The 144,179-nt window shown below is 43.4% G+C and overlaps 2 protein-coding genes across 5 annotated transcripts; both read right to left on the reverse strand.

The window, feature by feature from the left end:
- Positions 1 to 1,032: 1,032 nt before the first annotated feature.
- edn1 (endothelin 1) lies at positions 1,033 to 4,587 on the reverse strand. Its single transcript, XM_014142655.2, has 5 exons — positions 4,309 to 4,587; positions 3,854 to 4,013; positions 3,595 to 3,744; positions 3,088 to 3,207; positions 1,033 to 2,131 (listed from the first exon to the last, which is right to left on the reverse strand). The coding sequence occupies exons 1-5, from the start codon at positions 4,367 to 4,369 to the stop codon at positions 2,011 to 2,013; spliced, it is 612 nt and encodes a 203-aa protein (XP_013998130.1). The 5' UTR covers positions 4,370 to 4,587; the 3' UTR covers positions 1,033 to 2,010.
- A 5,580-nt stretch (positions 4,588 to 10,167) lies between these two features.
- On the reverse strand, positions 10,168 to 98,631 carry LOC106570361 (zinc finger protein 40). Of its 4 annotated transcripts, none has more exons than XM_014142585.2 (9): positions 98,504 to 98,631; positions 95,543 to 95,673; positions 40,532 to 40,588; positions 26,377 to 32,174; positions 26,032 to 26,168; positions 25,733 to 25,908; positions 20,790 to 20,888; positions 12,577 to 13,112; positions 10,168 to 12,233 (listed from the first exon to the last, which is right to left on the reverse strand). In XM_014142585.2, exons 2-9 carry the CDS (start codon positions 95,580 to 95,582, stop codon positions 11,055 to 11,057), a joined length of 8,022 nt encoding a protein of 2,673 aa, XP_013998060.1. In that variant the 5' UTR covers positions 95,583 to 95,673; positions 98,504 to 98,631; the 3' UTR covers positions 10,168 to 11,054. The 4 variants fall into 4 exon arrangements, with proteins under 4 accessions (XP_013998060.1, XP_013998061.1, XP_013998062.1 ...); XM_014142586.2 differs by having other exon boundaries at positions 98,548 to 98,611; XM_014142587.2 differs by lacking the exon at positions 98,504 to 98,631 and adding an exon at positions 97,296 to 98,322.
- Between the last annotated feature and the right edge of the window lie 45,548 nt (positions 98,632 to 144,179).

Below are 144,179 nucleotides of genomic sequence, written 5' to 3' on the forward strand. Positions count from 1 at the left end.
TGCACTTGAGCAAGTCACTTAACCCTAATTTTTCTCCTGTAAATCAATCTGGATAGGAGTATCTGTAAAATGAAAGCAATGCTTGAATATTCATAAGAAGGACTTCAATGTACAGTTAATTGTCCTAAAATTGACATATTTCTTGATTGAAATGGAGATGAAAAGCACCTCTGACTAGCTAAAATGATGCAGAAAGCTAAGTAATGCATGTAACTTTTGTCCTGGTATTCACACAAGAGATTCTCCCTTGCAGCTGTTTGACAAATTGTAAAGTTTGCATCGGTTTAGCACACTGATAAAAGGTTGAGGTTAGCCTTATTTTTCATATCACGCTTTGGTAAGCTTCCATATAATCGCTTTTTATTTAACACTTTCTCTCTCATTATCCCAGGTCTCCCAACAGTCTCAGAGTGCGTCACAAATGGCACAGTATTCCCTTAAGAGTGCACTACTTGGTGCTGGTCAACAGTAGTGAACTATTTAGGGAGTAGGGTACCATTTGGGATGCACATTGGGGTTCAAAGGACTTCTGTTTATTCCTGTTATTTATGGATCTCATTATTCACTGTTGACTCAATGCTAATATGCATCCCAAATGGCACCCTGTTTCCTATATAGTGCACTGCTTTTGACCAGAGCCCCATCAAAAGTAGTGCACTACATAGAGAACAGGAAACCATTTGGGATGCAAGTCCTAGTCTTCAGAGGCTGCCTGTGGTTGGTATTACCTGGCTGTGTGTGGCAGTGAAGGGGAGTGCATGTTAAAACAGCTTTGTGAGTACAGATCCCAGGTTTCTCTGCTGCTCCGTAATTCAGATGATTAACAAAGAGGCAAGAGCTCAGACTCGGTGAAAGGTCACTGATCTGAAATCAATCGTTCTAAGGATTATTCATAAATCTGAGATTATCACCTTTTTTTTATCACTAACCACTTTGATGCATCTTTATAACTACTTGAATTGAACCATCTCATTTGGTGTTTTTGAGAATCCAAACATGTTGTGAGTGTAACAGAAGGAATACCAGGAGAGATTTTGTGATTTTAAATAAGTGTGACAATTTATTTCCCTAGGTTTTGCCAAATGTATCTTGGCGACAAAAGCATTTCTCAGAAATGACATACAATTATCACATGGATGGGTCCAATATGGCTATAAATAAATGTAATAAATAAAACATATGGACAGAACAATGTGCATTAATTATTAATTATTATATTATTAGTATAGAGAAATCTCAGACAGCAATAAATAGAACCAAATATCATCAGAAAATGCTAAAGTTCTAATGGATAACCATAAGATCATTTGGAAAGGTCTGTTGTCAAAAGTAGTGAAACTTAGTCAGACTGTGATAACGCCTAAAATCAATCAGTTGTGTTTCTTATGCCAGGTCATAGAGTCAATTCAATAAGACTATGAGATGGTGATCTTCTATGAATCCAATGTTTTCTTGAGAGAGCAGACACAAGAACTTTGGACAGGATACACTGTAGCAGCAACAGTGCTTCTGATGCTGTTGTGTAGCTGTCCCTCAAATCCAGTGATAATCAGAGGCATGCATAGAGTAAAGTTTCAGCCATGCAAGTTATTAGCTATGATCTGAAGTTCTGTTTGAGGGTTGCTGCTGAAGTCCAAAGGAGTGTCAACAGTACACAGGAGGACCATCAAGTGTCCGTTTTTGTCTTAGGATGTGGTGTCAATAAAGTTGACTCAAGTTCATTGCATTTCTCCTGCAAGTGTCTCCAACCATCTGCATCTCTCTGATGAAGAGGGACAAGTCCAGTGGAGACGTTATGACACTGCACCCACCATCACTGCCATTCACCCCCTTTAATGACCCACACCATGACTGAGCCAACATGGGGTCCAGTAGCAGGCTTCCTGTGGAGTATCCAATGCATCTCGAGGGACCAAAGCATATGACTCCCCAATGACAGGTGGATAGAGAGAGATAGATGAATCTCTGCCCTCTCTGTGTATGAGACAGAGTATGTGGACATCTCCCTTCTCATCTCTCTTCTCTTGCCCTGTGTTGTTGTCCCACCATCCATTTCTCCAGCAGCAAGCGAGCTTTGACTGTGGCCCAAAGAGCTGAGGGGCCCACTGCTTTTTGGTCTCTGTATTTCACCCTAGAGAGAAATAGGAGAGACCCATTAGACACCAATGATTAGACTTAACTCAATTCAATACAACTGTATTTATCCCCTGAAGGGCCATAAAGACTGTTGAATTCAGGTGATGTTTATTTGCACACTAAAACCACAAGGTTGGCCTGGCCTGTAGGATCTTAATTTGGTCACCCCGTTGCAGGAGAACTTTCTTGCAATGCAATAAATGTAAACGTGCAGTGTATTTGAGGTTTAAAAAGGCTTCTGAAGTTTGTAATTTCCACTTTGAAAAATGTATCAACCCCTTACAAAAATGTATATTTATTATAATCCACATAGAGTAATTCACATTTCATGTTGTTGCAGGATTATTTTCCTGCTGTAACAAACTGGCTCAAATTAAGATCCTACATCTGTATCGCCTGCAGGTTTCTTTTGACACATCAAACCTAAATGCTCAGCAATTTGCCATATATGTTTCCATTTTATGAATGTGTCAAACAGAGCAGACACTGGCGCCTGACTGGGGGGGGGGGTAGTTTTCCAACCCTGATGCCACATGAGAAGAGCTGTGCCAGGTGAAGGCTCCATTACAGGGATCACTATGACATTTATGCAAGGGAAAGTGATACATGCCCTCCTAGTCTGAGTGGGGAAATTCCATAAATAAATTAGAGAAAGAAAACTGTTTCTTTGTTGTTTCTAAACTTTCGTATTCTTACATTTCATATTTCAGTGAGACTCTCTCCCATAATATAATATACTATGCTTGAGGGCCAGCACTCTCTCAAATAACGTCTTTATATCCCCTTTGACTATACAATGCGTGCCGCCTGAGCTTGACAGCCGCACTGATCCTTTTACAGTTTTACCCACGGAGAAAGTATGCACTCTGCTAGATTGCGTCTATCTTTCGTGAGGTTATAATTACAATGTCCATTTATTTTGCAAATAGACCTGTGGTATTCTCTTCTTACCTTTTAATCCTACTCGTCTTGGCTGCCAACTTGTGTTTGCACTGATGCCTCTCAGCACAGTCAGCGCCCACGGCGGGGTGGATCGCCGTGTCTGGCGTTACTGCTGCTGCTGCAGCGTATCTGAAGAAGAGCGAAAGTACACAATACATGAACATAGAGTCAGTCGGGTTTCCATTAATCATATCGTTTCGAAAGATTTAGGGGGGGATAACAAGACGACGTGTAAACTTGTTCACACAGGTTACGGTGATTTGCATTGTTGGCAGGTCAAATGAGAATCGAATTGAATAGATTGCCAAGATAAATAGAGAAGGCGTTTTGAAATACCAAGCACAGGTGATTTATTTATCATACGGTGTATAAGCTACAATGTTGCAACATCCAGATAGCAGTAGCAGAATGGAACGCGCGTAATTACCCCAAATATTAGGCTAATAACATTATGTAAGAAGTTTTTGATAAGTTTTAACTAAAGTTATTGGGCTAATATTATATAACATGTTGTACCTCAGGTAAATTTCAAGCTGACAGAAGTTTGTACATGTGCTGTCATCTTCATGGACGCACTTGCAGCGAGGGTCCTGCTTGGAGATGGCGGGATCCTTGATGGCGCGCTTCTTTCTAGAAGCGTTGCCCAGACCGTAGGAAACCACGCGCCTAAAGAAATGAACGAAATTATTAGCCCACTGTAACCAAGCCAGTTACATTACATATAACAATAGAATATAATAAATATAATCAATTGTCTGTCGGAAAAGTGACTTACTCAGGCGTGTTGACCCATATGATGTCCAGGTGACAGAAGTAAACGCACTCCTTGTCCAGGAACGTTGCGCAGGAGCATCGCTTGTTCCTGATGTGGCGCACTGGCACCGGGGTGGCTGTGGTGGAAGCCGCTGTATCCTCTTCCATAAGAGCGGATGAGACTGTGAGGGAGAAAGTATGTTAATTACCTACATTTAATACTATTATATTGAAAAACCTATGACAGAAATTCTAACATAAGATGCTATTGCATAGGATATTGTTATTTATCGACTACGATTGCGCAGTTATTGTGTTGGATTCATTATGCTGCTTCAGGATTAAAGAGTGTAAAATATATGTATTGTTACCTAGCCTATTGTGGCCATTCATGTTAAAAAAGTGAATCAAATAATACTGAAAACACAAGATATTCAATAGTTGCTAAAACATGTGGCTCGTTTTGGAAGATCTTACCTGCATGTAAAATTCCAGAGTACATCATTGACAACATGGAGCAAAGTATTCTAAAATCCATTTTTTTATATTTCTTTAGTACAGTTAGAATAATCTTGTTCACAAAATGGAATATTCCCTTTTTAATGAAAAGGCTTCAAAAAGCCAGCAAAAAGCGACACGGTGCCAACTGCGTACGTTCGCCTACAAGGTACGTTCACAAAGGAGTGCAAAAGCATTCCACTTGCACTGTTCTGTCAGTGGCTCCACATGTGCACCTTCTGCCCTTTATATACTAAACTTACCACCTCCCCCCTCGCCCCCTGCAGTCGCGTGTAAACAGTTTTGTCCTTTGACTTATTCGTAGACAATGCTGTTTGTTAATAATCACCGACAAGCAACGTGCAGCCCAAGATAAGAACTGTGGATGGAGACGCCGGGAGGCGGGCGGCGACGCGAGCCAAGTTTTGAATAGGGAGATTCTGAAGACGTAAATGCACACATTTTACAGTAGATGGCGACCAAGTATCAATGTATTAGATTTACAATCGCATCAGCCCTCTAAAACGTTTTAATTTCCATAGAATGTATAGTCAGGTCCATAATTTTTGGCACCCTTGATAAAGATGGGCGCCCCTGTTTTTAATACTCTAGCACTCTCCCCTTACTCTCTCCTTAACTACACAGGCTTGATTGGAGAACTGGACTGACCTCTTCAAATCAAACCACAGGTTTTGAATTGGGGTTCAAGTCCGGTGACTGAGATGGACATTGCAAAATGTTGATTTTGTTGTAAAATAACATTTGTGTGTGAGTGTGGATTTTGATTAGTGCTTCGGGTTATCGTCTTGCTGGAAGATCCACTTGTGGAAAGGCATAGGCAACCAGGTTTTTGGCTAAAATGGTCAAGTAGGACCTTTTACGGCTAGGGGTTCCGCTAGCGTGAAATTGCAGAGCGCGAAATTCTATTTTTTTTATTAGAAATATTTAACTTTCATACAATCACAAGTGCAATACACCAAAATACAGCTTAACAAGGGCCCAGGACCAATGGAAGTAAAATACCCCCATAACATCAAACATCCACCACCATATTTTACCTTAGGTATGAGGTAGGCCTACTTTTCTGAATATGCTTCTGTTTTTCAACGCCAAACCCACCACTGCTGTGGGTGACCAAAGAGCTCTATTTTCATGTCATCTGACGATAGCACCGGTTCCAATCCAAGTGCCAATGCCGTTTATCAAACTCCAGGCGGTGCAATGGGCAGATTACATGAAAATAGATATCTTCAGCCATGAACACATGTGGTGAGTTTGACTTTGAAAATAAGACTTCCAGTGAGACAATAACCCAGGCACAAGGCCTAATCAAAATCCACAAAGAAATGGTTAATTGACCACAAAGTACTTTTTTTGCAATGGCCATTTCAGTCTCCGGACTTGAACCATGTTGAAACCCTGTGGTTTGAATTGAAAAGGGCAGTCCATAAGAGCAGATGAAGGATATCAAGGATCTGAAAAGATTGTGTATGGAAGTATTGTGTAACACTTTCCCTGGCTGCCACTGATCTTGCTCAACAAAAATGTCCTGTGTGTCATCACAACTTTTGGAGATATTTTAACAAAACCATTTTGTGGTAAATTGATAATTTAATTTTTATTTTTTATTTTTTAAGTTGTAGGTATATTCCAATTAAGTTAGATTTATAATTGTTTTTTTTAAATATACATGTAGGAAGGCCTTAAGATATATAATCCACTTGTTTTTTTTTTAAATATACACGTAGGAAGGCCTTAAAATATATAATCCACTTGTTTAGAGAGAAAAATGTAGCACATTTTTGAGTAAAGTAGTAATATGTTGGATGAGTGTGTTGGATGCAAGTAGTTACCCCTTTATGGTTATGAATATACACTGCTCCAAAAAATAAAGGGAACACTAAAATAACACATCCTAGATCTGAATGAATGAAATAATCTTATTAATTACTTTTTTCTTTACATATTTGAATGTGCTGACAACAAAATCACACAATAATAATCAATGGAAATCCAATTTATCAACCCATGGAGGTCTGGATTTGGAGTCACACTCAAAATTAAAGTGGAAAACCACACTACAGGCTGATCCAACTTTGATGTAATGTCCTTAAAATAAGTCAAAATGAGGCTCAGTAGTGTGTGTGGCCTCCACGTGCCTGTATGACCTCCCTACAACGCCTGGGCATGCTCCTGATGAGGTGGCGGATGGTCTCCTGAGGGACCTCCTCCCAGACCTGGACCAAAGCATCTGCCAACTCCTGGACAGTCTGTGGTGCAAAGTGCCGTTGGTGGATGGAGCGAGACATGATGTCCCAGATGTGCTCAATTGGATTCAGGTCTGGGGAACGGGCGGGCCAGTCCATAGCATCAATGCCTTCCTCTTGCAGGAACTGCTGACACACTCCAGCCACATGAGGTCTAGCATTGTCTTGCATTAGGAGGAACCCAGGGCCAACCGCACCAGCATATGGTCTCACAAGGGGTCTGAGGATCTCATCTCGGTACCTAATGGCAGTCAGGCTACCTCTGGCGAGCACATGGAGGGCTGTGCGGCCCCCCAAAGAAATGCCACCCCACACCATGACTGACCCACCGCCAAACCGGTCATGCTGGAGGATGTTGCAGGCAGCAGAACGTTCTCCACGGCGTCTGGGCGCCAGTGGCGAATTTGCCAATCTTGGTGTTCTCTGGCAAATGCCAAACGTCCTGCACGGTGTTGGGCTGTAAGCACAACCCCCACCTGTGGACGTCGGGCCCTCATACCACCCTCATGGAGTCTGTTTCTATCCGTTTGAGCAGACACATGCACATTTGTGGCCTGCTGGAGGTCATTTTGCAGGGCTCTGGCAGTGCTCCTCCTGCTCCTCCTTGCACAAAGGCGGAGGTAGCGGTCGTGCTACTGGGTTGTTGCCCTCCTACGGCCTCCTCCACGTCTCCTGATGTACTGGCCTGTCTCCTGGTAGCGCCTCCATGCTCTGGACACTATGCTGACAGACACAGCAAATCTTCTTGCCACAGCTCGCATTGATGTGCCATCCTGGATGAGCTGCACTACCTGAGCCACTTGTGTGGGTTGTAGACTCCGTCTCATGCTACCACTAGAGTGAAAGCACCGCCAGCATTCAAAAGTGACCACAACATCAGCCAGGAAGCATAGGAACTGAGAAGTGGTCTGTGGTCACCACCTGCAGAACCACTCCTTTATTGGGGGTGGCTTGCTAATTGCCTATAATTTCCACCTGTTGTCTATTCCATTTGCACAACAGCATGTGACATTTATTGTCAATCAGTGTTGCTTCCTAAGTGGACAGTTTGATTTCACAGAAGTGTGATTGACTTGGAGTTACATTGTGTTGTTTAAGTGTTCCCTTTATTTTTTGGAGCAGTATATTTCTACCTGTCATTTAGACAATGACTAGCCCAGTTAGCGCTAGTTTATGCTAACATAGTAGCAACCTTACCACCAGATCATCTGAGGTAAAATACATTTAAAAGATAATGTAACTTAATTGCAGTTGTGAATGTTTCCAATAGTGACTGATAGCTTTACAGTTAATGTTACTTTATAGCCTTTTAGCTATTTTACACAGCATTTTGTGTAAATTGTAACCGTTTATAGTTTATTCGCCTAAGCATGACCTTCATTCACATCCACATTTTTTTCCAATATAGATTTTTATGTGTCAGAAATTAGACATTGTTCTTATGGGGGCTAGTTACCCCATAGTACCCTATATGTAGCCCAAAACACTCGGCTATGTATACAGACAAAAAACTATTTTGTCTGACTGGAGAACTGTAATGAGCCTAGACTCATTCCTCAACATGTTAACACAAAATAGACAAAAGTTGATGTAAATGTGCGTCAATGAAAAAACATTGACGGATGGAGGAGTAAATTGGGTCTAGGCCCCAGTCCATCAGGGATTTCTGTATAGACCTATTTAATCTATACATATATTTCGAACCAAAGTAGCTTGCCTTCTGCATAAAGACCCCAAACTGCAAAGAGAATGTAATATAAATAATGAGCCAACTTGACGCTATGTATTTGAAATACAGTATTACGCATGCATTACACACAACATGTCACAAAAAGTTACCTCTGATACATGGTTTGGCCCAAATGGCGCCAAGTGCATTTTCCCTCTGCCAAACTAAAGATGGTGTGAAAAGGTAGAGAGAGGCCCCACCACTGCTGGGGAGTGCTCTGCCATCACTTTATTCTGGCTATACTGCCATAGTGGAAAACAGTGTTCATGGAAAGTGCTCTTGACACCCCTGTACACTTTATCATGCTTTCATTCATCCTTGTCCGGTCTGATTGTAGGCCTACTTTGCATACATTTATAAAGGTTAGCAATAGGATATTTGTAGTATGCCAACCTGTTTCTCCATGCTCATTTGAGTGTGGAAATTAAGGCAGTTAAAATGGCAATCTATTAGCAACAGTTAGGCCAAATAAAAATAGATACATTAAAGGAATGATCAAAGAATGCAATTAATCTCAAGTGCTCTTTTGTAACCTTAGGCAAAGGCTGGTCCTAAAGTTGATGTTTAATGATGACATCATCACTGATTATCTATGCCATTTAGTTGACGCATTTATGCAAAGCAACTTAGTCATGCATGCATACATTTTTTACGTATGAGTGGTCGTGGGAATTGAACCCACTATCCACGCATTGCAAGATCCATGCTCTACCAACTGAGCTCCGTTTAATCCCAATTTGAACAGCCCTATGGAAGACTTTGGTGGCAAATTTGACTGTTGTAACCTATTTGATGGGGGATCAAGCTACACATTTACTAATGATGGAAAGTGACGGGGGTACAAAGTGGTGCAATGTGGAAAAACTTCAAGTTAAACATCCTGAGTCAAACAGTTCTGACAGGCCTAATCAAGGGCCTGGTGTTAGACAGTTTCCATTGGCCAAGGAACAGCTTGTGCTAATGGCTGCAGGACAGGACAGGACAGCCTGTCTGGCTCCTTTCCAGTCAAGACATCAGCCTATGATGCAGGGAGCAGAGCCTCAGTTTCCTATTCATAAGAGCCCTATAAAGCAGCTTCTTTCAGCCTTATTATATGCGCCATCTCAAAGAACTTTGGAGTGGACCTGGCATAACAGAGCATGAAGCTGCTTTGGTGTTGCACAAACAAGGCAGGCTCTGAAAGGAAAAAGGCTACGGATAAACCTCACTCTCTCCGTGTCTCTGATTTGGTGGATATTCTAACTTGGCAACATTCTCCCCACCCGCTTCACTACACTACACCCACGGCTCTAACAGGGAGGGCTATTGCCCTCTAGGCGTCTCTGTTGCCTCATCCCAGGATCCAGGATCCTCCTCAGGCCCCAACAACTACTAACTAACTGAATAACAGAGGCAGACTCTCTCTCAAACCCTGATAGGCAGATAAGTCACCATCTACATCCCAAACGACACCCTATTCTCTACATCGGGCCCATTGGGCTCTGGTCAAAAGTAGTGCACTATGTAGGGAATAGGGTGCCATTTGGGACGCATACACAGTTTAACTAGAGTAATGAGGAGTCTTACTGTAAAACCTCGAGATGAGCAATACGTTCTCTTCCTCACTGACGTTCCCTCTCTCTCTGGTCTGGTGTGTGATAGAGGTCTGATTGCATTTGTTTGGTCAGTGCCCTCCGAGAGCATTCCTGATGAAAATGGCTCTTTCCCACAGAATATGAAACCACTATAAGGCTGATTGTGAAATTATGTAGAGCATTGGGGAACCGTGGCGTTGAAAAAGCTAATGTTGAACTGTTACCATATGATTGAGTGTTGAATTACACATTGATGCTAACATCTGGATGGATGTAGACATTTTGTTTTTAATCCGTGAACTTTTGCTGCATGTGAGATAAAATGTTGTACATAAGATCAAGAAAAAGGCTTTTGTCATATGTGGTCCAGAACTCTTGTCCATCTTCTAAACAGTATGACATTTTATTAAATGTTAAAACTTAGGTGCGTCTGAGACAAAAAACATGAATACCATTTGTACATTTGTAAACAAAGTTTTACTGATACAGTTGATAATAATATTGATACCGCAATGTAAAGCTACCATATTACACATACCTATGGATTTATGAATCATCATGGGCACTAAATGGAATATAATAAATAGTTGAACACATCATCTGTACACAGAAACATTGCCCCAAATCCATAGAAATGTACATATACCAGTACAACACATGTATTTTTCCATAAATTTACGATTGACATAAAACCTTCCAAAATAAGATGGTTATCCTCCATTTTCACTTCCATGTCATCGAAATAAACACAAGCAACTGCTGAATTTTTAAGGTATTATTTACAGGTTCCTAAAAGAAGTAACTCCAAAAAGGCACAATTGTCTATACAACATGTACAAAAAAAAAAATTGTCTGGAGCTGACAAAAAAAGTAAAAAGAAAAACAATTGGTCATCATTATCATCATCATCATAATAATAATCATTTATGATTGCACATACAATATGAATGTCAGAAACTGTGCTTTGAAAGGTGATTTGCAGAGAAACAAACCCACCCTGAAGTGTTTTCAGTCTTAGAAAGTGACAAGCATTACAAAAAGAGAACAAAGAAAGAGCTTTTCAATAGGTAGCCTGGTAACCCAGATTGAACGCTGCAATCACCATTGTAAGCTCAGCATTCGGTTTGATTTGACCAGGCTATTCGACTGGGGGTTTCAGGTGGCGATGACCAGTCTGTCCTCATCGTCGCTGGATGCTGAGTCATCGATAAAGTCTTCCGTCACCTGCTGCCGTGACAGCATCGACTGCCTCTGAGGCGTGACAGGCTCACTGGATCCCCCTGCCCGCTCAACACCCCCCCCAGGAGCTGGAGCCGTGGAGGGCTGTGGTAGAGATGTTGTAACCCTCCCTTCCTTCCCTGGAGTCTGCGTGTGATCAGAGCCTCCGGAGCTCCTGTGCCCAGAGCTGCTGGGTCTGCTGCCTGATGATGTCACTTCCTGGGTGGGACTTCCTCTCAGGGTGGCAGTGGGAGAGGATGATGCAGCAGACGGACAGCTGACCAAGGGTCCTAGTTCAGTCTGAGAGGAGAGTCGGGTGGCCCCTTGTGCCTCAGGGCTGCCCTGCCTCTCAGAGGGTCCAGGGAGGGGACTGAGGGCGGAGAGAGGGCTGAGCGAGGGGATGAGGGCGGGCAGGGCAATGTTGAGGATCTGCAGGCCGGGGATGGGTGTGTGGTGGGTGTGGTGATGGTGAGGGCCCGTGCTGCTCTGGGAGCTGGGGCTGGCAGTCAGGGCCTGCAGGCACAGGGTGGTGTTGAGTGTCAGGCCTCCTGAGCTGGTCAGTCCCATGATGTTGAGGGTCTCCAGACCCATGGACTGCAGCGTCTGCTGGGAGGTACCAAGGGCCTGCAAGCCGGTGACCTGCCCCAGGGGGAAGCAGGGCATGATACTGCTGATGGGCTCCTGAACCACCAGGGGCTGGTTGGTGGGGGTCAAGGGAGAGCCCTCAGGCTGGGGGGAGTTATGGAGTGGGAGTGGACTGGTATTCCGGTGGATGACACTCACTGCGGGGATGGTGAGCTGGACAGTGCCGGCCTGGATAGGCACAAAGGTGGAGTAGGCTGGCAGGCCAGCAGGCACCAGCTGGATGCCCCCCACGGGGACCATGCTGTAGGAGGAGCAAGAGGGCTGCTGGGAGTGCAGAGGCAGGTGGCTGAAGAGGTGGGTGTGTGTCCCCTGTGTGGCCCCTGATCCTTGGGTCGAGCCCTGGGAGGGAAAGTGCAAGGGGCTGTAGGAGGAGGTCTGGGGGGTGAAAGAGGTGGTCTGAGTGCTGACGTCTGTCCCGATAGGGACACCTGGCTCACTCGTTGGCAGGGTGGGAGGAGCCAAAGAGCCATCCTGGGATTGAGTAAACATTTATAAAAATGAGTAATTTTGACCTTTACATACTCTACATGTCTTATCACTGGAAACATGACAAACACTGAACAATTTCCCCTATACTTTTTCACAGGAAAAACCCAGTGAAGACATGAGATGATAATCTGTTACTAAAAAACAAGCCTTCTAACAAGCTGCCCATCAGAAATGCATTCACCTTTTCAAGCATTCAGAGCAACTTTGCTAAAGTGTCTCACATGCGGGATTCAAGGCAAAGAGTTTGGGTATGAAAGTGCGGAGAGACAGGGACAGAGGGATGGAGAGAGAGAGGATGGGATGAGGAGAACATGGTGGGTCTCACCTGGCCAAGTTTGGAGCAGCCCTTGCCTGGTGCTGGAGGACTAGGGGGCACTTCAAAGTCGGGGTAGTCGATGGACATCTGCCTGCACGGCGAGACAGGGCTCATCATGTGCACCGACTCAGTGTCGGAGGTGTGGGGGGGTGGGGAGTAGGGCGGGGGGCCAGGGCTTGAACACCCTCCGGAGATTGACATCTGCTTGACCAGGGAGACGGGGCTCAGCATGGGCACAGACTCTGTGTCTGAGGCGTCGTGGGTGTGGGAGTCGGAGCCGGGGAGTTGGGGGAGGGACAGGGGAGCTTGGCGGTGGTGGTGGATGGACATCTGAGCAAGGAGGGAGCTGGGAGGGAGCTCAGCCTGGAGGGAGGAGGGTATGTGCTGGGGGCTGGCCGAGACCGAGGGGTTGGTGGACAGGCCCGACTCAGCCTGGCTGTCCTCTTCCTCTTCTTCGTTGTCATCATCGTTGTCATCGTCAGCGCCCTCCGAGTCCTCTCCGTCTGAATCTGGGCGGTCTGCAGTGCCCACCTGGCTATGGTCTCCTAGGGTAGAGAGATAGAGGGCACTTAGTATACGAGACAGCCGTGTCAATATGTACAACTATTAACCAACATTGACACAGTCATATGGGGGCTTTGGAAATCCTATATCTGGCACTGTTTCTATATCCCACTCCTAAAGTAAGAAAACTTGGCAATGAATAGCATTAAGATTGAGTACACAATGAGTACATCTGAAAGGGTATAGGTCCCTGGTCAAAAGTAGAGCACTATATAGGGAGCCATTTGGGATGCAACCTAGCATTGAAGGAGGCAGAAGACGAAAAACAAATATCCTATTGGCCTGGGACCATAGAAAGTGCGCATCTCTCTCTCTCTCTCTCTCTCTCTCTCTGCATGCTGGGAGTTTTTTGGAGTTTGAGTGTTTGGTGCGGAGGACTCTGTCCTAACTAACTTTCTAGACTCTTTTCTTGATCTTTTTCTTACATTTTTTTTTTTTCTATGGTGGAGGGTTAATGCAATATTTGTTTTAGCGGTATCCACCGTTTTTTTTCAGAGTTAGGGTGGAAGAAGACAGAGTAAGGTTTCTGGGGTTTGCAAGGTGTGGTATGCGCGATGGCTTCTCAGCCTAGCGGGAGGAGACGCTGTCGATACGGCATGGATTCAGGTGTGTTCCTGAGAATGGAGTTAAGGTGGAGGAGGTTCTGCTCGCGGTCAGCGAACAGGTAGGAGCTGAATTTATACATTCTGCTTCTAGAATGAACAAAGCGGTGGTGGTGTTCATGAAAAGAGAAAATTTGGTTGGTAGGCTAATTGCTAGCGGAATATTTGTAAGGGATGTGTTGGTGCCAGTTTTACCTCTTTCTACCCCTTCGACAAGAGTAGTTGTTGCAAATTTACCTCCGTTTATTACGGACGATCAAATCAGGAAAGAGCTGAGTCGTTTTGGTAAGTTTGCTAGCGGGTTTCGTGTACTGTCGGCAGGTTTTCAGGCAGCTGCTGTTAAGCACGTTGTTTCGTTCCGGAGGCAAGTGTTTATGTTCCTGAACAACAATGAGCAACAGCTAAATGTGCATTTTAAAGTGAGGCATGGGGAGGGGCTCTATGCAGGGTTTGCCAGCACAGACAGTCTACGGTGTTTTGAGTGTGGGGATTTGGGGCATAAGAGCTTTGCGTGCCCACATAAAGGCCGTAGACAAAGTGAGGGTACAAGCGCCGGTGGGGGAAATCGAGGTCAAAGTGCAGGGGGAAATGAGATGCAGACAGCAGAGGCTGGGCCTAGTCATACCAGGGATGGTGGGGTAGCTGAGGCTGGGTCTAGTCAGACTAGAGATGGTGGGGTAGAGGAGGCTGGGTCTAGTCAGACTAGAGATGGTGGTGTAGTGGAGGCTGGGTCTAGTCAGGCTAGAGATGGTGGTGTAGCGGAGGCTGGGTCTAGTCAGGCTAGAGATGGTGGGGTAGTGGAGGCTAAGCCTAGTCAGGCTAGAGATGGTGGGGTAGCTGAGGCTGGGCTTAGCTATGATATGGAGGATGGTGTAAATGATGCTGGGCCTAGTCATGCTATGGAGGGTGGTGTAGAGGATGCTAGGTCTAGTCAGGTTATGCTAGTGGATGAGGAGAGTATAGTGGGGAAGTGTAAGAGACTAGGGGGGGGAGGAGGAGGGTGCCAAGCGGAAAAGGAAAAAGGGTGTGGTTAAAGGCACAATGGAAATTTTGCCTGTTGCTGTGGGAGATGCCATGACCAGAGAGGAAGAGCAGGTGGTCAGGGTGGGAGATAGAGATGAGGAGGAAAGTGAGTCTGAGGAAGAGGATGAGGAGATATTTTTTTCAGACTCCTCTTCAATAGGCCCGGAGCTGACAGCCAGTCAAGCAGAGGGGTCTAAGTACACATTGAGAGAACTGACAAGGTTCCTGAATGAGACCAAGGGAAAAAAAAAGTTAATCTTGAGGCTTTCTTCCCTGATTCAAGAAAGTTTGTACGATCAGTACAACATGCTGTGAAAAATGAGGGGCATGGTGTCCTCTCACCCAGGAAACGGTTTAGGTTGAGGAAGTGGGTCACAACAGTGCGTAAGGGTTTACCTTCGGACACTGTTTAGATGTATACTTTCTTTCTGACACTGGGACTTTTGAGCTTTGCTATTGGTCTTTTTTCTCTGCTGGCTTTTCTCCCACTTCTTATGGAGACTCTACGGGTAGGCTCGCTCAATATAAATGGCGCCAGAGATGCGGGAAAGATGAGTGTGTTGGGTGAATATGTAAAACAAAAAAAAGTACAGGTGTTGTTTCTGCAGGAGACACATAGTGATGTGTTGAATGAAGTCGATTGGGGGCTCTGGTGGAAAGGGGCAAGTGTGTTGAGCCATGGGACAAATCTTAGTGCAGGAGTGGCAGTCCTTTTTGCACCGGGTCTGTCTGTAAAAATGTGCTCCTCAAAGGAGGTGTGTAGGGGTAGGCTCCTTGTTGTTAAAGCAGAAATTAACAACATGGGTTTTGTCTTTATAAATGTGTATGCGCCTAACACAGGGAGAGAAAGAGGGGTTCTATTTGGGAGTCTTAGACAGGAACTCTCACAGGTAGCGCCTGAGGAGACACTGGTGGTCGGAGGGGACTGGAACTGCACAATGGATTTTACAAAAGACAGAAATGGGGAAGAGCCTCATTCAGTGTCAGTGGGAGTGTTAAGGGACATTATTAATCAGTTCGACTTAGTGGATGTTTGGAGAACTAAACATCCGAACACAAGACAGTACACATGGGTGAAGGTTTTTGGGGCTAGGGTGAGTGCAGCCCGACTTGATCGGTTTTATATGTCTAGGAATCGGAGCAATAGGCTGTTGGGCGCTACCATTCTCCCGGTGGGGTTTTCCGATCATCACATAACCATGGCTCGGCTGTCTATTTCACCAGGGCCCCGGCAGGCATCCTATTGGAAATTCAATGTAAAGCTCTTACAAGATGCCACTTTTGCGCAGGTTTCCAGACCTTCTGGGAAAGGTGGAGGCAGCAAATAGAGGAGTATGAGTCTCTGAGCCAATGGTGGGATGTGGGGAAAATCCAAATTCGGCTTTTCTGTCAACAATACACAGCTCTCTCATCCTCAGAGGCTAGGAGAGTATTGGGGGAACTAGAGCGGTGTATTAGTGAGATGGAGGTAGAGATGGTGGGGCAAGGCAATGTAGGCCTCCAGGCTAATTTAGCTGAATTACGCAGGGACCTGGGCAGTTTTTTCCAGGTTAAAGCAAAGGGAGCACTTGTAAGAGCTAGATTCTCCATGCTCAAGGAGATGGATGCTCCCAGCTCCTTCTTCTTTGGTTTGGAAAGACAGAGCAGTGAAGCCAAGGGTATGCATTGTCTACGGCTGTCTGATGGGCGGGTGACCTCTGTGGTGGGTGAGATGCGGGAGCGGACTGTGGAGTTTTATACTGAATTGTATAGGGCAGAAGAGTGTGATCCTTTGTGTGCTCAGGTCTTGTTCACAGAACTCCCTAAACTCTCTCTGGCACAGAGGGACGATTTGGACGTTCCTCTGTTGTCCCATGAACTGGCAGAGGCCGTAACCCAGATGTCCCCGGTCGTGCACCGGGGGTCGATGGACTCCCAGTGGAGTTTTATAAAAAATTCTGGGGAATAATTGGACAGGACTTCTTTTGCGTGTTGCGTGAATGCATCGGGGTAGGAGAGTTGCCGATGAGCTGCCGTCGGGCGGCTCTGACTCTCCTGCCCAAAAAAAGGGGACTTGTGTGAACTTAAGAACTGGAGGCCTGTGGCATTGCTCTGTGCGGACTACAAGATATTTGCCAAGGTCCTCTCTAACAGACTGAAGTCCCACTTGGACTCGATAGTACATAAGGACCAAACATATTGTGTACCGGGACGCTCAATCACGGACAACCTGTTCTTAATTAGGGACATGTTGGACTTGTCGAGAGGTTCTAATGTGAACTTTGGACTGGTCTCTTTAGATCAAGAGAAGGCTTTTGACAGAGTGGACCATGAATATCTGTTTAATGTGATGTCTGTGTTTGGGTTTGGGAGGAGTTTTTTGACCTGTGTGAAGCTGTTGTATGCTGGGGCATCATGTATGGTTAAGGTGGGAGGGGGGCTCAGTAGGCCAGTCTGGGTGAGACGGGGCATTAGACAAGGATGCCCTCTATCTGGGCAGTTATACACATTAGCCATTGAGCCTTTTTTAGGCCTGCTACGCAGGAGACTGCAGGGAGTGTGCTGGACAGGTATGGGTGTGGTGACAGGCATAGCAGTGTCAGCATATGCAGATGATGTCTCTGTGATGGTCAGGGATGGTCAAGATATGCAGGCACTGGAGACCAGTCTGAAGGTGTACGAGGGAGCTTCATCAGCTAAGGTAAACTGGGGCAAGAGCAAAGCTCTGTTATGTGGGGCATGGGGGATAGGGCTCCTCCTCTGCTTCCAGGGGGTTTGCAGTGGGGTTGTGAAGGGCTTAAAGTGTTGGGGGTGTACCTGGGCTCGGAGAGGTGGGTCAGGAAGAACTGGGAGGGGCTGTCACAGGCAGTGGTGTCAAGACTGGCCAGGTGGAGGTGGCTCCTGTCCCAAGTGTCATATAGAGGGAGGGTGCTGATAATTAACAACCTGGTGGCATCCTCCCTGTGGCATAAACTGGCTGTCCTCTACCCCCCGCCGGTCTGCTCGCAGACCTGCAACGCAAGCTGGTGGACTTCTTCTGGTCGGGCCATCACTGGCTGAGGGCGGCGGTGTTGTATATGACCGTCCACGAAGGAGGACAGGGCCTGGTGGAACTGGAGAGCAGGATGGCTGCTTTCCGGCTAAAGGCGGCACAGAGACTGCTGTACCATACTGATGTTGGCTGGAGGGAACCAGCATGCGCGCTGCTGAGGAGAGCTGGAGATTTAGGGTTGGACCGGCAGCTGTTCCTCATGAAGCTGGAGAGGCTGAGTACAGCAGGTCTCTCCGATTTTTACTCTGCGGTGCTGAGGGCCTGGCAGCTGCTAAGGCACACACGAGAAGGGGGTGTGGAGCCTGGGCTGTGGGTGGAGCCTATCTTCCACAACCCAGCCATCCCTTTGAGATCGGTCCAGTCGGCCACCCTGCAGAGGCAACTGATGGCAGGGGGTGTAAAAAGGCTGGGTGACTTGAGACTCCTGGGAGAGGAGGGGTGGAAAAGCCCGGAAGTCTTGGCACAGCAAACAGGAATAACGTCTCTTAGGCTGCTGGAGAGATTCCTGGAGGAGGTCCAGGAGGCACTGTCTGAGCCGGTAAGGGGGATGTTTGAGCAGCCAAAGGGAGAGGGGCCACCAATGTTTCCGCCACTGCAGGTGACGGCAGAGACTGGAGACTGGCAAGGGGGTCTGGAGGACTTGTTAGATTTTAACACTCCGAGCCTGGGGGAGTTTGAAGGGGTGGGAGGTAAAGCCCTCTACAACCTCTGTGTTAAGGTGAGGAACATTAGGAGCCTAACAGGAGTGAAGGCACATCAGTGGCAGGGGGTATGTGGGGTGGAGAGTATGGTGGGTTTTAGATGGAGGGGGCTCTACAAACCCACAGTACCAAAGAGGTCAGGGGACCTCCAGTGGAGGGTTCTACATGGAGCCCTGGCCACTAACAGCTGGTTGGCACGGGTTGAACCGGGAGTCGGGCAGGAGTGTCATTTCTGTAAAATGAAAGAAACTGTGATTCATGTGTTTTCTGTGTGCACCAGATTAATGCCATTAATGTCTCTGTTGGAATGTCTGTGTGAGAGGTTGGGGGTGGTCTTTACTGTTGGGGTGTTCATAATGGGATACAGGTATTCAAGTAAGGAGAAGGAAAAATGTGTTTTGTTGAATTTTCTGTTTGCTCAGGCAAAGTTAGCTATTTGGCTAACAAGGAGGAACAGGGTCAAAGGTGGGGGGATAACAGACCCTTTATTATTGTTTAATGGGATGGTCTCTGCGCGCCTTAGGGTTGAGTTTGAGTTCTATAAAATGATAAAAAGTGTGGAGATGTTTCAGGAGATATGGTGTGTTGGGGGGGCTGTCTGTATAGCTGGGGAAGATGTCTTGGATATACGGTTGTAGGAGTGGGTATTGTATTGAGATGTTGGCTTGTATCATGTGGTTGCTGGAAAGGCGAGTATGGTACATGTATGCATTACAGGATGTATTTTTGGTTTTATTTTTAAGGGGGAGGTTGGGTGGTGAGTTTTAAATGAAATGAGAATGTTTCAGTAAAAAAAGTCTCTCTCTCTCTCTCTCTCTCTCTCTCTCTCTCTCTCTCTCTCTCTCTCTCTCTCTCTCTCTCTCTCTCTCTCTCTCTCTCTCTCTCTCTCTCTCTCTCTCTCTCTCTCTCTCTCTCTCTCTCTCTCTCTCTCTCTCTCTCTCTCTCTCTCTCTCTCTCTCTCTCTCTCTCTCTCTCTCTCTCTCTCTCTCTCTCCCTCTCTCCCTCTCTCCCTCTCTCCCTCTCTCTCCCTTCTAAACGCTGCCTGTGCATGCCGCCCACGTGTACTCCCAGTTAACTGATAAAGAAGCGGCATTTAGAATGTCTAATTAGAAACCTAGCAGTGGCATCATGGCTATTGATTGGCATGGCTACACAACGCAGACAGGGAATCGGCATTTCATAGCTGTGTGAAATCATTTTCGGGAACTAAAGGAAAGGGTGATTCTGTTGTTAGAATCCATATGAGATTGGTGTAAACCTTCCTAATCAAATTCACATTTTGTTATAAACACAGGCTTAAATCTGAATGTTAGTGCATCCCAGTTTAGCTAGGGGATCTGTGTGGATTAAGAGTTCTGATACTGAAAGTGAAAAAAACACAAATATTACTACAAATCTGTAATATCCCTTTGAACTAAGAGGAAGTTAATTCCTGTTGGTTTATGATCTCTTTCAAACCTGTGATGAACTGACTTTATAACAGCCATCCTATCACATACGTCAGTACGCCTGTGTGCAGATATGGGCAGAATTTCTGAAATATGTATTTAAATTACTTCAGAGTATTTTGTCATTTATATTACAATGGGCTGAACTACACTCCAATTTATTTTGTAACAAGATAATTTTGGGGGCTGTCATTTGTATTTTCTAAATACAAAATACTTTTCTATAGTATTTTTTATAGCGGTTCACCATATTGTGACCCCCTTTCACCCTGCATTGTTATCAGAAGTCTGATGACACTATGGTGTGATAAGAGTGTCTGCTAAATGAACTAAATATAAATGTATATGTAAAAATGAACAATTGCAAAGCATTCTGAGTATTATTCTAATGGCCTCTGCCCCAAAACAAGGCCAATAATAATACCCAGTGTGCTTTGCATTTAATTTTGGTATGTTAATTTTCACATGTACATTTGCATTTTGGTCATTTAGCAGACACTCTTATCCAGAGTGACTTATAGTCAGTACATTCAACTAAGGTAGATGAACAACAACATATCACAGTCATAGCAAGTAAAACATTTCTGTAACCGTTACAGTGAATGTTGTTGCTGTTCGGGCCGCCTAATTGCAAATGTATTTCTGTATTTTAAAATGCAAAATACATGTATTTTAATTAAAGTACGATGTAGTTTATTTTGATACATTGATATTTATGGTATTTTGTAAATGTATTTTGACATTTTTGCCCATCATTGCCTGTGTGTATTACAGATCTGTGGTGAATTCACTTTTTAAATAGCCAGCACATAGAGGCCCTATGACAGTGGGTTGATGCTGAAATGTGAAGTACCTGAGTCCTCTGTATCATGGTCCTCGAGGCCTGCAGACACCCCCATCTCCATGCACTTCTTACTGTGGGCCTTGGACTTCATATGCTTGGTCAGATTCCCTGTAAGAAGAGATTTAAGTTTTAAATGGAAACATCATTGCATAGCAGCAATATAAAAATGAGATGCTCTTTACAAGTGGAGGACCATTCTGAAATAAAAACCAAACACCACATTTCTTTTTTTGAGGAATAAGGCCACAAGGTGGGACAAGCTTACACGCCACAGGAGGAGCTTACGTAAGTCTGAGAGCACTGTCTGTGCCCCAAATGACAGCCTATTCCCTACATAGTGCACTACTTTTAACTAGGGCCGATAGGGTCTGGTCAAAACTGGTGCACTACATAAGGAATAGGGTGCCATTTGAGATTGCGCCACTATCTCTAGGCAGGCTGCATGTAATGGGTGAGTAATTCATAAATAAATGTTTTTAAAGGAACGTGGGATGATGCTCTGACACCGAGTACTGTTCTGCAGTGTCGAGTGGGTAGACAGGTTCGAGAATGGTGAATCATCCTGCCTCTTTTAGAAGACAGAGAGAGAGACAAAGTCTTCAAAACCATCAAGGCTTCTAACAGTAAAAAGATTAGAGCGAAACTCAGTTGTGTGCTATTGAAAGTAAAAAGGGCCTTAAAAAGTAGAAACAAAGGAATTAAGTGCAATATCTGGCAGGCAATTAATGTCTGCCCACACATGTAACTTAAGATTTATTATACTGTCATTTGATTGAACATTGCATTATTGGCCTCACAATTCTTGTTTTCTTGCCCAAAGAAATATGACAATATGACTGTTTTCTGTGCATATCCCTTATGACACCAAAGCCTGCCACAGCCAGCAGCTACTGTTAGGCATTATTTGTAACTCAAGATAGCTATTTGCTTATCTACAGGGCTGGAGTTAATTCAGATTGAAGGCAGTCAATTCAGGAAGTACACTACGGGTCCAAAGTTTTAGAAGTACTACTCATTCAACGTTTTTTCTTTAATTTGTACTATTTTCTACATTGTAGAATAATTGTGAAGACATCAAAACCATAAAATAAACAAATATGGAATCATGTAGTAACCAAAAAAGTGTTAAACAAATCAAAATATATTTGATTTGTTAAATAGCCACCTTGATGACAGAATGCTCTCTTGGCATTCTCTCAACCAGCTTCACCTGGAATGCTTTTCCAACAGTCTTGGAGTTCCCACATACGCTGAGCACTTGTTGGCTGCTTTTTCCTCACTCTGCGGTCCGACTCATCCCAAACCATCTCAATTTGGTTGAGGTCGGGTGATTGTGGAGGCGAGGTCGGGTGATGTAGCACTCCACCACTCTCCTTCTTGGTAAAATAGCCCTTACACAGCCTGGAGTTGTGTTGGGTCATTGTCCTGTTGAAAAACAAATGATAGTCCCACTAACCCCAAACCAGATGGGATGGCGTATCGCTGCAGAATGCTGTGGTAACCATGCTGGTTAACTGTGCCTTGAAATTTAAATAAATCACAGACAGTGTCACCAGCAAAGCACCCCCACACCATAACACCTCATCCTCCAGGCTTTATGGTGGGAAATACACACATCTGTTCACCCAAGACACGGCGGTTGGAACCAAAAATCGCCAATTTGGACTCCAGACCAAAGGACAGATTTCCACCGGTCCAATGTCCATTGCTCGTGTTTCTTGGCCCAAGCAATTCTCTTCTTCTTTTTGGTGTCCTTTAGTAGCGGTTTCCTTGCAGCAATTCGACCATGAAGGCCTGATTCACACAGTCTCCTCTGAACAGTTGATGTTGAGATCCGTCTGTTACTTGAACTCTGTGAAGCATTTATTTGGGCTGCAACCTGAGGTGCAGTTAACTCTAAAGAACTTTCCTCTGAACTTTCCTCTGGGTCTTCCATTCCTGTGGCGGTCCTCATGAGAGCCAGTTTCATCACAGCGCTTGATGGTTTTTGAGACTACACTTGAAGAAACGTTCAAAGTTCTTGAAATGTTCCTGGATTGACTGACCTTCATGTCTTAAAGTAATGATGGACTGTCATTTCTCTTTGCTTATTTGAGCTGTTCTTGCCATAATATGGACTTGGTCTATCTTCTGTATACCCCCTACCTTGTCAGAACACAACTGATTGGCTCAAACGCATTAAAAAGGAAATAAATTCCACAAATTAACAAGGCACACCTGTTAATTGAAATTAATTCCAGGTGATTACCTCATGAAGCTGGTTGAGAGAATGCCAAGAGTGAGCAAAGCTGTCATCAAGGCAAAGGGTGGTGATTTGAAGAATCTCAAATATAAAATATATTTTGATTTGTTTTACACTTTTTAGTTACTACATGATTCCATATGTGTTATTTCATAGTTTTGATGTCTTCACTATTATTCTACAATGTAGAAAATAGTAAAAATAAATAAAAACCCTTGAATGAGTAGGTGTTTGAAAATGTTTGACCGGTAGTCAATGAGCATCAATGACTTCCCAATAAACTGAGGAGTAGAATATATTTATTGAAAAAGTTTTTCAATTTTTGAATATTAAATTAAACTGCCTTCAATTTGTAGATAAGCAAATAGCTATCTTGACTTACAAATAATGTTAACACTTTAAGATATATATTATACCTTATAATCATTCGTTTTAAGATTACAGATTTATAAATCTGTAATAAACAGCTGTAACCCATTGGTTAATTTATTGTAAACCAAAGGTATATAAGGTGTACCTTATATATTAAGATACACCTGCTATACATAAAAAAGGGGTTTTATGTGGGTTCTGAATTTTTTTTGATGATCAAATAAAAATTAGACATCTTGGTAATAATGGTAACACTTTACATTATGTTACACATTATAAATGGTTTATAAATAACACAAATTGTAAAAAAAAAAAAAATATGAGTTTACAGTTATTATTAATTGTTAGGATTATAATTTATTAAATACTTATAGATAATTAATAAACAGCAATAACACGTTGGTTAATTTATTATAAACCAAACCATGCTACTGCTGCTGGTATAATTAAGCAATAAGGCCTGAGGGGGTGTGGTATATGGCCAATATACCACGGCTAAGGGCTGTTCTTAAGCACGACCCAACTCGGAGTGCCTGGACACAGCCCTTAGCCGTGGTACATTGGCCATATATCACAAAGCCCCGAGGAGCCTTATTGCGATTAAACTCAGCAAAAAAAGAATCGTCCCTTTTTCAGGACCCTGTCTTTAAAAGATAATTCATAAAAATCCAAATAACTTCACAGATCTTCATTGTAAAGGGTTTAAACACTGTTTCCCATGCTTGTTCAATGAACCATAAACAATTAATGAACATGCACCTGTGGAACGGTCGTAAAGACACTAACAGCTTACAGACGGTAGGCAATTAAGGTCACAGTTATGAAAACGTAGGACACTAAAGAGGCCTTTCTACGGACTCTGAAAAACACCAAAAGAAAGATGCCCAGTGTCCCTGCTCATCTGTGTGAACATGCCTTAGGCATGCGGCAAGGAGGCATGAGAACGGCAGATGTAGCCAGGGCAATAAATTGCAATGTCCGTACTGTGAGACGCCTAAGACAGCGCTACAGGGAGACAGGACGGACAGCTGATCGTCCTCGCAGTGGCAGACCACGTGTAACAACACCTGCACAGGATCGGTACATCCGAACATCACACCTGCAGGACAGGTACAAGATGGCAACAATAACTGCCCGAGTTACACCAGGAACGCACAATCCCTCCATCAGTGCTCAGACTGTCCGCAATAGGCTGAGAGCGGCTGGACTAAGGGCTTGTAGGCCTGTTGTAAGGCAGGTCCTCACCAGACATCACCGGCAGCAACGTCGCCTATGGGCACAAACCCACCGTCGCTGGACCAGACAGGACTGGCAAAAAGTGCTCTTCACTGACGAGTCACGGTTTTGTCTCACCAGGGGTGATGGTCGGATTTGTGTTTATCGTCGAAGGAATGAGCGTTACACCGAGGCCTGTACTCTGGAGCCGGATCGATTTGGAGGGTCCGTCATGGTCTGGGATGGTGTGTCACAGCATCATCGGACTGAGCTTGTTGTCATTGCAGGCAATCTCAATGCTGTGCGTTACAGGGAAGACATCCTCCTCCCTCATGTGGTACCCTTCCTGCAGGCTCATCCTGACATGACCCTCCAGCATGACAATGCCACCAGCCATACTGCTCGTTCTATGCATGATTTCCTGCAAGACAGGAATATCAGTGTTCTGCCAGCGAAGACCCCGGATCTCAATCCCATTGATCATGTCTGGGATCTGTTGGATCGGAGGTTGAGGGCTAGGGCCATTCCCCCCAGAAATGTCCGGGAACTTGCAGGTGCCTTGGTGGAAGAGTGGTGTAACATCTCACAGCAAGAACTGGCAAGAACTGGCAGTCCATGAAGAGGAGATGCACTGCAGTACTTAATGCAGCTGGTGGCCACACCAGATACTGACTGTTACTTTTGATTTTGACCCCCCCTTTATTCAATGACACATTATTCAATTTCTGTTAGTCACATGTCTGTGGAACTTGTTCAGTTTATGTCTCAGTTGTTGAATGTTGTTATATTCATACAAATATTTACACATGTTAAGTTTACTGAAAATAAACGCAGTTGACAGTGAGAGGACGTTTCTTTTTTTGCTCAGTTTATAAACTGGTTACCAAAGTAATTAGAGCAGTAAAAATACATGTTGTCATACCCATGGTATACGGTCTGATATACCATGGCTTTCAGCCAATCAGAATTCCGGGCTCAAACCTCCCAGTTTATAATGTAATATATACATTACGTTATAATATAACTTGTATTTCTAAAGGGGTTATAAGCAGTTTACAGATGTAACAGCTATTGATTCATTTATTAGAAACCAAACCATGCTATTGCTGCCGTAAGCTCTGACCTTTAGTCTTGAAGGAGAAGTTGCAGTGGGTGCAGTGGTAGGGCCGTACGTCAGAGTGGGTGCGGATGTGTTTACGCAGCATGCTGGGCTTCTTGCAGCGGATCCCACACTCCTCACAGATGTATTTACCACGACCACGCCCACGCACATACACATAGTCCTCGTTAGATTTGAATCTGCAGGGTTCACAAGAAGGTGAAAAACAATAAGTGCATACACCCAACATGACTGAATCCTTACAATAACTAATCAAATTGAGGAGACAATTAAAATATTTATATTACGGTTAAGACACATACCCTCCATCAAATATTTTGACCCTCCGTGGCTCTATTTTGGATGAGGAAGAATCCTTGTCTGACTCGCTGCTCACCTGACTCTCAGGTTGCACTTTGCTGTTATTCTCAGTTGTTACAGATTTCTGAGGCTTTAGGACCTAGGGAGTAAGTTGATTTGAGAAATTAACTAAGTACAAGACAGAAAACATAATGTGATAACATGCCCTTCACAAATTTCTGATCATGAAATTATGGATATATTTAAATGGATTAAGAGATTAAATTATGGAAAATTAAACACAGATAATTCTACAAATAAATGTGAAAAATGAAATTAACGTTTGACAAATTATGTTTGGTTCTTACCTTAGGCATGACGTCTTTTAGCTTGCTTGAATAGGCCAAGATGTCGGATTTCATACTTGTCGTTATGGCTTCTGTGTAGTGTATTTTCTTGGAGTTCTGCTTGGAGTCAAAGAGAGACATCACCACTTTGGTGGGCAGGCCCAGTGGGTTGGGGTTGCTGGGGCTCACCGCCCAGGTGGAGTAGGCCGAAACCTTCTGGTCCGTCTGGGGAACATGCAGAGGCCTCCTCTTCATCAGGTAACACCAAGTGAAGGTGGTGGCAGTTTTCAGGCTGGGGAAAGACAGGCGATGGCTGTCTCGTGTGTTGACGACAGATACAGATGAGGCCAATTTCACCTGTCCATGGAAAGTCGAGGGCCTAATGGGAGACTTGGCAGGAGACCATCTCTCTTCCTCGCTCTTGTCTTGAGGCTTCAGGGAGGCGTTAGCTGGCACAGAGGAGGAGACATGACTCCCTGGAGCGGTGTTTAATGCAGAGCGTGGTTGTTCCTGGGGAACTACAGAAGATGGTTCATCCTTTCCGGTGCTTTCAGGTGTCATAGTCTTGCAGTTCTTAGGAGTCTGGGCGTCCTTTTCACCTACTGGCGGGGCCTCAGTTTCAATGGGACTATCCACTGGTTCAGTGGTACACACCTGCCGGACTAGCATAAGCTTCCGTTGCCTAGTTACCTCCGCCATCTTGGAGTTCAGGTAGTTGACTGACCTGCCATCAGTGAGGCATGCGGCACCATGTTCATCCTTTGCTCGCTTCTGATGTTTTTCCATGGCGATATCCAAGCTGTTGGCAGGGGAGAGCATTCTCTTGCTTGAGGCAATGGGCTCTTGTTGTGGGCAAAGGGTCACAGCTGCCATTTTCTGGGTGCAGTGTAAGGACCCCAGGGAGGGAGCTCTTTGAATTTCACCAATATGGTTCTGGGTATTGGAAACTAAACCGTGTTTTACTTGAAGGCCAGTAGATGCTGGAGGCCTGTCCTTGTTCATTTCTGGTACAGTCTTTGTGTCAGTATCTACAACATACAGGTTACTGGACACAGAGAGGGAAGGGTGCATCTGCTCATGAGTTATCAGTATCTGTGGCAATTGGAGAGCACCTGGTAGGTTTTGAGAAGGTGGGTCATTTTGTAGGCTTACAGGCAAGACTATTGATTGTGTCTTATTGCCTACAATCTGAAAACACGGTTGTGCCACAGAGACATTGTGGAGAACATCTGAAGACTTCGAAATACTTTGCATCTGATTGGCAATAGGTATTGCTAAGACTGGCAAAGTTGTCTGAGTACCCTGTGTTGTAGAGAGAGAGTATGTTTGGCTTGGTCTCAGAGCAGGACACTGCAGTTGGTATTTGGGCACAAAGCTTTTCTTGTCTTGAGAGTCAGCAGATTTGTTCTGGGCATCTTCTTGGCCGACCACGACATGAACCACAGATTGCTGTATATTTTGGCATGTCTGAACCCTCGACGTTAGGTGCCAAGGGTGTGGAAGGCCATGAACTTGAGGCAGTTGACCTTGGCTGCCCAAGTTAATGCTTTGCACCATTCTTTCATTCTTCTGAGGGAGAGTTTCTCCAGAATGCACAATAAAGGGTTGGGCAAGGGGAGGCTTGTTGGCAGTCTGTTGAGGCCTCTGCTGAGATGTAGAGAATACAGTGGGGAGCCTCTGGAGAGGTATGGCATGCCTCCCAACATGTTGCTGACTCTCTGGCCCAATCTTTAAAGACATCTGGCGTACCAAGGGCCCCCTTCGCCTTTCAATGAGAGGTACCTGTACAGACGGGAAGGCTTGAGCACTCGTTGGCAGTTCCATTGGTGACATTGACCTGTTGGGTGGCAGAGACCTGCTGGGAGACACACTGCCAAAGTCAAAGGACTTGCTGCGATAGTCGCACAAGATCTCCACTGAGGGTTGAGTGCAACTGATCTGTTCTGAGGCAGCACGTCTTATCATACCAGGGACCCCCAGGGTGTTGAAGGCTATTGGTAGCCCTTGAGGCTCAGATATTTTGTTGACAAATTCTCCTCTGGAGGGGCTCTCTGACCTGGATGGCTCTTCCCGGTCGAAGGAGGCTGAGATACTGGAGCATCTTGAGAGGCTACTGTCCCTGCTGAGGCTACGAGACAGTGAAGACTCGAAGCTCGATTCTCCAGAGGAGTGCTCCATCTGAGCCAGACGAATTCTCTTTTTCTTGGGTGGAAGCTTTTCTGTCGGTAGTTTGGACAGGCTCTCGCTCCTCTGGGGCCAGTTGAATGTATCTGCAACCTTTTCACCTTGCTCAGTGCTCTGACTGTCATGCTCCCGATCGGGTTCCTCTGTGACCAGGATTTCAGGAATGTTATTTTGGCGAACCAGACGAGACTGTTGGACAGCAGCACAGCTCTCAGCCACTGCTGCTAATGTGCTGTCGACACGGTTTTCCATCCCTTGTTTCCCCTGGTCGGCACATTTAGGAATGGACATCTTTTCATGGTAGCTCTCTAATGAAAGATTGGCAGTAGCGTCGGCCTTAGTTTTTCCTGTGCTATGGCCATCTTTGTACATTAAATCAACAGGAGAGGCCCTGTCAATAGATTCAGAGGTCTCAAAGGAATTGGGCTTGCTTAAAGAGTTGGTGTGTCTGATAACTGATGTACCACTGCCTTGCCTCTGTAGGTCGCCTCTCTCTTTACCAGAGGTGTTAACCTGGGTTTCTCTGATTGGTGACAGTCTTGATTCTGATGCATCTGTACCTCTTGCTACTAGCTGATTTTGACTTATTTGCGGTGGGTTGCTTTTAGGCTGTAGATCAACCATGATAGAGTGCTGAGAAAATGGCCGACCTGAACTGGCTGTTGATAGTTGGCAAGAATCAAAACTGACAGAGCATGGGGGATTGGTGTCAGTTGGTGATTGGTCATCATCGTCACCAACACTCTTCATTTTCCTTCTTTTTCTAATTGATTGCTGTTGGTCCATTATACCTGAAATAACGGTTCTGGGGACTAACGGCTGCTGCATGACATGTTGAAAAACATCCTGCTCAGTCTCTCTGACAGATACCGGCTTGTTTTTCGGACCATGGAGCTCTGAACAATAGAATTTCTTGTGATTTTCAAAGTTTTCTAGTTTTCGGTACCGATTGCGACAGGTCTCACATTCATACATTGTGCCTTTGCTCTGCAGAGGCTTTCGGTTTCGGTCTTGTGCATGCTCAAAAGACCTGCTTCTTTGCATTAACTCAGTGGAGATGCTAGACCCATGGTAACCTTCGTCCATGGAACGGACTGAGGTAAGGCCCTCACTTGTGGAGAAATCCTCCACTGCTACTTGCCGTACAAGAGTACGAGAATGTATTGCTGAATTTGGGGTAGAGGGGGCAGATGAAAACACATCATCGTTTAAGGAACTCATTTTGTCATCAAAAGACTGACAGATCCGTAGTGGGTGGGGTTGCTGGACAATGTTTGGTGGGAGACCCGAGTGCCCTGGAGTTGTGGGCATAGAATTACTTCTTGTTATTGGTAAACAGTCCATTGGTGTATACTGATTGGGTACAGATAGAAGAAATACTGGCTTAGATTTTTCTGTGGGGGTGAAGGGGGACTTGGGTATGTCTGAGCTGGAACTTGACCTTCTCGCCATTGGTTTAAGGTCAAACTGAAAAGAGTCTTTAAATATATACGATTTGGGGGAGTCTATGCTACCTCTCCTAGAAAGAGAAGTCCTTCTTGGTTTGACACTGTCCAACTGTTTGTCGTCAACCACTGCCTCATTGTCCGATATTAACTTTGAGATTCGTTCCTCGAGAGAGAGTGCTTTTGTTTCTAACGGAGGACGCATTTGTCCTTGCACAACACGGGGCTTCTCCACAGAAGCCACATGCATGGCAGTGGCAACCACTGCAGGGAGATTATGAAGTGCATTTTTGGTGACATCCATGTCTGTTGGTGGGGTTATTTTGACAAAGGGACTCGGGGGACTCATGGCCTGGTCTGCACTTTCAGAACGTGAGAAGTAACCAGAGTCTGTGCTGCCTAAACTGCGGGGACTAAGCAGACACTTGCCCTGCTGCTGCTGAGAAAAGTCTGTGGCTTGCTGCCTCTGAAGCTGACCATGTCCGCCTCCTGGTGGAGTCCTGCACTGCTGATCCTCGTCCTCACTTCCTGCATCCTGTAGGGGGCTTGTGCAATCCACCTCTTTCAAGGATGACAGGACGGTGATGCTGGATCTCAGATGTGCCGTTTGGAAGTCCTTTTGCCGCTGGGCAGTAGCCTGCTCAGGGTTGGAGTCTGTGACTCTTGGACTGTCCGCCCGCTGAGGGGAGACATTGACAGGATAGACGACCACTTTTGGGAGGCCAGCTGTCCCTTTGGACTCATAGCCCCTCTGACTCAGGGGGAAAACAGCTGATGGGTCCCCTGCATCCCCATGATTGCCTTGTGTTGTGCCTGCACTCTGCAAACTGCTCTCAGAGAACGCTGCAACACTGCTTTGTGACGAGTCAGGGTCCAGGTCTGCTGTGCTACTTTCCTCATCGCTGTCCCCACTTTCCTCCACATCTGAATGTGTTCCAAGTGCTTTGTCAGACTCCACGGAGAGGGACCCACTTCCAGAGTCGGAACGCGCCACAAGCCCCAGTTTTATTGCGTGAGCATGGGATTTCTTATGCTTGTACAAATTGCTCTTAGTTTTGAATGAGAAGCCACAAGTAACACACGGGTAGGGCCGCTCTCCTGTGTGAGACCTGATGTGCTTGAGTAACACACTGGGCTTTGCACATGCCCGACTGCAGTATTCACACACATACTTCCCCTGCTTCTTAGGCTTCTGGTCCTTTGCTGAGATGCTACACATCTGTTCAAGCCCAAAGTTCACAACCGTGGCCATCTGGACTGGGTTGTAACCAGGTGTAACAGGGACTTGAATGGTGCTAGGGACACTAGCCGATAGGGACTGGCATGTGTGCACCACCGGTGGCTGGCTCTGAGGCAAGAAATTGGAGCCTGAGGGAACAGGTGAATGAGTTAGGGTATCGGAGGAGCCAGTACTGAAGCTCATCTGCAAGCCAGACTTTTCCCCACAGTTGCTGAAATGCTGTTTAGCATGCTGCAAAGTCTGCAAGGGAACAGCCTGGGTAGAGGACTGCATTGTGTAGGTCTCTTGTTTATTTACAAAGTCATTCTGCATATGCGCAGGCTGAGTTTGGAGTCCAAAATGTATAGCTGGCATAGCATTTACTCCACTATTAGACTGAGCAGAAAGAGTTCGGCTAGGTTTTTCAACGGCTGTGGCTGGAAAGGATTTTTTTTTTTCTGACAAGGAGCTGAAGTCTGGTTCCATAGCCTTAAGCAAGACTTCAAGGGGAGCGCTAGCATGGTAAGGAGAGGCACCTTCACAGCTTGTTTCGCCACTCTTACTGTCCTTGAGCTGCTGAGACTCCCCAACACCAGAGACAGATTCCTCTTTACCACTGATGGGATCGAGAGACTGTGGATTTGAGAAGGACGTCTCCCTCTGCTTTAGCCTATCATTGTCAATGGAGGATGTCACTCCCTCAGAGGATTCAGAATTAGGCTGGACATACTCCGTATCTCGGTTCTGGCTTGGTGAGCTGGCAGGGTTTTGAGAAGGGCTGTTGGGGTAGGAGCAAGAGGGTGCGGCTTCCTTGGACGAGGTAGCTTGGAGTGTTGCCACGGAGGTCTTGGACTGCAAGGACTTCTTCACAGGAGATTTGGGTATTTTCTTTAGCTGGTTTTCTGACACAACCTTTTTCCTCTTCAATGCCTTTATGTTATCTGCACTTCTTCGACCACCCTCATTGATCCCTGTAAAGCAAACAAAAGAGAAATTAGCATGTATAATGAAATAATATTATATAATATACAATAACAACAACAACATGCTATTTAGCAGACATTTTTATCCAAAGCAACTTTGAGTCATGCGTGCACTCATTTTACGTATGGGTGGTCCCAGCCGGAATCAAACGCATGACCCTTTGCGTTGCAAGCGCCATGCTCTACCGACTGAGCTGCAGTTGATAGTTTCTGCAAAATGCTAAATGAAAATGATCCGATATGCTATGAGGATCTTCACTGATAAGAATAGATATGATTCACCAAGAATTCACCAACCAGATAAAAATATGGTTTGGCCTGTGTTAGAAGAAACCACCCTGCAAACTGTGCTACCAAGCATCTGTTTTGTTGATTAATTGGAAGTGAAGTTTGTTATGCAACACTCCTCAATGTCCTCTCAAATGTTTCTGTCAATTTCATCCAAACAATTCTGTACGCAGGCATATTCCTAGTTTATTTTTTATCTTGCACAAAATATTCAGAGCATGATAATCAATTAGGGTATTTTACAAAATAAAATGCATCACCAGTTGCATTAACCATCGGTCTTTCTACCAAAGATAAAAGGCTGTACTCTACCTGTGCATCAAGAATTTTAACGGTAGCAGCAAATCACTTGTCTATGTCTGTCATTTGGTCTGTAAAACCTCCATCCTCCAACACCAACACCAGCCAACCTTTACCACTCACTGCCTTTTGTCTCCGACAGCTCATTCTCATGGATGAGGCTTCTTGTTTTAGGCTCTGGAAGTTCTCCTCAGCAGCGCTAGCTGTGCGTCTGAAGCCACTGAGGCCCACACATCATTACAGTATGAATAAAACCCACCCTCTCCCTCGCGCTCTTCCTCATTCCCACTCCTTTTCAAACCATCCCTTAACATTTTCCCTTTCATAATGAAGTTGAGGATAGATTAATAAAAAGCAAACTGTTCCCTATAAATGTGTACCTTAATGCAATGTTATTGTATATACATTGCATATGCATACATTAAATAGGTAGTGCATGTGTATTAGAGTATATGCAAACATGTCGAGTAACGAAGTCAATCCCTGATTGCACTTAATCCTGGAGAGAACCAGTGCTAATTATTATTGTGCCAGATAATTACATAACACCAAATACAGTAACGGGAAACAACAGGTGTATTTCATTACTACATTACCACACAATTCAGTGAAATTGCAGCTTTTATCCTGTGGGTGTGCAGTCAGTTACCCAACCAAATACAGCTTCTACTGTTTAAACCAGATAGACCCATAGAGGGCTGTCCCATAACTCCTAAACCAGGCCTTGAAAGAGATGTTTATTAAAATGTCACTATTTTTCAACTTCATATTCATCATCCCCAGCACCACCCTAACATCAACATATGGGAAAATGGCACGTCTATGTTTTGTGGGAAAAAAGACAAGTGTTTCCGATGACATCATCAGTGTGCATTGTGTGATTTTAACCAACTATGAGTAGGCATTGCCTAATACTTACTAATTGGTTGATGATGTCATTGGAATCACTTATTGTCTATCTTTTTTTACTATAAAACATACTGTAGAAACGTTCCATTTTCACATAAATTGATGTTGGGATGGTGCTGGAGATAATGAATATGAAGTTGAAAAATACAGTTGAAGTCGGAAGTTTACATACACCTTAGCCAAACACATTTAAACTCAATTTTTCACAATTGATTACATTTAATCCTAGTAAAAAGTCCATGTCTTAGGTCAGTTAGGATCACCACTTTATTTTAAGAATGTGAAATGTCAGAATAATAGTAGAGTGATTTATTTCAGCTTTTATTTCTTTCATCACATTCCCAGTGGGTCACAAGTTTACATACACTCACTTAGTATTTGGTAGCATTGCTTTTAAGTTGTTTAACTTGGGTCAAACTTTTCGGGTAGCCTTCCACAAGCTTCCCACAATAAGGTGGGTGAATTTTGGCCCATTCCTCCTGACAGAGCTGGTGTAACAGAGTCAGGTTTGTAGGCCTCCTTGCTCACACACGCTTTTTCAGTTCTGCCAACAAATTTTCTATGGGATTGAGGTCAGGGCTTTGTGATGGCCACTCCAATACCTTGACTTTGTTGTCCTTAAGCCATTTTGCCACAACTTTGGAAGTATGTTTGGGGTCATTGTCCATTTGGAAGACCCATTTCTGACCAAGCTTTAACTTCCTGATTGATGTCTTGAGATGTTGCTTTAATATATCCACATACTTTTCCTTCCTCATGATGCCATTTATTTTGTGAAGTGCACCAGTCCCTCCTGCAGCAAAGCACCCCCACAACATAATGCTGCCACCCCCCCTTCACGGTTGGGATGATGTTCTTCGGCTTGTAAGCCTCCCCCTTTGTCCTGCAAACATAACGATGGTCATTATGGCCAAACAGTTATATTTTTGTTTCATCAGACCAGAGGACATTTCTCCAAAAAGTAGTCTCTTTTTTATGGGGGTTTTGGAGCAGTGTCAATATAGGACTCGTTTAACTGTGGATATAGATACTTTTGTACCTGTTTCCTCTAGCATGTTCACAAGGTCCTTTGCTGTTGTTCTGGGATTGATTTGCACTTCTCGCACCAAAGTACGTTCATCTCTAGGAGACAGAACGCGTCTCCTTCCTGAGCGGTATGACGGCTGCGTGGTCCCATGGTGTTTATACTTGTGTGCTATTGTTTGTACAGATGAACGTGGTACCTTCAAGCGTTTGGAAATTGCTCCCAAGGATGAACCAGACTTGTGGAGGTCTACAATTTATTTTCTGAAGTCTTAGTTGATTTCTTTTGATTTTCCCATGATGTCAAGCAAAGAGGCACTGCGTTTGAAGGTAGGCCTTGAAATACATCCACAGGTACACCTCCAATTGACTCAAATTATGTCAATTAGCCTATCAGAAGTTTCTAAAGCATGACATAATTTTCTGGAATTTTCCAAGCTGTTAAAAGGCCCAGTCAACTAAGTGTATGTAAACTTCTGACCCAGTGAATTATAAATCTGTCTGTAAACAATTGTTGGAAAAATTACTTGTGTCCTGCACAAAGTAGATGTCCTAACCGACTTGCCAAAACTATAGTTTGTTAACGAGAAATTTGTGGAGTGGTTGAAAAACAAGTTTTAATGACTTCAACCTAAGTATGTAAACTTCCGACTTCAACTGTATTTGCAATGGTACGCTGCAGGGACCACTCAACAATGATCACAAATATGTGATCGTACGCATGAAAGGGTAAAGAGTGTGGTTTTAGTGACCCATTACATAAGGTTAGCTTTACCCTGTGTGCATTCCAAATTGCACCCTATTTCCTATATGTTACTTTTGACCATGGCCTATATGCCTGTCATGATTTCCTGGCTTTTACATTTTTTCCCCCCCATTACCCATAAAATGTCAGGATTCCTATTAGTCCCTAATGTAGATAGATATTGGTCCTACAGTGCCTTCAGAAAGTATTCCACATTTTGTTGTGTTCCTGCCTGAATTCAAAATTGATTAAATATATTTTCTTCTCACACATTTACACACAACACCCCAGAAGGAAAAGTGATTTTTTTTTATTGAAATTTAAATACTGAAATCTCATTTAAATAAGTATTCACACCCCTGAGTTAATACTTTGTATAATCACCTTTGGCAGTGAGTCTTTCTGGTTCAGTTTCTAAGAGCTTTCCACACCTGGATTGAGCAACATTTGCCCATTATTCTTTTCAAAATTCTTCAAGCTCTGTCAAATTGGTTGTTGATCATTGCTAGACAACCATTTTCAGGTCTTGCAATAGATTTTCAAGTAAATTTAAGTCAGAACTGTAACTCTGCTACTCAGGAACAGTCACTGTGTTCTTGGTAAGCAACTCCAGTGTAGATTTGGCCTTGTTTTAGGTTATTGTCCTGCTGAAAGGTGGATACTTCGCCCATTGTCTGATGGAAGTAGACTGAACAAGGTTTCCCTCTAGGATTTTGCCTAACACCATTCCATTTTTTTTATTTTTATCCTGAACCTCCCCATTCCTTAACGATAAAAGCATACCCATAACATGATGCAGCCACCACTATGCTGGAAAATATGGGGAGTGGTACTCAGTAATGTGCTGTATTGAATTTGACCCAAACATAACACTGTACTCAGGACAAAAAGTTAATTGCTTTGCCAATTGTTTTGCAGTACTACTTTAGTGCCTTGTTGCAAACACGATGCCTGTTTTGGAAAATGTTTATTCTATACAGGCTTCCTTCTTTTCACTCTGTCAATTAGGTTAGTATTGTGGCGTAATTAAAATATTGATCCATCCTCAGTTGTCTCCAATCACAGCCATTAAACTCTAACTGTTTTAAAGTCACCATTGGCCTCATGGTAAAATCCATGAGTGGTTTCCTTCCTCTCCGGCAATTGAGTTAGGAAGGACACCTGTATCTCTGTATTAACTGGGTGTATTGATACACCATCCAAAGTGTAATTAATAACTTCACAATGCTAACTTCACTGGGCTCCTGAGTGGTGCAGCGGTCTAAGGCACTGCATCTCAGTGCAAGAGACATCACTATAGGTCCTGGTTCGTATCCAGGCTGTATCACATCCGGCCGTGATTGGGAGCCCCATAGGGCGGCGCACAATTGGCCCAGCATCGTCCGGGTTTGGCCGGAGTAGGCCGTCATTGTAAGTAAGAGTTTGTTCTTAACTGACTTGCCTAGTTAAATAAAGGTAAAATAAAAAGGAAAATCTGTCGTTCTGCCCGTGAGCAAGGCAGTTACCCACTGTTCCCCGGGCGCCGAAGACGTGAATGTCGATTAAGGCAGCCCCCCGCACCCCTCTGATTCAGAGGTTAAATGCGGAAGACACATTTCAGTTGAATGCATTCAGTTGTTCAACTGACTAGGCATCCCCCTTTTCCTTTCCTAGGTGTCCTACTGTGCGAGGCATTGGAAAATCTCCCTGGTCATGGTTAAATCGGTGTTTGAAATTCACTGCTCGACTGAGGGACCTTACAGATAATTGTATGTGTGGGGTACAGAGATGACAGTCATTCAAAAATCATATTAAACACTTATTGCACACAGAGTGAGTACATGCAACTTATTATGTGACTTGTTAAGCAAATGTTTACTCCTGAATTTATTCAGCCTTGCCATAACAAAAGACATTTCAGCTTTTCATTTTTATTACGTTTACGTGACAGGCTTGAAGACATAAACAGCGCAATGCATTGCGAAGAGCTGCTGGCAAAATGCACGAAAGTGCTGTTTGAATGAATGCTTACGAGCCTGCTGCTGCCTACCACCGCTCAGTCAGACTGCTCTGTCAAATCATAGACTTAATTATAATATAATAAACACTCAGAAATACGAGCCTTAGGTCATTAATATGGTCGAATCCGGAAACTATCATCTCGAAAACAAAACATTTTTTCTTTCAGTGAAATACGGAACCGGTCCGTATTTTATCTAACGGGTGGCATCCCTAAGTCTAAATATTCCTGTTACATTGCACAACCTTCAATGGTATGTCATAATTACGTAAAATTCTGGCAAATTAGTTCGCAACGAGCCAGGCAATGAACGCAAGAGCAGTGACACAATTTCATGTTAGCAGGCAATATTAACTAAATATGCAGGTTTAAAAATATATACTTGTGTATTGATTTTAAAGAAAGGCATTGATGTTTATGGTTAGGTACATTGGTGCAACGACAGTGTTTTTTTTCTCAAATGCGCTTGTTAAATCATCACCCGTTTAGAGAAGTAGGCTGTGATTCGATGAGAAATTAACAGGCACCGCATTGATTATATGCAACGCAGGACACGTTAGATAAACTAGTAATATCATCAACCATGTGTAGTTAACTAGTGATTATGTTAAGATTGATAGTTTTTTATAAAGATAAGTTTAATGCTAGTTAGCAACTTACCTTGGCTTCTTGCTGCCCTCGCGTAACAGGTAGTCAGCCTGCCATGCAGGCTCCTCGTGGAGTGCAATGTAAGGCAGGTGGTTAGAGCGTTGGACTAGTAACCAGAAGGTTGCAAAAACGAATCCCCCCTGAACAAGGCAGTTACCCCCCGTTCCTAGGCCGTCATTGAAAATAAAAATGTGTTCTTAATCTGACTTGACCAGTTACATTATTTTTTTTTTATTACAAAAATCGGCAGCCAAAAATACCGATTACAGATTATGAAAACTTGAAATCGGCCCTAATTAAATCGGCCATTCCGATTAATCGGTCGACCTCTACTTTGCACAACTGTATTTGGGAAGTTTCTCCCATTCTCTACAGATCCTCTCAAGCATTATCAGGTTGGATGGAGAGTGTCGCTGCACAGCTATTTTTCAGGTCTCTCCAGAGATGTTTGATCGGGTTCAAGTCCGGGCTCTGGCTGGGCCACTCAAGGACATTCAGAGACTTGCCCCGAAGCCACTACTGCGTTTCTTGGCTGTGAGTTTAGGGTTGTTGTCCTGTTGGAAGGTGAACCTTCGCCACAGCGTGAGGTTCGCAGCACTGGAGTAGGTTTTCATCAAGGACCTCTTTACTTTGCTCCTTTCATCTTTTCCTTGATCCTGACTAGTCTCCCAGTCCCTGCCACTGAAAAACATTGCCACAGCATGATGCTGCCACCACCATGCTTCACAGTAGGGATGGTGCTAGGTTCCCTCCAGACGTGACGCTTGGCATTCAGGCCAAAGAGTTCAACTTTGGTTTTATCAGACCAGAGAATCTTGTTTCTAATTGTCTGAGAGTCTTTTAGGTGCCAAGCGGGCTGTCATGTGCCTTTTACTGAGGAGTGGCTTCCGTCTGGCCTGATTGGTGGAGTGCTGCAGAGATGGTTGTCCTTCTGGAAGGTTCCACCATTTTCACAGAGGAACTCTGGACCTCTGTCAGAGTGACCGTTGGGTTCTTGGTCACCTCCCTGACCAAGGCCCTTCTCCTCCGATTGCACAGTTTGGCCAGCGGCCAGCTGTAGGAAGAGTCTTGGTGGTTCCAAACTTCTTCCATTTAAGAATGATAGAGGCCACTGTGTCCTTGGGGACCTTCAATCCCCACATCTGTGCCGACACAATCCTGTCTCGGAGCTCTACGGACAATTCTTTTGACCTCATGGCTTGGTTTTTGATCTGACATGCACTGTCAACTATGGGACCTTATATAGACAGGTGTGCGTGCCTTTCCAAATCATGTCCAATCATTTTAAATTTACCACAGGTGGACTCCAATCAAGTTGCAGAAACATCTCAAGGATGCTCAATGGAAACAGGAAGCACCTGAGCTCAATTTCGAGTCTCATAGCAAAGGGTCTGAATGCTTATGTAATAAGGTATTTCTGTTTATTCGTCATACATTTCTAAAAACCTGGTTTTGCTTTGTTATTATGGGGTATTGTGTGTAGCTTGAGGGGGGGGACGACAATTTAATCAATTTTAGGCTGTAACGTAACAAAATGTGGTAAAAGTCAAGGGGTCTGAATACTTTCTGAATCCACTGAGCTGGAATGTCAAGCTAACTGAATCTGGTTAGCGTTAGAAAACACTGAGTAGATCTAGCTTGCGTTGTAGGATACCCCTCTGTACAGCTCTTTTTTTACAGTTAGCATAACCCCTTTTTATAAACAAAGCCTTCGCCTTATTCCACCTCATGAGCTTCTGTGATTGACCAATTAAAATGTTCCTTGCATGTATCATACAAAAAACAAGAACGTTTTGAGTTGACTGATGTACGGTACATTGAATGATGTGCTGTTTACATCAGTATTATCATAGGGTTGACATAGGCTACCTCAAGTTATCATTAACATCAGAGGACAAAATGTATTGTGTAGCGACCAGGCATACTTGTGTAGCATCAAGGCAAAGCTTTTTCATTACACTGACTGTCAGAAATTGCATCATACTCACCAATGTAGTGCGCTACATTAGACCAGGGCCCATAGGGTTCTGGTCAAAAGTAGTGTACTATATAGAGAATAGGGTGCCATTTCTGACGCAACCAATGACTGCCTGAGGAAACGCAGACGGAAAATATCCAGGCAGTTTTTCCTGCTTTAAAAATGTAAACTACATAATGTAATGACTGGACTCCACTGACACAGCGCACAAAGGACCAATACTTTTTCCTATGATGAGCTCAAAAAAGACACTCCCAGCATTTGCCACAGAACACCAGCAGTTGCATCAGTACGTAAAATGGCACAGTATGTTCTTTACAAATCACTGGGTTACTGTAAGTATGGACAGGAAAATAAATTCCCTCACAACATACACTTAGCTAACTAGCATATGTTGAAAGTGAAAGCATTCCATTAATTCCCTTTGATCGTTACTCATCGATTAGAAATCATACCTTTCTGTGCGCCAGCTTTGGTATCTTTCAGTTCATTCTGTGCTTCTTCGATTTTATCTGCAACACAAGATAGGAAGGATACCTGTTGGTTTTCAGCACAGAGAAACAAACCAGAAGTAAGAGGCTGATTATTATCCACACTATAGGCAATGTAGAAAAGAACTAATGATCCTGGGGATGCTTCCTACACTGTTGTGGTATGGAGAGGTTTTTTATTATAATAAGAACCAGACATTCTTACATAGTAAAGGGAGAACACCAGAGTATTACAAAAACCATCATTATGAGAACAGCTCTTAGGGCTAGTACACACATAGGTAATGTCCCAAATAGCACCCTATTCCCAATTTAGTGCACTACTTTTGACAAGAGCCCTATGGGCCCTTTTCCAAATTAGTGCACTATAGGGAGTAAGGTACGAATTGGGACACAGTGTTGAGAGCTCATAAAATGCCTCAATTCCACAGAATATGCATGATACATGTTAGCGGAAAATGAACTAAACAAATTAACGCAGAGTGATAATGTAATTCTTATTACCTTTAAGAAACTGAAGGGATTCCATGAGGATCAATGTATCGATAAGATCAAGCACAACCTAGGCTACATCACAACACAACTCACATGCCTGTGTATCCATCCATCTATTTCGATTAGACCTTTTATAGTGTGTGTCTTTGTACAAATGTATTCACACCCTTGACCTTTTCCGCATTGTGTTGTGTTACAGCCCAAATTGTAAATGGATTAAATTGACTGGCCTACACACAATGCTTCATAATGACAAAGCAGAATTGTTTACAATTTATTTTTACAAATGTATAAAAAATAAATCTAAAATATCTTGTGTCAATAAATATTCAACCGCTTATTAATGGCAAGCCTAAATAAGTTCAGGAGTAAACATTTGCATAACAAGTCACATAATAAGTTGCATGGACTCTGTGTGCAATAATAGCGTTTAACATGATTTCTGAATGACTACCTCATCTCTGTACCCCACACATACAATTATCTGTTAAGGTCCTTCAGTCAAGCAGTGAATTTCAAACACAGATTTAACAACAAAGACCAGGGAGATTTTCAAATGCCTCGCAAAGAAGGGCACTTAATGGTAGATGGGTTAAAAAAAAGCAGACACTGAATATCCCTTTGAGCATGGTGAAGTTATTAATTACACTTTGGATGGTGTATCAATTCAATCAGTCACTAGAATGATACAGGCGTCCTTCCTAACTAAGTTTCCGGAGAGGAAGGAAACCGCTCAGGGATTCCACCATGACGCCAATCCTAGAAGAAAACGTGGTTCAGTTTGCTTTCCACCAGACACTGGGAGATTAATTCACCTTTCAGCAGGACAATAACCTAAAACGCAAGGCCACATCCACACTGGAGTTGCTTACCAAGAAGACAGTGGCCGAGTTACAGTTCTTACTTAAATATGCTTGAAAATCTATGGCAAGACCTGAAAATGTTTCTCTAGCTAAATTATTTTAAAGAATGATGGGCAAATATTGTACAATCCAGCTCTTAGAGACTTACACAGCTGTAGTCGCTGACAAAGGTGTTTCTAACATGTATTGACTCAGGGGTGTGAATACTTAGGTAAATTAGATATTTCTGTATTTCATTGTCAATACATTTTCAAAAAGAAACAAAAACATACCTGTTTTCACTTTGTCATTATCTGGTATTGAGTGGAGATGGGTGATAACAAAAACATATTTAACACATTTTGAATTCAGGCTGGAACACAACACGTGGAATAAGGGGTATGGATACTTCCTGAAGGCACTATAAAGGGAATATGGTGCCATTTGGGACGCATACTTTGTCATCGTCCACAGTCCCGCAGGTCTAATATGCAACATACAGACTATGTAGGAGGGCTTTATACATACAGTTCATTCGGAAAGTATTCAGACCCCTTCCCTTTTTCCACATTTTGTTACGTTACAGCCTTATTCTAAAATTGATGATATTATTATTTCTCATCAATGCACACATGATACCCCATAATGAACAAGCGAAAACATGTTTTTAGAAATACCTTATTTGGAAAGGCGCACACACACACACCTGTCTATATAAGTTCCCACAGTTGACAGTGCATGTAAGAGCAAAAACCAAGCCATGAGGTCGAAGGAACTGTCCGAAGAGCTCCGAGACAGGATTGTGTTGAGGCACAGATCTGGGAAAGGGTACCAAACCTCTGCAGCATTGAAGGTCCCCAAGAACACAGTGGCCTCCATCAATCTTAAATGGAAGAAGTTTGGAACCACCAAGACTCTTCCTAGAGCTGGTCGCCCAGCCAAACTGAGCAATCAGGGGAGAAGAGCTTGGTCAAGGAGGTGACCAAGAACCTGATGGTCACTGACAGAGCTCTTGAGTTTCTCTGTGGAGATGGGAGAATCTTCCAAAAGGACAAACATCTTTGCAGCACTCCACCAATCAGGCATTTATGGTAGTGTGGCCAGACAGAAGCCACTCCTCAGTAAAAGGCACATGACAGCCCGCTTGGAGTTTGCCAAAAGGCACTTAAAGGACAATCAGACCATAAGAAACAAGAATCTCTGGTCTGATGAAACCAAGATGGAACTCTTTGGCCTGAATGCCAAGCGTCACATCTGGAGGAAATCTGGCACCATCTCTACGGGGAAGCATGGTGGTGGCAGCATCATGCTCTGGTGATGTTTTTCAGCGGCAGGGACTAGAGATCCTTTATGACAACCTCCTCCAGAGCACTCAGGACCTCAGACTGGGGCGAAGGTTCACCTTCCAACAGGACAACAACCCTAAGCACACAGCCAAGACAATGCAGAAGTGGCTTTGGGACAAGTCTCTGAATGTCCTTGAGTGGTCCAGCCAAAGCCCGGACTTGAATCTTATCTAACATTGTTTGCTTTGTCATTATGGGGTATTGTGTGTAGATTGAGGTAAAAAACAATTGTATCCATTTTAGAATAAGGCTGTAACTACCTCATCCCCATATTATTTATTTGTTTGCTCCTTTGCACCCCAGTATCTCTACTTGCACATCTATCACTCCAGTCTTTAATTGCTAAATTGTAATTTTCCTACTATGGCATATTCATTGCCTTACCTCCCTAATCTTACTACATTTGCACACACTGTATATAGACTTTTCTATTATTATGTGTAACTCTGTGTCGCACTGCTTTGCTCTATCTTGGCCAGGTCACAGTTGGAAATGTGAACTTGTTCTCAACTGGCCTACCTGGTTCAATAAAATGGAAATAAAATAAAAAATTAGTAGCCTACCAAACTTACTAACTGCCTGGTACTCAGCACTCTTGTCCCTCTAATCACTCTGACATCAATGCAAATGTATTCAAAAAAAATCTAATCAAACACTTCATGAGAGCCAATGAGCTCATGTTGCACAACACTCCAATAGGCTATGTAATTGCTTGAGAAAACAAAGTGATGGCCTCCACTAAAAATAGGAGAATCAGCTTTCTATAGGCTAGGCCTACTATATTTATTTATTTCTCAACTTTCCTAATATTAAGCACAGTGCTTATATACTGCTCAAAAAAATAAAGGGAACACTTAAACAACACATCCTAGATCTGAATGAAAGAAATCATCTTATTAAATACTTTTTTCTTTACATAGTTGAATGTGCTGACAACAAAATCACACAAAAATAATCAATGGAAATCCAATTTATCAACCCATGGAGGTCTGGATTTGGAGTCACACTCATAATTAAAGTGGAAAACCACACTACAGGCTGATCCAACTTTGATGTAATGTCCTTAAAACATGTCAAAATGAGGCTCAGTAGTGTGTGTGGCCTCCATGTGCTTGTATGACCTCCCTACAACGCCTGGGCATGCTCCTGATGAGGTGGTGGATGGTCTCCTGAGGGATCTCCTCCCAGACCTGGACTAAAGCATCCGCCAACTCCTGGACAGTCTGTGGTGCAACGTGGCATGGTGGATGGAGTGAGACATGATGTCCCAGATGTGCTCAATTGGATTCAGGTCTGGGGAACAGGCGGGCCAGTCCATAGCATCAATGCCTTCCTCTTGCAGGAATTGCTGACACACTCCAGCCACATGAGGTCTAGCATTGTCTTGCATTAGGAGGAACCCAGGGCCAACCGCACCAGCATATGGTCTCACAAGGGGTCTGAGGATCTCATCTCGGTACCTAATGGCAGTCAGGCTACCTCTGGCGAGCACATGGAGGGCTGTGCGGCCCCCCAAAGAAATGCCACCCCACACCATGACTGACCCACCGCCAAACCGGTCATGCTGGAGGATGTTGCAGGCAACAGAACGTTCTCCACGGCGTCTCCAGACTCTGTCACGTCTGTCACATGTGATCAGTGTGAACCTGCTTTCATCTGTGAAGAGCACAGGGCGCCAGTGGCGAATTTGCCAATCTTGGTGTTCTCTGGCAAATGCCAAACGTCCTGCACGGTGTTGGGCTGTAAGCACAACCCCCACCTGTGGACGTCGGGCCCTCATACCACCCTCATGGAGTCTGTTTCTGACAGTTTGAGCAGACACATGCACATTTGTGGCCTGCTGGAGGTCATTTTGCAGGGCTCTGGCAGTGCTTCTCCTGCTCCTCCTTGCACAAAGGTGGAGGTAGCGGTCCTGCAGCTGGGTTGTTGCCCTCCTACGGCCTCCTCCACGTTTCCTGATGTACTGGCCTGTCTCCTGGTAGCGCCTCCATGCTCTGGACACTACGCTGACAGACACAGCAAACCTTCTTGCCACAGCTCGCATTGATGTGCCATCCTGGATGAGCTGCACTACCTGAGCCACTTGTGTGGGTTGTAGACTCCGTCTCATGCTACCACTAGAGTGAAAGCACCGCCAGCATTCAAAAGTGACCAAAACATCAGCCAGGAAGCATAGGAATTGAGAAGTGGTCTGTGGTCCCCACCTGCAGAACCACTCCTTTATTGAGGGTGTCTTGCTAATTGCCTATAATTTCCACCTGTTGTCTATTCCATTTGCACAACAGCATGCGAAATGTATTGTCAATCAGTGTTGCTTCCTAAGTGGACAGTTTGATTTCACAGAAGTGTGATTGACTTGGAGTTACATTGTGTTGTTTAAGTGTTCCCTTTATTTTTTTGAGCAGTGTATTTACAACAGGAGTATAGCCTATCTGGCTGGCATGAAAATAAACCACGGAGAAAAGCGCCCTCCATTCGCTATTTAAGTGCATAGATTACATGTTTTTTTCCTGCTGCACCTGTTTCAATACAGGTGCATGATAATGGTCCATTCTAAATCAAAACAAATTTCACACATTATTTAGTATATGTAAAGACAAGATTAAATCAAGAATAGTCTGATGGGTGACAATATTAGCCTAACACTTGTGAATTATACATCACTCGTGAATGATGCCAAGCATAAAGAAACTGTTTTTCAAATCATAGTTGCACACCTCATGTAGCCTAGCCCATAGGCCTATATGTTTTAATAAGGTTTGTATCACAACTAAAGTGGCCAAATAACTTCTTAAAATGAAGCGCATTAATCTGATTTACAAGGGGTGTAGAGCCTAACTGGCAAAAAAAGCAGTGCGTGAGTTTCAAGTTTAGGGAAGATAATTTTCCCCATAAAAATGCACCTTTATAATAAAAGCATTACATGCACAATTGCACTTTTGATAATGGTGTTTTTCGCTAATGGAACATTCACGCTTATAGCCTACTACCATGTGAGCATTGCTGCGCTTATAATGTGAAGAAATAGCCTAATAGTTTATCAACATTTTAAGCTAAACATTCTGATCTGTTGCATCAGCCACAGTGGGTAAAAAATTTTTAAATTCTAGTGGTTGTATTAATTTGGAATCTATCGCATCCCAACTGTCCCAGACCATGTTAGGAATATTTATTTCTCGCACAGAATAGGTCGACTTTGTACAATGAGAGATATTAGATTGACATTGGCTTGTAATTTGCTGTTCGTTAGGCCTACTCATCTTGTTGGCTGCCGAAAAGTAAATGTAGTTCTTACAATATCTTCAATATGCACCTTGGAATTGAATTAGGACGCGAGCAGTTGCGTCCCGGATGTCTGTCTTCACTTGTAGCCTGTGAGATAGAACCGATCACGTGATGGAGCGCACAGCACTCCGCACTGGCCGCAAAAGGCATGCATTTTTTTTAAATCCATTACGGCCACACAAAGGGGATGCTGCAGGGAAATTGGAGGCGTTATCAAGTGCTTGTCAAATTGAAGTCTGCTCAAAAAAACAAAGCAGAGCTCAACCCTTTCAAGCAACTTTTTTCAAATCATCATTAGAGTCACATGCAGCCTTACAAAACATATTAGCCCAACGTTTGTAGAACAACTAAAGTTACATTAATAACTCTAAATTAAGCATATAGGAATACCTATTTCTTTGTTATCCACACAACACAGAATGTGCTCACTCCCTCAAATCGTTTGGAGAAAATATCCTTTCTATTTTATTCAGCTTTATTCATTTGTATTCTTCATACTATAAAATAATGCCACGGAATTCTAAGCAAATCTTGTCTGCTAAATGAACTAGTGTAGCCCACAGCCATTTGAAATAGACTAATGGATTTATTGTGAAGGTGTAGGCTATATTACATGGATTTATTAGACTTTTGAAATTGTAGATGTTCCAAAGGTCTGCATCAGTGGCTTGTAGGCTGTGTGTGGAAGCCAGGAGATTATGTGTTTGGTAATTAACGGTCAATTACCGTGAGACCCACAGTTCTTTGCTTGACAATCATCGTCTGACGAAATTGTGACCCACCACTCCTAACAATCGTAAACAGCCACAGTTTGCGCACGTGTGTGTATTTTACTTATTTGGGAGCATGTTGTGGCACGTGTGTATGAATGAGTGCGTGAACTGAGATAACCCTCTGACTAGGGATACAGACTGATAGCGTGTTCTTGGCACTGAGGCCTGGTTGGTATGCCTCCAGTGACAGGATCAGTAACCACAGAGTAACAGAGTCCCTCCGACACACACACACACACTTCCCTCAGCTTCAGTTCATAGAACCACACTGCCTACCAGGCATTCACTATAACTACCCCCCCAAAGCTCCCTAAAGCATACCACAAATTATATTATTGCAACCTAATTTAAAATAATAATAAATACTCATTTTCATTGGTCAGGGGATTTGAGGGTAGACTTTTACTATTATGCTTTATTGTTTGTACATGTATTGCATTAGACCACACTGGCAATCTAATCTTCACTGATTACTACTACAACAGAACAATCTGAGGGGTAATATGGGGTATGAGACCAGGGACCGCATTCACCATAGATCAGATCACACACACACACACACACACACACACACACACACACACACACAAACGATTGACAGACACCTATTAAGTAAAAGACACTTTGCCCAGTACTGAGACACACACACACACACACACACACACACACACACACACACACACACACACAAAACGATTGACAGACACCTATTAAGTAAAAGACACTTTGCCCAGTACTGAGTGAACAACACCGCCTCTTGAGCCGTGGTGAACAACACCGCCTCTTGAGCCGTGGTGAACAACACCGCCTCTTGAGCCGTGGTGAACAACACCGCCTCTTGAGCCGTGGTGAACAACACCGCCTCTTGAGCCGTGGTGAACAACACCGCCTCTTGAGCCGTGGTGAACAACACAGTTACAGTATGAAGCAGTGAGGGAGGGAGAAAGGGAGGCACTGGCTGCATACCAAATGGCACCCTGTTTCCTTCATAGTGCACTACTTTTGAACAAGGCCCATGACCAGGGTCCAAATGTCAGGGACCCCAAAAGTAGTGCACTATAAAGGAAATAGGGTGTGATTTGGGACGAAGGGTACACACTTAATCAGAATGCTAGGAGTTATTAAGACCGTGGGGAATGATTATAGTGTTGTTCCTATTCCCCTCATTAAGATTCCTAGCTACTGTTATTACTGTGTTATTACAGTACCCCTGTTATTAAAGGCAAGCTTTCAGAAGAGCCTTTTATGATGTGATGTTTGACATGGTTGGGATGACAGCCAGACAGCTCATGTTTCATGAGAGGGAGAAAATGGAGAGATGTTAATCATGCAATTTTTACATGATTAATAAAATATAACTTAAAAAATAAACACTACATTTATGTTGCCGGTGACGATGAACAGAGCACAATCATCTGTAAAACGGGCTATGTCCCAAATGGCACCCTATTCCCTATATAGTGCACTGCTTTTGAACAGAGCCCTCTAAAACTAGTGCACTATATAGGGAATAGAGTGCCATTTGGGACACATGCCTGACTGTAATTTAAACGGAGGGAGGGTCAACATTGTTTTAGGGTATTGAACTCATGAAGCTGTGTTATGTTTGCCAGTGACTGGACTGCTGTCGAGTGTAGGCTTAAGGAAAACAGAAAAATCTGAAGTTCATAAGATGGTTTCATACAAGAAAGCAGAGACTATAAATCAGTTCAATGCAGCTAATTTCCATTTGACACAAGGCACTGCACCAACCTAGGCAGAGTCTGTAGTAGTACAAGTAGGTTATACCACCCTTTGGTTACACTTTCATAGATTAATTCCTTTATTTTAATTAGTTAATTATTACAACTTAGACAGCTGATTTCACCATGTATTCAAGCAGCAAAACTGGAACATAACACCCAGTATAATATGTCATGGTTGTGATAAATTCAGAATTGATTCCCATTCAACTCACGAGTTGAAATTCAAATGAAATTGTCCACACCCCACAGGATGTAGAATTAGAATTTCAGTTTGTGACAGAAAATAGCATTTCATTCAATTCAAATAAATTCCACTCCGTCATAGAACATGAATGTTTCATTGAATCTGCCAGGTCAGATACATTAACTTTTATCTGGAAACAATGTTCATATACTCTTAACCTTAGTGCTAGAATAGCCAATTATGTTTCCACCAACCATTTCATTTGTTTGTGATTTTTTTTAAAGCTTTATGCTCAATTTGAGGGTTAAACTAATGCATTCAGGAATTATTTTCCCATATTGAACAACATTTTTGTGATTTTGTTTTCCTTGATCATTCATTTTAAGAGTTGGTCCTGGCAATTGCATGTATATATCGACATGTTTTATGTACACTCAATGACCAGTTTATTAGGTACACCCATCTAGTACAGGGTCGGACCCCCTTTGCCTCCAGAACAGCTTAAATTCTTTGGGGTATGGCACTGGGGCGGCAGGTAGCCTAGTGGTTAGAGCGTTGGGCCAGTAACCGAAAGGTTGCTAGATCGAATCCCCAAGCTGACAAGGTAAAAATCTATCGTTCTGCCCCTGAACAAGGCAGTTAACCCACTGTTCCCCAGTAGGCCGTCATTGTGAATAAGAATTTGTTCTTAACTGACTTGCCTAGTTAAATTTAAAAAAATGCAATTGGTATCAAGAGACCTTCCGTGTGCCAGAAACATTCCCCACACCAGTACACCACTGCCACCAGGCAGGATAGATCCATGGACTCATGCCGTTTACCCCAAATCCTGACTGCCATCAGCATGACGCAACAGGAACCAGGATTCGTCGGACCAGGCGATGTTTGTCCAGTGTTGGTGATCTCGTGCCCACTGGAGCCGCTTCTTCTTGTTTTTAGTTGATAGGAGTGGAACCCGGTGTGGTCGTCTGCTGCAGTAGCCCATCAGTGACAAAGGTTGGCGAGTTGTGCGTTTACCTAAAACTGTCCACTAAGTGTATATTTGTATAGACTACACCTAATATAGAGTAGAAGATGCATTTGAATTTCAGAACATATTACTGAATTCAATTCTGTTTCCATTCATTCAAATTTCTGAATCCTGTTTCCCACTTCAATTCAAATTAAAGAATTAAATTCTGAATTAAGCACAACCTGTGTGTGTGGGCAGAGCTGCTACAGGGCAGATGGATCAGCTGCAGAGGTGTGACGGATGGCTTCTGATCCTCAAGTGGCTTCCCTCTCCTTCCTACGCTTTCCCTTGCTTTTCTCTCTTTCACCTCTTTCTTTCGCCCTACCGCCCTCTTTTTACCTCCTATTTCTTTACCGCTCCCTCTCTCCATCTCCCTTTAACCCCTCTCTCTCCCTCTTTTACTCTCTTTACAGTATCTCTCTCTGTTTTACCTCTCCCTCACTCTCAAATCTCTGATATGATGAGGATGAGCCCAGTCAGCAGCCCATTAATAGAGGCAGCATCCAAAATGGCACCCTATTCCTTATTTGGTGCACTACTTTTTGGTACCATTTGGGATGCAGACAGAGTCTCCAGGTAGAGACCCTCATGTCAAACCTTGATCCAGGCAACGTGATTATATCAGATTGGTGGTGGAAGGGGCTTGTGTGGGCAGGATGCATGTCAATTAAGCTGCAGAGCCGTGGGCCTAGAACGAGTCATCGTTGGCGCTACCATGACAACCAGGAATCCTATCCTCATTGCAGCCCCCCCCCCACCACACACACACACACACACACACACACACACACACACCCTGCTCCGTCTTTGCTCACTTCAGTGTGAGGTGGAATGTGCTTAAACTGGTCCCCATGGACCAAAAATTATGTCACAACCGCCACATGTGAAACATAATTGACTTGGCTACAACGCCCACATGTTAGTGAATTCCCGAAACACCAAGCCACAGCAAGGAGGAGCATAGCTTGCTCTAACTCTTCAATGAAACAGGGCTCCTGTCAGCATTAGGCCCAAATTAATACAATTGGAGGAGTGTGGCCATGAGGCGCAGAGCACATCTGCAGCAGACACCTGGCTCGGACTGAGGCTCTCCTCGTGACAGGCAGCACCTGCTACCCGTCTCAGCCTGCTACTAGAAAACCACCAGGCTCTTCGTCCCCTGCCTACCCACGTCCCTCTGCTGCCTGCCAGGCAGTAACACATTTAGCTCAGCTCAACAGCCTGCTCTGCCCTTCTGGTGCCTGGGCCTAGCCATGCCCACCATGCCAAACAACTAAGTCCATCTGTGATTGGCATATGTGTGTTCAGTTCAACAATGGAGCACAATGCCTGGTGGGCTGCAGAGCAAACAGTATGGTGGATGGCTTTATTATTGGCTGCATTCCAAATGGCACCCCATCCCCTATATAATGCACTGCTTTTGACTAGGGCCAATAGGGCTCTATGTATCTGGCACTAAACAGAGAGTACACAGTGGCAGAATACCTGACCACTATAACTGACCCTAAATTAAGACAATCTTTGACTATGTCCAGACTCAGTGAGCATAGCCTTGCTATTGAGAGAGGCCGTCGTAGGCAGACCTGGCCCTCGAAAAGATGGGCTATGTACACATTGTCCACAAAATGAGGTGGAAACTAATTTCTAATATTTTTATGTTGATGCCGTTGTGTCTTCTCACTTTTGTTTGTTTATTTCACTTGCTTAGGCAATATAAAATGTTTCCAATGCCAATAAAGCCCCATTGAATTGAGAGAGAGAGAAAAAGTGAGACTGATGCTGCTGCAGATGAGAGAGGAACAGACAGCCATCCCCCACTTCTCTGTCACAGCAAGGGAGGGAGATGAAGATTGTGTAACTCAAAGAGCTACCTCCTCCTCAGGCACTCTTCCTGTCGTCTGAAAATGAGATATTGCTTTTTCTGCAGCTCTCAGCAGAGACCTCCTGAAGCAGACAGCTACTGTACAGTACGGTCTGTCTGACACATGTTTAGGTCGCACCCTTACAAGAAACCATTGGAGACGCCCATGGGTCTGGAGAAAACAACCAATCACAGACAAGAAAAGATACCAAAAAAATAACCTACACCCAGTATTCTAGGAAGTACAGTAAGCTCCTGGTTACGGTCAGTGGGTGACACACACACTGTGGTAGATGAGATGAGGAAGCCCAGTGACTAGTGTCCAATTACCCAACAGTCTATCATCATCAGCAGACTTACAGGCTAGTGCACACTGCTTTGACCTTCCCCACTCCCATAGACATTCACTGGAGCGACTGGCTCCATCAGCCTTAATAGACCAGGAGGTGTGGAGAGAGTGTGGGGATGAGAAAGAAATAACCACCCAGACTACCCTGTGCTAGACTGCAGTGCTGTGCTGAGTGCTCTGACTCTCTCCGTCAATCCTAATGGACAGAGAGAGAGAGACAGAGAGAGAGACAGAGAGACAGAGAGAGAGACAGAGAGAGAGACAGAGAGAGAGACAGAGAGAGAGACAGACAGAGAGACAGAGAGAGAGACAGAGAGAGAGACAGAGAGAGAGACAGAGAGACAGAGAGACAGAGAGACAGAGAGACAGAGAGACAGAGAGACAGAGAGACAGAGAGAGAGAACGAGGGAAAAGAAAAGGGAACCATGCAGACTTCAGTGCTGACTGCACGTCTGAGAGTTTCACTTCCCAAAAGCCGTGCAGCATGACATAAACAAATCATTCAGGCAAATCTCTCTCCAGTTACGGGATCAGCTTCCGACTACTAAGCACTCTGCGAGGACAGGAGGGGAGGCAGCGTGGGAGGATGGGATGGTGCAGCATACCCTGTTGGGGCTGGGCGCGTCTCGCTCCATTGGGATAGACTGGGAGGGAGATGGTTGTGGTGTGTATAGGCAAGGTAGTGAATGGACACAACATGCATTATGCACAAACTGAGACAAACACCCAGTCCCAACATACACGTTTGGTTTCGAACATGTACACACACACACCACACACAGGTTTTGGTGTGGGTTATTTACAGTGCGGCTGGCCCCACAGGAAACAGTGGGAAGTAGGTAGGCAGGCAGGCAGGCAGTACACCGGCAGGCAGCAAACAGGCTTGATTGGTGGGAATCTTCCTTGAACAGTACCAGTCAAAAGTTTGGACACCGACTTATTCAAGGGTTTTCCATTATTTTTACTATTTTCTACATTGTAGAATAAGCAGCCAACAAGTGCTCAGCATGTGGGAACTCCTTCAAGACTGTTGGAAAAGCATTCCAGGTGAAGCTGGTTGAGAGATTGCCAAGAGTGTGCAAAGCTGTCATCAAGGCAAAGGGTGGATACTTTGAAGAATCTCAAATATATTTAGATTTGTTTAGCACTTTTCTGGTTACTACATGATTCCATGTGTAATTTCATAATTTTGATGTCTTCTATTTATTCTACAATGTAGATAAATAGTCAAAAGTAAGAGAACATATAATGAGTAGGTGTGTCAACATTTGACTGGTACTGTATATAAAACTACAGTAGTCAGATTGAGATGTGTTGGTTGGGGGGTTTGTGTGGGTGTGTGTGTGCGCAATGGCGCGGGTGGTGGCAAATGTGAATTCTGAAACTTCCATCGCTATTAGACAATCTGGCCTGTGTAAATAAAGAGACAGACTGCCAAACCAAAACACATGGCCAAGCAGAGCTAAATTATGATTTGTTTCTTTCTCAGTTGCCGATCATGGAAGGCGTGATTATGGTACTGAAATAGACCCAATGATTCAGACTGGCTCTAGAAAACAGAGAACTAAATTGCATTGCTGGTTGATATTTACATTTAACAAACAATCAGGAACACATCAAACAGGCATGTGATTCAATGCGTCTTACAAATCACTCATGGAATGTAAAATGTCATAAAATATGTTGTAACAGTGGAATGGGTAAAGATTTGATCTAATTGAAATCGATAAATAGATCAAATAGAACAAAACACAAATTAAACAAAACACAAATTAAGTAAAGAAATTAGGGAAAAGAAAATAGAGAAATCAGTCCATGTGATTGATATCACTTCCTGATTGATTAAGACAGGGGAGAGAAATTATAATTGAAATGCTACAGCCAGCCCAAATACACACTCGTTCCTTTCTCTGCATAAAACCCCAAAACGGGAAACAAAACAAGCCACACGTCAAAGTTGATCGGGTCAAAATCTCAAGTTCCCCATTGGCTGGTTCTTCTAGGGGCCGTGAACCAGAGCTAATGTGTGTGTGTGTGACAGAACGAACATCCAGACTGCAGTATATAGTGCCCTACCTTTGACCAGAGCCCTATGGGTGGGATATAGGGTGTCATTTCGGACACGGCCTCAGTCACACAACTCCAGAAGTAGGTGTGGAGAAATTCAGCACGGGTGTGTGGTACACTGATATTAGGCTACCCTGAAAAAAAACTACGCCTAAGAAACGCTATTAGCGTGCACCCCGCTAACTAGCTAGCCATTTCACACCGCTTACACTAACAAGCTGTTCTATCTAAAACAAACCCACACCTTGCATGTTCATTTAACATTTGCTTCAGATTGGTCTCCTGTGGATGAACTTTAAAACAGACAGCCGTAGTTTTCTGAGGCAAAACTGAAGGCTACATGAACTCTATTTCATTCCTAACATGTTCGCTCCCTCAGCCCTGTTCCCTTACCATATGACTGTCCATATTAAATTGGTTGCCGTTGTTGTTACAGTTGCTCTATGAGTGACAGCGGCCGAGCTGCTCCCTGTCACCTCTGCTCTCATCAAACACGTTGCTGTGGACGGTTGCAGTTAGCGGCACTCAACCCTGAACGCTCCCTCAACCCCTGGGGAGCAGTCCACCCATTCAGCGCACACACACGCTGTGTACAAGTCATCGGGGGTATACAGTATCTCACAAAAGTGAGTACACCCCTCACATTTTTGTAAATATTTGAGTATATCTTTTCATGTGACAACACTGAAGAAATGACACTTTGCTACAATGTAAAGTAGTGAGTGTACAGCTTGTATAACAGTGTAAATTTGCTGTCCCCTCAAAATAACTCAACACACAGCCATTGTCTAAACCGCTGGCAACAAAAGTGAGTACACCCCTAAGTGAAAATGTCCAAATTGGGCCCAATTAGCCTTTTTCCCTCCCCGGTGTCATGTGACTCGTTAGTGTTACAAGGTCTCAGGTGTGAATGGGGAGCAGGTGTGTTAAATTTGGTGTCATCGCTCTCACACTCCCTCATACTGACTGGTCACTGGAAGTTCAACATGGCACCTCATGGCAAAGAACTCTCTGAGGATCTGAAAAAAAGAATTGTTGCTCTACATAAAGATGGCCTGGGCTATAAGAAAATTGCCAAGACCCTAAAACTGAGCTGCAGCCCGGTGGCCAAGACCATACAGCGGTTTAATAGGACAGGTTTCACTCAGAACAGGCCTCGCCATGGTCAACCAAAGAAATTGAGTGCACGTGCTCAGAGTCATATCCAGAGGTTGTCTTTGGGAAAAAGACGTACGAGTGCTGCCAGCATTGCTGCAGAGGTTGAAGGGGTGGGGGGGGGGGGTCAGCCTGTCAGTGCTCAGACCATACGCCGCACACTGCATCAAATTGGTCTGCATGGCTGTCGTCCCGGAAGGCAGCCTCTTCTAAAGATGATGCACAAGAAAGCCCGCAAACAGTTTGCTGAAGACAAGCAGACTAAGGACATGGATTACTGGAACCATGTCCTGTGGTCTGATGAGACCAAGATAAACTTATTTGGTTCAGATGGTGTCAAGCGTGTGTGGTGGCAACCATGTGAGGAGTACAAAGACAAGTGTGTCTTGCCTACAGTCAAGCATGGTGGTGGGAGTGTCATGGTCTGGGGCTGCATGAGTGCTGCCGGCACTGGGGACCTACAGTTCATTGAGGGAACCATGAACGCCAACATGTACTGTGACATACTGAAGCAGAGCATGATCCCCTCCCTTCGGAGACTGGGCCGCAGGGCAGTATTCCAACATGATAACGACCTCAAACACCCCTCCAAGACGACCACTGCCTTGCTAAAGAAGCTGAGGGTAAAGGTGATGGACTGGCCAAGCATGTCTCCAGACCTAAACCCTATTGAGCATCTGTGGGGCATCCTCAAACGGAAGGTGGAGGAGTGCAAGGTCTCTAACATCCACCAGCTCCGTGATGTCATCATGGAAGAGGACTCCAGTGGCAACCTGTGAAGCTCTGGTGAACTCCATGCCCAAGAGGGTTAAGGCAGTGCTGGAAAATGATGGTGGCCACACAAAATATTGACACTTTGGGCCCAATTTGGATATTTTCACTTAGGGGTGTACTCACTTTTGTTGCCAGCGGTTTAGACAATGGCTATGTGTTGTGTTATTTTGAGGGGACAGCAAATTTACACTGTTATACAAGCTGTACACTCTCTACTTTACATTGTAGCAAAGTGTCATTTCTTCAGTGTTGTCACATGAAAAGATATACTCAAATATTTACAAAAATGTGAGGGGTGTACTCACTTTTGTGAGATACTGTATATAATAGCATTAGTGGGTGCTTATATTTGTCCTATTTCAAAAATGTACAAGTGTGTGTATTATACACGCGTGTGAAATGGAGGTATATTTTTTTAATTCTCACTCCCTCCGAGACACCCTTAGAAAGTGGAGGGGAGCTGGGCCAGCAGGGTCTGCCATTATCAACAGTGATCCTGGAGCAATTAGAGTTAAGTGCCTTGCTCAAAGGCACATCGACAGATTATTCACCTTGTCGGCTCGGGTATTCGAACCAGCAACCTTTCGGTTACTGGCCCAATGCTCTAACTGCTAGCCTACCTACTGACTACTGTAAAGCATGCATCTCTCCATCCAGATACTATATAGAAGCTAGCTAGTCTGATCTCACATTAAACAAACACTTGACGACTGGCCTTTGTCCTGAAACGCAAACAACAAGTCTTTTGTATAGCTGACATACTCATCCATCAGTCAACACACAGTCATAAGTCATCATTTTTGGCCAAACAGCTGTGGAGCTGCTGCGGTAGCCACAGTAACTTGGCGACGAGGAGGGGAATTCCTGTCAGGGCAGAAGAGAAGGAAGGAGGAAATGGGAGGGACGAGGAAGGAGGGGAGCTGGGCCAGCCAAAACACAGTGGTGGAGTATGGTGACGTCACTAGAAAACGCTCTGGTACCCTCCAGGGGTTCCGGCTCTCAGCTCTCTTGTTCTTTTTTTTCTCTCTCGCTCAGCTCTCTTTTTCTTGCTCTCTCTTTTTGGAGCAAGAGCGTTCCTCTGAAGTGCCAGAGGCAATGGTGGAAGGAGAGGGAAGGGAGGAGCGGAGGGGGGAGGACGGGAGTTGGGGTGGTAGACTCTGCCAAATGCCTTCTGCCCAACTTCTAACTCAACAAGGAGGAGATACAGGTGTTGAGTGAGCCAGTTACATTTTCCCCCCTCTCTCAGACCTGGTAAACGACTCTGTTCTTTGTCTTAGCAGCTGTGGTGTTAAATTACTATATGCGCAAAAACAATTAGGAAGGAAATTTAACAGATCGTAGACCTATAGCAAAACTGGGGATAAACAATTAATGTGGCATCTTCTTAAAGGCATCTTTCAAAATGAATCACTCAATTCGTTGTTCAACTAAAACTTAATCTACACTTAAACAACTTAAAGGCCTAGTATAGCCAAAAATCTGCTTTTCCTGTGTTTTATATGTCTGGAACTCTATTGGAGGGATGCGACACCATTCTCCCACGAGAAATTCCATTTATAGTTTTGTTGACTGTGGTGGAAAACTCTCCAGAATCTCACAAGTGTTCAATTGAGTCGAGATCTGGTGACTGAGACGGCCATTGCATATGTTTTACATCGTTTTCATGCTCATCAAACCATTCAGTGACAACTCATGCCCTGGCATTGTCATTCTATGAGGGTGTAGCCATGGTAGCCAAAATATTGGCCTGCCCAGCATTTTTAAACATGACCCTAAGCATGATGGGATGTTAATTTATTAATTAAATCAGGAACCACACCTGTGTGGGACCACCTGCGTTCAATATACACTGTATGCCTCATTTCTCAAGTGTTTCCAATATACCTGTATATTTCCACACTGAGTTTGGAATAATACTATGAAATTGTGAAAATTATTATAATGCCCTTTTAGTGTTAGAGCAGTTAGAAAAGACCACATGAATGGCGTTTTGGCCTGGCTATATAAAGAGGGAACTTCCCTGGGTTTCAGTTTTGGATATGGCTATTAGGGGAAGTCCTGAAGGCTAAAATAACCAGCCAACCTAAACAAGTGGCTTCACTCAATCAGATAAATATTTACCAAGGCCAGGGACAAACACAGGCTGTTTCCCAAATAGCACCCTATTCCCTATACAGTGCACTACTTTTGACCAGAGTCATATGGGCCCTGATCAAAAGAAGTGCACATCTCTACATAGGAATAAGGTGCCATTTGGGACACTGCCCTAGTGAGTGACCACACAGTTTCTTGCAATGTCACTGTGAAGTGGTGGTAAATAAATAGGCATTTATGTGTTCCGGTAAATCGTTGCAAAACAAAACCCAAACAGTGAAAACAAACCCAACACTAATTAGGGAAACACTGGGATAATTTGGCAGTAGTATACTGTGGTAATTTTAGACAGGAATAAGGGTCTCTGCCTGTAAACAACAAAGAACTACAATACGAGTCAAAAGTTTGGACACACCTACTCATTTAAGGGTTTTTCTTTTTTGTAAATATATTTGACATTGTAGAATAATAGTGAATACATCAAAACTATGAAATAACACATGGAATCATGTAATAACCAAAAAAAAGTGTTAAAGAAAATATATTTGAGATTCTTCAAACTAGCCAACCTCTGCCTTGACAGCTTTGCACAATCTTGGCATTCTCTCAACCAGATTCACCTGGAATGCTTTTCCAACAATCTTGAAGGAGTACCCACATATTCTGAGCACTTGTTGGCTGCTTTTCCTTCACTCTGCGGTCCAACTCATCCCATACCATCTGAATTGGGTTGAGGTCAGGTGATTGTGGAGGCCAGGTCATCTGATGCAGCACTCCATCACTCTCCTTCTAGGTCAAATAGCCCTTACACAGCCTGGAGGTGTGTTGGGTCATTGTCCAGTTGAAAAACAAATGATAGTCCCACTAAGCTCAAACCAGATGGGATGGTGTAACACTGCAGAATGCTGTGGTAGCCATGCTGGTTAAGTGTGCCTTGAATTCTAAATAAATCACTGACAGTGCCACCAGCAAAGCCCCATCACACCTCCTCCATGCTTCACGGTGGGAACCACACATGCAGAGATCTGTTCTCCTACTCTGCGTCTCACAAAGACACAGCAGTTGGAACCAAAATCTCAAATTTGGACTCATCAGACCAAAGCACAGATTTACGGATCTAATGTCCATTGCTCGTGTTTTGTAGCCCTAGCAAGTCTCTTCTTATTATTGGTATCCTTTAGTAGTGGTTTCTTTGCAGCAATTCGACCATGAAGGCCTGATTTCACGCAGTCTCCTCTGAACAGTTGATGTTGAGATGTCTGTTACTTGAAGTCTGTGAAGCATTTATTTTTGCTGCAATCTGAGGTGCAGTTAACTTGAATGAACTTATCCTCGGCAGCAGAACCTCAAAGTTATACAGCTGCACCATCGAGAGCATCCTTACTGGTTGCATCACTGCCTGGTATGATAACTGCTCAGCTTCCGACCACAAGGCACTACAGAGGGTAGTGCGTACGGCCCAGTACATCACTGGGGCCAAGGTTCCTGCCATCCAGGACCTCTATACTGGTGTCAGAGGAAGGCCCTAACAATTGTCAGACTCCAGCCACCCTAGTCATAGACTGTTCTCTCTGCTACCGCACGGCAAGTGGTACTGAAGCACCAAGTCTAGGTCCAAAAGACTTAACAGCTTCTAACCCCAAAACACCAGTCTCAACGTCAACAGTGAAGAGGCGACTCCGGGATGCTGGCCTTCTAGGCAGAGTTGCAAAGAAAAAGCCATATTTCAGACTGGCCAATAAAAAAAAAGATTAAGATGGGCAAAAGAACACAGACACTGGACAGAGGAACTCTGCTTAGAAGGCCAGCATCCCGGAGTCGCCTCTTCACTGTTGACGTTGAGACTGGTGTTTTGCGGGTACTATTTTACAAAGCTGCCAGTTGAGGACTTGTGAGGCGTCTGTTTCTCAAACTAGACACTTTAATGTACTTGTCCTCTTGCTTAGTGGTGCACCGGGGCCTCCCACTCCTCTTTCTATTCTGGTTAGAGCCAGTTCGCACTGTTCTGTGAAGGGAGTAGCACAGTGTTGTACCAGATCTTCAGTTTCTTGGCAGTTTCTTGCATGGACTAGCCTTCATTTCTCAGAACAAGAATAGACTGACGAGTTTCAGAAGAAAGTGCTTTGTTTCTGGCCATTTTGAGCCTGTAATCGAACCCACAAATGCTGATGCTCCAGATACTCAACTAGCCTAAAGAAGGCCAGTTTTGTTGCTCTTTAAATCACAACAACAGTTTTCAGCTGTGCTAACATATTTGCAAAAGGGTTTTCTAATGATTAATTAGTCTTTTTAAAATTATAAACTTGGATTAGCTAACACAATGTGCCATTGGAACACAGGACTGATGGTTGCTTTTAAATGTAGATATTCCATAAAAAAAATCTGCCATTTTCAGCTACAATAGTTATTTACAACATTAACAATGTCTACACTATATTTCTGATCAATTTGATATTTTAAAAATTGACAAATTTTGCTTTTCTTTCAAAAACAAGGAAATTTCTTAGTGACCCCAAACTTTAGAACGGTAGTGTACATTTTACCTCAATAACCTCGACTAACCGGTGCCCCCTCACATTGTACCGGTACCCCTATTGTTATTTTACTGCTGCTCTTTAATTATTTGTTACTGTTATTACTTTTATTTATTTTTTTACTTACCTATTTTTTACTTAACACTTCATTTTACTTAACTGCATTGTTGGTTAAGTAAGTAAGCATTTCACTGTAAGGCCCACATCTGTTGTATTCGGCGCATGTGACAAATAAAATTTGATTTGAACTCTGGGTCTTCCTTTCCTGTGGCAGTCCTCATGAGAGCCAGTTTCATCATAGCGCTTGATGGTTTTTGCGACAACACTTGAAGAAACTTTCAAAGTTCTTTACATTTTCCGGATTGACTTACCTTCATGTCGTAAAGTAATGGACTGTCGTTTCCCTTTGCTTATTTGAGCTGTTCTTGCCATAATATGGACTTGGTATTTTACCATATAGGGCTATCTTCTGTATACCACCCTACCAACACAACTGATTGGCTCAAACACATTAAGAAGGAAAGCAATTCCACAAATGATCTTAATCTGTTTAGGATAGGGGGCAGTATTTTCACGGCCGGATAAAAAACGTACCTGATTTAATCTGGTTATTACTCCTGCCCAGAAACTAGAATATGCATATAATTAGTAGATGTGGATAGAAAACACCCTAAAGTTTCTAAAACTGTTTGAATGGTGTCTGTGTGTATAACAGAACTCATATGGCAGGCCAAAACCTGAGAAGATTCCATACAGGAAGTGCCCTCTCTGACCATTTCTTGTCCTTCTATAGCCTCTTTATGGAAAATAGAGGATCTCTGCTGTAACGTGACATTTTCTAAGACTCCCATAGGCTCTCAGAAGGCGCCAGAACGGGGAATGATGACTCTGCAGTCCCTGGGCGAAAAACAGTAGGGGTTTTGGAAAGTGGTCGAGCTGAGAACAATGACACGGGTGCGCGTGTGCATGTGAAGACTCCATTTTCTATTTTCAGTCTTTGAACGAAAACAAGGTCTCCCGGTCTGAATATTATCGCTATTTTACGAGAAAAATCACATAAAATGTGATTTTAAACAGCGTTTGACATGGTTCGAAGTACGGTAATGGAATATTTTGAAATGTTTTGTCACGATACGCGCCGCGCGTCACCCTTCGGATAGTGTCTTGAACGCAAGAACAAAACGCCGCTATTTGGATATAACTATGGATTATTTGGAACCAAAACAACATTGGGTGTTGAAGTAGAAGTCCTGGGAGTGCATTCTGACGAAGAACAGCAAAGGTAATCCAATTTTTCTTATAGTAAATCTGAGTTTGGTGAGTGCCAAACTTGGTGGGTGTCAAAATAGCTAGCCATGATGGCCGGGCTATCTACTCAGAATATTGCAAAATGTGCTTTCACCGAAAAGCTATTTTAAAATCGGACACCGCGATTGCATAAAGGAGTTCTGTATCTATAATTCTTAAAATAATTATGTTTTTTGTGAACGTTTATCGTGAGTAATTTAGTAAATTCACCGGAAGTTTTCGGTGGGTATGCTAGTTCTGAACGTCACATGCTAATGTAAAAACCTGGTTTTTGATATAAATATGAACTTGATTGAACAAAACATGCATGTATTGTATAACATAATGTCCTAGGAGTGTCATCTGATGAAGATCAAAGGTTAGTGCTGCATTTAGCTGTGGTTTTGGTTTTTGTGACATTATATGCTAGCTTGAAAAATGGGTGTCTGATTATTTCTGGCTGGGTACTCTCCTGACATAATCTAATGTTTTGCTTTCGTTGTAAAGCCTTTTTGAAATCGGACAATGTGGTTAGATAAAGGAGAGTCTTGTCTTTAAAATAGTGTAAAATAGTCATATGTTTGAAAAATTGACGTTTTGGGATTTTTGAGGAGTTTGTAATTCGCGCCACACTCTATCATTGGATATTGGCGAGGCGTTCCGCTAGCGGAACATCTAGATGTAAGAGGTTTAACAAGGCACACCTGTTAATTGAAATGCATTCCTGTTGGCTTTCCTGTGGCTCAGTTGGTAGAGCATGGTGTGTGCAACGCCAGGGTTGTGGGTTCAATTCCCACGGGGGGCCAGTACAAAAAAAAAAAGCATGAAATGAAATGTATGCACTCACTACTGTAAGTCGCTCTGGATAAGAGCGTCTGCTAAATGACTAAAATGTAATGTAAAATGCATTCCAGGTGACTACCTTATGAAGCTGGTTGAGAGAATGCCAAGAGTGTGCAAAGCTGTCATCAAGGCAAAGGGTGGCTACTTTGAAGAATCTCATATACAATATATTTTGATTTAACACTTCTTTTTTGGTTACTACATGATTCCACATTGTTATTTCATAGTTGTGATGTCTTCACTAATATCCTACAATATAGAAAATAGTTTAAATAAAGAAACCTTGGAATGAGTAGGGGTGTCCAAACTTCTCCCTGGTACTGTGTGTGTGCATCCATGAGTGTGGTGATGGACGATTAAGAGAGTGTGTGTGTATTAATGGAAGGTTCATGGCAGGACACGAACATCTGAGTTAGTGTGTGTGTGTGTGTGTAATATTCATAGGGTTACATTTTACAATTCACACACAAACATGAAATTACAAGAATTCCTCTGATTTTAAAGCAATTGCTTTGATCAACCCCCGTCTCCCATCCAGAGTGACAAAAGGACAGATGAACAATTACTGTATAGAAGAAGCCTGCCTCTTCTTTAATAACATTCCCTATGAGAGGCATTTCTATCAGTCTTTTCTCTAGACCGCAGCATAGTGTTTGTGTCAAATATTTTTGCGATCAGAACTGCAGGAATGGGATAGAAAGGCCACGTTCAAATGCTCCTTTATGCATCTGAAATTAACTGCTCGGCCAAGACCTTTATCAAACATAATGTCAGCCTGTATTTTGAATAACTGAGTGCACAAAAAATAAAATGTTCTTCTTCACTTATTATAGCTAAATATGAAAGATAAGACACGAGGAGTGTCAAAAATGTGCACTATTAAGCTTGTGTTACTGTTGCAAAATGGCATAAAAATCAGTGGAATCTGACACCAGTCCACAGAAAGAAAGGAGGGTCTCAGTAGGCTGAGAAGAGAGAGGCACTGCTTGCTAGCTACCTTGATGTTGTTGTTGCTGCCGCCATGCCTCTGCCTCACGTTGTTACTAGGTGCCAATCACCGACAGGCAGGCAGGAGGTAACGTTACATAATCCCACCCAGTGGAACACCGCTAACAGAGAGCCTTCTCTCTACCCTCCCCATCTCTCCCACTCCTCTCTCCTTTTTGCCCCTCCATCTCTTTCGCACCCGTATAACAGCATAACAAAACAAAGACATCCACTGAACATCAGGTTAATGTCGTGTATCAGACCACTGTTACAGAGTATTACCACCTAGATGGTAAAGAGATCGTAACAATCCTGTAAGCTTGTTTTCCCCACCATTTAATTTCATCATGGTGAATGGTGGGCCCTGGTCAAAAGTAGTGCACTATAAAGGGAATAGGACGCCATTTGAGATGAAGATGTCCTTGTACCTCTAGCAGAGGTAGTAGGATGATTATGTCATTACAATACCTTGATGAAATAAAGCAGGGAGAACATGGCTATGTGGAACAAAACACTGAGGGAGGGAGATCTCTCTCTCTCTCTTTCTTTCTCTCTCACACAGAAATAAATGTGCAACCTTACACACACAAACATGACTGTGCGCATGCACCACACACAGACACACATGCACAAGCACACATTACCTTATTGCTGTGATAGGGACTAGCTAATATTAAAGCATGCATAGCAGGGATTGTGTCTGAATGAGCTAAGTGAGCTGATGAGCTCATGGTGGGTGGAACAGTCAGTCAAGACCACCTCCTCTCACACATATGCGCGAGCACAGACACACGCAGCTCTCATCTGTGGGACTTGGTTGTCTGTTATGTAACCACCCCCTCACCTCGTCCTCCCTGGTCCTACGTCACTCTGCCCATGAAGAAACACACCACAAACATGTGCAGGAAGTAAGCCCTGCTTAAGGACTCACTCACTGATTGGAGTTAGTGGGAGTGGAGTTAGCATTTAGCCTTGTTAGCCCCTGACCAACATCAACCATCCTGCCAATGTCAAGGCCAACAGACAGAGAGTAGCCTGCATTTACATTTTTGAAATTTAAATGTAACCTTTATTTAACTAGGCAAGTCAGTTGAGAACAAATTCTTATTTACAAAGAAGGCCTACCGGGGAACAGTGGGTTAACTGCCTTGTTCAGAGGCAGAACGACAGAATTTTACCTTGTCAGCTCTGGGATTCGATCCAGCAACCTTCGGTAACTGGCCAAACCCTCTAACTACTAGGCTACCTGCATCATCTGGTTGGGCACATATAATGAAGAAAAAAACATATCCCCATTAGGCTATTTTTCTTATTATACACTCTTAAAGACACAGGCACTCTAAGATGTTACACATCATCCATAACATACCACCCACCAACCTTGATAGGTATTATTTTACAGTAAAGGTAAAACAAATTCAAAAAGGATCAGAGAAAAGGGAGGCCTCAATCCCAACTCCACCTGGACAGGATATGACATAAACAGATCACAGTGCCACACAAAAACACCACAAGGTAGCAGCAGCACTCTTAATGGTCTAAGAAGTTAGATGAAAGGAGAGAGAAAGAGATAACAAAAGGAGGTGAAGAGAGAAGGAGTCAATCAGAACCATGGCTACAGTAGAGGAGGTAAAGAAAGAGGGGATCAATGAGGATAGTGAAGGACCGATAATCGGCCGAGCCGATATAGCGGGCCGATATTGTCCTTTTCTATTCTATCAGCCCTTCTCTGTTGGCTTTGCCGATAGTCCCTTTACATAGCAAAACTGTTGGTACTGTATGCCAGTCGACACTCACCGCCTGAGCCACGAGCACTACAGAATGCGGAGGAATGTCTAGCTAGGAAAATCAGCAAGCTAGCTGTGACTGGAAATACTACTTTAGTTAATTCACTAATAATAAAGCTTGTGTCGACGTGCCTGGACATGCGTGCAATAAACAAGCTAGCTAGCTAGCTAAGCAGATAGCTATGTGCCCTGTTAGTAAAGATTATGATTACTAACCCTTTCATCTGTGGTGTTAGCTAGCTAGCAATATTAGCTACTATGCTAGCTACTGTAGTTGGCTAGATAAACACCCCTGCTAAGATATCAGGAGATAATAGCCAACGTAGCTAGCCAACATTAGCTGCTTATCCTTTTGAACATGCACCATTTTTGGCAACGAGCCATCTGACTTGGGGTGTAAGGTTAGCTATTTACTGGTGTGCTGATCTGACCAGCCGCAATCGTATCCATAAATTGAGAGTTGATAGTCAGATTAGATGATTGTTGTAATAGGGAAAGGAGGAAGTGTTTTAAACTGCCTAAATAAAGGTTGGAAATAGGTTTAGCAACCTAAGAATCTTCCTGCAGGTTTAGGGGCCAAGAAAGCTGTAGATCAGCGCGAGCGAGTGTGCATTCTCACTTCACAAACTATGGGCAGACTTGAGTCACAGACAGAACGTGCATAGTTTTTTAAGCTTTTTTCCTACCCTCAGTCTCCTTGTTAAATATTATTCACATGTATGGATTGGTTGCAAATGGCATTGCCATTGAGCTAGTTCTCATAGTAGCAGTAACAGCAGCAAGTGATATGAGCGATGGGGAGAGATGTAACAGTAGGATCAAGTTACAATATGCCCATTTCTTGACAGATAGCTGAACTAGCCATTTGAGTCACTTGTTAAATCCACTTAGAATCAGTGACGATGAAGGGGAGGAGACAGGTTAAAGAAGGATTTTTAAGCAAACTCAATATTAGGAAGGTGTTCATAATGTTTTGTACACTCTGTGTAAGTCCCAAATGGAAGGAAAACAAGCTCAATAACTCAATGCATGCACACACTCTTACTGACTACACGTTCACCTGTTTTGTGAGTAGGCCTATGCCATCTTAATTCATCCAGTTTATCAAGAGATTTACCATTCAAATAAAAGTATTACAATTATGTTGCTTTGTAGTTAAATTAGTAAAAAATTATATATATATTGTTTGAGAAAAAAATGTATGCATTAATCTCTGGGAACATTTGTCATAAAAGTCCGCCATCGGCCTCCTTGACCCTCAAATCGGTATCGGCCCTAGAAAATCCATATCTCCAAATGAAAACCATTGATACAGTAGGAGGTAAAGAAAGAGAGGATCAATGAAAAACATGGATACAGTAGAGAAAACTGAAACTCAACAAGCTCTATATGAGTATATAATGCTGTTGCAATAACACGCAGCCATAAATCAACGCACGCACGCACAAACACATCACAATACCTGTGCAAGAGGCAGAGAACGCTGTTCTGTTGTGTAGTCTGAAGTCTCTGTCTTCTCGTCTTTCCTTCGAGTCAGACAACATGTAGCTTACAGGGGAACACCTGACCTAACATTCCCCACACAGTCGGTCAGTCAGACATGCTCCTCCCGAACAATAACCGGCTGACATTCCTTCTTGCCCTCTCCTCAACTCCTGAAATGCCACAGCGGAGCAGAGCGAAAGGCAGAGAGCCTCCGTCTGGTCACCGTCTGTCTGTCTGAGAACTCACTCAAAACTCCACTGAGTGAGACAAGAGTCTGAGCTTTCTCTTTACACTTCTGCCTGCCTCCCCTTTTGCTGGAGCGGCAGCTAGCATGCAGCCAAGCTTCCCTTCCTTCTCTCTCTTTCTGCCTTGCCTTTCCTTTTTTTCGTCCTTCTCTCGTCCAGTTTTTTTAATCCCTGCTCTAAATCAGGGAAAGCCCTGGCTGCCACTGTGCCGACTTCCCCTACCAAAGCGTCAGCTCTCTCGCTCGCTCGCTCACTCAAATCAAATCTTATCCGTCACACGCTTCGTAAAACAACAGGTGTAGACTAAATGCTGACTTACGGGCCCTTCCCAACAACGCAGAGAGAGAAAAATAGAATAATTGAAAATAAAACACGTAATAATAAAATAAGTAATAAATACACGATAACTTGGCTATATCTCTCTCAAAAAACTCTAACCAAAGCAGGATGCAGGGGCAAAAAAAAAGATCTGGTGCCTAATTCCGCTTCACACAAACAGACACCCAGAGGCGTAATGCACCCATTATTTTAGAGGGGGCATGAAGTATGTGAGATTGGAGGGGGGGAATTTACCATTTTTCAAACAACCTAAACAGCTTTTTTCCTGCAATCTTGAGCCATAGTCATTATGTTCAATTGTAATTTTAATGAGGGTGTTAGACTGACTGTTGTTAATCACACATACGGACTGTTGTTAATCACACAACAGACTGCACTAACATGCCTAGGATATTACATCTACATTACAACACAGTACATGGGATCATAATCCCCAAAGACTGGAAAGCTGCCGTGGTCATCCCCCTCTTCAAAGGGGCAGACACTCTAGACCCAAACTGTTAGACCTATATCTGTCCTACCTTGCCTTTCTGAGGTCTTCGAAAGCCAAGTTAACAAACAGATCACCGACCATTTCGTATGCCAGCGTACCTTCTCCGCTATGCAGTCTGGTTTCCGAGCTGGTCATGGGTGCACCTCAGCCACGCTCAAGGTCCTAAACGATATCACAACCGCCATCGATAAAATACATTACTGTGCAGCCGTAGTCATCGACCTGGCCAAGTCTTTCGACTCTGTCAATCACTGCATTCTCAAATGACTGCCTTGCCTGGTTCACCAACTACTTCTCAGACAGAGTTCACTGTGTCAAATCGAAGGGCCTGTTGTTCTCGGGCCGACTCTTTTCTCTGTATACATCAATGATATCGCTCTTGCTGCTGGTGATTCTCTGATCCACCTCTATGCAGACGACACCATTCTGTATACTTCTGGCCCTTCTTTGGACACTGTGTTAACTAACCTCCAGACGAGCTTCAATGCCATACAACTCTCCTTCCGTGGCCTCCAACTGCTCTTAAATGCAAGTAAAACTAAATGCATGCTCTTCAACCGATCGCTGCCTGCACCTGCCCGCCCGTCTAGCATCACTACACTGGACGGTTCTGACTTCGAATATGTGGACAACTACAAATACCTAGGTGTCTGATTAGACTGTAAACTCTCCTTCCAGACTCACATTAAGCATCTCCAATCCAAAATTAAATCTAGAATCGGCTTCCTATTTCGCAACAAAGCACCCTTCACTCATGCTGCCAAACATAACCTCGTAAAACTGACAATCCTACCGATCCTTGACTTCGGCGATGTCATTTACAAAATAGCTTCCAACACTCTACTCAGCAAATTGGATGCAGTCTATCACAGTGCCATGCGTTTTGTCACCAAAGCCCCATATTCTACCCACCATTGCAACCTGCATGCTCTCGTTGGCTGGCCCTCGCTTCATATTCGTCGCCAAACCCACTGGCTACAGGTCATCTATAAGTCTTTGCTAGGTAAAGCCCCGCCTTATCTCAGCTCACTGGTCACCATAGCAGCACCCACCCGTAGCACGCGCTCCAGCAGGTACTCCACTGACCACCCCCAAAGCCAATTCCTCTTTGGCCGCCTTTCCTTCCAGTTCTCTGCTGCCAATGACTGGAACGAATTGCAAAAACCTTATTATCATAAAATGCCAGATTACATTTAAACCAAGTATGTTGTGTATATCTAAGCATACCTCTTGACCTGTCTGTATCCTCGACTGGTGGTTCTTTTTTTTAAGGAAACTAAATATCCTTCTCTGCATCTCTAGTAAAATCTGGGAAAAAGATGTGAGTCTTATTCAGTACATTTAGTAATTGCTTGCTTTTCTAAAGTCTAGCAACCTTGCCAGCAGGCATGCAAGCTAAGATAGTTAGACAAGCTACTCGAACTCCATTGATAGCCTGAATTGGCTTGGCAGCTAGTTATGAGGTTGGGAGACTGGGAACTTATCAAGCTGGCTAGCTAAAGCCAACTTCATAAAATGGCTGTTGCTAGTGTTACAGAGAAACAACAAAACATGTTCATTATATTAATCAAGAGGGAATCAATAGGCTACATATCTTGAGCAAATGAATTTACAAACATACCTCCTGCGAGTCCTGCCCATCACCGGCAGCTAATGTCAAATCAAACAACGTGTGTCTTTTCTCCGTGGTGCACCTTGAAAGGAACCCCTTACCAAGGAGAATAAGAGGGAGGGGGGGCTCCAGTCACTGTGCCCCCTCCTCAAAACACAGCTGACAGATATGATTATGAATAACCATGATAGAATGTGGGCTTAAAAATGAAGTGTAGTAATTAAAATAACGTCTTAAAAATAAAATAAAAACTTGACAAATCTGAGGGGTGTACCCTTGTGCCCCCTTTGGGCATGACGCCTCTGCACACACACAAACTGCTCAACAGCAGAGCAGATTAGCCGCTAACCCACTTGTGGTGCACAACAACATCCCATGGCCCCACAGCAACATTGAATACACATCGATCTGTCCTGTGCATTGATCCTATCTGCTGCTGGACCACGAGTTCTCGCTTCGCTCCTGCCGAGGAGAACATCCGTAGCTAATACACAAACAGGGACTAATGAGTGTAGCTAACACACACATACACACATAGCAGGACGGAAATAGACACAGAGAAACAGACACACACAAACACACACTCACATAGAAACAGACACACACACATAAAAAGAGAAACATGCACACACACGCTCTCTCACACATGCACAGTATACACACACTCTCTCACACACACACACACACACACACACACACACACACACACACACACACACACACACACACACACACACACACACACACACACACACACACACACACACACACACACACACACACGAGAGAGAAAGAGAAAGACATAGAGAAACAGACACACACAAACACACATTCCTACATAGAAACAGACACACACAAACACACTCACACATAAAATGAGAAACGGGGAAAAGTGCACACACACGCTCTCTCCCTCTTGCTCTCTCACACACACAGTATACACACACACACATACTCTCCCTATTTCTCTCCCACTCTCTCACACACACAGTACACACACACACTCTTCCTCTCTCTCACTCACACACAGACTCTCACTCTCTCTCACAGAAACACACACCAGGAAGTCTCAGCAGAGGGAGTGCTGCACATTGTGTGCTGTGTACTTGCTGCTTGGTCTCAGCTGTGTTCTTCTCTCTGCAAGCTGGTGCTACAGCAGCCCTCTCTCAATGTCTGTCTGTCAGTCACCTGGTTACAGAGTGACTCCACCAACACACTCCTGAGACCCACCCCAGTTAGTCATTGGCGCACCCACACATGTGCAAACGCACTCACACACACGGAAAAACTGGGAGAGACACAGTTAATTTTTTATAGCTCTTTTTTTGTATATATATATATATATATATAATATATATATATATATATATATATATATATATATATATATATAGATTTTATAAGGAACACCTGAGGGAGCATTGAGTCACAGCCCAGCAGTTTCATTGCGGAATTTGTAGTCATAAACACACACACACACCATGTGAGAGCACACACACTCTCACGCTCTATAAAATAAACTAAGTATAGTCTAGTTCATGATAATATCCAGGCAAATGATAGGGCCTCTGAAACAGAATTTATGCTTTGTTTAGAAACACAATCCAGGTTCAGTGGGATCTACAGTATCTCGAAAAAACAATCATACAATTTAAGCACCTTCTCTCAGCCTCCACACAGACAGACAGACAGACAGACAGACAGACAGCACAAGTCGGTTGGGGACAGTCGCAGGGAGCTTAGAAATCCCCAGACAGTCAGTCTCTCTCTCCTGAGTATGCGAGTGAGGCGTAGTGAGCTCAGAAATCACCTCCCCTCACCATTTTTCCCCATGGCAACAGCTGCTAAAGGAAGACGGACCACATGTTACACAACCAGCAGGCAGTCAACCCCCTCCTCCATCCCCTTTACTCATACAGCTATTTCCATTGCCTCCTTAAGAACTCAACAAAGGCTATGCAAGCAGAGCAGACACAGCCGCACAAATGTACGTAGAACTATGTAGAGCAACGCAAACGTACCTCAGTCAGCTCTGTTGGCATAGACCCCTTCAACTCTTTTCACAGAAGACCCCCTCTGCTCTCACTTTCTTTCTCCAACACCTCATCTCCTACTCGCTCTCTTTCACACCCTCAATATCCAGGGCCTTGGTCAACATTTTTCAAATTTTCCCGGGAGTCCCAAATGGCATCTTATTCCCTATATAGTGCACTGTTTACTAGGTATAGGATGCCATTTGGGAGGCAGCTTGGAAAGAAACACTGGTGTCATGGCTGACTGGCTTTTCCATTAAAAAAGGCTGTTTCCACAGTGAGTCTGGTCAACAAACTGAAGTGCTGTGTCTCAAATGGCACCCCATTCTCTATTTAGTGCACTACTTTTGACCAGGACTATGGTCAAAAGTAGTGCACTAAATAGGGAATGGGGTGCCATTTGGGAAGTACTCGATAGCCGATGGAGGCTTGATGCCAGCGCTTGACCTGTAAGGAGGAGTGGAGCGTGAGTTTCCCATCGTAAACCAGATCCTCCAGAGTCCAGACAATACATCAACCCCTTACACCTGACTGCCACCTGTCAGTACAGACTCTGCTGCCTGTACACTGTCTGAGAGGTGAAAGGTCAGGAACCGTCTGAACCCGATCCCTCAGGAGTAAGTTAGTGAGTGTGTGTGTATAATATTGACCTGACTGACCCTGCTGACCCCACATTCATGTTCCTGATGACTCACACACCCACAGTGGGGGTCTTTCAATATATCAACATCGACCCACCCGCCAGAATCCATCAGGTCCACACAACCAAGGACAGGGCCATGCTGACACCAGCACACACTTTAGACCATAGGCCTATACACTCAATTCCTCCTCCACCTCCTCTCCCTTCCTACAAATCCATACACACCCACATACACCCACACACGACCATCATTGCCGGTACTGGGGGGGGTTCAATTATTAAAACAACTAATTGAGGAATGTACACAACACAACGACGAGAGGGACAGAGACAGTTTGAAAGTATGTCTTATCTACTTTGAAGAACTAGTAAAATAATTTAGTCAGACAGCTCTGCAGCCTACTTAGGCAGGCTAGTTATATAGCACAGTATTGGGAGCACATAGATAAGATGGTCTGGCTGGCTGACTGCAACTGTCTGAGTAACGATGAGATGATGACTAAGGAATAAAAAATAATAGTAATCAAATAAAAACTAAAGTAATATACACAACTGAAATATTTTATTATTTCATAGTAATTTCTTATTTCTCTATTGATGTCTACCCAATGTGGACCTGACAGGGACAATGGAATATTTTCAATGTTTTGGCAATGGAATGTTCACTATTTTGGGCTTTGGAATTTCAATTGAAAATAAAAATAATTGTCATGTCATTATTTCATTATGCATTAAATGTTTACAAAAATAATATTGAAACCGAAACCGTGATATTTTTTTAAATAATCGAACCGAAACAACCTCAAAAAGCACTAAATCGCTCAGCACTAATCCTTACAAAACCAGGCAGGAATATCTGTAGGGTTACAACAGCAAACACACAAAGCACCAGTTAACATTACATAAGCATCGTGGAGCAATTCTCTACAGAGAATGGCATTAGATTGCTTGTTGTGCTGTTCATTTCAGACCATCCTTCAACTGGACCTTGAACAGTACATTACAACGACAAAAATACACAGCAGCAGTTAACAAAACAAAACCTATGTAGAACAAATCTTCCCAATAATGTCAGATAGATGGCCTGTTGTGTTGCTTATTACAGAGAACCTTCAGCATCATTCTACTGGACCTTGAAGACAATTGACCTCAGAATGTCCTCCCCCTCAACACACCACGGAAGCTGTGTCACAAATCGCACCTTATTCACTAAATGTTCACTACTTTTGACCAGGGCTCTGGTCAAGGGCTCTAGTCAAAAGTAATGGACTTTGGTCAAAAGTAGTGGACTAAATAGGGAATAGGAGTAGTGCACTACTGTACATAGGGAATAGGGTATAATTTCAGAGCAACCTGAGAGCCACACACACAGGTGTGCTGAGGATAGGAGAGCTTACAGTCCACAGTGTTGTGGTGACAGACAGCCCATGCAAAACCAATCCCTTAACACACAAATGTCACATGCTTCATAAACAACAGTGAAATGCTTACTTCCCAACAATGCAGAGATATATATATTTTTTATAATAGAAAAATAATTACACGAGGAATAAATACACAATGAGTAACGATAACTTGGCTATATACGCGGGGTACCAGTACCGAGGCGATGTGCAGGGGTACGAGGTAACTGAGGTAGATATGTAAATATAGGTAGTGATAAAGTGACTAGGCAACAGGATAGATAATAAACAGTAGCAGCAATGTATGTCACGAGTCAAAAAAGGGTCAATGCAGATCGTAAAATAGGTAAACAATAGCTACCTGGACTAACTATTTATCAGTCTTATGGCTTGGGGGTAGAAGCTGTTCAGGATCCTGTTGGTTCCAGACTTGCTGCATCGGTACAGCCGTGTCACTAGAGATACAACTCTAATCCTTTAGATTAACCCAACTACCACACAAATTCCACCTAACTTCCCTTCTGTCCGCCCACCTGCCCCTCTCAACCCATGTGTCAGCACCAACATCTGGTAGGTCGAGACCACCTACTGTCAAACACACATCACCGGCCAAAGCCTGTTTGTCACCTGTAGTCAAAGACAACATCGTATAGCAAGGCTGGAAAAAGGGTATGTAAATGCGTGCGTGAAAAAGAGAGACAGGAGTCATTTGTGCTCATATCATATAGCCCTGCATATGCTAACGTGTGTGTGTGTGTGTGTGTGTGTGTGTGTGTGTGTGTGTGTGTCAACCTAAGTATGTATGTAACGGCTTTTTAATGTGTGTGCGTCAGATGGTGTACTGTCTAATGTGTGTTCACTGTATGAATGCAGAATATAAATGTTGACATTGAATTAATGATCTGCTTAGCTATTAAGTTCAGTCAACTAACTGTGTGTCATTAATAGTAATGACCACCGCTGCCAATAGGTTGTTGACATGGATTGAATCTCAAATGACACCCTATTCCCTACGTAGTGCACTACTTTTGACCAGAGCCCTATAACCAAAAAGCCACATGGTAAACTTACAGGCCAAGGAATAAATGTTATTTGATGATTTGAGGGGTTCCATTATTGGACTAGAGATGGTGAATGGAAAAGGGAGGAAAAGAGGGAAACATTATGAGAACTGTGGTGATTCAAACCCCAGCCCAGGGACTCAGAGAGCATATCATTGTTGCCAGCGAGGAGGCTGGCTGTTATTATTTTCCTTCAGTATGTCACAGGGGAGCAGAAAGCGAAAAGAGACTTTGGGGGGGGGGTAACACTGCATGGCTGTCCTCTCTGGCCGGTAGATCTAAGCTGACGTGCGTCCACACACTCTGTCTTGTCACTGTGCCAACCCTCCCAATAGCCATACCTCCCCCCCATTCTCCACACTGCTATTCTTCTGCCAGTCACTCTGGCTTGCTGAATTTATTGCATTGTTGCTCCTACTCTGTTAACTACTCTTCTCTCCCATTCTCTACTTCTCATTCTCTCCCTCAGTCTTCCCTGCTCTTTGCAGGAGTATGACTTTTGTTACGGGCCCCTATCGAGCGCCAGCTGAGGTCCAGGACTGTCCTTTTGTGTGAAATTCTTCTTCTTACCCCCTTCCCCTTTTTCTCCCACTGTTATTTTTCCACCTTTATTTCATCCCCTGTTAGTGTTGTAACTAGGCTTTCTTAAAATCACTCTCTCCCTCGTTTATGTACTTCACTACTTCTATCAAACCCATTTTCTCAGTCTTACCTGAGCTGCCCGGTGCTCCCTCTCCTCCCTCCCTTCCTCCCTCTCTCTCATCGTAGGAGGCTCCAGGAGTAGGACACAAGGAACAGCACCTGCACACTAAGACTCATGCTGATCCGTTGCCCAGGCAACCGCTACATCAGGCTTCGCTTGTGCAAACCATTAGGCATTGCCAGCACACTGCGCTCACACACAAAGACACACAAATACACCCCCACGCAACCACCCTATTAAGGGTTTCCGGCTGGCATACGTCAGTTCTACTGCCTCTCTTTTTCACCCAAAGCTGTTTTTCCAAATCCTTTTTTATTTTAACTGAAGTGAATTAACTCACATTTTCCCCAATCATAAAAGGAGCCTCAGGGAAAACAGAATGCAGTGTGTGAACTTCACACAGTGGTGTAGTGTTTTGTTCAAGAGGCATTTCTCTGGGAATGACACATTCTCTAAAGCAGATCAGATAGAGGGAGGATCTACTTTACCTCCCCAGCTGTGTCGTGATTCCTGAACGGGTGTCAAAACCACACTAGGTCCAATCATTGGACCGTTTCATGACCGCAGGGGACTTCTCCCACTGTTCCAGATTTATAGTGCTGACGCGGACGGATGCAATTGAAAGGGGGCTCGACCGCTCCCATGCGGTTTTTCCCCTCAGTCCGGGTCGGTCAAAATGCAAACATGTCCCTTTCTAAGCATGCCAACATCAATGCCGCTATACCAGGGTTCCAGGAAGTGGTGTTGGAATGGAGCCCCGGGCTGCTGAGCTCACCTGTGGAACGTGTGTGTGTGTGTGTGTGTATGTCTACGTACGTGTGTGCGAACGGGGGGTGTGGTGGGGAGGCCTCTGTTCGCCAGCTCTTCACTTGAACTTCAGTTTAAAACGAGTCAACAATTGCACAATCAATGATTCAGTTCAACGGATTGAGAAATAGTCACCATTACTAAACCACACAGAAAGAGAAGGCACAGAAACACACACACACACACACACACACACACACACACACACACTATAGGGAGGGCCAGTCAGGAGGTCAGACCTACTGGCATCAGGGAGTAGTGTTCTAAATAGTGGTTGGCTGAGTTGAGGTGAGAGACGCATACAGTGTCTTCAGAAAGTATTCCTACAGTGTCTTCAGAAAGTATTCCTGCAGTGCCTTCAGAAAGTATTCCTACAGTGCCTTCAGAAAGTATTCCTACAGTGCCTTCAGAAAGTATTCCTACAGTGTCTTCAGAAAGTATTCCTACAGTGCCTTCAGAAAGTATTCATACAGTGCCTTCAGAAAGTATTCATACAGTGCCTTCAGAAAGTATTCATACCCCTTCACTTATTCATACAGTACCTTCAGAAAGTATTCATACCCATTCACTTATTCATACGGTGCCTTCAGAAAGTATTCATACCCCTTCACTTATTCCACATTTTGTTGTGTTACAGCCTCAATTCAAAATGGATGAAAATGTTGTTGTTTTTTTACACACAATACCCCATAATGGCAAAGTGAAAAAAAATATTTAAAGAATTGCCAATTTATTGAAAATGAAATACAGAAATATATAATTTACCAAAGTATTCACACCCCTGAGTCAATACATTAGAATCACATTTGGCAGCGACTACAGCTGTGAGTCTTTCTGGGTAACAGGGTTCATACAGACAGTGGCAAGTCAAATTCAAGGACTTATAAGTACTTTTTGAAGCACTAATATTTATTTTGGAGGACCATCAATTGGTAATAGTTCCTATTATGCAATTGTTTGTAGTCGCCACCAGGTGGCAGTATATTGCCACAACCTTATGAAGAAAAAAAAAATATGTACTATTCATCACTGCCTTACAAGTTCTACTCAATAATTGTACTACATACACGAATGGTAAGTCAGTATTGATAATGTAATTTCAGTAGTGATGAGAAAAGTTTTGGGACATGCCTACTGGCGAACACACATTTCCTATTCGCATTACTACACAATTCCAGCTTAATGACTATATTGTATTTTTATTGGGCATTTGGGGATCTACTACTTAATATCTACGAAAACGCGTCTTGCATATTCACATATGTTATAGGTTAGACCCTATTGTACATAATCTGAGGTTATGGTGTTGTGCCCACCATTGGTTGAGACACAACATGCTCTTGAAAAATGGGTGGGTGTAATTTCAATCATAGAAATAGAACTCATAGAATGGGCATATCCCTTCAGACAACTGAAATTTATCTGGTGCAACATTGAATTTGAAATTTAACTGAAATTGTCATTTCTAATTAAATACCACAAAGATGGTATTTAATTAATTCACCAAAAATATAAATGCAACATGCAACAATAACAAAGATATACGGGAATCAGTCAATTGAAATGAATTCATTAGGATATGGATTTCACATGACTGGGAATGTTGGTCACAGATACCATAAAAAAAAGGTAGGTGCATGGATCAGAAAACCAGGCAGTATCTGGTGACCACTATTTGCCTCATACAGCGCGACACATCTCCTTTGCATAGAGTCGATCATGCTGTTGATTGTGGGCTGTGGAATGTTGTCTCACTCCTCTTCAATGGCTGTGCGAAGTTGCTGTATATTGGCGGGAACTGAACACACTGTGTACGCGTCGACCCAGAGCATCCCAAACATTTTCAGCTTCCAGGAATTGTGTACAGATCCTTGTGACAGGTGGCCGTGCATTATCATGCTGAAACATGAGGTGATGGCGCCGGATGAATGGCACGACAATGGGACTTCGGGATCTCGTATCTCTGTGCATTCAAATTGCCATTGATAAAATGTAATTCTGTTCATTGTGCGTAGCCTGCCCATACCATAACCCCAACACCACCATGGGGAACTCTGTTCACAACATTGACATCAGCAAACCACTCAGCCACATGACACCATACACGTGGTGTGCGGTTGTGAGGTCAGTTGGACATACTGCCAAATTCTCCAAAACGATGTTGGAGGCGGCTTATGGTAGAGAAATGAACAATACATTCTCTGGCAATAGCTCTGGTGTCTATTCTATTATCTATATTTCTATGATTTCAACAGGTTTCCTATGGAGGACTGACAGTATTGACGTTAATGGTTAAAAAATGTCATTTTTAGCCAGCCAGCAACTTAACCCTGTTGCCCAAAGCTAACGTTATAAGCAGCCAGCTAGCTTTATCTGGCTAGTGAGGCTCGAACAGGACCGGGTTATGTGTTGTGAAGCTTGCCACAATAAGGATTAGGCACAATAGTGGAATTTGCGGTTTGCATTCAAAATAAAAGTATGTCATTGACAGTGATGCAAATGAATACAAATAGTAGAATTATGCCATACTTTTATTTTGAAGGCTAACCGCAAAGTCCACTATTGTGGCTAATCCTTATTGTGGCTAGCATCACATAGATGGGTCCGACCACCATTTAATCAAATAAAAACTGTCTTATAAATTAGGGTTATTTTAGATGATGACACCTAGCTATATAGTTAGCTAGCTAACTACAGCTACTGAAACAGATTGTCGTTTTGCTATGTTTTTGGGGAAGAACACTGTTTCCATCCATGAGCTAGCTAGCTTTATTTTGTGACCAGCACTGTAGGTGCGCGAGTCAACTTTACCAGCATCATAGCATACGTGGCGATGAATCGTTGTGACATATGAAATACGAGTGAGTATAATCAATGTGTAATAACTACGTTAAAAAATGTATGAACGCGTTAAATAATGTGATGTGCAGTCATATTCATTCCTTGATTGGTCACCAAGCTTATTTGACACGTCAAAATAGTGTTATTTGCGTGTATCTTTTTTGACACGCAAAGACCCAAACGACGTTCCATAAAAATCCTGGTTGAGAATGAAACGACTGAACAAATGAACAACGAAACAGCACAGCAAGTAAGTGAAAGAAATAGGTTTTGATTATGGGGACATACGTAAATGCCAACAAAATACATTTTTGGTCAGTGTGGTGTGTGTGTGTGTGTAACCTTTATTTAACTAGGCAAGTCAGTTAAGAACACATTCCTATTTACGATGACGGCCCGGACGACGCTGGGCCAATTGTGCGCCGCCCTATGGGACTCCCAATCACGGCCAGATGTGATACAGCCTGGATACGAACCAGGGACTATAGTGACGCCTCTTGCAATGAGATGCAGTGCCTTAGACCGCTGCATTCATGTGTGTGTGTTAACTATTTAACTGTACTAGAATGCTTCAAAGGCCGCAAAATAATGTAATATCGGTTATCGGTATCGTTTTTTTGGCAAGGAAAATATCAGGTATCGGCCAAAAATGACATACTAGTATGGCATCACTAGTATGTATGGAAGGTTCGTTCAAATCCAAAAGGGTGATGTCAAAAGGTGATTGAGTTCAAATGGATTTAACCTCAAAACAGGATGTCTCAACTCTGACAAGTAAATTATACAGTTGACAATCAATTAATAAACTGTCTTGAGTTCCATTTTAAAGGGTAAGGCACATTCTGAGAAGTACTGAACAGAAATAAAATGTTTCACTGCCTTCACAGTAGGATGCAGGCAACACACATACTAGACACACACACACACACAGGGCCTTCTCTGTGCAGACATGTGGGTGGTGTGAGCACTGGTATTAGTCACCATACAGTGTCTGATAAACAGGCAGTGTTTTTGACAGACATTCAAACCGAAACTGTCTGAAAAGAGCGCATGGTTTGAGAGGAGGTGGGAGGAATAAAAGAAAGTAGGCCTCAAACAGAGAGAGAGAGACAGAGAGAGAATAAAAAACTGAGAACAAGAAAACAACACAAGCGTTCCAATCCCACAGCTTAAAAAATGAACTAGTACGAAGTTAACTCAACTGCAGCTTGAGGGCCTGAGAGTCAAGTCGTGGGTTGGGTTCCTATCCAAGTAACTATCAACGAGTTCTGGCCTATTTCATTGGAAATTCACATCCAAAAATATCTAATTACCTGAATGGACTGCTGCCATCTGAGATTGTTGGAAATTGTCCATCGGTTAAGTGCTTCCTCAAGAACATATGTTCGCCGGTAATGGAGAGGTCATCAGAGCAGACCAAGACCTGCTCTGCCCTCTCCTCTAGGCTAGGTGATTTGTCAGTGAACTCCCACCTCTTTAGAGAAAAAACACCCCCATTGTGATAAAATAATGGAGAGACTGGAGAGACACCCCTGATGGTTTGAATCCCGAACAAATGGTGGGGGGAAAAGGTATTCTAATGTTGTCAAGAGTTACAGCTAAAATACATATTGGAAATCATACGTCTACTTTTCCGTTGTTGAATATAAATCTATCACATTAGCTACCATCTCTTTGGTGGCTTCCAGTGAAAGTGAAAACACAGTGAGCAGTAAAACACACTGCCTTTTCCCTCTTGTAAAGGAGATTGCTTCGAATTTAACCCACATTACAGATGACAGAGTGAACAGCTGGTGTGTGTTTATTCAACGTATTCAATTTCATTCACACAAAATATGACCATAAACATTTGATTTTGTCTCCCTTGTCCCCTCCCTGTCTTTCTCACCTCCCTCCCTTCCTCTTTCCTCTCAAAGTGAAAGGCTTCTCAGGTTCTCAGAGGTCAACACTAAGTTAAACAGACCTCCATAAATCCGTCCCAGCCTGTCTGTTGTACTAGTTACTGTTGCTAAAACCCTGGGTTCTTCCTGCCTCTGGGGCAGAAGTTCCCTTTGTGTGAATCTTGCTGGTTTCTAACACATTCATTTGAAGGAGGAGGTACAGTACAGAGGGACTGGTTTGGCTTCCTAAGCATGACACAACGTGTAGAAATCCATGCACAGGAGTCAGGGTGTTAGCTCTTTCTCTGCACCATTGACTGTAGCTGAGCTAAACTCAAAGTACAGTAGACAGACAGACACTATGCTATACAACATATCGTTTGATTGATTTAACCTTTATTTATCCAGGATGTCTCATTGAGGTCATGAGACCTATTTTACAAGAGAGACCTGGCCAGTAATATATAGGGCATGCTTGTTTGGCTATTTACTTAGGATATTAAGAATCTGGTGTCAAGCATATAGGGTCCAATCCAGGCTCCAATCCAGCCCTGGGTAAAGTGCTTACTAAGCTGACCTAACTGCTTACAGGATGGGGGCTCTTCTCCTGGGAGGAGGACCTAAGTATGGAGGGAAAGGGAATCTCCCAGACTGCGTCACAAATGGCACCCTATTCACTTTATAGTGCACTACTTCTGACCTGGGCCCAAAGTGACTTTTCAGACCCTGACCCTCTGGTGGCCCTGAGCTGGGAATTCAGTGGGGTTCACCGGGCATCAGGACAGAGCAGGGGAGCAGTCAGCAGAGGCCTGGTAGGGCATAGCGCTAACAGAGGAGAGGAGCCAGACCAGCAGCACAGAGCACTCTTAAAGAGCCACTGAACACACCGATTGGCACATATGTTTTCTGTTGCTCATTAGAAAAACTAGACTTCAGTCTTGGAGGTGTTTCCTGACCGATTCCGCGTTTGGTTAATGATGTTTGTCCCTCATGAGAACCTGTAGACACAGAAGCCTATTTCAGTTTCTGAAAAATCATCAGAATTAGTCTAAGATAACTCAAGACATCTGTAATTAATTTTGACGCATTATGTCAAGGATGTTTTAGTTGTGCAATTTTGCAATTAAGGTGTGTGGTGCAGCATTTCTCAAGTAAAAAAATGTGTGACGTGTTATTTTATGTAAACAGACTGCTATTGGATAGAGAGCAATCACCGCAGCTGTCCACCACATGTTAGTGGGTAAATGAACAGTCAAATCAAAACCCGTTGTGACACATGGATGTGACATTTACCCGTTGTGACACATGGATGTTCCAAACCCCGTTTTCGACAAGACTGACTTTATGACCAAAATTATCGTATTTACACTTTGTACTAAATTTTGACACTAGAATAGCTGTTTCTGTCTCACATCAAGACCACATAGGACGTTTTCAAAGGGATTCGTTGCTTTTTAAAGGCAGTCGCTCTTTAACCTCTTGACCAAATAGAGGAGACAAGATATCATGTTACCCTTCTCCCTTCTGAGTGTGTTGGTTTTGGTTAACGAAATATAAAGTCCTGTAAATAAATAAGCTTAACTACAGCAAATGCATTACAGAAAGAAAAAAAACATTACTGTGACCTTGAAACCATAAAAAGACAAGTGAATAGCCTAAATAAATACAGTAAATACACGCACCAAGCAGGAAGAAAAAACACATAATTGTAGTCTTGAAACCATAAACAAGTAAGAATGAGTGTGTGTCTCCCATATCTCTAGTTTACTGTGTGAGTTAGACCAGGGACTCTGACCCCAAAATACCTAACCAGTAACCACTGGCAGCAATGAAGTCATTGATTGCAGATCCATGGGTTGATTATTAACAGACAACATCCCAAATGGCATCCTATTCTCTATACTATGTAGTGCACTACTTTCAACCAGGGCCCATAGGGTAAAGTAATATATAGGGAATAGGGTGCATATTGGGACACAGACAGAGTGATGTTGCTATGGTCAGAAACTACCGTATTGGTGAAATATTCAACTGGCTAACAGCCGTTATACACACACAGAGCACACACTATATCAACCTAAGCTATTACCCAGTTAATGCAATAGCCTATACAGTTTGCAGAGATTTAATGTATTTTTCCCTCTAAAAGGGTAAAATGTAAAACCTTGTTAAATGTGTGGACCCCTGCATAGCAATTGTTCACCATTTTGCAGACAGTGTTTTGTTTGCTAAAGCAGGGGTCCAGACATACTGAGCCTTGGTGAGATTAAACCTTTTATAAGACAGGAGGAATGCAAGCTCGGTGCTATAATAAAAACTGGTGTGGTTAACAAGACTGGGCATTTTCAGGGGCACAATAAAAAGGAATATGAGGTGAGGGTAGCTAGGGGGTGAGCTGAGGTGCTATGCTACTGCAAGTCAACACCGACCAAACAACACAAACTGAACAGTACCAGTCTACACATCATAAAGTTTACAAGACCACTGACATAAATAATCCAACACAAGAAATAATCCAAGATCATGGGCACTTGGTAAGGAGAATAATTACATTTTCAGCAAATATTTTGCATTTTTAATCATGAAAAAAAAGCAGATCCCGAGGAGCTGTGTCTCAATGGTGAATGTATGTATGATGGTCATAGAGTGTGAATCTGTCAGTCAGTGACGGGGGAAGTGGCAGGCTAGACCCAGGGGAACTACTGTTATGACCTGGCGCCTGCCAAGCCAAAGCTGTTGGAAACCAGCTGTTTGAAGTAAACAGCAGACCTGAACGGGGGTCCGGAGTTCCTGACTTCCTGCTTTACTACCCACAAACTGCGTCACAGCATTCCTGTCATGTTGACATCACACACACACACACACACACACACACACACACACACGCACACGCACACGCACACGCACACACACACACACACACACACACACACACACACAGACACACACACACACACACACACACACACACACACACACACACACACACACACACACACACACACCGGAGCTTCACCCTGTTTTAACTTCACCTGTTTGCACCCTGCCCATACAGCTGGGTTGAGAGTCAATAAAACAAAGAATCTTGTGTATCTCTTGACAGGACCCAATGTGAGAACCTAAAGAGAATACATGGTGACACACAGACAAATACACACAAGGGTGGTTCCCTCACTGACATGATTGTTGGTACTCATGGTACCAGTAGTCAGTACAGAGCTTCAAGCCAAAAAGAAAATGGAGGGAACTTTGGCCTTCAACACAGATTTAGATTATTTTCTAAAATATTTACAGTTGAAGTCAGAAGTTTACATACACCTTTACCTGAGTTTAAATGTATTTGGCTTTCACAATTCCTGACATTTAATCCTAGAAGAAATTCCCTGTCTTAGGTCAGTTAGGATCAGCACTATATTTTAAGAATGTGAAATCGCAGAATAATAGTAGAGAATTATTTATTTCAGCTTTTATTTCTTTCATCACATTCCCAGTGGGTCACAAGTTTACATACACTCAATTAGTATTTCGTAGCATTTCCTTTAAATTGTTTCACTTGGGTCAAATGTTTTGGGTAGCCTTCCACAAGCATCCCACAATAAGTTGGGTACATTTTGGCCCAGTCCTCCTGAGAGAGCTGGGGTAATTGAGTCAGGTTTATAGGCACATTTTCTATAGGATTGAGGTCAAGGCTTTGTGATGGCCACTCTAATACCTTGCCTTTGTTGTCCTTAAGACGTTTTGCCACAACTTTGGAAGTATGCTTGGGGTCATTGTCCATTTGGAAGACCCAAGCATTAACTTCCTGACTGATGTCTTGATGTTGCTTCAATATATCCACATCATTTTCCATCCTCATGATGCCATCTATTTTGTGAAGTGCACCAGTCCCTCCTGCAGCAAAGCACCCCCACAACATGATGCTGCCACCCCCGTGCTTCACGGTTGGGATGGTGTTCTTCGGCTTGCAAGCCTCCCCCTTTTCCCTCCAAACATAACGATGGCCAAACAGTTCTGTTTTTGTTTCATCAGACCAGAGGACAATTCTCCAAAAAGTACGATCTTTGTCCCCATGTGCAGTTGCAAACCGTAGTCTGGATTTTTCATGGCGGTTTTGGAGCAGTGGCTTCTTCTTTGCTGAGCGGCCTTTCAGGTTATGTCGATATAGGACTCGTTTTACTGTGGATATAGATACTTTTGTACCTGTTTCCTCCAGCATCTTCACAAGATCCTTTGCTGTTGTTCTGGGATTGATTTGCACTTCTCGCACCAAAGTACGTTCATCTCTAGGAGACAGAACGCGTCTCCTTCCTGAGTGGTATGACGGCTGCGTGGTCCCATGGTGTTTATACTTCCGTACTATTGCTTGTACAGATGAACGTGGTACCTTCAGGCATTTGGAAATTGCTCCCAAGGATGAACCAGACTTGTGGAGGTCTACAATTTTTTTTCTGAGATCTTGGCTGATTTCTTTAGATTTTCCCATGATGTCAAGCAGAGAGGCACTGAGTTTGAAGGTAGGCCTTGAAATACATCCACAGGTACACCTCCAATTGACTCAAATTATGTCAATTAGCCTATCAGAAGCATCTAAAGCCATGACATCATTTTCTGGAATTTTCCAAGCAGTTTAAAAGGCACAGTCAACTTACTGTACCTAAACTTCTGACCAACTGGAATTGTGATACAGTGAATTATAAGTGAAATAATCTGTCTGTAAACAATTGTTGGAAAAATTATTGTGTCATGCACAAAGTAGATGTCGTAACCGACTTGCCAAAACTATAGTTTGAGAAATTTGTGGAGTGGTTGAAAAATTAGTTTTAAATGACTCCATCCTGTGTATGTAAACTTCCGACTTTAACTGTAACTATTTAAATGGGCAAAGCCACTGTTTTTTTTCCTGGAGTTCGATATTTTTTTATAATATTTATTTAACACACTGTATTAGACTAAAAATAACTTTACTAGCCATCTTATCAATGCAATTTGATTTGCTGGTTTTAAGCATTAAACATTCAAATAGCACTTAGTTGACTGTTGCTGGATGTTATCGTCCTCCATCAGCTCCGGCCTGTACCCTACCTGCCCGAGGCTCTCTCCTGGCCCCTTACACTATGTCTGAATTTCTCCTGCTAGGTGACCTAAACTTGGACATGCTTAAATCACCTGACCAAGTCCTAAAGCAATGGGACTCCCTAAATCTTTCTCAGATTATTACCAATCCCACAAGCTATGACTCCAAACACCCAGAAAAGACTACTCTCCTCGATGTTATCCTCACAAATAATCCTGATAGGTATCAGTCTGGTGTTTTCTGTAATGACCTTAGTGATGACTGTTTTACAGCCTGTGTTCGTATTGGCTGCTCAAGGAAACGATCTGTCCTGATTTGTCATAGACGCTTGCTAAAAAACTTTAATGAGCAAGCCTTCCTTCATGGCCTGGCCTTTGTAAATTGGTATAGAATCAGTTTGATCCCCTCTGTCGAAGATGCTTGGACCTTCTTTTTTGATATTTCAAGTGATATTGTTAACAAACATGCCCCCATAAAGAAAATTACAATTAAAAACAGGTTCAGCCTCTGGTTCGACTGTGATCTTGCAGAGTTACTACACCTAAAGAATTGCATTTGGCGAACGGCTCGGTACACGCATACTCAGGCTGACTGGCTCTCGTTTAGGCAAGTGAGAAATAAGTCCACTCTGGCTATCCGGAAGGCCAAAGTTAGTTACTTTAAGGAGCAGTTCTCTCTCTGTTGGTCTAACCCTAAGAAGTTCTGGAAAACGGTTCAAGACCTGGAAAATAAACCCTCCTCCTCACAGCTGCCCATGTCCCTTAAAGTTGACTATGTGGTTGTTACTGATGGCTGAGCGCTTTAACCTGTATGGGCTAGGGGGCAGTATTTTCACGGCCGGATGAAAAACATTCCCAATTTAAACAGGTTACTACTCTGGCCAAGAAACTAGAATATGCATATTATTAGTAGATTTGGATAGAAAACACCCTACAGTTTCTAAAACTGTTTGAATGGTGTCTGTGAGTATAACAGAACTCATATGGCAGCAAAAACCTGAGAAGATTCTGTACAGGAAGTACCCTCTCTGACCATTCCTTGGGCTTCTTGGCTTTGTTTATTGAAAATTTAGGATCTTTGCTGTAACGTGACACTTCCTACGGCTCCCATAGGCTCTCAGAACCCGGGAAAAAGCTGAATGATGTAATTCCAGCCCCAGGCTGAAAAATTTTAGCGCCTTTGGTTAAGTGGTATATCAGAGGACCATCAGACTGAGGCTCGTGCACGAGGGGATCCCATGTTTTTATTTTCTCTCTCTTTGAACGTAAACACGCTTTCCCGGTCGGAATATTATCGCTTTTTTACGAGAAAAATGGCATAAAAATTGATTTTAAACAGCGGTTGACATGCTTCGAAGTACGGTAATGGAATATTTAGAAAACTTTTGTCACGAAATGCGTCGTGCGCGTCACCCTTCTTTACACTTCGGATAGTGTCTTGAACGCACGAACAAAACAGAGGATATTTGAACATAACTATGGATTATTTTGAACCAAACCAACATTTGTTATTGAAGTAGAAGTCCTGGGAGTGCATTCTGACGAAGAACAGCAAAGGTAATAACATTTTTCTTATAGTAAATCTGACTTTGGTGAGGGCTAAACTTGCTGGGTGTCTAAATAGCTAGCCCTGTGATGCCGGGCTATCTACTTAGAATATTGCAAAATGTGCTTTCACCGAAAAGCTATTTTAAAATCGGACATAGCGAGTGCATAGAGGAGTTCTGTATCTATAATTCTTAAAATAATTGTTATGTTTTTTGTGAACGTTTATCGTGAGTAATTTAGTAAATTCACCAGAAGTTTGCTAGTTCTGAACGTCACATGCTAATGTAAAAAGCTGTTTTTTGATATAAATATGAACTTGATTGAACAAAACATGCATGTATTGTATAACATAATGTCCTGAGATTGTCATCTGATGAAGATCATCAAAGGTTAGTGCTGCATTTAGCTGTGGTTTGGGTTTATGTGACATTATATGCTAGCTTGAAAAATTGGTGTCTGATTATTTCTGGCTGGGTACTCTGCTGACATAATCTAATGTTTTGCTTTCGTTGTAAAGCCTTTTTGAAATCGGACAGTGTGGTTAGATTAACGAGAGTCTTGTCTTTAAAATGGTGTAAAATAGTCACATGTTTGAGAAATTGAAGTAATAGCATTTCTAAGGTATCTGAATAACGCGCCACGGGATTCCACTGGCTGTTACGTAGGTGGGACGAAATCGTCCCACTGGCCCTAGAGAAGTTAACCTTGTTCTGAAACACCTCCAAAGCAAAGGTAATGTGGTTTGATAAGAAGAATGCCCCTCTCCCCACAGGTGTGATTACTACCTCTGAGGGTTTAGAGCTTGAGGTAGTCACCACATACAAGTACTTGGGAGTATGGCTAGACGGTACACTGTCCTTCTCTCAGCACATATAACTTTAGCTGCAAGCTAAAGTTAGAGGAAACCAAGTCTAGATTTATCGTAAATCGCTCCTCTTTCACCCCAGCTGCCAAACTAACCCTGATTCAGATGACCATCCTATCCATGCTAGATTACGGAGACATAATTTATAGATCAGCAGTTAAGGGTGCTCGTCACTGCAATCTATGCTCTTCTGTAAACTGGTCCTCTGTATACCCGTCGCAAGACCCACTGGTTGACTCTTATTTATAAAACCCTCTTAGGCCTCACTCCCCCTATCTGAGATATCTACTGCAGCCCTCATCCTCCACATTTAACACCCGTTCTGCCAGTCACATTCTGTTAAAGGTCCCCAAAGCACACACATCCCTGGGTCGCTTGTCTTTTCAGTTCGCTGCAGCTAGCGACTGGAACAAGCTGCAACAAACACTCAAACTGGACAGTTTTATCTGAACTTCTTCATTCAAAGACTCAATCATGGGACACTCTTACTGACAGTTGTGGGTGCTTTGCGTGATGTATTGTTGTCTCTATCTTCTAGCCCTATGTGCTGTTGTCTATGACCAATAATGTTTGTACCCTGTTTTGTGCTGCTACCATGTTGTGTTGCTACCATGTTGTTGTCATGTTGTGTTGCTACCATGCTGTGTTTTCATGTGTTGCTGCCATGCTATGTTGTTGTCTTAGGTCTCTCTTTATGTAGTGTTGTGTTGTCTCTCTATCGTGACGTGTGTTTTGTCCTATATTTTTATTTTATTTATTTTTAATCTCAGCCCCCTTCCCCGCAGGAGGCCTTTTGCCTTTTGGTAGTCCGTCATTGTAAATAAGAATTTGTTCTTAACTGACTTGCCTAGTTAAATGAAGGTTAAATAAAAATAAAAAATAAATTCTGTCAGGCTACATACAGTAATGTTGCCTTGAGGTCTGAGCATTATCATGTGATGGCACGAGTCAGTTTGGGGAGTATTTTAGTACTTTATTAGGATCCCCATTAGCTACTGCTAAAGAAGCAGCTACTCTTCCTGGGGTCCACACAAAACATGACATATTACATAACATTAATAGGCAAGTACAGTACATCCCTAGGATAGAACTACTTACTTCCCTCAATTCCGGCTTATCTGCCCTGGGCTCTTTCTGTAATTCCGACCGAATTTTCGGGCTACCCAGAAGAAAATGCCAACGTAACAGAGGCAAGAGAAGGGGGATCCTGGCAAGATTAAGGTGAAGGGAAACCCAGCCACCTCTTCCCTCCATTCTACTGGCCAATGTACAGTCACTTGATAATAAGATGGATGACCTCCGATCGCGGATTTGCTACCAACGGGAGTCTCGCAACTGCAATATTCTCTGCTGTTCTGAAACATGGCTCTTGGACAAGATACCCCCATGGCTATCCAACTTGATTGATTCTCCATTCACCGTGCCGACAGGACAGTGGATTCTGGGAAATCAAGGGGGGAGGGGGTTGCCACTTCATCAACAACAACTGGTGTGTTGTCTTGAGCATAGTGGATGTGTCGACCCATTGTTCACCCATCTTGGAATACCCGATGGTCAAATGCCGACCCTTTTACCTCCCGAGAGAGTTTTTAGCTGTTATCGTGACTATTGTATATCACCTCAGGACAAGAAAAATAACAAGCTGGGACTTAACGAAATGTACGAGGCTATAACCAAGCAGGAAAACGTGCATCCTTCTTGCCGGCGATTTTAATTCTGAGTTATTAAGACACGTGATGTCCAACTTCCATCAACACATCTCCCTCGCCACTTGGGGCGATAAAGTCCTAGACCACTGTTTTACCCACAAGCAAGAATACAAGGCCCTTCCTCGTTTGCCATTCGTAAAATCAGATCATGACTCCATATTCCTGCTTCCTGTTTACAAGCAGAAGCTGAAACACGAATTACCCGTGACTGGCTCCATTGAGAATTAGTCTCCAGAATCAGAGATTATGCTACAGGACTGCTTTGCTAGTGCTGATTGGAATATGTTTCGAGATAACATTGACAAGCTAACCACCTCCGTCACCGGCTTCATTAGGAAATGCTTCGCCGACGTTGTCCCCACAGTTACTTTTTGCTGCTTTCCCAATCAAAAGCCCTGGATTAACACTGAGGTTAGATAGGGCTACCCCACACAGGGCTATCGCAGACAACCGAGGCTACGGCTGAGAATAAGAACAAGAAGTCCTGAAATGACCATCGCAGAGTCATCAAACGAGCAAAAGGACAATATAGGAATAAGGTGGAATGATATTACACAGGCTTCGACACCTGGCGCGTGTGGCAGGGGCTACAGTCCATTACGGAATACAAAGGAAGACCCAGCCTCGATCTGCTCAAAAATGCCTCTACCAGATGTACTCAAAGCATTTTATGCATGCTTTGACAATAACAACATCGTGCAAGGTGTGAGGATTGCCACCAACCCAGAAGATTGGGTGATCTCACCCCCGAGGCCGATGTGAGTAAAGTCTTTAATCAGGTCAATATCCGCAAGGTCGCGGGCCCATTGATTTGCATACCGCCCCAACAGATCCATAGACGACCCAATCTCAATTGAACTCCACACTGCCCTCACCCAACTAGATAAGAGGAATACTTATGTGAGAATGCTGTTCACTGACTACAGCTCAGCGTCCAACACCATTCTCCCCTCCAAGCTCATCACCAAGCTTAGGACCCTTGGACTGAACACCTCCCTCTGCAACTGGATCTTGGACTTTCTGGCAGGCCAACCCCAGGTGGTAAGGGTAGGCAATATCACCTCCGCCACGCTGACCCTCAACACAGGGCCCCCTCAGAGGTGTGTCCTTAGTCCCCTGTTGTACTCGCTGTTCACCTACGACTGCATGGCCACCCACGACTCTAACACCATCATCAAGTTTGCTGACGACAACGGTGGTAGGCCTGATCACCGGCAACGATGAAACAGCCTATATGGATGAGATCAGTGACCTGACAGTGTGGGGCCGGAACAACAACCTCTCCCTCAACAGTGGAGCGGGTCGAGAGCTTCAAGCTCCTCTATGTCCAAATCACTAAATGGTCCACACACACCGCACCATTGTGAAGAAGGCACAACAGCACCTCTTCCCCCTCAGGAGGTTGAAAAGGTTTGGCATGGGCCCTCAAATCCTCAAAATGTTTTACAGCTGTACCATTGAGAGCATCTTGACTGGCTGCATCACTGCTTGGTATGTCAATAGCACTGCCCCCAATCGCATGGCGCTACAGAAGGTGGTGTGGACAGCCCAGTATATCACTGGGGCCGAGCTCCCTGAACATCCAGGACCTTTATATCAGGCAGTGTGAAAGGAAGGCCTGGAAAATCATTAGTCTCAAACCACCCAAGCCATAGACTGTTCTCTCTGCTTTCGCACGGCAAGCAGTACTAGTTCAAGTCTGACACCAACAGGCTCCTGAACAGCTTCTATCCCCATGGCATAAGACTGTTTAAATAGCTAAGAAAATGGCTACACGGACTGAGTTTAACTTAGTGCAAAAAGAACAATAAAATACAGTCTCTATGCACACTCACAGGGCCCTACACACTATGCACTCATATCTCCCTCACTAGCTTTAAGCACCAGCTGTCAGAGCAGCTCACAGATCACTGCACCTGTAGATAGCCCATCTGTAAACAGCCCGTCTATCTACCTACCTCATCCCCATACTGTATTTAGTTATCTTGCTCCTTTGCACCCCGGTATCTCTACTTGCACATTCATCTTCTGCACATCTACCATTCCAGTTTTTAATTGCTATATTGTAATTACTTCGCCACCATGGCCTATTTATTGCCTTAACTTACCTCATTTGCACTCACTGTCTATAGACTTTTTGTTTTCTTTTGTTCTACTGTATTATTGACTGTATGTTTTGTTTATTCCATGTGTAACTCTGTGTTGTTGTATGTGTCGAATTGCTATGCTTTATTTTGGCCAGGTCGCAGTTGCAAATGAGAACTTGTTCTCAACTAGCCTGCCTGGTTAAATAAAGGTGAAATAAATAAATAAAATAAATGCACACTGATACTCCAACACACATACAAAAACTCACTCCATCATTTGCTCACACACACATAATATGCACATAAATTTATACTGACTCTACACACACCCACTCACATACAATCATCATATACGCTGCTGCTACTTTGTTTATCATATATTCTGACGCCTAGTCACCTTACCCTTAACATATCGACGTCTATCGATCCAGTATGCCTGCACATTGTAAATATGGTACTGGAACTGACCCTGTATATAGTACGCTTACTTATTTTATGGTGTTCTTCTTATTTTTATATATTTTGTGTTTTTGTTCTACCGTGTTATTTTCAGTATTACATTGTTATTGATTACTGCATCGTTGGGGTTAGAGCATGCAAGAAAGGCATTTCACAGTACTTGTGCATGTGACATTAAAACTTGAAACGTATGCCTACATAATCACACACAATAAAAAAAAATGGAATGGGAGGAGGGTGTGTGGGGTTCCCAAGAAGAACGTTACAAGGATCTGAGTGGTATGACTCTCACTTCAGCAGAATGTGAGTTTGCCTGTGATAGCATGCCACGCCACACACTAAGCAGCATAGCATTTCCTGTCTGACTAATCAACTCCTTAGCACAGAGGGGGAGAGGTGATGAAACAGGTCAAAGGTCAAAAGCCACAATACAGAAGCTGTAAACGACCCTGTGTCTATTCAATATAAAGTACCAGAAGCTGTAAGATACTCTTATACTATTTGTAATGGTGGATTTACATCTACAGGCACCAAGTAATAACTATTATTTTTAATATATCTGATCCTCTCATTTCCTTGAGCTCCTATTGAAACTTCACTGAGAAACTTCAGATGGAAAAAGAGAGGGAGACTACAGATGTTGGATCTTAATTTGAGCCAGTTTTGTACAGCAGGAAAATAATCCTGCAGCATCAGGAAATGTGGATTATTATATGGATTAAAATTCATGGGTATTTTTGTAGGGGTTGAAACATTTTTGTAAGGGAAAATCAAGTCGGAAATTTCAAAGTGGAAATTTCTCCTGCAACGGGGTGATCAAATTCAGGTCCTACTTCTGTATGAGAGGAGACTATGGGGTAAGAGGAACAGAGGAATGCATCAGAGAGAACGGGACAGGACATCCTTGTTCACTGCAGTATTTGCATGTGTAACAAAACAAAATCCATACTTTTCCAGAGGAAACAATTGAGGAAATATCAATCTTCCTTCCATTCCTTCATTAATTAGGTCCTGCCTTTAGGTGACAGACATTTCTTCTTTTTAATTTGCTCATTCACATTGATTGATCCTAACAGCTCCTCAAAATGATGTTGCCCCAAACCCACCCTTTAGACCACATATGTACAGCTGGCATGGATATACCCACATTACATGACATTTACATTACCTCTGCCTAGCCCTGCTACTAATAAAACTGGGTGTTTCCACTCGCTCTAAAATAGTAACTGGTCTAACGTGGCTGGGGAAATGTACTATCTCACAGTCCTCCATTGGGCAATCTGCTATTATAAAACTAAATTATTTACGTTGTTTGGCCAAGTAAGCTCAAAGCAATAAACTTGTGGGTGGGGGTGGGGGGTGTTATAATAAATAAACAGTAAAATCTGGGTCGCTGCTTGCCGACATTGGCAAAGTACGTTCTTTTCTAATTTTATTCTTATGGACTTTGCATGCAACACACATAGAAACACACACAAACATCTAAATAAATCCATTACTAGTGTACATGCCTTAGGTTTCGACAGATACTTCGCCTCTGCGATAACGCATAATTGTCCGATAATTAGCCTATCAAAGGCAAATGATAAAGTTGAAGAAAAGCTCTGTTCTTGATTAACAGTCATGCATTTGTAAACATAAGCCGTTATAGCCTACACACTAACATATGGACTCCAACAACACAAAGGGAGGTTCCACCATAGAACGACACAATTGATTCTAGTTGTTTACTTACTATAGGTTCCACAGCACACACTGATTGGAAAACTAAGCACTAATAGTTAAGACAATTGTGTAACAAAAGACAAAACTAAAAAAAAATCACAAAAGGAAAGTGGACAACCACGGCTCAGCAGATTCTATAGACATTTGGTCAGCAAGTGTGGACAGAGAAGTGGTTAGGGGGCAAGTGTGGACAGAGAAGTGGGTAGGGGGCAAGTGTGGACAGAAGTCTGTAAGGGAGTAGGGGACTGTGGGAGGACAGATGGCTCAGTGATCCCTTCTATCTATTTCTCCCTCCATCTCTCGCTTTTGAATATTAAATTATAGTCTGAACTAAGATGACCTTCCTTTTTTTAAAGACCTTTCATTTGTTTACCGAGGATAGTACACTTAGTAACAATTTACAGGGAGTCCTGAGTTTGATAAAATCAATAAAAACATACACATTACATGCCCCCCAAAAAATGTAACAACACAGCACACATGACATGACATAGGCCTACACACACGGGCATTTAAAACACAGCAATTCAGGTTGGCAACTCACCTTTAAGGTTCTTCGGGTTGTTCTGCTTGGTTCGGGGCATCTTTTCTTGTTGGTTGTTTCACTGACACATCTTCTGAAAGGTTGTCAATTCTCTAATGCAGGTGGACCTCGAGAACACCCTCTGGGTTCATCTACAAAGCACACATACACACACCAGAGAGGGTCAGTGTCAACTCAACACACCATAGATCAATAAACACTAAGCAGCCCTTATCTTCTTACTAAATGTGCGTGTGTGCTGTGGCTGTCTGTGTGCAGTCTCCCGTCCTCTCACTTGGCAAGAATCAGAAAGGACATTGCTGTTGTTGCGTCTGTCAGTTTAACAGTTGTCCCTGTCTAAATTCTAATTCCAGTCCAAACCTGCACGGTCTACATTTTTATTCTAGTCCAAACGTACACGGTCTAAATTCTTATTCCAGTCCAAACGTACACAGTATAAATTCTAATTCCAGTTCAAACATACAAGGCTTACATTCTTGTTCCAGTCCAAACGTACACAAAACAAAGCCCAGTGAGCACAATACGTTGAAAAGACGTTTATCAACGTCTTGTCAACATCTTTTGCCCATAGGGAGGCTCCTGCTAAGTTTGATGGCATGACATAATATCCAATACAGCACCACTGACAGTGTGCTCCTCTACCGATATCAGGTGAGTTCTGGACCGACTCTGAGACGCGAATGCATCTCTCTCCATATAAATATAAACCTTGGAGTGGCTATCTATAGTCTGATCTAAACCAAGAGGAGATGGCTGTTTTTTTGGTAAACAGCTGATTGACAAGTCCATGTCAGATACACTGCCCTGCCCTTCGCTTTGACGACACACACATTTCAGATGACGAAAGACGCAAACAATAAGGCCTTGTGTCTGGCGGGTAGTCAGCGCTCCAGGGTGCTTAGGCGGTTAGCGGGCTACAATCAGACGGATCTTCTTGTAAAAGTGAACACTCCATAGATCATTGCATCACCATCAGACATAAGCAAACACTGAAAGGGCATCTTGATCTCATAGCTGTATGGTATCTGTTTAATCTTATTGTATTGCTGCTAATGATACAATTTTTACAGTGGATGAAAAGTTACTAATTTTAGACTTCATGCAAATCTGAGCTCTGTAAAAGAAACATCAGCAGACACCATCAGCAGTATGCTGAAGCTAAATGTTACCAAATCTTGACCTTTCAAAAACCCAAAGCAAAGCAAAGAGCAAGCAGAATGAATGATCAGCAGAGCTCCCATCAGTCCCTCCCGATACATTTCTATAGACCTATAGCCTACATAAATGATCTATAGCCTACATAGAATTCACATGCATTGCTCTAGTCTATACATTATCTATACATAAAAATAAATGTATTGAAAATGACTAAACCTTTTACATATTATATTCTGTATTATGTTTATAGATAACTCCCTACATGATCTTCCTGAAAGAACCTCGTCTGGTCATAACAGTCAACCTAGATCAATCCCTTCCACTGTACATTATGTTCCACCATCCAGTCTGTTCCGTTTGCCAATGTTACATAACAGTCCGTTACTACAGCTGTAGGATGTTTTACCATATACTGGTACACGTGCGCTGCTACAGCAATGACATCATTGAGCTCGCAAAATATATCGGCAGTAATGTACACAGCGCATGCACCAGGTCACAGAGCCCAGCAAGAACGACAATGAAAGTCATACAATCAAACATGTTCATAAGCTCCCACCTGCCCCCCAGAGAGAACGAAGGACAGGTCGAATACCTCCAGTTCAGACGATGCTGGTGATTTGGAGGAGAGCGAGACGTGCGTGTGCGGCACGCGTGTCAGCTGAGAAATATTTGAGGAAACACCCCGAAACTGACAGCTTGATGAGGATGCCACAATAAGCGGCTAAGTAAATGTTGCAGTAGGCCTAGTCCTATAGCTGTCCGAGAGGAATGTTCTCCCTGAGTCCCTGACGACAGACTTCCGCCTCATTCAACACATACCTAGGAGGATTCCTTCCAGTCACCTTGCAGCATTCTACAGCAACATTGTAACCGCATGTAAAAACAATGGACATGATGTCCTTCATTATGAAATATGAATACTGAATAGCCAAACCCCTGTGACATAATCAAATGCCTCTATCTATCCAACCAATAACGGTGGCTTCAAATGACACATCTAAAACAGGTAAACAACCCTGTTTGCTTGTAGGCATGCATCAATGTCTTTATACAATACATGTTACATCACAACATTCCCATCTTATTGTGAAGGAATGCAGTCTAAATAAAAAACAATGACTGGGTTATAGCGTATTTTATGCCTGTAGCACAAGCAACACATGAACGCGCTTTAACTGAGGGAGGAGTCAGGGAAAACCCCTCGCTCTCTGCAACACTACGGCGGCACTTCCCTAATTCAACAAATATGCGACATTATTTTTCAACACTTTCTCATGTGTTGTGTAATATCTATGTATCATATAAATGGCTAATGTATCAGATAAATGGCAACAGATCAGTCTTACCTATTGGCGCACAAGACAGGCACATTCAGTAGCAAGCAAGACAGCAACATTACACACACCACATTAGATTGCTGCAGACGTATAACGTTACACCAAAACAACGATTCTGTGGTAAGCAACGACGGTTCTGAAAGCTTAACTTGTTTGATCCCAAAATTTGACATTCCTTCTTTGCAAACGTGAAAGCACAGGCGTGAGCTAAAAGAAACACAACGGTGAATACATTGAATACAAATAACTAGCCGAACCAGCAAGAACGTCCCCGACAGGCGTTGTAGCCTACACGATCGCCCAGTGAGAGTACTACCCCAGAACACTTCCACATGCATGCAGCCCAAAGTTTCAACCACATTTACGACAAATAAATATCCACAAACTATATATATATATATATATATATATATATATATATATATATATATATATATATATATATATATATATATATACTTACAAGTGAGGTCTTAATAGTTGTCAAGGATTTCTGGTGTAACACACCTTAAGGGTAAAGGTCTGTTTTTGTCGCTTCTCCCTCTCTCACTTTCTATTGCAGGAAACAGACAGGCCAACTGACGTCAACGGGGGTCCCGTCTCCGCCTCCCAACCACAGGATGTCATCTCCGGGAGGTATGCGACGATCAAACTACGACCAAATAAATTACTAAAAACAATATCACCAGGGCCTTATTTTTTACCATATTCATTAAAATATATTTCAAACGTATATTAAGTAAGTTTAGAACATATTTACGACTGAAACCGTGTCTAAAATAGTGTTTATTTTAAGCGTCGTTTGTCGTGCACCCCCTAAAGATCTTCCCTTTGCACATAGTTTGGGACTGACAGTTTTCCCGGAGGTTCCTTGTTGTCAGGTCACGTTGCGCCCATCCACTGCCGACTGGGCTTTCCCATGCAGATCTCCCATTGCAATTACTAAACCATTTATTTTCAAGCCTAACAGACTTTGAACTTGTCTGAGGTACTGAAGCAGGATGAGTTTGAAAATCGAAGATTATATAGCATAGGTCATAGCTACAGTAGGGTGCCATACAGTGATTGCAGTCGGGTTTTGTATAGCCTGCATTATAGTTTTTTCCCCATCCATAGAGTATTAATCCAATTTAATTGAACTTGTTTTCATTTTAATGAAATTAAACATGAAATTACATACTAGTCTTCTATAATAAATTGTATAAGATGCACCTGGCAGAATACTCCATATTTGACTGTTACTGAATTGCATTTATGCAACTAAGAAAGGCCTATTCCCAATGGAATTGTATCTTGCACATCTTATCCCTTTGGTTAGAGTATGCCTTCTACTTCCTTATTATTTTGTATAACATGACTTTCCAGGTTCTTACTTTTCTGAATAGTACATTTTTCTCATTCAATAAAATATGTTGGCTATTTGAGGTCCACATCAGGTTAAGTAAGATAAGCTACTATGGGAATTGTATCTATGGGAGTTTTATCTAATAGAGATATACTTCAACATACTGTACAGTAGTTGGAATTCTTGCTACTGCAATAAATTGAGTCACAGCACCCCATTGTCTGCTAAGAGAAGATACATGTGAATTCAGATGATGCTGCGTGTGGGCTATTTTTAACCCATGCCTGTGTGCCTCAAATCATGATTGCTACCACTGTGTTCAGCTATGACACATCACCTAATGAAAAAGGTCAAGGTATATTTTGGTCGTTGCGAACAGAAATACTTCACTAATGAACATGGTGGTAGAAGTGGCAGTTTTTCTATGTGGAACAGATTCCCCACACAATGGTCAACAACCTGGTCAAAAGTAATGCACTATGTAGGGAATGGGGTGCCATTTGGGGCACAACCTACGGTTGAAGTCGAGAGTTTACATACACTTTAGCCAAATACATTTAAACTCAGTTTTTCACAATTCCTGACATTTAATCCTAGCAAAAAAATTCCCTGTCTTAGGTCAGTTAGGATCACCACTTTATTTTAAGAATGTGAAATGTCAGAATAATAGTAGAGAGAATGATTTATTTCAGCTTTTATTTCTTTCATCACATTCCCAGTGGGTCACAAGTTTACATACACTCAATTAGTATTTGATAGCATTGCCTTTAAATAGTTTAACTTGGGTCAAATGTTTTGGGTAGCCTTCCACAAGCTTCCCACAATAAGTTGGGTGAATTTTGGCTGTTGTAACTGAGTCAGTTTGTAGGCCTCCTTGCTCGTGCACGCTTTTTCAGTTCTGCCCACAAATGTGCTATAGGATTGAGGTCAGGGCTTTGTGATGACCACTCTAATAATTTGACTTTGTTGTCCTTAAGCCATTTTGCCACATCTTTGGAAGTATGCTTGGGGTCATTGTCCATTTGGAAGACCCATTTGCGACCAAGCTTTAACTTCCTGACTGATGTCTTGAGATGTTGCTCCAATATATCCACATAATTTTCCTTCCTCGTGTTGCCATCTATTTTGTGAAGTGCACCAGTCCCTCCTGCATTAAAGAACCCCAACAACATGATGCTGCCACCCCCGTGCTTCACGGTTGGGATGGTGTTCTTCATCTTGCAAGCCTCCCCTTTTTCCTCCAAACATAATGATGGTCATTATGGCCAAACAGTTCTGTTTTTGTTTCATCAGACCAGAGGACAATTCTCCAAAAAGTACGATCTTTGTCCCCATGTGCAGCTGCAAACATTAGTCTGGCTTTTTTATGGCGGTTTTGGAGCAGTGGCTTCTTCCTTGCTGAGCAGCCTTTCAGGTTATGTCGATAAAGGACTCATTTTACTGTGAAAATAGATACTTTTGTACCTGTTTCCTCCAGCATCTTCACAAGGTCCTTTGCTGTTGTACTGGGATGGATTTGCACTTCTCGCACCAAAGTACATTCATCTCTAGGAGACAGAACGCGTCTCCTTCCTGAGCGGTATGACAGCTGCGTGGTCCCATGGTGTTTATACTTGCGTATTATTGTTTGTACAGATGAACGTGGTATCTTCAGGCATTTGGAAATTGCTCCCAAGAATGAACCAAACTTGTGGAGGTCTACCATTTTCTTCTGAGGTCTTGGCTGATTTCTTTTGATTTTCCCATGACGTCAAGCAGAGGCACTGAGTTTGAAGGTAGGCCTTGAAACACATCCACAGGTACACCTCCAATTGACTCAAATTATGTCAATTAGCCTATCAGAAGCTTCTAAAGGCATGAGATCATTTTCTGGAATTTTCCAAGCTGTTTAAAGGCACAGTCAACTTACTGTACGTAAGCTTCTGACCCACTGGAATTGTGATACAGTGAATTATAAGTGAAATAATCTGTCTGTAAACAATTGTTGGAAAAATGACTTGTGTCATGCAGAAAGTAGATGCCCTAACCGACGTGCCAAAACTATACATTTACATTACATTTAAGTCATTTAGCAGACGCTCTTATCCAGAGCGACTTACAAAATGGTGCATTCACCTTATGATATCCAGTGGAACAACCACTTTACAATAGTGCATCTAAATCTTTTAAGGGGGGGGGTTAGAAGGATTACTTTATCCTATCCTAGGTATTCCTTAAAGAGGTGGGGTTTCAGGTGTCTCCGGAAGGTGGTGATTGACTCCGCTGTCCTGGCGTCGTGAGGGAGCTTGTTCCACCATTGGGGTGCCAGAGCAGCGAACAGTTTTGACTGGGCTGAGCGGGAACTGTGCTTCCTCAGAGGTAGGGGGGCCAGCAGGCCAGAGGTGGATGAACGCAGTGCCCTTGTTTGGGTGTAGGGCCTGATCAGAGCCTGAAGGTACGGAGGTGCCGTTCCCCTCACAGCTCCGTAGGCAAGCACCATGGTCTTGTAGCGGATGCGAGCTTCGACTGGAAGCCAGTGGAGAGAGCGGAGGAGCGGGGTGACGTGAGAGAACTTGGGAAGGTTGAACACCAGACGGGCTGCGGCGTTCTGGATGAGTTGTAGGGGTTTAATGGCACAGGCAGGGAGCCCAGCCAACAGCGAGTTGCAGTAATCCAGACGGGAGATGACAAGTGCCTGGATTAGGACCTTCCTGTGTGAGGCAGGGTCGTACTCTGCGAATGTTGTAGAGCATGAACCTACAGGATCGGGTCACCGCCTTGATGTTAGTGGAGAACGACAGGGTGTTGTCCAGGATCACGCCAAGGTTCTTAGCACTCTGGGAGGAGGACACAAGGGAGTTGTCAACCGTGATGGCGAGATCATGGAACGGGCAGTCCTTCCCCGGGAGGAAGAGCAGCTCCGTCTTGCCGAGGTTCAGCTTGAGCTGGTGATCCGTCATCCACACTGATATGTCTGACAGACATGCAGAGATGCGATTCGCCGCCTGGTTATCAGAAGGGGGAAAGGAGAAGATTAATTGTGTGTCGTCTGCATAGCAATGATAGGAGAGACCATGTGAGGATATGACAGAGCCAAGTGACTTGGTGTATAGCGAGAATAGGAGAGGGCCTAGAACAGAGCCCTGGGGGACACCAGTGGTGAGAGCGCATGGTGCGGAGACAGATTCTCGCCACGCCACCTGGTAGGAGCGACCTGTCAGGTAGGACGCAATCCAAGCGTGGGCCGCGCCGGAGATGCCCAACTCGGAGAGGGTGGAGAGGAGGATCTGATGGTTCACAGTATCAAAGGCAGCAGATAGGTCTAGAAGTATGAGAGCAGAGGAGAGAGAGTTAGCTTTAGCAGTGCGGAGAGCCTCCGTGACACAGAGAAGAGCAGTCTCAGTTGAATGCCCAGTCTTGAAACCTGACTGATTAGGATCAAGAAGGTCATTCTGAGAGAGATAGCAGGAGAGCTGGCCAAGGACGGCACGTTCAAGAGTTTTGGAGAGAAAAGAAAGAAGGGATACTGGTCTGTAGTTGTTGACATCGGAGGGATCGAGTGTAGGTTTTTTCAGAAGGGGTGCAACTCTCGCTCTCTTGAGGACGGAAGGGACGTAGCCAGCGGTCAAGGATGAGTTGATGAGCGAGGTGAGGAAGGGGAGAAGGTCTCCGGAAATGGTCTGGAGAAGAGAGGAGGGGATAGGGTCAAGTGGGCAGGTTGTTGGGCGGCCGGCCATCACAAGACGCGAGATTTCATCTGGAGAGAGAGGGGAGAAAGAGGTCAAAGCACAGGGTAGGTCAGTGTGAGCAGGACCAGCGGTGTCGTTTGACTTAGCAAACGAGGATCAGATATCGTCAACCTTCTTTTCAAAATGGTTGACGAAGTCATCCGCAGAGAGGGAGGAGGGGGGGAGGGGAGGAGGATTCAGGAGGGAGGAGAAGGTAGCAAAGAGCTTCCTAGGGTTAGAGGCAGATGCTTGGAATTTAGAGTGGTAGAAAGTGGCTTTAGCAGCAGAGACAGAAGAGGAGAATGTAGAGAGGAGTGAGTGAAAGGATGCCAGGTCCGCAGGGAGGCGAGTTTTCCTCCATTTCCGCTCGGCTGCCCGGAGCCTTGTTCTGTGAGCTCGTAGTGAGTCGTCGAGCCATGGAGCAGGAGGGGAGGACCGAGCCGGCCTGGAGGATAGGGGACAGAGAAAATCAAAGGATGCAGAAAGGGAGGAGAGGAGGGTTGAGGAGGCAGAATCAGGAGATAGGTTGGAGAAGGTTTGAGCAGAGGGAAGAGATGATAGGATGGAAGAGGAGAGAGTAGCGGGAGAGAGAGAGCGAAGGTTGGGACGGCGCAATACCATCCGAGTAGGGGCAGAGTGAGAAGTGTTGGATGAGAGCAAGAGGGAAAAGGATACAAGGTAGTGGTCGGAGATTTGGAAGGGAGTTGCAATGAGATTAGTGGAAGAACAGCATCTAGTAAAGATGAGGTCAAGCGTATTGCCTGCCTTGTGAGTAGGGGGGGAAGGTGAGAGGGTGAGGTCAAAAGAGGAGAGGAGTGGAAAGAAGGAGGCAGAGAGGAATGAGTCAAAGGTAGACGTGGGGAGGTTAAAGTCACCCAGAACTGTGAGAGGTGAGCCATCCTCAGGAAAGGAACTTATCAAGGCGTCAAGCTCATTGATGAACTCTCCAAGGGAACCTGGAGGGCGATAAATGATAAGGATGTTAAGCTTGAAAGGGCTGGTAACTGTGACAGCATGGAATTCAAATGAGGAGATAGACAGATGGGTCAGGGGAGAAAGAGAGAATGTCCACTTGGGAGAGATGAGGATTCCAGTGCCACCACCCCGCTGGCTCGATGCTCTAGGGGTATGCGAGAACACGTGGGCAGACGAAGAGAGAGCAGTAGGAGTAGCAGTGTTATCTGTGGTAATCCATGTTTCCGTCAGCGCCAGGAAGTCTAGGGACTGGAGGGTAGCATAGGCTGAGATGAACTCAGCCTTGTTGGCTGCAGACCGGCAGTTCCAGAGGCTGCCGGAGACCTGGAACTCCACGTGGGTCGTGCGCGCTGGGACCACCAGGTTAGAGTGGCAGCGGCCACGCGGTGTGAAGCGTTTGTATGGCCTGTGCAGAGAGGAGAGAACAGGGATAGACAGACACATAGTTGACAAGCTACAGAAGTGTTGTTTCTTGTATTATTGTCTCCTGTGTCTTTAGAGAACTGTTTCACTTTGATATTCTTTTTCTTCTGTCCTGATTTTCTCTTTCTTTTCTTCTGTTAACTAGATATTCTTTGTTGTTCTTCGTTAGCTAGCTAGCTTCTTCCAAAAGAGTCCCTGGCAACTGCTTAGCAACTGGTAAACAATTCAGCTTGCTAAGATAACTACAATTTTATGAAAAATAGTTATTTTTCAAAACGCCTATCTTCTTTGTTTGTTGCTTGTTTTTTCTCCTATTCAGTCTTGCAGTTTTCTTTTGCTTTTTTCCGATGTACTTCACTCTAAAAACCATGTAAATTTAAATATTTGTAGGAGCTCATTTTTCAGCTGCTACAAACTATAGTTTGTTAACAAGAAATTTGTGGAGTGGTTGAAAAACCATGACTCCAATCTAAGTGTATGTAAACTTCCGACTTCAACTGTATGTGCACTAACATGCATATTTGAGGGAGGGAGATAACGAATGGTTACAAAATAGCATCACGTGAATGTACTATTTTTAGGGGTGTATTGCCAGGCCAAGCTATTTGTGTTGGAGGAAATAGCCCACTGTGATAAATGTTTTCTGGACTAGACCGAATTCCATCTTCAGTCATTGCGAAATGTATTCATTTATATAATATGTTAACTGTGTGAATAGCTGCTGGGTTGTTCCACGAAATGAGGGACTTTTGCGTCCCTTTAATATTTTAAGTGGAAATTGCGCACCAAAAGCCTGTTAAATTCAATGAAGTGCCCTTTAATATAGACCACATGGAGAATTCAATGAATACGGTTTTATTATGAATAAAGACTTGGTAAAGTGCCAAAATGCAGCATTTTGACATGTCCCTCCATGTACCTCCTTTGACTTCCAGGAAGATTGTAATTCACTTAACCCCAACATTTTTCACCATCATTGTAAAGCCCAAGTTATTTAGTTTTTTTGACAAAGTCATTTCTGCAGATTATTATTTATTTCATGTGATTCGTGATTCATTTTAACGTAAAAAGAAATAATTAAAGTCAACTCTGTTAGGTGAACTGAACTCGTGAAATTATTCCTTTTTAATATTATTTTCAAAAGAAACATTGAACATCTAATAGTCAAATCATAGTGTAAAAGCAGGTGAGCTGGTTCTACTCTTTTTGGAAAATGTCTGGTGTTTTGTGGTGGAAAACTGAGTGGGTCGAGCATAACACGTCAACCCTGTCACCCATAGATAGACAGGCTAGAAATGTTTTAACAATTACAAAAACAATTGTGAAGCTTATATTCAATTGCCCCTTCCTGTTGCACATAACAAGCTTCCATTTCCCCTGCCACAAAGAGATGTATAATTATTAGGTGGGTGCTTACATTTGTCTTATTTGTGTTTATTATACATGTGTGGATTGGAAATTCGTTTTTTGCATATCCCACTCCCCCTGAGACACCCTCTGAGACTGGGGTCATAATCAGGGATCAGACATTATTGACGGCAACCCTGTAGCAATTAGGGTTAAGTACCTTGCTCAAGGGCACATCGGCAGATCTATCACCTATTCGGCTTGGGGATTCAAACCAGCGACTATTAGTCTACTGGCCCAAAGCTCTTAACCGCTAGGCTACCTGCTGCCGATTTATGGCTGATTTCAGATTAAATCTCAAAGCTGTTATGGTCATCCCTGTTACTTTATTTGGCACTTAATAAGCACTTTCTATAGCTTTTTTCTCTCTTTTTTTATGAATTAGAACATGCACATTTTTTCACCAAGTTACACATCTGAAAAGAGCTGTGACCACACTGCTCTGGATAAGAGGGTGTTAGTTAATGTCGCTCAGAAATTGTGTGACGGGTTTGATTGGTTCTCTCAAATGTTGAGACCTCTCGTTGTTCTGATTTGAAAATCCAACCGTTGTAATAGAAGGGGGCGGCACTCAGGGGCTGTGTGTGGCTGTGGTTGTTTGAGGACACAGACTGCCAACCAGTAAAACCACAGTCCCCTTCATTATCAACGCATTGTGCCGACAACATCAAAGAGCCATTCCAGACTCTGAAGTCAGAAGGACTGGTCTTAGAAAACTCAACAAGGCAGTTACGATTTATGAATTAATCCCATTTAATTATTATTTTTTTAAATCATTTCTATAATGGTGGCCAATTTGTGTTTTCTGTCAAAGGGTACAGAAAGAAGTAAGAAAGCACATGCTCCTTCTACAGTCAATGCACTGGTACACTTTCTGACACTACACCAGTGTTATTAGTCCCAGACTGTGGTCAATCTTCCATTGAAAGGTCCATTGAAATGTGGTCCTGTGAAAGCTGCCCACCATCACATCTCAGACTACCTGTAGAGTGGAACTACTAGCCCATTCACCCATTGTGACTAACCTTTTTCCACTGCATCCTACAGTACCACACAGAACATAGCCTATGGAATACAGTATGTGATATTAGTACATTTTGACAAAGACAAGTTTTGCTAAATATATCAAGTTTATGTGGTGTAGGTCAGTTTATTTGAGTGAATATATTCACATATTTACATTTTTTCAGTATGTATGTTGTGTTTCCTTGACCTTGAGCAAATGCATAATATTTTTAATAATTAGGGAAAAAATAAGGGACTGATCTCTCTCTCTAATATTAAAAAGTGTATGCTTTTTAGAAGTTCAGTTATATAACAAAGCCTACAAAAGACGATAATGCAGCACAGATATGATCTAAAGGGCACTCTCCCACACATCCGTCTCATTTTCTCGAAAAGACATAACCTCATTTGCATTCACCACTGTCTTCCCACCCACAGAGCTAGATGTTTTATTATTGCAGAGAAAGAGAGCGCATGAGGGTGTGATATGAAATATTTTATGTAACTGCTTTTCTTCCATGCAGACAGAAAATGGATGGCCTTCCCTTCAGAAAAATTTATTTGATCTAAACTCTCCCTGAACGCTTGAAAAAAAAAAAAAAAAAGTGACCCTTCCCTATAACCAAAATAATAATTAAAACAAAGTGGATAGCAGAGAACATGTTTTCCTTTTACCCTCACTTCTTGGACAGACCACAGCCTTAAAGCCAATTTATGCTTGATCCGAAAATGTGGTCGGAGGCTTCGTCTGGAGGATGTGAAGCAATTGCGGAGCCTCCGGAGGCATGCAGAGGCCAAATCAAGCTCCTTACTGCATCGCCGTCCACCTCTAAAATGTAGGTGGGGGCAGTACGTCCTGTATAAACACAAACTCACTTCCTTGACAACTTCCTTAACAATTGCTCTGCTCCGCTAAGCACAAGAAGTATGAAAGTCCCGAGGCTGCAACAAAGTAAATGTTGTATGGCCACTTCAGATGGTCGGATTGACCATGCATTTATGGTGATATGACCTCTGCAGATGTCAGGGCATTCATACTTCTTGAGCTTCGCGGATCAGCAAAGAGCTGTTGTGAAGGAAGTTGTCAAGGAATTCAGTTTGTGTTTATACAGGAACTCCCGCCCTCACCTACTGTACACCAATCATGTCAATGCGGAGCTATACAGAGCCCTGTTAAAAATGTTGAAAGGCACACGGTAATGCGGTACAGAGCTCAGCATGCCTCCAGAGGCTCTGCAATTGCGTCATACTATCCATACGGCACCCCCAACCACATTTTCGTATCAAGCATAAATTTGCACACAGGGCTGCGGGCCAGAAGGTTGTGGGTTTGCAAAGCACTGTGGACAAGTGTATGGATGGAAAGATCTCCCAGGTAAACACTCTCATGTACTGTATGGGCGACGAAGCATGTTAGGTTTTGAGGGGTCTAAACCGAAACAAACTCGAGCAAAAACAGTATGGACAAATAAGAGACGGATTTCATGCAGTCTTTATTGTGAAAAAGAGCGTGATCTATGAGAGAGCCCGCTTTAACATGCGGAGACAGTGAAAATAAAACAGTGGATTATTTTGTCACAGCCTTATATGCCCTAGCAGAGTATTGCAACTATGAACTTTTGTATGATGAACTAATTAGAGACAGGCTAGTCTTTGGGTTAGCAGACATGCGTCTGTCAGAAACTATCAAGCTAGATAAAGATCTCATGCTAGAGAGAGCCATTGAGATGGCAAGGCAAACTGAAAAAGCAGCAAAGTTGACTGCGAGGTGACACAGTAACAACAAAGAGGCATGCTCAATGGATAGGGTTAGGCAGAAAGGCAGCCAGTAGAAACAGAAATTCCAGCGTGAGAAAGCTAGCCATGAAAATGCTAATGACAAAAAGCAGTCAAAGTGTTAAAACTGTGGCAAAATCCCTACACATCCAAGAGCACAGTGTGCAGCTAATGAAGTAGTGTGTCACTCCTGTTGGAAAAAGGGACATTATCAACGTGTGTATGTCATCAAGACCTATAAACGAGGTTCAAGAAGAGGATGATAGCATTATCCTAGGAACAATAACAGCAGGAGGTGACCCATCGATGATTGACATTCAAGTGATGGACAGAAATGTGAAATTCAAAGTAGACACGGGTGCCAATGTGACTGTTAATCCCAGGCAATGTGTTCAATCACATTTTTGCAGGAACCAGCAAGCCAGAGATCAGAGATCTACACACAGCTTACAACAACCACATACCATCAAGCTGAAACCTGGCACAGAGCCCTACTCACTCCATACTCCATGACAGATTCCTCTGACATTGCTGCCAAAGTAAAAAAAGAAGTAGAGCGCATGTAAGGGTTCAAGGTTGTCACCAGAGTGGAGAAGCCCACGGACTTGTGCGCCGGCATTGTGGTTGTCCCAAAGAAGAATGGGGATGTTTGGATATGTGTCGATTTCACCAGTCTCAATGAGACAGTGTGTAGAGAAAAATACATCCTTCCCGCTGTGGAACAGACCCTTGGCTCACTAGCCGGGGCGAAGATCTTCAGCAAGCTCGACGCAAACATGGGCTTCTGGCATATCCCGCTAGCCGAGGAGCCAGTTAAACTAACAACCTTCATCACACCTTTTGGACATTACTACTTTAACCGTCTGACTTTTGGCATCACTTCAGCACATGAACACTTCCAGAACAGAATGGTCACTGAAGGCCTGGAAGGTGTGGTCTGTCACATGGATGATGTGTTGGTCTGGGGCCAAACACAGCATGAGCATGATGCAAGACTTCATGCTACATTGCAGAAGATGGAAAAAGCCAGCTTAACTATGTACATTGACAAATATGACCTGTTTTCTATATATTTATTTTTTATTTCACCTTTATTTAACCAGGTAGGCCAGTTGAGAACAAGTTCTCATTTACAACTGCAACCTGGCCATAAAGCAAAGCAGTGCGACACAAACAACACAGAGTTACTCATGGGATAAACAAAATGTACAGTCAATAACACAATAGAAAAATCTATATACAGTGAGTGCAAATGTAGTAAGATTAGGGAGGTAAGGCAATAAATAGGCCATAGTGACGAAATAATTACAATTTAGGATTAACACTGGAGTGATAGATGTGCAGAAGATGATGTGCAAGTAGAGATACTGGAGTGCAAAGGAGCAAAAAAATAAATAACAATATGGGGATGGGGTAGTTGGGTGGGCTATGTACAGATGGCCTGTGTACAGGTGCAATGATCGGTAAGCTGCTCTGACAGCTGATGCTTTTAGTTATGAGAGAGATATAAGTCTCCAGCTTCAGTGATTCTTTTCAATTCGTTCCAGTCATTGGCAGCAGAAAACTGCAAGGAAAGGCGGTCAAAGGAAGTGTTGGCTTTGGGGATGACCCGTGAAATATACCTGCTGGAGCGCGTGCTACGGGTGGGTGTTGCTCTGGTGACCAGTGAGCTGAGATAATGCAGGGCTTTACCTAGCAAAGACTTATAGATGACCTGGAGCCAGTGGGTTTGGTGATGAATAAGAAGCGAGGGCCAGCAAATGATAGCATGCAGGTCCCAGTGGTGGATAGTATATGGGGCTTTGGTGACAAAACAGATGGCACTGTGATAGACTACGTCCAATTTGCTGAGTATAGTGTTGGAGGCTATTTTGTAAATGACATCGCCGAAGTCAAGGATCGGTAGGATTGTCAGTTTTACGAGGGTATGTTTGGCAGCATAACTGAAGGATGCTTTGTTGCGAAGTTGGAAGCCGATTCTAGATTTAATTTTGGATTGGAGATGCTTAATGTGAGTCTGGAAGGAGAGTTTACAGTCTAACCAGACACCTAGGTATTTGTAGTTGTCCACATATTCTAAGTCAGAACCGTCCAGTGTAGAGGTCGACCGATTATGATTTTTCAACGCCGATACCGATTATTGGAGGACCAAAAAAAGGCGATACTGATTAATCGGCCAATTTATATATATTTGTAATAATGACAATTACAAAAATACTGAATGAACAATGAACACTTTTATTTGAACATAAACAAAATCTATTTCGTCTCAAATAAATAATGAAACATGCTCAATTTGGTTTAAATAATGCAAAAACAGTGTTGGAGAAGAAAGTAAAAGTGCAATATGTGCCATGTAAAAAAGCTAACGTTTAAATTCCTTGCTCAGAACATGAGAACATATGAAAGCTGGTGGTTCAATATTCCCAGTTCTTCAATATTCCCAGTTAAGACATTTTAGGTTGTAGTTATTATAGGAATTATGACACGTCGACTATTTCTCTCTCTACCATTTGTATTCCGTATACCTTTGACTATTGGATGTTCTAATAGGCACTTTAGTATTGCCAGCTTAATCTCAGGAGTTGATAGGCTTGAAGTCATAAACAGCGCTGTGAAACAAGCATTGCTAATAGCTGCTGGCAAATGCAGTAAAGTTTGAATGAATGCTTACGAGCCTGCTTCCACCTACCACCGCTCAGTCAGACTGCTCTATCAAATCATATACCTAATTATAATATAATAAACAGAGAAATACGAGCCGCTGGTCATTAATATGGTCAAATCCGGAAACGATTATTTCGAAAACAAAACGTTTATTCTTTGTGTGAAATACGGAACCGTTCCGTATTTGCAACCCTAAGTCAAAATATTGCTGTTTCATTGCACAACCTTCAAAATTATGCAAAATTCTGGCAAATTAGTTCGCAACGAGCCAGGTGGCCCAAACTGTTGCATATACCCTGACTCTGCATGCAATGAACGCAAGAGAAGTGACACAATTTCCCTAGTTAATATTGCCTGCTAACATGAATTTCCTTTAACTAAATATGCAGATTTAAAAAATATACTTCTGTGTATTGATTTTAAGAAAGGCATTGATGTTTATGGTTAGGTACATTCGTGCAACGATTGTGCTTTTTTCGCGAATGCACTTAAATCATCCCCCGTTTGGTGAAGCAGACTGTGATTGCACCGCATTGATTATATGCAACGCAGGACAAGCTAGTTAACCTAGTAATATCATCAACCATGTGTAGTTAACTAGTGATTATGTGAAGATTGATTGATTGTTTTTTATAAGATAAGTTTAATGCTAGCTAACAACCTTGGCTCCTTGCTGCAATCACATAACAGGTGGTCAGCCTGCCACGCAGTTTCCTCGTGGAATGCAATGTAATCGGCCATAATCGGCGTCCAAAAATGACGATTACCGATTGTTATGAAAACTTGAAATCGGCCCTAATTAATCGGCCTCTAGTCCAGAGTAGTGATGCTTGACGGGTTGGTGGTTGCGGGCAGCGATCGGAAGGAGTGTTGTATGAATTAAAGCTAGTCTGGAGGATTGTTTACACAGTGTCCAAAGAAGGGCCAGAAGTATACAGAAGGGTGTCATCTGCGCAGAGGTGGATCAGAGAATCAGCAGCAACAAGAGTGACATCATTGATATATACAGAGAAAAGAGTCGGCCCGAGAATTGAACCTTGTGGCACCCCCATAGAGACTGCCAGAGGTCCGGACAACAGGCCTTCCGATTTGACACACTAAACTATATCTGAGAAGTAGTTGGTGAAGCAGGCGAGGCAGTCATTTGAGAAACCAAGGCTGTTAAGTCTGCCAATAAGAATGCGGTGATTGACAGAGTCGTAAGCCTTGGCCAGGTCGATGAATACGGCTGCACAGTACTGTCTTTTATCGATGACGGTTATGATATCGTTTAGGACCTTGAGCATGGCTGAGGTGCACCCATGACCAGCTCGGAAACCAGATTGCATAGAGGAGAAGGTACGGTGGGATTCTTTGTTCTCTGAAAAGGAGAGATGTGGTGTAATTTGCGTATTGCATAGCCTGAAGGCTATGGATCATTTGATTGAGTCCACACTAAATAGCCTATTGGCACACTTGATATTGTGCGCCCAGCGGAGAATCAGAGATGAGGGGCGGCATCGGGCACACATCGATATATAACCTAATAATTCTAAAACACAGAGAAATAAAGACATTTCTTCAATTACAAATTACATGACCCTCCCCTGGACTAGATATTTTCCTCCAGATAATCATTCTTAAAATTTTGGTCCATCCATAATGAGTTGGTTTGAGGAGCTACTGCAATATGCCAGAAGTTGAAGACTTCCCACTGGGCAAAAACTGGTTGAATCAACGTTATTTCCACGTCATTCAATCCAACAAAATAATGTGAGGATGTGGATTCAATGTGGAAAACTGGTTGGATTTGCACAAAGTCATCAACAAAAGGGCATTTCGTCTTTTTTTCACTCAACTTTTAACAAAAATTCATGACATGGTAACATTTTTTGTGGATTTCACATTGAATTCACATTAGCTGACACTTCAACCAAATGTAAATCAAAACTAGATGTTGTACTGATGTCTCTGCACCGTGGGCCTGTAAAAGGAATACAAATCTGAAGAACTACCGCATTACGCCAGAAGTTAATACCTGTAAAAGCTCCGGCTCTTGTCAGCCAAAGGACAAGATCATGTTTGGACTTGAGAGTAGCCAATGTTTTCAACAGAAGCATTGGCATGTCATAACTGCTTCTCAGCAGAAATTGTAGGTCCTTTTGGGAACAGTCTTGGTTTAGCATGCCATTAGTTTAGCATGCTATTGGTTTAGCATACTATTGGTTTAGCCAAGCCACAGAGAAGCAATCTGCATGCCCCGATAAACCCCTACCTCTTCTATACTGAACAAAAATATAAACGCATCATGTAAAGTGTTGGTCCAATGTTTCATGAGCTGAAATAAAAGATCCCAGAAATGTTCCATACGCAAATGTTTTCTCTCAAATGTTGTGCACAAATTTGTTTACATCCCTGTTAGTGAGCATTTCTCCTTTGCCAAGATAATCCATCCACCTGACATGTGTGGCATATCAAGAAGATGATTGAACAGCATCATCATTACACAGGTGCACCTTATGCTGGGGGCAATAAAAGGTCACTCTAAAATGTGCAGTTTTGTCACACAACACAATGCCACAGATGTCTTAAGTTTTGAGGGAGATCGTGCAATTGGCATGTTGACTGCAGGAATGTCCACCAGAGTATTTGCCAGAGAATTGAATGTTCATTTCTCTACCATAGGCCGCCTCCAACGTCATTTTAGAGAATTTGGCAGTACGTCCAACCAGCCTCACAACCGCAGACCACGTGTAACCACGCCAGCCCAGGACCTCCACATCCGGCTTCGTCACCTGTGGGATGGTCTGAGACCAGCCACCAGACAGCTGATGAAAATGAGAAGTTTTGCTGTCTGTAATAAAGCCCTTTTGTGTGGAAAAACTAATTCTGATTGGCTGGGTCTAGCTCCCCAATGGGTGGGCCTATGCCCTCCCAGGCCCACCCATGGCTGTGCCCCTGTGAAATCCATAGATTAGGGGCTAATGAATTTATTTCAATTGACTGATTTCTTGAATTGAACTGTAACTCAGTAAAATTGTTGAAATTGTTACATGTTGCGTTTATGTTTTTGTTCAGTAGATCAAAATAAATCAAACTTTATTTGTCACATGTGCCGAATACAGTAAGTGTAGACTTTACCGTGAAATGATTACTAACAAGCCCTTAACCAACAGTGCAGTTCAAGAAGAGTTAAGAAAATATTTACCAAGTAGACTGTAATAATAAAAAGTAACACAAGAAGAATAACAATAACAAGACTATATACAGGGGGCACCGGTACCGAGTCAGTGTGCGGTGGTACAGGCTAGTTGAGGTAATCTGTACATGTAGGTGGGGGCGTAGTGACAATGTATAGATAACAAACAAACAGCGAGTAGCAGCAGTGTACAAAAGGGAGGGGGGTGGGGGGTCAATGTAAATTGTCTGGAGGCAATTTTATGAATTCTTCAGCAGTCTTATGGCTTGGGGGTAGAAGCTGTTGAGGAGCCTTTTGGTCCTAGACTTGGCGCTCGTCCTGACTTGCCGCTTGTACTGCAGTAGCAGAGAAAACAGTATATAACTTGGGTGACTGGAGTCTCTGACAATTCTATGGGCTTTCCTCTGACACCGCCTATTATATAGGTCCTGGGTGGCAGGAAGCTTGGCCCCAGTGATGTACTGGGCCGTTCGCACTACCCTCTGTAACGCCTTATGGTCAGATGCCGAGCAGTTGCCATTCCAGGCGGTGATGCAACCGGTCAGGATGCTGTCGATGGTGGAGCTGTAGAACCTTTTGAGGATCGGAGGACCCATGCCAAATCTTTTCAGTCTACTGAGGGGAAAAAGGTTTTGTCATGCCCTCTTCACGACTGTCTTGGTATGTTTGGTTGTTGCCCTGGAACCACACTGCCAGTTCTCTGACCTCCTCCCTATAGGCCATTTCATCGTTGTCGGTGATCACTGTTGTGTCATCAGCAAACGTAATGATGGTGTTGGAGTCGTGTTTGGCCACGCAGTCGTCGGTGAACAGGGAATACAGGAGGGGACTAAGTACACACCCCTGAGGGGCCCCAGTATTAAGGATCAGCATGACAGACGTGTTGTTGCCTACTATTACCACCTGGGGGTGGCCCGTCAGGAAGTCCAGGATCCAGTTGCAGAGGGAGGTGTTTAGTCCCAGAGTCTTTAGTTTAGTGATGCACTTCGTGGGCACTATGGTGTTGAACTCTGAGCTGTAGTCAAAGAACAGGTGTTCATTTTGTCCAGCTGAGAAAGGGCAGTGTGGAGTGCGACTTAGATTGCGTCATCTGTGGATCTTTTGGGGCGGTATGCGAATTGGAGTGGGTCTAGGGAGTCTGGGAGGATGCTGTTGATGTGAGCCATGACCAGCCTTTCGAAGCGCTTCATGGCTACCGACGTGAGTGCCACGGGGCAGTAATCTTTTAGGCAGGTTACCTTGGCTTCCTTGGGCACAGGGACTATGGTGGTCTGCTTGAAACATGTAGGTATTACAGACTCGGTCAGGGAGAGGTTGAAAATGTCAGTGAAGACACTTGACAGTTAGTCTGCGCATGCTTTGAGTGCACGTCCTGGTAATCTATCTGACCCAGCTGCTTTGTGAATGTTGACCTGTTTAAAGATGTTGTTCACATCGGCTACTGCAAGCGTTATCACACAGTCATCCAGAACAGCTGGTGCTCTCGTGCATTTAGCTCGTCTAGTAGGCTCGCGTCACTGGGCAGCTCGCATCTGGGTTTCCCTTTGTTGTCCGTAATAGTTTTCAAGCCCTGCCATATCTGATGAGCGTCAGAGCCGGTGTAGTAGGATTCAATCTTAATCCCGTATTCACACTTTGCTTGTTTGATGGTTCGTCTGAGGGCATAGCGGGATTTCTTATAAGCATCTGGATTAGTCTCCCACTCATTGAAAGCAGCAGCTCTAGCCTTTAGCTCGATGCGGATGTTGCCTGTAATCCATGGCTTCTGGTTGGAATATGTACGTACAGTCACTGTGGGGACGACGTCATCGATGCACTTATTCTTTTTTTTTACCCCTTTTTTCTCCCCAATTTCGTGGTATCCAATTGGTAGTAGTTACAGTCTTGTCTCATCGCGGCAACTCCCGCACGGACTCGGGAGAGGTGAAGGTCGAGAGCCATGCATCCTCCAAAACACAACCCAACCAAGCCGCCCTGCTTCTTGACACAACGCACATCCAACCCGGAAGCCAGCTGCACCAATGTGTCGGAGGAAACACCGTACACCTGGTGGCCTGGTCAGCGTGCACTGCGCCCGGCCCGCCACAGGAGTCGCTAGTGCGCGATGAGACAAGGATATCCCTGCCGGCCAAACCCTCGCTAACCCGGACGACGCTGGGCCAGTTGTTGTATGCACTTATTGATGAAGCCGATGACTGAGGTGGTATACTCCTCAATGCCATTAAATGAATCCCAGAACATATTCCAGTCTGTGCTAGCAAAACAGTCCTGTAATGTAGCATCCGTGTCACCTGACCACTTACGTATTGAGCGTTGACCACTTACGTATTGAGCGTAACTGGTACTTCCTGCTTTAGGTTTTGCTTGTAAGCAGGAATCAGAAGGATAGAATTATGGTCAGATTTACGAAACGGAGGGCGTGGGAGAGCTTTGTATGCATCTCTGTGTGTGGAGTAAAGGTGGTCTTGGATTTTTTTCCCTGGTTGCACATGTGATATGCTGGTAAAAATGTGTTAAAACTGATTTAAGATTGCCTGCATTAAAGTCCCCGGCCACTAGGAGCGCCGCTTCTGGGTGAGCAATTTCTTCTTTCCCTATGGCCTTATAGAGTTGGTTGAGAGCAGTCTTAGTGCCAGCTTCGTTCTGTGGTGGTAAATAGACGACTGCGAATAATATAGATGAGAACTCTCCTGGTAGATGGTGTGGTCTACAGCTTATCATAAGGTACTCTACCTCAGGCGAGCAATACCTCGAGACTTCTTTAATATTAGACATCACGCACCAGCTGTTATTGACAAATAGACACACACCCCCACCCTTCATCTTACGAGAGGTAGCGTCTCTGTTCTGCTGGTGCATGGAAAATCCCGCTAGCTACAGTTTTTAATGTCCCGTTGCTAGGATAATCTTAATCGTAGGTTATCCATTTTATTTTCCATAGATTGCAGGTTAGCAAGAAGAATGGATGGCAGTGGGAGTTTACTCACTCACTTCCAGATTCTCAGAAGGCTGCCCGATCTGCGGCCCCTTTTCCGGTGTCTTTCTACATGCAAAAGGCATGGACCTGTTCCAGTGAAAGCAGGATATCCTTCTCGTCGGACTTGTTAAAGGAAAAAGATTCTTCCAGTCCGCGGTGAGTAATCGCTTTTCTGATGTCCAGAATTTATTTTCGGTTATAAGAGACGGTAGTAGAAACATTATGTACACAATAAGTAAAAAAATTAGTTACGCCAAAAAATTACAAAATAGCGTAATTGGTTGGGAGAATGTAAAACGTCAGCCATGTTCTTCGGCGCCATCTTTAAATAGACCTGAGTGTCAATTTACAGGGAATAAGGTGCCATTTTGGACACAACCACAGTCTGATTTGAAGAATGGAGAGTCATCCCTCCTCCACTTAGTTGAATCGCATTAGCGTAAACCAATACTGTTCACAGGCCTGGTTGTTGTGTTAACCAATATTATTCTCAGGCTTAGTTGTAGCTAGATATTTTTGAGTCATGTCGGGGACGATTTTTGCGTTTTAGCTAACCTTAACCCTTTCCTCACCTAATTCTCCTAACCTGCTACGAAAAGCCACTTCTGCTTATCAAAACTGTCACACCTGCACTGAGAGCTGTGTGAGTATCGACTAATGCGATACAGCCTCCACTTATGGGCTCCTATCTGGTCCACAAAGATAATCCTAACCTTCCTCAAACCGAGAAACCCCAGATTTCCAACACTTGGCCAATGCCACCTAAACCTGTGACAATGTCCCAATAAAAGCACATTTTGGTCACATTACAAGAGAGGAACTGCCTCCACAGCAGTCATAGCCAATGGCTCCACCAGAAAATGGCTATTAATAATCTGGGTGGTTTCAGTAAATAAGCACAGCTGCCCTCCAGAACTGTCCTGCTGAACAATGGCCTCTTATGTGACTGGGTTGAGAGGAAGGAGGTCGCTTCTGGTTGGGGCCTATTATGCCCTACCATAGCTCTGTCCCAAATGGCACCCTATTCCCTACATAGTGCACAACTTTTGACTATGCACTATCAAATCAAATCAAATTGTATTTGTCACATACGCCGAATACAACAGGTGTAGACCTTACTGTGAAATGCTTACTTACCATCCTTTAACCAACAATGCAGTTCAAGAAATAGAGTTAATAAAATATTTTTGAAATAAACTAAAGTGATTTAAAAAAATATATATATACATATATATATATATCAAAAAGTAACACAAGAAAATTACATAACAATAAGGGGGCTATATCCAGGGGGTACCGGTACCGAGTCAATGTGCATGGGTACAGGTTAGACGAGGTAATTTGTAACTATGCATAGATAATAAACAGCGAGTAGCAGAAGTGTAAAAACTCAGTTTTTCACAATTCCTGACATTTAATCCTAGGAAAAAATCCCTGTCTTAGGTCAGTTAGGATCACCACTTTATTTTAAGAATGTGAAATGTCAGAATAATAGTAGAGTGAATGATTTATTTCAGCTTTTATTTCTTTCATCACATTCCCAGTGTGTCACAAGTTTATATAAACTCAATTAGTATTTGGTAGCATTGCCTTTAAATTGTTTAACTTGGGTCAAACGTTTTGGGTAGCCTTCCACAAGCCTTCCACAATAAGTTGGGTGAATTTTTGTCCATTTCTCCTGACAGAGCTGGTGTAACGGAGTCAGGTTTGTAGGCCAAACACTTTTAAACTCAGTTTTTCACAATTCCTGACATTTAATCCTAGTAAAAATTCCCTGTCTTAGGTCAGTTAGGATCACCACTTTATTTTAAGAATGTGAAATGTCAGAATAATAGTAGAGAGAATTATTTATTTCAGCTTTTATTTCTTTCATCACATTCCCAGTGTGTCACAAGTTTATAGAAACTCAATTAGTATTTGGTAGCATTGCCTTTAAATTGTTTAACGTGGGTCAAACGTTTTGGGTAGCCTTCCACAAGCCTTCCACAATAAGTTGGGTAAATTTTGGTCCATTTTTCCTGACAGAGCTGGTGTAACGGAGTCAGGTTTGTAGGCCTCCTTGCTCGCACACGCTTTTTCAGTTCTGCCCCATATTTTCTATAGGATTGAGGTCATTGAGGTCATGGTTTGTGATGGCCACTCTAATACCTTGACTTTGTTGTCCTTAAGCCATTTTGCCTCAACTTTGGAAGTATGCTTGCGTCATGTATTGTCCATTTGGAAGACCCATTTGCGACCAAGCTATAACTTCCTGACTGATGTCTTCAGATGTTGCTTCAATATATCCACATCATTTTCCTACCTCATGATGCCATCTATTTTGTAAAGTGTACCGGTCCCTCCTGCAGCAAAGCACCCTCACAACATGATGCTGCCACCCCCGTGCTTCACGGTTGGGATGGTGTTCTTCGGCTTGCAAGGCTCCCCCTTTTTCCTCCAAACATAACGATGGTCATTATAGCCAAACAGTTATATTTTTGTTTCATCAGACCAGAGGACATTTCTCCAAAAAGTTGCTATATAGCTGTTTTGGAGCAGTGGCTTCTTGCTTGCTGAGTGGCCTTTCAGGTTATGTCGATATAAGACTCGTTTTACTGTGGATATAGATACTTTTGTACCTGTTTCCTCCAGCATCTTCACAATGTCCTTTGCTGTTGTTCTGGGATTGATTTGCACTTTTCGCACCAAAGTACGTCCATCTCTAGGAGACAGAATGCGTCTCCTTCCTGAGCGGTATGACGGCTGTGTAGTCCCATGGTGTTTATACTTGCGTCTATTGTTTGTACAGATGAACGTGGTACCGTCAGGCGTTTGGAAATTGCTCCCAAGGATGAACCAGACTTGTGGTCAACAATTTTTCTTCTGAGATCTTGGCTGATTTCTTTCGATTTTCCCATGATGTCAAGCAAAGAGGCACTGAGGTTGAATGTAGGCCTTGAAATACATCCACAGGTACACCTCCAATTGACTCAAATGATGTCAGAACTTCTAAAGCCATGACATAATTTTCTGGAATTTTCCAAGCTTTTTAAAGGCCCAGTCAACTTGGTGTATGTAAACTTCTGACCCACTGGAGTTGTGATACAGTGATTTATAAGTGAAGTAATCTGTCTGTAAACAATTGTTGGAGAAATGACTTGTGTCATGCACAAAGTAGATGTCCTAACCGACTTGCGAAAACTATAGTTTGTTAACAAGAAATTTGTGGAGTGGTTGAAAAACAAGTTTTAATGCCTCCAACTTAAGTGTATGTATACTTCCGACTTCAACTGTAGGTCCTGGATGTCAGGAAGCTTTTCCCCAGTGATATATTAGGCCGTACACATTAACCTCTGTAGAGCCTTTCGGTCAGATGCCGAGCAATTGCCATACCAGACGGTGATGCAACTGGTTAAGATGCTCTCGATGGTGCAGCTTCAGAACTTTTTGAGGATCTGGGGACCCATGACAAATCTTTTCAGTCTCCTGAGGGGGAAAAGGTGTTGTCATGCCCTCTTCACAACTGTCTTGGTGTGTTTGGACCATGATAGTGCGTTGGTGATGTGAACACCAAGGAACTTGAAACTCTCGAACCTCTCCACTTCAGCCCCATCGATGTCAACCTGTTGGGGCTAGGGGGCAGTATTTGCACGGCCGGATAAAAAACGTACCCGATTTAAACTGGTTACTACTCTTGGCCAGAAACAAGAATATGCATATAATTAGTAGATTTGGATAGAAAACACTCTAAAGTTTCTAAAACTGTTTGAATGGTGTCTGTGAGTATAACAGAACTCATATGGCAGGCCAAAACCTGAGAAGATTCTATACAGGAAGTGCCCTGTCTGACAATTTGTTGTCCTTCTGTTGCGTCTCTATCGAAAATACAGCATCTGTGCAGTAACGTGACACTTTCTAAGGCTTGAGATTGAAGAATGTAGGGAATAGGGTGCCATTTGGGACACACTATGTTTAAGTGGGTTTTTTATTGCGTTCTGCTATGTTTTTCTTGGCGGGATGGATAAATATACATTGAATACAGAAACAAGCCCACAAATTAAGCAAGCTTTTCTCAGGGGCATGCTTGCATATTGGCTGCACATATTCCTCTTAGCACATTTGTTCTTCATAGAGTATAGATGTATGTCCTTATTGAAGTATATAGGTTGAAGTGCTTTCATTTATTTCCACCTACCATTTTACAGTGCTATAGATATTAGAGGGATTTGCCTCACTTGAACACTGTAACATTTCCTTCACTACAAGGAGCTGTCTTCCAGTTTTAAGCGCTACTATATACACATATCACACAAGACAGTTTTTCTAATTAAATGCCATTATATATCTGAAGCCACAGAGCAAACAGCTGGTAAGTCCCCTTGCAAACTATATTTCAGTATTTTCTGTTAGGGCTACCACGCATTGCTGTTAAAATGCTCCTATTATTGTAAACAAGCGTTAAAGGGAGGGAAAGAGGGAACACTGCTGGGGAGCTTTGTTTACACCTTGCCATATGATGCTACATAACTGAGGCTGTTGCCCCGGCAACGCTGACTCTGACTCCACTCCAAGGCCCCCCTGCTCATGAGAGAGAGAGGACATTCTGTGGCCACATGAGTGACTGATTTAATGCTGCTCATGTAAAAGACTTCACGCTGCTTGCTTCGTGAGTACCATTTCCTCCCGATTTGGCCCATACCTAGCGTGAACTCAGGACCTCTGCCTCACAAACACACCTGACTTCTTACCCAAGCGTCTTAGCCGATCGCACCACCTCATAAGCTAGCTAATGAAGCAACACAAGCGGGACACTTTAGGCTGAGGAGTAAGTTTCACACATCCCCATGTGCTACACTCACTGATAGATTTACACCCCGCAATGAGATGGCTAGCTGTCTCTCTTTCTCTCTGGTGCCCTGAAATGTTATTTCTAAGAGGGCCTTAATAGATACCTTGGGGCTGAGATGCACACAAATTAAATAGCCACATTAATGAAGAGTCTAGTGACGCACCTATGCGTCAATCTAAGTAACATAATAAACAAATCCCCATCAAAATCTGTCAGTTTAAGCTAGAGATATGTTTTTGTTGTTGGCCTTATGGAGGTGGCCAAGCTACAACGATGTTTGTCAGACCATGACATATCCTGAAAATCACTATTCTCACTAAAATGTCTATAGCGTCCAAACTGTTAAATATGGAAAGATGAGACTCTCACAAACAAGTTAGTATTTTCGGTTTTTCTCTACGACCCCCACAAGCTCCACGGGACTCGTCTGAATGTAACCCATACAAATGAATGGAAGTATGGAGGTAGTTTTGTGCCAACAACAATAAGGGGTTAAATATGTTTCAAATACAAATACAAATATATCCTAGATATAGGACAGACATTTCAAAACCTTATTCCTTATGATTACATTTTTGACTGTCTTTTTTTTATTCAATGGGCTTTAATAGTAAAGGCCAAATTCAATATTTTATCAAATAATGTTTAATAATGTTCAAATAGCTAAATGATCCATGGTATGACCATCTTAAAACAATTCCATATGTTAACTTTTTTTTACCCCTTTTTTCATGATATCCAATTAGTAGTTACAGTCTTGTCCCATCACTGGAACTCCCCTACGGACTCGGGAGAGGCAAAGGTCGAGAGCTATACGTCCTCCGAATCCCAACCTTGCCAAGCAGCACTGCTTCTTGACACACTGCTCGCTTAACCCGGAACCAGCCGCACCAATGTGTTGGAGGAAACACCGTCCAGCTGGCGACAGTAGTCAGCTTGCAGGTGCCTGGCCCGCCACTTGGATTTCGCTAGAGCGCCATGGGACAAGGAAATCCCGGCCGGCCAAACCCTCCCCTAACCAGGACGACGCTGGGCCAGTGTATTAGACCACTGCGCCACTCGGGAAGCCCTCCATATGTTAACTTAGTAGAACCCCCCACACCCTAATGGCTTAGACTTTTAGAGGTTTTTAAAGGGGATCTGAGGGAGGGGATTGATGATGAAGGATTTATGAATGCATTTATCATCATGAGGGGATGTCATGTTGCATCTGTGTGGTAGGAATAGTACAATATATTAAAATGTTTTTTATGGCATTTTATCGTATTCATCTGAAGCAGCCTTGGTCCCTCACAATTTAATTTACCCCAAAGTATCAAATGTCAAACATATTGTTGCACAAAAAAGCAAACCCCTAGGTAGCCTTACCTTTGAGAGAAATGTAAGGAGGCTACTTCCTGTTTCAAGTCACATACAAACACACAATATCACTGGTAACAATGCAAGTCAATTCTCATTACTTTGTGGGTGTAATCCCCTCTAGAAAATGGACTCAAGGTCACAGGCACTTTGGTCCTCCTGAGTCGTACAATAACAGCACCCGGCTTCCCCACAGAAGAAGCTGTCTCTTTGTATTCCAGGGAACATCACTGAGTGCTCTCTCAGCTCTCAACACTGCCGCTCCCTTCTCCATTCATATAGCCTACCATGTGACTTTAGTCCTTACCATCAGCCTCCCTGGGATAAGTAGAAGCTTCCCTGTTTCCAATCGGCAAGTCTGTGCATTCTTTGCTTGCTTTGCCTTTCTAGCAATCAATGAAAAACTCAATGAAGTGCCATTTTTCTCTTCACATTTTTGCTGATCTGTGCTTCTCAACTATTCACTTAGAGAGTATTGATGTCTGTGCACTCCACAATATCCTTGATAGATTTGAGCTTGAAACATTGCAGCTCTTCACACATCCATAAAAGCAATTTGTGAGGATGAAAATTGAAAACCCTATAACGTTAAGAGGTCTGTATTAGAGATAAACCCAGTGATCTTTTATATGGTCATTGGACCACTAGGGCTTCTGCTTGAGCATGAATGTCAGTTTTAGCCACATATAGAGAACTGTTACGATGTGTTCTTGCCCTGGATTGGCCATACTGGATGGTATGAGTTCCATGTCACATTTTGGTGTGCATGCGTGCGTCCATGCATGCGTCCATATGGTTTTACGAACCCACCAAAAAGGCCATTGCGAGAGCACTTTGCGCAGAGGAAGCCAATGACTATGATTCACAAGGTATTTGAGGGGCTTCCGGACAAGCACAAATCATAGTAACTACTCCACCCACAGGCACCGAGCCACACAGATGCAGAGATTATTATCAAGAGAATGGAGGGGAGAATTAAGTGTGCACATGAAGACTTGACATGAGGCTGGTGGAACAGCTAGATGGAATATACAGTATGCCCATGTGATCCATCATGGAGCTGTAGGTTCCACTGCATGTGCAGTGATTACATAATGATACATATGAGAGGACATTGGCCTGCATAAAACAACTAAAGTGTTTCCTTTAAGGGTTTACCTTAAGGAAACCCCTCAAACATTTCCTTAGGTAAGTGTCACGTCTGCTCCCACTCCCCCACTCTGGCGCTAGAGGCTGCCAGGCTGCTCATCATTACGCACACCTATCACCATCGTTACGCGCACCAGCGCTTCATCGGGCTCACCTGGACTTCATCACGTCATTGATTCCCTCCCCTATATCTAGCACGTCCTCAGTTTCATTCCCTTGTCTGCGTTGACGTTGTTTTGTTTTTCTTGTCCAGATGCTGGTCTTGTTTAGTTTCATGTCTATTTATTATTTAATTCTCATCCTGTACTTGCTTCCCGTCTCCCAGCGTCTGTGGTTACGGAACAGTTACAGGTAAGGGCATAATGAAGCACTTTCCTGCAGTGTAATGACCTAGTGGCCTTATGGGTGTAATGTTATTCATATTTTTCATAATTAATAAACTATTTAAAAAACCCGCTGAAAATCCGGTGTTTCTATGTCAAACGGTTTTGTTATATTTCAGTCTTTGTGTGTGTGTGTGTGTGTGTGTGTGTGTGTGTGTGTGTGTGTGTGTGTGTGTGTGTGTGTGTATGAAATGAAGTGTGAAATTGAATACAATTTACCTGTACCATGTCATATATAGAGTTCTTTTTTTTAAGCCCGTAGCCATGTGTGTGAGGTATGTAGATTTGTTTAACACTACCAAGAAACACTCTGTGTGACCCTGATTTAGCCCACTGCAGTAAAAGGTTTAAGGTTTTACAGTAGTTTGAAGGCATGTATGACAGAAAGAGTATCTGTTTACCATGGAGACAACCTGATTCACCGAATGTCTTATCAACGATATCTAATTTATTTTGGGAGATTGCAAAATGGAACTTCTACATTCAAGAGACTCAAATTGAGTCAGATAATAAAACGCTTACTTTAGCTACTTTTTCTCAACTTGTTTCTATTAGTTTTTAGCACGTCAAGTTAACTTTGACCTTGTAGCCATGGCTTGTGCACCTTCCATTGTTTAGTTAAGTAGCTAGCTGGTGGATGTTTTCTTTTTGAAACCAGGGCAGAGGAAAGCAACATTCACCTCCACAAACTGTTTACATTATCCATACTGAATGAAGCATTTAAGGGACCTCAAGAGCAACCTTAACTTTTTCACTTGATTTAAGGGGGAAATTCACCTTAATGTTTTGTGCAACTGAATTAAAAACCTCAAAGGGGGGGAACCGCTTTCAATAAAACAAAGACAGAAATTGCTACAGTCAGTTGGCACATCAGCGCTACCGACTTCAAATTAGTCCGGTGACATTTGTGGGGGTTGTGGCGAAAAATGGAGAACAGCATCGTGTTCATGAGATTCTCCCTTTTCCATAGTGGGGTCATATTAGTTTGTAGCTCAAACTGGATGCTACAAACAAGTTGGCACATCAGCGTTACTGACTTAAAACCAGTCCCGTGATCCTTGTGGGGGTTAAAGAGCAAAATGGAGAACCCCATCGTGTCTGTGAATCTCCCTGTTCTATAGTTTGTAGGATGCTACAGACATTTTTCTGAAGACAATTTTCTGGACTTGTCATGGTCTGACAAACATCGCTGTAGTGCGGCTATCTTCCACTGCAGATGCGGAACGCTGACATAGGCGGATGTGGTGGATTGAGACGCAGCCCATATCTATCTTAAAACAATTTTCTTTTAATTATGCTACACGGGTGAGTCAATTATAGACCCTTGAGGATCAAAGTTAAGGAAACTAAGGGGAAAATTCACTTAAAATGTTTTCTTCATCCAAGCCCATTTTCCTTTGCAAAAGAATGTATTCAAAATTCTTATGAATAAAGCAATATCACCATGACCTTACCTTACACAGGATGCATAGCATATGCCTTCTCAAATGGGACATTTTCTCTGGGTTTGTAGACATGAAAGTAGATAGCAACCATTGATTTGAAAAAGGCAGTGTTTGAATTTGGCATTTAATGCAAACTACCCTCAGTGTTGCCACTGTAATGGAATATAACGTTATGACTTCCGCTGAGAGAGAAGTCTAAAAATATTCTTACACCCTAATACTAATCCCTGTTGAGAAAATCACTCTGCCCTGTATCAGTTTTAAGCAGAGCGTTTCTCGGAAAAGCTAACATTGCTGCCTGCCTGCGGTAAACCCTAATTCTGTGCTCCCTTCGACCTACGGCTGCCTGGCTGGATCCAACTCTCTGCTTTCTCTCTCCACAAAACGAGGCTTGAGGAAAAATAAATCCCATATTTAATTGTCCCCATGTGACCTGGCCAGCGGAGGAAGAATTCAAGAGAAAGATGCATTTTTAAGGGCACTTCTTTCAAGTGGGGACAGATTTATTAGGAAGTGCCCTACTTCTTTGTCGGATTTTTGTTGGGCCTATTTAAACTAAGAGTCACTGACCCGGTCATGGTGCGAGTGGATTACTACAGTCCATTTTCCTGCAGTGGTTCAACTGAAGACCAGCCAGGCCAGCAGGGCACAACTGAGCCGATGTTATGGCAACGTTGTGGCAACAATTCAGCAATGATCCACAGTGGGATGAGAGAGGGAAGAGAGGGAACCTCACCCAGGGGGGAGAGAAGAGAGACTGGAAACCTGGATGCTTGGTGTGTTTTGGGACTTGGGAGAAGCCTGATATTTTCTCAACATTTCCAATGACATTATATGAGGGAAAAAGCAGCTTGGGTTGTTGGTAAGGCAAGTCCCTGAGGAGAGGTCTATATTAAGAAGGCTAGAAGACATGCCCAAGTAGACAGCATGAGACAAGTAATTTTAATAGAGCAGTCAGGAGGAGAGCTGAGGAAAGCAAAAGCATATTGTTATTCCAATCACTTTTATTCCATTGCTTTTATATAAAGTCTCAGATAACAATGCTACTGCATACACGTACGCATGGTTATGAGAAAACACTACTGAAGCTGTTTTACCCTCTTCTATGAACAAATTGAAAATAGACTGCAAAGCACATACAGTCTGAAATGGCTGCAGTGGAAAAAACATCTCTGGAAAAAACACAAGGAAAATCCAAGTCATCGAAAAGCTCTGACTGTGCGGCCACTCCTTTTTTGAGCCATCACTGGAAAGAAAAGCCCTACCTACCCCGAGCGCTACCTTACCACCCTTCTTTCAGACACCTCTCTTTGTCTACACACTTGAAAAGCATTTGAAAAGCTCAATTTGTGGGGAGCTGAGGGGTGAGGTGGTGGTGGTGCCAGATGCAGGGCCCCTGGTAGATCATACATCAGATGATTTATGAGCTCCCCAGACCACTTAGTTATCCTCCTCATGCAGGCTGCAGTGCCACTAGCTGGTCCTCTGTGTTGCTGGGCCCGGGGCCCTGGGGAACAGTGGCGCAGCACATGACTGGCCTGCGTCCCAAATGGAATCCTATTCCCTATTTAGTGGATTATTTTGACCAGAGCGCTATGCGATTTCCATATGGAACCTGGTCAAAATTTGTGCACTAAATAAGGAATAGGGTACCATTTGGGGGGCAAACTGGTCTGCCTGCAGAGAGGAAGAGACCTGCGTTTCAATGTCTTTCTGACGCCTTCACTGGTTTAGCTACCGCTCACTACACTATTGATCACTGATTAAGCGTGCTCTCTCTCTTTCTCTCCCTCTCTCTCTCTCAATTCAAAGGGCAATATTGGCATGGGAAACATATGTTTACATTTTACATTGGATAAGCAAGTGAAATAGATAATAAACAATGTAAAACGAACAGTTAACATTACACTGACAAAAGTTCCAAAGGAATAGAGACATTTCAAATGCCGTATTATGGCTATATACAGTGTTGTAACGATGTGCAAATAGTTAAAGTACAAAACGGAAAATAAATAGACAGAAATATGGGTTGTATTTACAATGGTGCTTTTTGTTCACTGGTTGCCAAATCTCGCTGCTGTGATGGCACACTGTGGTATTTCACAGAATAGGTATGGGAGTTTATCATAATTGGATTGTTTTCAAATTCTTTGTGGGTCTGTGTATTCTGAGGGACACTGCACACTGCCCACAAAATGTGGTGGAAGCTGAGCTGCACTTCCTAACCTCCTGCCAAATGTATGACCATATTAGAGAGACACACAGTGCATTCTGAAAGTATTCAGACCCCTTGACTTTTTCCACAATTTGTTACGTTACGGCCTTATTCTAAAATATACAGTTGAAGTCGGAAGTTTACATACACTTAGGTTGGAGTCATTAAAACTCATTTTTCAACCACTCCACAAATTTCTTGTTAACAAACTGTAGTTTTGGCAAGTCTGTTAGGACATCTACTTTTTGCATGACACAAGTAATTTTTCCAACAATTGTTTACAGACAGATTATTTCACTTATTCACTGTATCACAATTCCAGTGGGTCAGAAGATTACATACACTAAGTTGACTGTGCCTTTAAACAGCTTGGAAAATTCCGGAAAATTATGTCATGGCTTTAGAAGCTTCTAATAGGTTAATTGACATAATTTGAGTCAATTGGAGGTGTACCTGTGGATGTATTTCAAGGCCTACCTTCAACCTCGGTGCCTCTTTGCTTGACATCATGGGACTACCAAAAGAAATCAGCATAGACCTCAGAAAAAAAATGGTAGACCTCCACAAGTCTGGTTCATCCTTGCGAGCAATTTCCAAATGCCTGAAGGTACATGTTCATCTGTACAAACAATAATACGCAAGTATAAACACCATGGGACCATGCAGCCGTCATACCGCTCAGGAAGGAGACGCGTTCTGTCTCCTAGAGATGAACGTACTTTGGTGCGAAAAGTGCAAATCAATCCTAGAACAACAGCAATAGACCTTGTGAAGATGCTGAAGGAAACAGGTACAAAATATCTACACTGCTCAAAAAAATAAAGGGAACACTTAAACAACACAATGTAACTCCAAGTCAATCACACTTCTGTGAAATCAAACTGTCCACTTAGGAAGCAACACTGATTGTCAATAAATGTCACATGCTGTTGTGCAAATGGAATAGACAACAGGTGGAAATTATAGGCAATTAGCAAGACACCCCCAATAAAGGAGTGGTTCTGCAGGTGGTGACCACAGACCACTTCTCAGTTCCTATGCTTCCTGGCTGATGTTTTGGTCACTTTTGAATGCTGGCGGTGATTTCACTCTAGTGGTAGCATGAGACGGAGTCTACAACCAACACAAGTGGTTCAGGTAGTGCAGCTCATCCAGGATGGCACATCAATGCGAGCTGTGGCAAGAAGGTTTGCTGTGTCTGTCAGCGTAGTGTCCAGAGCATGGAGGCGCTACCAGGAGACAGGCCAGTACATCAGGAGACGTGGAGGAGGCCGTAGGAGGGCAACAACCTAGCAGCAGGACCGCTACCTCCGCCTTTGTGCAAGGAGGAGCAGGAGGAGCATTGCCAGAGCCCTGCAAAATGACTTTCAGCAGGCCACAAATGTGCATGTGTCTGCTCAAACGGTCAGAAACAGACTCCATGAGGGTGGTATGAGGGCCCGACGTCCACAGGTGGGGGTTGTGCTTACAGCCCAACACCGTGCAGGACGTTTGGCATTTGCCAGAGAACACCAAGATTGGCAAATTCGCCACTGGCGCCCTGTGCTCTTCACAGATGAAAGCAGGTTCACACTGATCACATGTGACAGACGTGACAGAGTCTGGAGACGACGTGGAGAACGTTCTGTTGCCTGCAACATCCTCCAGCATGACCGGTTTGGCGGTGGGTCAGTCATGGTGTGGGGTGGCATTTCTTTGGGGGGGCCGCTCAGCCCTCCATGTGCTCGCCAGAGGTAGCCTGACTGCCATTAGGTACCGAGATGAGATCCTCAGACCCCTTGTGAGACCATATGCTGGTGCGGTTGGCCCTGGGTTCCTCCTAATGCAAGACAATGCTAGACCTCATGGGGCTGGAGTGTGTCAGCAGTTCCTGCAAGAGGAAGGCATTGATGCTATGGACTGGCCCGCCCGTTCCCCAGACCTGAATCCAATTGAGCACATCTGGGACATCATGTCTCGCTCCATCCACCAACGCCACGTTGCACCACAGACTGTCCAGGAGTTGGCGAATGCTTTAGTCCAGGTCCGGGAGGAGATCCCTCAGGAGACCATCCGCCACCTCATCAGGAGCATGCCCAGGCGTTGTAGGGAGGTCATACAGGCACATGGAGGCCACACACCCTACTGAGCCTCATTTTGGCTTGTTTTAAGGACATTACATCAAAGTTGGATCAGCCTGTAGTGTGGTTTTCCACTTTAATTTTGAGTGTGACTCCAAATCCAGACCTCCATGGGTTGATAAATTGGATTTCCATTGATTATTTTTGTGTGATTTTGTTGTCAGCACATTCAACTATGTAAAGAAAAAAGTATTTAATAAGATTATTTCATTCATTCAGATCTAGGATGTGTTATTTTAGTGTTCCCTTTATTTTTTTGAGCAGTGTATATCCACTGTAAAACGAGTCCTATATCGACATAACCTGAAAGGCTGCTCAGCAAGGAAGAAGCCACTGCTCCAAAACAGCCTTAAAAAAAGCCAGACTACGGTTTACAACTGCACATGGGGACAAAAATCATACAGAGGAAATGTCCTCTGGTCTGATGAAACAAAAATGGAACTGACCATCGTTATGTCTGGAGGAAAAAGGGGGACGCTTGCAAGCCGAAGAACACCATCCCAACCGTGAAGCACGGGGTTGGCAGCATCATGTTGTGAGGGTGCTTTGCTGCAGGAGGGACTGGTGCACTGCACAAAATAAATGGCATCATGAGGAAGGAAAAGTATGTGGATATATAGAAGCAACATCAAGACATCAGTCAGGAAGTTAAAGCTTGGTCGCAAATGGGTCATCCAAATGGACAACGACCCCCAAGCATACTTCTAAAGTTGTGGCAAAATGGCTTAAGGACAACAAAGTCAAGGTATTGGAGTGGCCATCACAAAGCCCTGACCTCAATCCTATAGAACATTTGTGGGCAGAACTGCAAAAGCATGCGCGAGCAAGGAGGCCTACAAACCTGACTCAGTTACACCAGCTCTGTCAGGTGGAATGGGCCAAAATTCATGCTACCAAATACTAATTGAGTGTATGTAAACTTCTGACCCACTGGGAATGTGATGAAAGAAAGAAAAGCTGAAATAAATAATTCTCTCTACTATTATTCTGAAATTTCACATTCTTAAAATAAAGTGGTGATCCTAACTGACCTAAGACAGGGACTTTTTACTAGGATTATATGTCAGGTTAGGAAGGTGACCAAAAACCCGATGGTCACTCTGACAAAGCTCCAGAGTTCATCTGTGGAGATGGGAGAACCTTTCAGAAGGACAACCATCTCTGCAGCACCACCAATCAGGCCTTTATGGTAGAGTGGCCAGACGCAAACCACTCTTCAGTAAAATACACATGACAGCCTGCTTGGAGTTTGCCATAAGGCACCTAAAGACTCTCAGACCATGAGAAACAAGATTCTCTGGTCTGATGAAACCAAGATTGAACTCTTTGGCCTGTGTGAAAAGCATCACATCTGAAGGAAACCTGGCACCATCCCTACGGTGAAGCATGGTGGAACCAGCGTCATGCTCTGGGGATGTTTTTCAGCGGCAGGGACTAGGAGACTAGTCAGGATCGAGGGAAAGATGAACGGAGCAAAGTACAGAGAGATCCTTGATGAAAACCTGCTCAGGACCTCAGACCGGGACGCAGGTTCACCTTCCGACAGGACAACGACCCTAAGCACACAGCCAGGACAACGGAGGAGTGGATTCGGGACTGACAGAGCTTGAGATGATCAGCAGAGAAGAATGGGAGAAGTTCCCCAAATACAGGTGACACTTGTAGTGTCAGACCCAAGAAGACTCAAGGCTGTAATTGCGATATTTCTGTTTTTATGTTAAAGAAATTAGCAAACATTTCTAGACCTGTTTTTGCTTTGTCATTATGGGGTATTGTGTGAAGATGAGGGGGAAAAACTATTGAATCCATTTTAGAATAAAACTGTAACAAAATGTGGAAAAGGTCAAGTGGTCTGAATACTTTTCCGAATGCACTGTATGTGTCTCCAATATGGTCATACATTTGGCAGGAGGTTAGGAAGTGCAGCTCAGTTTCCACCACATTTTGTGGGCAGTGTGTACACAGCCTGTCTTCTCTTGAGAGCCATGTCTGCCGGTAGCCTCTATCAATAGCAAGATTATGCTCACTGAGCCTGTACGTAGTCAAAGCTTTCCTTAAGTTTGGGTCAGTCACAGTGGTCAGGTACTCTGACACTGTGTACTCTCTGTTTAGGGCCAAATAGCATTCTAGTTTGATCTTTTTTTGTAAATTATTTCCAATGTGTCAAGTACTTATCTTTTTGTTTTCTCATGATTTGGTTGGGTCTAATTGTGTTGCTGTCTTGGGGTCTGTTTGTGTTTGTGAACAGAGCCCTAGGACCAGCTTCCTTCAGGGACTCTTCTCCAGGTTAATCTCTCTGTAGGTGATGGCTTTGTTATGGAAGGTTTGGGCTGACACTTTGAAGCCTCAGCTGATTTAGAGACGTGGTTGCCATCGCCATCCCGTTGCTTTCAAAACAGGGGAGACCATTTTTAACCCAGTTTGCATTCTTAATGCCACCCTGTTCAAAAGTAGTGCAGTAAATAAGGAATATGGTGCCATATGGGATTCAGCCCCAGGCATTCCTATCAGTCCCATAGCTCCGACCTTTCCACCAACGCTTGCCCACAGGGAAATATCGATTAGCATTGTTATGCTGGGTTGGCATGCCACTGTGTGTGTGTGTGGGTGTGTGGGGGGGGGGCAAGCGTACTTGTACTACTTCCTAGTAGTGTGTCTATTGAGTTTAGGTTTGTTGCAGTATTTGCTATAGAATTTCAGTTGAGCATAGGATCCAGTGTATTAAGCTTTTCAATTGTCAATATCCAGAACATCATAATGTTTTCATCTCAAATATATGTAGAGGTAGGACCTAAAGATAGGACAATTGAAACAGTATTATGACAACATGATACAGTTGGGAGATGTCTAAACCAATATTTCTATGAGGCATATTTCTTGGAATAACGGGGGGGGATTTATCGCTCCCTCAATCCCAGTCTGGGTATAAATAGACACACACACACACACACACTTTCCACGCCCTGCTGCCATTACATAAGATTGGAGCGTGGGAGGTGCGATGCAAGCCATATATAATTCATCAATGTGGGATTGGATCTAGCCTCAGCACCCATCTGACCACAAGACAGAACCCCCCCAACACACGCACACTCATTCACACGCACTCACAAACAGATCTTCCAGTGTATATTTCCATCTTTGTCACTCAGAGTTGTACATTCCAGTCAAATGACTGAACCATAATACATTAAGAGCATCCTGAATACGGTGGCTTGCTTGACATGCTCTGAGATTTGGTCCTTTGTATGAAGTGCCAATGGTGTCGTGTTGAGCCACAAAACAGTTGCATTCACTGCATTCACTACTGACAACAAGATCCGAGTTTGGGAAACCCTGTCCTATAGAACAGGGATGTCAAACTCATTCCATGGAGGGCCTAGTGTTTGCTGGTTTTTGTTTTTCCTTTCAATTAAGACCTATTGCTATTATAAACTGGTTACCAACGTAATTGATGAATGGGGTTACTTTGGCTCCTGAGATGCGCAGCGGTCTAAGGCACTGCATCTCAGTGGTAGAGGCGTCACTACAGACACCCTGGTTTGAATCCAGGCTGTATCACAACCAGTCGTGATTGGGCGTCCCATATGGCAGCGCACAATTGGCCCAGCGTCGTCCGGGATTGACCGGTGTAGGCCGTCATGGTAAATAAGAATTAGTTCTTAAAACCTCTTGAGGATACCGTAGGATAGGGGGCGCCACAGCGCATTTTGAAAAAAAATCGTTCCCATTTTCAACGGCCTACTAATCAAACTCAGAAGCTAGGGCATGCATATACTTATTATATATGGATAGAAAACACTCTAAAGTTTCTAAAACTGTTTGAATGGTGTCTGTGAGTATAACAGAACTCATTTGGCAGGCAAAACCCCGAGACCGATTGAAACAGGAAGTGGAATTCTGAATTGTGGACTCGACTTCTCATCTTTCCCTATAAATAACACCGTTAACCATGGTTCAGTGAGCACTTCCTATTGCTTCCACTAGATGTCGCCAGTCTTTTCACAGTGGTTTGAGCCTTATAGAGTCAAAACTCAGTGAATGAGACGAGTTTGAAATTGGTCACAGGGGATGGGCCATCACCATTATGACGCCGGCGGCCATGTCTGCCCCCACCTTTGGAAACGGGTTTAAAGGCCATGACATCATCCCCCTCGAATCTTATTGGCTCTCTTGGTGTTACAGGCCCTGAAGATTTATGTTTTACAACGTTTGACATGTTTGAACGAACCTACATGCGGGAGCATCGCATTTTATCCGGAACTTCAGCCCTGCGCTTGGAGAGAGCCATAGGACGCGCTACCAACATCAGGCTAATGGAACGTGAAGTATGGACTTTTTGACCGAAAATACATCTGTTGTGGACCTGGGCTGCTTTCTGATGAAGACAACTAAAGGTAGGCGATTATTGACAATATTATACAAGATGAGATGTGACATGCGATTGTTTCCAAGATGGCGCCGAGCTCTGTATATTAGCTCATTTTCTGAGTATCGCATCTCCTTTTATCGCAAAGTGTGATTACCCAGTAAAGTTAATTTAAAATCTGGTATGACGGGTGTTCTCAAGAGATATTCATCTATAAATGTTAGATTGACAATATAAATTTAAAAAATCGTTATAGGATAGTAATTTAGGGAAATGTAGCATTGTTTACCGGGACGCTTTTGAGGGGAAATTATGTAGTCAACCTCAGACAGAGATGTAAAATGCTGTTTTTATATATAAATATGACCTTTATTGAACAAAAGAATGCATGCATTGTATAACATGATGTCCTAGGGGTGCCATCTGATGAAGTTTGTAAAAGGTTAGTGCTGCATTTAGCTGTTTTTTGATTATATGTGATGCAAGTGGTTGGTCGGTAAATGGCTATGAAGCTGCTTTTTACGATGGACTCATCTAATATAATCTAATGATTTGCTTTTCCTGTAAAACCTTTTTGAAATCGGACGACGTGGGTCGATTCAGGAGAGGTGTATCTATAAAAAAAATAATTATGATTTTTTTTTAATGCTAATTGGCGATATGATTTTTCGCTGGATTTTGATCCCGGTGACGGGATGAGACGCTGAAGAGGTGACTTACCTTGTTAAATAAAAAATATATATAATAAATTAAAAAAGGGCTAATAGAAAATACTTAATAGATAGATAGATAGTCAATCTGAATGAATTATATTGACAAAGGGGGACCTTTTTACCTCAGGGTAAAAGATCAAGAAATGCACGTAGAAAGGCATCGTCAGAGACGGAAGAGGAAGCGAGGCATTCTACTCCCTCATTTTTTTGGTTTGTATACAGTCAATGAACTAAGCAGACCAGACCCAGCTGCTAATGCATTGGTGCCTATGGGAGAACCACCCTGTTAAGCACACTTTAATTTTTTCAATGGTAAATGGCCTGAGTGGGACATCTTCATTTATTTACCATCTTTGGCATCGTTTCTCCTCCACCACTGATACCAACTCTCCTGACCTCCCTTTTCTTTTCTTGATGAAGAGTTAGTGCTCATCATCTAAATTAACATTTAAAGATGCACTATGCAGAAATCGCTCCGCCTTTACTGGTTTCTAAAATTCGAATAGTTCGCCTAATTTCAGTTTGTGACAAAACAAGCAAGTATAGTGCAGAGAATCATTGTACCATCTAAACCGCTGTGAAATATCTTTTTCATAACCAAAAATATAGAATTTTCAGCTGTTTGAAGCTGGTGTACAAAACCGAAAGGAAAAGATGCAAAAACCAAACTTGAGCATGGGAAGCATAGAAATAGCGTGCATAGAACAGATCTACCACTTAGACTTGCTTTCAATGAGAATGGCTGATCTATAACTCGTATTTCAATGTGAATTTGGTTGGGTCGCCCAAAAAGTTACATATTGCAGATATTTAGCAGACACTCTTATCCATTTACATTACATTTACATTTAAGTCATTTAGCAGACGCTCTTATCCAGAGTGACTTACAAATTGGTGCATTCACCTTATGATATCCAGTGGAACAACCACTTTACAATAGTGCATCTAAATATTTTAAGGGGGGGGTTAGAAGGATTACTTTATCCTATCCTAGGTATTCCTTAAAGAGGTGGGGTTTCAGGTGTCTCCGGAAGGTGGTGATTGACTCCGCTGTCCTGGCGTCGTGAGGGAGCTTGTTCCACCATTGGGGTGCCAGAGCAGCGAACAGTTTTGACTGGGCTGAGCGGGAACTGTGCTTCCTCAGAGGTAGGGGGGCCAGCAGGCCAGAGGTGGATGAACGCAGTGCCCTTGTTTGGGTGTAGGGCCTGATCAGAGCCTGAAGGTATGGAGGTGCCGTTCCCTTCACAGCTCCGTAGGCAATCACCATGGTCTTGTAGCGGATGCGAGCTTCAACTGGAAGCCAGTGGAGAGAGCGGAGGAGCGGGGTGACGTGAGAGAACTTGGGAAGGTTGAACACCAGATGGGCTGCGGCGTTCTGGATGAGTTGTAGGGGTTTAATGGCACAGGCAGGGAGCCCAGCCAACAGCGAGTTGCAGTAATCCAGACGGGAGATGACAAGTGCCTGGATTAGGACCTGCGCCGCTTCCTGTGTGAGGCAGGGTCGTACTCTGCGAATGTTGTAGAGCATGAACCTACAGGATCGGGTCACCGCCTATCCAATGCGCCTATCAGGCGCAACTAAGGTTAAGTGCCTTGCTCAAGGGCACATCAGCTGATTTTTCACCTAGTCGGCTTGGGGATTTGGAACAGTGACCTTTTGGTTACTCGCCCAACACTGTTAACCACTAGGCTACCTGCCACCCCATCATCACTCCAGGTCTCTGGAATGTATGTATTTCACCTATAGAAATAAGACCTACACAACCAGGCGAGGGGAGTTCCTTACTAATTAGTGACCTTAATACATCAATCAAGTTCAAGGGAACAGTGAAAATCCGCAGACACCTGGTCCGCCGTGGAATTAATTTGACCGCTACTATAGAATTACAAAAGGGAGAATCTCATGCTCTGCTTCCATGTGTTCTTCCAGTAGCCCATATAGGGTGGTGGGGGGCCTAAAGATTCTGTTCTAATAGGAGATGTAGGCAGCACATTGACACTTGTTTAGACCGTCTCTATCATCACAGTTTCCAAAAGCAAACAGGAGAAAGACATTTCTTATTACCTGCACTGGATTCTCCCATCGCAGTTCCCCAAAGCACACACTCTGTATAACCTGGACTGGATTATATTGATGTGCATTATGACACCTCTTGAAACATCTCTTTACACCCAAATGTTATGCTAAGCCCTGGTTCAAACATTATATTATCCATTTCACAAGTCCTTGTTTGTGTATTAAACTGTCAAAGTAAATAGAAAACACATGAAATGTTGAGATTGTTCCAGTTGTGGTGATGATATGAGAGCAACACAAACACTATGGTGCACTGGGGAGCGCTCGCCTGCATGTCAGCATTTTATTTAAATTAAAACAAAAAACATCTGTCCAAAGCAATAGATTTCCCAACTGTAAGTGATTTACCATCATTGAGGCATGTAGAATTACAGCAACGGCTTGAAGAGTGATAACTGTAGTTTACATAATATTTGCAGAACATCAAAGCACTTCTAGTATATGTGTGTTTATTAATTAATGGTGCTACACATGGGATTTTTTTAGATTTTTGCATTGTAATTTCAGAAAATGTCCATAATGCTTGTATATCTCCAGAAATACTGGTGGAATAAGTGTTAGAGAATCATTGTACCATCTAAACCGCTGTGAATTATCTTTTTCATAACCAAAAATATAGAATTGTCAGCTGTTTGAAGCTGGTGTACAAAACCGAAAGGAAAAGATGCAAAAACTAACCTTAAGCACTGGAAGCATAGAAATAGCACACATAGAACAGATCTACTGCTTCTTAGACTTGCTTTCAATGAGAATGACATATCTATAACTCATATTTCTATGTGAATTTGTTTGGGTCGCCCAAAAAGTTACATATTGCAGCTTTAATCATTTGTCAGACGCTCTTATCCAGTGAGCCTTATAGGCGGAACTAGGGTTAAGTGCCTTGCTAAAAGGCACATCGGCTGATTTTTCAAACAGGGCCCTGGGACTGTACCTTGTAGAATGCCATCGTGCCCCCAAATCATGCCTGGAGTATTGTATTATTCTGCGACAGCATTACATAACTTTCCTAGTAGGATGTCATGGACTATACTCACTGTTTTTCAGGAAAACATTGAACTACTTTTTATCATGGCATCCAATATTGATGAGGATGATGCACATGAACAGCACAAGTAGTTTGGATCAAGTAACCGTAGGATGCTCTGTTGTTTCATCTGTGGAAAGAGAAAACACAACAAGAGTTCAGGAACAGTGAATGTGCATGGAGGAATCCTGGAATTTCATTGGTTTGTGGTCAGGATGCTACGGCGTCTAACACCCAGTTTGATGCGATCTCACCTATACAGCTCTGGCTTGTCTAAATACACTGTGAGAAATGTCTCTTTGATAGTCGAACACCGGACTCCCTTCTGAATGAGATTGCTATCTCAATGGGCCTTGCCTGAGTAATGGTTAAATAAATGGAAATAAAATATTGATTGTCAATGTGAAACAAAGGCTCTGCATGCTAATTAGATGAAGCTGCCTAAACTTTACGCCTCTTCCAGATGTCTCCCTGCTCATTGTTTAACTAACCTGTGGGCAGTCGGACACTCTCTCCTTCACTTATCATATGTATCTGATTTATTATTCTTTTTACTGCTCCATGGATAAAGTTATTGCTTGGAAAGTCTTATTTACTATTATGTATTGATAGATTTTTTTTTCTCTTTACCGGTGCCCAGAAGAATTATCACTGAATTATCACAGTTATTATTGTAATGTTTGTTTATGTGTAAATTGTGTAAATTAATCCTGTAAGGGATGGTTGCCAACTGGTGATTTCACACGAAAATAAAATGCCATTAATTTGTCATTCATACACGATGGCTGTATGGTAAACTGAAGTGCCATCCTATTCCCTGTATCTGAAGGGCTGTATCTCAATCTGAAATATCTGAAATGACACCCAATTTCCTTTATAGTGCACTACTTTTGAGTCCTATGGGCCCAGGTCAAAATTTGTGCACTATATAGTGGATAGTGTGCCAGTTCGAACACACACAATCCCTCTTTTACCACACATGGTGTGAGCCTACTGCTCTGTGGACTGGGAGCCCTGAGGTGTGAACAGTCAATCATCCTTTCACTGCCGCCATCAGAGAATATAAGGGCTAGTGTCTTGATTTACAGTGGATCATCACTGCTTTGATTGACTATTGATTGAGAGAGTGACTGATGGGTTGTTTTGGCTCACATATCAGTCCCCAATAGGTTGCAAAGATGAATCATACATACACACAACAGGCAGTCAGTCCCACTGGAAAATACAGCCTGTCTTGTGCCGATGAGGAGTCGACATACAGAGAATAACTCATACACTGCTGCCCCCTGGTGGAAGTTCTGAACAAACATCTGAACTGAAGTAAAAAAATAGCCAGGTTAAAAATAGAAATGCCATTTTGACTTCTCTTCTGAGGAGTTACCTATGTGTATGGTGTTAATCTGGCAGATTTCATAAAGTAGAGGTCAAAATGACCTGCCTGTGAATCAGAACCTGAAGAATTGAGTAACACACAAGACTACTATTCATACAGACACACCAAATGATAGTCAATCAGACTGCAGTCAATTAGTGTCACTCACTCAGAGCCATGTGTGGCTGAATCTCCTTTCAACGTCTTACTGTGAGAAGCCTGTACCAGAACCAGAACTAGGGGCGTGGGTCAACGCCTGCCACACTGTCCCCGCACACGACCGCCACCGGCCCAGACAATGGTCCCCTCTCAGGCGCTGAACATCAACAACAAAGGGAGGACGCCCCATCCTCACTCTCTCTCACACACACACACACACATGCCCCTCCCCAGGGGACAACCCAGCAGGGCGAGGATTGCTTATTGTTCAGAGGGAGAGTCGGAGTGTCGGAGAAGAAGCCCAAAACAATGGGAACCAGAGAGAGAGGCCATTTGTCATGCTGTCTATTAATAGGATGAGAGGGGAGAAGACCGTAAATCAGTCCCAGGGTGCATTGTGCCGTCGGCCGCGCAGTGGGCCCGGAGCCAGTCAGATAGACCGAGGTTGAATCCCAAATAGCACCCTATTCCCTATGTAGTGTACTACTTTTGACCAGGGCCCATAGAGCTCTGGGAGCTGTGATCTTTTGGGACAGAGCATTAGTCAGACACAGAGCCAGGAGGAAAGTACAGTACCTGAGGTACTCCCCAAAGCGTAGCCTGTACAATGCACAAGACTGACCCATAGAAATATAATTACTTTGCATAGAAAGTCTCCTGACCCACCCTCAGTGACTAAGCCAGACTGTTGGCACTGCTTTTTATTTTTTATTTAACCTTTATTTAACTAGCAAGTCAATTAAGAACACATTCTTATTTACATTGACGGCCTACTGAGGGGACAGGGGTTGGGATAAAAAAATTAAAATGAAACAGAACACACGACAAGAAAGACACTACATAAAGAGAGACCTAAGGCAACAACACAACATTGCAGCAACATTGGCTACTGGCTGGACTGGACCCCTGGCCAGCTCAGGAGACAATCTCCAAAAAGTCTGCAGCTTCAGATGACGACCCAGAGTCGCCGCCAAGCTTACAGTCACAGGAGGCAAGGTCAATAATTTGATATGTTATGCCAGGTCAAACAACTTGGTCAAGATGCAGCCAACATTGAAGGGCGTCATTAGTTACCACAGTCACAAAGTCATAAACCTTACCTTTTTCAACAATTTATCTTCTTAAAATGTGATTTTAAACCTAACCCTAACATTAGCCCCACACTGCTAACTTTATTCCTAACCTTAAATTAAGACCAAAATGCTAAGTTTTGTTTTCATGAATTTTTACGATAAAGGCCATTGTTACTTTGTGGCTGTGCTATCTAGTGGAAACCATTGTTGAAGGGGTCTTTTTTTCCTTTAATTTATTTTTTTTACAAGGCCAGGGTGCATTCCTCTAGTCTGCACTAGTACTCAACTCTTGAGGATTTCCTGAGGAGGGAACAATAACACAATAACACAAGTGGTGAGATGGGGGACTTAATGAGCAGACTAATCTACGGAGACAATAAATCCTATGATGAATTAATATTGACATTTTTGGGGGATTAGTGCAGTGATATGAGTAATTTAGTCACCATTGTGAGAAGATGAATTACATAAATGTAGTCTAGAAAGCTAATGTGTCAGATAAAGTAGGGTGCTATATCCTAAAGAGACAATTTGAGATGCTGAAATTGAATACAGTCCTGAAGGAACTGTAACAGAAAGCGGAATAGATTTGTCTCTTTTGAAATAGGACATAAGACTTTTCACCTTAAATCAAATCAAATTGTATTTGTCACATGTGCAGAATACAACAATACTTACAGTGAAATGCTTACTTACAAGCCCTTAACCAACAATGCAAATGTAAGAAAATACCTAAGAAAATAAGTAAGAGATAAGAATACCGAGGTAATTGAGGTAATTATGTACATGTAGGTAGAGTTATTTAACTGGCTATGCATAGATAATAACAGAGAGTAGTGCTGGGGGTGGGGGGGGGGGGCAATGCAAATAGCCTGGGTAGCCATTTGATTAGCTATTCAGGAGTCTTATGGCTTGGGGGTAGAAGCTGTTTAGAAGCCTCTTGGACCTAGACTTGGCACTCCGGTACCGCTTGCCGTGCGGTAGCAGAGAGAACAGTCTATGACTAGGGTGGCTGGAATCTTTGAACATTTTTAGGGCCTTCCTCTGACACCGCCTGGTATAGAGGTCCTGGATGGCAGGAAGCTTGGCCCCGGTGATGTACTGGGCCGTACTCACTACCCTTTGTAGTGCCTAGCGGTCAGAGGCCGAGCAGTTTCCATACCAGGCAGTGATGCAAACCTTCAGGATGCGCTCCATGGTGCAGCTGTAAAACCTTTTGAGGATCTGAGGATCCATGCCAAATCTTTTCAGTCTCCTGAGTGGGAATAGGCGTTGTTGTGCCCTCTTTATGACTGTCTTGGTGTGTTTGGATCATGAAAGTTTGTTAGTGTTGTGGACACCAAGGAACTTGAAGCTTTCAACCTGCTCCTCTACAGCCCCGTCAATTAGAATGGGGGCGTGCTCGGCCCTCCTTTTCCTGTCGTCCACGATCATCTCCTTTGTCTTGATCATGTTGAGGGAGAGGTTGTTGTCCTGGTACCACACGGCCAGGTCTCTGACCTCCTCCCTATAGGCTCACTCATCGTTGTTGGTGATCAGCCCTACCACTGTTGTGTCGTTGGCAAACTTAATGATGGTGTTGGAGTCGTGCCTGGCCGTGCAGTCATTAGTGAACAGGGAGTACAGGAGGGGACAGAGCACACACCCCTGAGGGGCCCCTGTGTTGAGGGTCAGCGAGGCAGATGTGTTGTTACCTACCCTTACCACCCGAGGGCGGCCGTCAGGAAGTCCAGGATCCAGTTGCAGAGGGAGGTGTTTAGTCCCAGGATCCTTAGCTTAGTGATGGTGTTGAACACTGAGCTGTTGTCAATGAATAGCATTCTCACATAGGTGTTCCTTTTGTCCAGATGGGAAAGGGCAGTGTGGAGTGCCATATAGATTGCATCATCTGTGGATCTGCTGGTGTGGTATGTAAATTGGAGTGGGTCTAGGTTTTCTGGGATAATGGTGCTGATGTGAGCCATGACCAGCCTTTCAAAGCATTTCATTACATTTTAGTCATTTAGCAGACGCTCTTATCCAGAGCGACTTACAGTAGTGAATGCATACATTTCATTTCTATACATCTTTTTTTTCTCTTTTTTTTCTGTGCTGGCCCCCCGTGGGAATCGAACCCAAAACCCTGGCGTTACAAACACCATGCTCTACCAACTGAGCAACAGGGAAGGCCATTTCATGGCTGCAGACGTGAGTGCTATGGGTCGGTAGTCATTTAGGCAGGTTACCTTAGTGTTCTTGGGCACAGGGAATATGGTGGTCTGCTTGAAACATGTTGGTGTTACAGACTCGGACAGGGAGAGGTTGAAAATGTCAATGACGACACTTGCCAGTTGGTCAGCGTATGCTCGGAGTACACATCCTTGTAATCCGTCTGGCCCAGTGGCCTTGTG

This window comes from Salmo salar, chromosome ssa14 (genome assembly GCF_905237065.1).
Source record: "Salmo salar chromosome ssa14, Ssal_v3.1, whole genome shotgun sequence".
NCBI lineage: Eukaryota > Metazoa > Chordata > Actinopteri > Salmoniformes > Salmonidae > Salmo > Salmo salar.

Coding starts and splice junctions, on each gene's coding strand:
- LOC106570361 (XM_014142584.2), bottom strand. CDS start 67,531: ATGTTGTCTGACTCGAAGGAAAGACGAGAAGACAGAGACTTCAGACTA. Junction 40,589..67,449: donor GTTCTCTGCCTCTTGCACAG/GTATTGTGATGT, acceptor CTTGTGTTGCAG/ATAAAATCGAAGAAGCACAG. Junction 26,169..26,376: donor TAAAAGACGTCATGCCTAAG/GTAAGAACCAAA, acceptor CTTACTCCCTAG/GTCCTAAAGCCTCAGAAATC.
- edn1 (XM_014142655.2), bottom strand. CDS start 4,369: ATGGATTTTAGAATACTTTGCTCCATGTTGTCAATGATGTACTCTGGA. Junction 4,014..4,308: donor CTCTGGAATTTTACATGCAG/GTAAGATCTTCC, acceptor TCTCCCTCACAG/TCTCATCCGCTCTTATGGAA. Junction 2,132..3,087: donor AAGACGAGTAGGATTAAAAG/GTAAGAAGAGAA, acceptor ATTTCTCTCTAG/GGTGAAATACAGAGACCAAA.